Below are 144179 nucleotides of genomic sequence, written 5' to 3'. Positions count from 1 at the left end.
GCGATCCTCCCATCTCAGCCTCCCTGGAACTATGGGTGCATGCTACCATGCCCAGCTAATTTTTGTACTTTTTGTAGAGATGGGGTTTCACCACGTTGCTTGAACTCCTGAGCTCAAGTGATCCGCTCACCTCAAACTCCCAAAGTGTTGGGATCACAAGGGTGAGCCACCACACCTGGCCCTAAACATATCTAAACATAGAAAAGGTACAGTACAAATACAGTATAAAAAATAAAATAGGGGGCCGGGTGCAGTGGCTCACATCTTAATCCCAGCACTTTGGGAGGCCGAGGTCTGCAGATGACGAGGTCAGGAGATTGAGACCATCCTGGCCAACATGGTGAAACCCCGACTTAAAAAAAAAAAGATAAAATAGGGTACCCCTGTATAGGGCACTTATCATGAATGGAGTTTGCAAGACTGGAAGTTGCTCTGGGTGAGTCAGTGAGTAAGTGGTGGATGAATATGAAGGCCTAGGACATTACACTCCTGTAGACTTTATACACACTGTACACTTAGTTTACACTAAATTTATTAAATAATATTTTTCTTTCCTCAATAATAAATTAACCTTAGCTTACTATCACTTTTTTACTTTATAAAGTTTTTAATTTTTAAAAAAACTTTTAAGTTGGAGTCCCACTCTGTTGCTGGGGCTGGAATGCAGTGGTGTGATCTCCGCTCACTGCAACCTCCCCCTCCCGGTTCAAGCAATCCTCCTGCCTGAGCTTCCCGAATAGCTGGGATTATAGGTGCATGCCAGTACTTCCCAGCTAATTTTTGCATTTTTAGTAGAGACAGGGTTTTACCGTGTTGGCCAGGCTGGTGTAAAACTCCTGAACTCAAATGATCCACCCACCTCAGCCTTGCAAAGTCCTGGGATTATAGGCATGAGCCACTGCACCTGTCCAACAAAACTTTTTGGTGATTTTTAACAACTTTTAGCTTAAAACATAACACATTATACAGCTGTCTAAAACATATTTTCTTTCTTTATATCCTTCTTACCTTATTCTTTATATCCTTATTATCCTTTTTTCTGTTTTTATGTTATTTATTTTTTTTACTTTTTAAACTTTTTTGTTAAAAACTAAGACACAAATACGCACATTAGCCTAGACCTACATAAAGTCTGAATCATCAAAATTGTTGTCTTTCTCCTACACATCTTGTCCCACTGCACAATCTCCAAGGGAAATAACACACGTGGAACTGTCATCTCCTATGATAACCATGCCTTCTTCTGGAGAAACTCCTGAAGGACCTGCCTCAGGCTGTTTTACAAATTAATTTAAAATTTGTATTTGTATTTTTATTTATTTTTCTGAGACGGTCTTCTCTGTCACCCAGCCTAGATGGAGTACAGTGTCTTGATCTCAGCTCACTATAGCCTTGAACTCCTGGATGCAAGCGATCCTCTCACCTCAGCCTCAGCTTCCTGAGTAGCTGGGACTACAGGTGGGGCCACCCTGCTTGGTTAATTTTTCTTTTTTTTTAATTAGAGATGAGGTCTTGCTATGTTACCCAGGCTGGGCTTGAACTCCTGGGCTCAAGCTATCCGCCCAAAGTGCCTCCCAAAGTGCTGGGATTATAGGTGCAAGCCACCATCCCTGGCCAAAACTCTTTTTTTATAAATTACCCAGCCTCAGTTATTCCTTTATAGTAGCACAAATGGGCTAAGACAATATGCATATACTTTTTAGTTTGAAATAGTTTGTCTCACAAAAAGCTGCAAAAATAGTACTGAGTTCCCATTTATACAACTTCTCCCATTGAAAATTAATGTAACTTTACAATATTTCTGGTTGAATTTTTCTTGACCCTGTTGACTCTTTACTCACCTCTCCTGTGGCCAGTTGATGTGAACGTAGGGAATTTACACTATTTACACTGTGTTTCTGCCAACATTTCTTCTCATCTTCTAATTTTCTCCCTTCCCTTTCTGTTCTGCTCTCCTTCTCTGCTTGTTTTTATGGCTACTATCTTTAATGCCTCCCATTTCATTCTAGTACTCACTTTAAAATATACTTAAAATGTCTTGACCAGGTGTGGTGGCTCACACCTGTAATCCCAGCACTTTGGGAGTGGAGGCAAGTGATCACTTGAGTCCAAGAGTTCAAGACCAGTCTGGGCAACATGGCAAGACTCTGTCTCTACAAAAAAATACAAAAAATTAGCTGGTGTGATGGCGAGTGCCTAGTAGTCCCAGCTACTAGGGAGGCTGAGGTAAGAGGACCACTTAAGCCCAGGAGGTGGAGGTTGCAGTGAGCCAAGATCACACCACTGCACTCCTGCCTGGGCAACTTGAACGAGACCCTATCTCAAAACAGAAACAGGCTGGTCATAGTGTCTCATGCCCAGCACTTTGATCCTAGCACTTTGAGAGGCTGAGGCGGGAAGATTACCTGAGGTTAGGAGTTCAAGACCAACCTGGCCAACATGATGAAACCCATCTCTAATAAAAATAAAAAAATTAGCCAGGTATGGTGGCATGTGCCTGTAATCTCAGATGCTCGGGAGGTTGACCAAGAAAATTGCTTGAACCCGAGAGGTGGAGGTTGCAGTGAGCCGAAATCGTGCCACTGCACTCCAGCCTGGGCAACAGAAACAAAAACAAAAAGTCTGAATTCCAAAGAGACTTGGAGCATAGTAAAATGACAAGACGTGGTATGTGTGTGTGAGGGGTGAGGAAAAGCTGGTACGGAAGTACAGGAGTTAGTCTCATGCCCCTCTCCTCAGTAGAGTCCATCTCACCAGGTCTATAGCCATCTCCTATCCCAGAAGTCCTTGCTCTCCTTGCCATGGACTAAATAACCCCCTTGATTGTAGCCACTGTTTCCATCAGGGCCAGAGGCGGAACTCGCCATGGGTGCAGAACATGAACTGGTAAGTGTGTGCTGTGCGATTCAGAGATTTTGTAGGCCCTCTAGCTATGTGTACTCTTTCTCTCTTTCTTTCTTTTTTTTTTTTTGAAATGGAGTTTTGCTCTGTTGCCCAGGCTGGAGTGTAGTGGCGCAGTCTCAGCTCACTGCAATCTATGTCTCCCAGGTTCAAACAATTCTCTGCCTCAGCCTCCCAAGTAGCTGGAATTACAGTCACCTGCCACCATGACTGGCTAATTTTTTGTATTTTTAGTAGAGATGGGGTTTCACCATCTTGGCCAGGCTGATCTAGAACTCCTGACCTCGTGATCCACCCTCCTCGGCCTCCCAAAGTGCTGGGATTACAGGCGTGAGCCACCGTGCCTGGCCTGTTATGTGTACTCTCTACTTCCCAACTATTGCTCTTAAATCTTTGGTAAAGGTTTTGTAGTGAGTAGGCTTAAATGTACAACAGAACAAACAAGTTAAAATCTTATTATTTATATTTCTGTTTCCAAAACAAATTGGCTAAATAAAACAGACAAATTTGGTATGATTTTCATTATCACTATGTGCCAGAAATTTTAACTAATTGACATAGTTTGGATATTTGTCCCTTCCAAAGCTCATGTTTGAAATGTGAGCCCCAATATTGGAGGTGTTTGGGTCATGGGGGCAGATCCCCGATGAATGGCTTGGTGCTCAATCCACCCCATAATAATGCGTGAACTCTCACTCTATTAGTTCTAGAAGATCTGGTTGTTAAAGTCTGGAACCTCCCTCTTTTTCTTTTTTCTTTTTTTTGAGACAGAGTCTCACTCTGTTGCCCAGGTTGGAGTGCAGTAGTGCATTCTCGGCTCACTGCAACCTCCACCTCCTAGGTTCCAGCTATTCTCCTGCCTCAGCCTCCTGAGTACCTGGGATTACAGTTTGTGCCACCACACCTGGCTGATTTTTTTATTTTTAGTAGAGACAGGGTTTCACCAGATGGAGGTTTCACCAGAAAGCCAGGCTGATTTTGAACTCCTGACCTCAGGTGATCCACCTGAGCAGATGCCAGCACCATGCTGCTCATACAGCTTGCAGAACCATGAGCCAAACAAACCTGTTACCTCTCTTTTTTTTTTGAGACGGTGTCTTGCTCTGTTGCCAGGCTGGAGTGCGGTGGCGCAATCTGGGCCCACCGCAACCTCTGCCTCCTGGGTTCAAGCAATTCTCTTAACCCTCCTGAGTAGCTGGGACTACTACAGGCACGCACCACCATGCCCAGCTAATTTTTGTATTTTTAGTAGAGATGGGGTTTCACCATATTGGCCAGGGTGGTCTCAATCTTGACCTCGTGATCCACCGCCTAGGCCTCCCAAAGTGCTGGGATTACCGGTGTGAGCCACCGCACCTGCCCCAAACCTCTTCTCTTTATAAAGTACTCAGCCTCAGGTATTCCTAGATAGCAACACAAAATGGATTAATACACTAATGTGAGCAATAACCTCCTCTTTTGAGTTACTTTTGAGAGATGTTTTGTTTGTTCGTTTGAGACAGGATCTTGCTGTTGCCTAAGCTGGAGTGCAGTGGCACCATCTCGGCTTACTGTAACCTTTGCATCCTGGGTTCAAGCAATCTCAGCCTCCTGAGTATTTGAGACTACAGGCACAACACCAACATGCCCAGCTAATTTTTTTTTTTTTTGTAGAGACGAGGTCTCACTATGTTGCCCAGGCTAGTCTTGAACTCCTGGACTCAAGTGATCCTCCCACCTTGACCGTTCACCTCAACCTCCCAAAGTTCTGGGATTACAGGCTTGAGTGACTGCTTCAGGTCTTAAGAGGTGTTTTTGTAAAAAAATGTTTATTTTTCAGAGATGAGGGCTTGCTATATTGCCCAGTCTGGATTCAACCTCCTGGGCTCAAGCAATTCTCCTGCCTCAGCCTCCTGAGTAGCTGGAGACTACAGATGCATAACACTGTGCTGGGATTGTTGAGAGTTTTAATATTTTCAAATTGACACACTTTTATTAGCTATCCTTTAATAAACATGGCATTCTGATTGGAAGTTAATTGGCAGAGTTCCAGTGTAAACACTTGGCTCCTGTCACACATGAACTCAGCTTTACGCATTCATTTTAGGAGTACGTTCATGAAGATTCAGATGATTGAAGCTCGCTTAGGGCATAGTTCATGTCTCCAACCCTTGCGTTATTACATATGTTTGTATTTTAGCAGTAGATCTGATATAAACAATGATAAGCATAGTAATATGTAATATGATAGGATACCATAGTCATGTTTCTTTTTTTTTTTTTTTGAGATGGAGTTTCGCTCTTATTACTCAGGCTGGAGTGCAGTGGCGTGATCTCAGCTCATTGCAACCTCCGCCTCCTGGGTTCAAGCAATTCTCCTGCCTCAGCCTCCCTAGTAGCTGGGACTACAGGCGTGCGCCACCATGTCCAGCTAATTTTTGTATTTTTAGTAGAGACAGGGTTTCACCATGTTGACCAGGTTGGTCTCGATCTTTTGACCTCGTGATCCAACCACCTCGGCCTCCCAAAGTGCTGGGATTATAGGTGTGAGCCACCACGCCCGGCCAGTAATGTTTCTTGTATAGAAGAAATAGAATTGGAATTACTTCATTTCTGACATTCTGTATGACCACATGAGTTTTTAATTTGTGTTTAAAATTTAAAACAGTGAAATAGGAGGCCAGTTGTGGTGGCTCATGCCTGTAATCTCAGCACTTTGGGAGTATGAGGCAGGTGGATCACCTGAGGTCAGGAGTTTGAAACCAGCCTGGCCAACATGGCAAAACCCCATCTCTACTAAAAATACAAAAATTAGCTGGGTGTTGTGGTTCAGATCTGAAATCCCAGCTACTCCAGAGGTTGAAGGGAGAGAATCGCTTGAACCTGGGAGGCAGAGGTCGCAGTGAGCCCAGATTACGCTACTGTACTCCTGCCTGGGAAACAAGAGCAAAACTTCATCTCAACAACAACAACAAAAAATTAGCCAGGTGTGGTAGCACATGCCTGTAGTCCTGGGTACTCTCAGAGGCTGAAGTAGGAGGGTGGCTTGAGTCTAGGAGGTTGAAGCTGCCTGCAGGGAGCTGTGATTGTGCCACTGTACTCCAGTCTAGGCAACAGAGAAAGACTCTGTCTCTGAAAAAAAAAAAAAAAAAAAAAAGGGTAAAAAGTACTAGATTTTAGATAGTCTTCTGTGGTGAGGTGGTGGATGGCCTAAAGAGGGACAAGACTGGAGGGAGGGAGTGTAGTCAGGAGGCTAATGAAATAATCTGATGAAAAGGTGAGAAGGGGCCAGGCGAGGTGATTCACGCCTGTAATCCCAGCACTTTGGGAGGCCAAAGCAGGTGGATCACGAGGTCAGGAGTTCGAGACCAGCCTGGCCAACATGGTGAAACCCATCTCTACTAAAAATGCAAAAATTAGCCAGGCACGGTGGCACAGGCCTGTAATCCCAGCTACTCCAGAGGCTGAGGCAGGAGAATTGCTTAAACCTGAGGGGTGGATGTTGCAGTGAGCCAAGATTGTTCTACTACACTCCAGCCTGGGTGACAGAGCAAGACTCTGTCTTGAGGAAAAAAAAAAAGGTGAGAAGGGATTGAACTTGAGGCCAGTGATATTTATCTTTGCATCTCCAGTGCCGGATTTAATTCCTGGTATAAGGAATGAGCTAAAATGATATTTACTAATTGAGTTAAATTTATGTTTCCTCTTCTATATGCTAATGAAATCGCCATCTTTTGGCTTTAGAACCACATTTCTAGAGACCATTTTAATGCATACTGGAGTTTTAGACAACAATTCCGTAAGTACTTTGTACAAAACATAGCAAAAGTATATAAAATGCTAAATAAAATAAAATGGAAAATCTGTCTAAATGATAATAATTCATTCCACAAATATTTATTGATCTTTCCCACTCTATGCTTTTTTCCTGAACCAAAGGATGTGGATAAGAATATAGAATTTATTTATTTATTTATTTATTTATTGAGTCAGAGTCTTGCTCTGTCACCCAGGCTGGAGTGCAGTGTGGCTTACTGCAATCTTCACCTCTCAGGTTCAAGGGATTCTTGTGCCTCAGCCTCCCAAGTAGCTGGGATTACAGGCATATACGACCATGCCCGGCTAATTTTTTGTGTTTTTAATAGAGATGAGGTTTTGCCATGTTTGCCAGGCTGGTCTCAAACTCCTCAGCTCAGGTGATCTGGTCATTTTGGCCTCCTAAAGTGCTGGGATTATAGGTGTGAGTCACTGAGCCCCCATGAAATATGGATTTTTTTTTTAAGTTAAAAATTTTTTTTTAAATTATACTTTAAGTTCTGGGGTACATGTGCAGATCATGCAGGATTGTTACATAGGTATACACACGCCATGGTGGTTTGCTGCATCCATACCCCTGTCACCTACATTAGGTATTCCTCCTAATATTATCCCTCCCCAACCTCCCCACCCCCTACTATTTCTCCCCAGCCCCCCATCCCTGAACAGACCCCAGTGTGTGATATTCCCCTCCCTGGGTCCACGTGTTCTCATTGTTCAACACCCACTTTTGAGTGAGAACATGTGGTGTTTGGTTTTCTGTTCTTGTGTCAGTTTGCTGAGAATCATGTTTTCCAGATTCATCCATGTACCTGCAAAGGACATGAACTCATCCTTTTTTATGGCTGCATAGTATTCCGTGGTGTGTATGTGCCACATTTTCTTTATCCAGTCTTGCCTTGATGGACATTTGGGTTGGTTCCAAGTCTTTGCTGTTGTAAACAGTGCTGCAAGAAACATATGTGTGCATGTGTCTTTATAATAGAACAATTTATAATCCTTTGGATATATACCCAGTAATGGTATTGCTGAGTCAAATGGAATTTCTATTTCTAGGTCCTTGAGGAATTGCCACACTGTCTTTCACAATGGTTGAACTAATTTACACTCCCACCAACAGTGTAAAAGCATTCCTATTTCTCCACATCCTCTCCAGCATCTGTTTTCTCTGGATTTTAAAAAAATTAATTAATTAGTTAATTAATTTTATACACCTTTTATTGCACTTTAGGTTCTGGGGTACACGTGAAGAACATGCAGGATTGTTGCATAGGTACATACATGGCACTGTGGTTTGCTGCCTCCATCCCCATCACCTATATCTGGCATTTCTCCCCATGTTATCTCTCCCCAACTCCCTACCCCTCACTGGCCCTCCCCTAGTCCCCCCAACAGACCCCAGTGTGTGATGTTCCCCTCCCTGTGTCCACATGTTCTCATTGTTCAACAACCGCCTATGAGTGAGAACATGCGGTGTTTGCTTTTCTGTTCTTGTGTCAGTTTGCTGAGAATGATGGTTTCCAGGTTCATCCATGTCCCTACAAAGAACACAAACACATCGTTTTTTATGGCTGCATAGTATTCCATGGGTATATGTGCCACATTTTCCCTGTCCAGTCTATCATCGATGGGCATTTGGGTTGGTTCCAGGTCTTTGCTATTATAAACAGTGCCAATGAACATACGTGTGCATGTGTCTTTATAATAGAACGACTTATAATCCTTTGGATATATACCCAGGAATGGGATTGCTGGGTCAAATGGAATTTCTATTTCTAGGTCCTTGAGGAATCGCCACACTGTTTTCCACAGTGGTTGAACTAATTTACACTCCCACCAACAGTGTAAAAGTGTTCCTATTTCTCCACATCCTCTCCAGCATCTGCTGTCTCCAGATTTTTAATGATCGCCATTCTAACTGGTATGAGATGGTATCTCAATGTAGTTTTGATTTGCATTTCTCTAATGACCAATGATGATGAGCATTTTTTCATATGTTTCTTGGCTTCATATATGTCTTCTTTTGAAAAGTGTCTGTTCATATCCTTTGCCCACTTTTGAATGGGTGTGTTTTTTTCTTGTAAATCTGTTTTAGTTCTTTGTAGATTCTGGATATTAGCCCTTTGTCAGATGGGTAGACTGCAAAAATTTTTTCCCATTCTGTTGGTTACTGGTTCACTCTAATGATTGTTTCTTTTGCTGTGCAGAAGCTGTGGAGTTTGATTAGGTCCCATTTGTCTATTTTGGCTTTTGTTGTCAATGCTTTTGGTGTTTTAGTCATGAAGTCCTTACCTATGCCTATGTCCTGAATGGTTTTGTCTAGGTTTTCTTCTAGGGTTTTTATGGTGTTAGGTCTTATGTTTAAGTCTTTAATCCATCTGGAGTTAATTCTAGTGTAAGGTGTCAGGAAGGGGTCCAGTTTCTGCTTTCTGCACAAGGCTAACCAGTTTTCCCAACACCATTTATTAAACAGGGAATCCTTTCCCCATTGCTTGTTTTTGTCAGGTTTGTCAAAGATCAGATGGTTGTAGTTGTGTGCCATTGCCACTGAGGCCTCTGTTCTGTTCCATTGGTTTATATCTCTGTTTTGGTACCAGTACCATTCGATCATTGTAGCCTTGTAGTATAGTTTGAAGTCAGGTAGCATGATGCCTCCGGCTTTGTTCTTTTTGCTTAGAATTGACTTGGCTATGTGGCCTCTCTTTTGGTTCCATATGAAGTTTAAGGTGGTTTTTTCCAGTAATGTGAAGAGGGTCATAGGTAGCCTGATGGGGATAGTGTTGAATCTGTAAATTACTTTGGGCAGTATGGCCATTTTCACGATATTGATTCTTCCTAACCATGAGCATGAAATGTTTTTCCATCTGTTTGTGTCCTTTCTTATTTCGTTGAGCCATGGTTTGTAGTTCTCCTTGAAGAGGTCCTTTACATCCTTTGTTAGTTGTTTTCCTAGGTATTTCATTCTCTTTGTAGCAATTGTGAATGGCAGTTTGTTCTTGATTTGGCTCTCTTTAAGTCTGTTATTGGTGTATAGGAATGCTTGTGATTTCTGCACATTGATTCTGTATCCTGAGACTTTGGTGAAGTTGCTTATCAGTTTCAGGAGATTTTGGGCTGAGATGATGGGGTCTTCTAAATATACAATCATGTCGTCTGCAAATAGAAACAATTTGACTTCCTCCTTTCCTATTTAAATACTCTTTATTTCTTTTTCTTGCCTGATTGCTCTGGCTAGAACTTCCAATACTATATTGAATAGCAGTGGTGGGAGAGAGCATCCTTGTCTAGTGCCAGATTTCAGAGGGAATGCTTACAGTTTTTGCCCATTCAGTATGATATTGGCTGTGGGTCTGTCATAAATAGCTTTTATTATTTTGAGATATGTTCCATCGATACTTAGTTTATTGAGAGTTTTTAGCATAAAGGGCTGTTGAATTTTGTCAAAGGCCTTCTCTGCATCTATTGAGATAATCAGGTGGTTTTTGTCTTTGGTTTTGTTTATGTGGTGAATTACATTTACAGACTTGCATATGTTGAACCAGCCTTGCATTCCCGGGATGAAGCCTACTTGATCATGATGGATAAGCTTTTTGATGTGCTGTTGCAATTGGTTTGCCAGTATTTTATTAAAGATTTTTGCATTTATGTTCATCATGGATATTGGCCTGAAGTTTTATTTTCTTGTGGAATTTCCACCGGGTTTTGGTATCAGGATGATGTTGGTGTCATAAAATGATTTGGGAAGGATTCCCACTTTTTGGATTGTTTGGAATAGTTTCAGAAGGAGTGGTACCAGCTCCTCTTTGTATGTGTAGTAGAATTAGGCTATGAACCCATCTGGACCTGAGCTTTTTTTGGTTGGTAGACTATTAATTAACTTCAGCCCTTGTTATTGGTCTATTCAGGGTTTTGACTTCTTCCTGGTTTAGGTTTGGGAGGGTGCAAGTGTCCAGGAATTTATCTGTTTCTTCCAGGTTTACTGGTTTATGTGTATAGAATTGTTTGTAACAATCTCTGATGGTAGTTTGTATTTCTGTGGAATCAGTGGTGATATCTCCTTTATCATTTTTTATTGCATCTGTTTGATTCTTCTGTCTTTTCTTTTTTATTAATCTGGCTAGTGGTCTATTTTGTTGATCTTTTTGAAAAACCAGCTCCTGGATTTATTGATTTTTTGTATGGATTTTTTGTGTCTCTATCTCCTTCATTTCTGCTCTGATCTTAGTTTTCTCTTGACTTCAGCTAGCTTTTGAGTTTTTTTGATCTTGCTCCTCTAGCTCTTTCAATTTTGATGATAGGGTGTCCATTTTAGACCTTTCCTTGCTTCTCATGTGGGCATTTATTGCTATAAATTTCCCTCTAGACACTGCTTTAAATGTGTCTCAGAGATTCTGGTACGTTGTGTCTTCATTCTCATTGGTTTCGAAGAACATCTTAATTTCTGCCTTCATTTCATTGTTTATCCAGTCAACATTCAAGAGCCAGTTGTTCGGTTTCCAAGAAGTTGTGCAGTTCTGAGTTACTTTCTTAATCCTGAGTTCTAATTTGATTGCACTGTGGTCTGAGAGACTGTTACGACTTCTGTTCTTTTGCATTTGCTGAGGAGTGATTTACTTCCAATTATGTGGTCAATTTTAGATGTGGTGCTGAGAAGAATGTGTATTCTGGGGATTTGAGGTGGAGAGTTCTGTAAATGTCTGTTAGGATCACTTGGTCCAGATCTGAGTTCAAGTCCTGGATATCCTTGTTAATTTTATGCCTCATCGATCTGTCTAATATTGACAGTGGAGTATTAAAGTCTCCCACTATTATTGTGTGGGAGTCTAAGTCTCTTTGTAGGTCGTTAAGAACTTGCTTTCTGTATCTGGGTGCTCCTGTATTGGGTGTGTATATATTTAGGATCATTAGCTCTTCTTGTTGCATTGATCCTTTTGCCATTATGTAATGCCCTTTTTTGTCTCTTTTGATCTTTGTTGGTTTAAAGTCTATTTTGTCAGAGACTAGGATTGCATCTCCTGCTTTTCTTTGCTCTCCATTTGCTTGATAAATCTTCCTCCATCCCTTTATTTTGAGCCTATGTGTCTCCTTGCACATGAGATGGGTTTCCTGGATACAGCACACCTATGGGTTTTGACTTTTTGTCCATTTGCCAGTCTGTGTCTTTTGATTGAAGCATTTAGCCCATTTACATTTAAGGTTAATATTGTTATGTGTGAATTTGCTCCTGCCATTTTGATGCTAGCTGGTTGTTTTGCCCATTAGTTGATGCAGTTTGTTCATTGTGTTGATGCTCTTTACCATTTGGTACATTTTTGGAATGGTTGGTACTGGTTGTTCCATTGTATGTTTAGTGCTTCTTTCAGGAGCTCTTGTAAGGTGGGCCTGGTGGTGATGAAATCTCTGAGCAATTGCTTGTTTATAAAAGATTTTATTTCTCCTTTGCTTATGAAGCGTAGTTTGGCTGGATATGAAAGTCTAGGTTGAATGTTCTTTTCTTTAAGAATGTTAAATATTGGCCCCCACTCTCTTCTGGCTTGTAGGGTTTCTGCTGAGGATCCTCTGTGAGTCTGATGAGCTTCCCTTTGTGGGTAACCCAACCTTTCTCTCTGGCTGCCCTTAGCATTTTTTCCTTCATTTCAATCCTGGTGAATCTGATGATGATGTGCCTTGGGGTTGCTCTTCTTGAGGAATATCTCTGTGGTGTTCTCTGTATTTCCTGGACTTGAATATTGGCCTGCCTTGCTAGGTTGGGGGAGTTCTCTTAGATAATATCCTGAAGAGTGTTTTTCAGCTTGGATTCATTCTCTCCGTCACATTCAGGTACACCTATCAAATGTAGAGTAGGTCTTTTCACATAATCCCATATTTCTTGGAGGCTTTGTTCATTTCTTTTTACTCTTTTTTCTCTAAACTTGCCTTCTTGTTTTATTTCATTGAGTTGATCTTCAATCTCTGATATCCTTTCTTCTGCTTGGTCGATTTGGCTACTGAAACTTGTATATGCTTTGCAAAGTTCTCGTGTTCTGTTTTTCAGCTCCATCAATTCATTTATATTCTTCTCTAAGCTGTTTATTCTCATTAGCATTTCATCAAACCTTTTTCCAAGGTTCTTAGTTTTTTTGCATTGGGTTATAACATGTTCTTTTAGCTCAGAGAAGTTTGTTATTACCCACTTTCTGAAGCCTGTTTCTGTCAATTCATCAGACTCACTCTCCATTCAGCTTTGTTCCCTTGCTGGTGAGGAGTTGTGATCCCTTGGAGGAGGAGTGGTGTTCTGGTTTTGGGTGTTTTCATCCTTTTTGTGCTGGTTTCTTCCCATCTTTCTACCTGTGGTCTTTGTACTTGGTAACTTTCAGATGGGGTCTCTGAGTGGATATCCTTTTTGATGATGATGAAGTTACTTCTTTCTGTTTTTTAGTTTTCCTTCTAACAGTGAGGCCCCTCTGCTGTACGACTGCTGGAGATCCACTCCAGATCCTGCTTGCTTGGGGATCACCTGCAGTGGCTGCAGAACGGGTAGGGTTGCTGCCAGTTTCTTCTTCTGTTGTCTTTGTCCCAGAAGGATACCTGCCAGATGTCAGCCTGCGCTATCCTTGATGAGGTGTCTCTTTGGATATACAGGGGTCAGGGAGCTGCTTGAGGAGACAGTTTGTCCCTTATAGGAGCTCAAGTGCTGAGCTGTGAGCTCTGTTGTTCTGTTCAGAGCTGCTGAGCAGGTACATTTAAGTCTGCTGCAGCGGGACTCATAACCACCTTTTTTTCCCAGGTGCTCTGTCCTGGGAAGGTGGGGCTTTATTTATAAGTTCCTGATATGCTGCTGCCTTTTTTCAGAGATGCTCTGCCCAGCAAGGAGGTAGCCTAGTCACAATCTGCCAGCAGAGGCGTTGCTAAGCTGCTGTCGCCTCTGCCCAGCTGCTGTGTGAACTTATTTGTGGTTTTGTTTATAGAGGTGTAGTTAGAACTGCCTCAGTAATGGCAGTCTGCCTCAGTAATGGCGGACTGTCTCTGTAATGGCGGATTGCCTCAGTAATGGCGGATTGCCTCAGTAATGGTGGACTGCCTCGGTATGGCGGACTGCCTCGGTATGGCGGACTGCCTCGGTATGGTGGACTGCCGCGGTATGGTGGACTGCCTCGGTAATGGCGGACTGCTGCAGTATGATGGACTGCCGCGGTATGGTGGAGTGCCTCGGTAATGGTGGACTGCCTCAGTAATGGTGGATGCCCTTCCCCCAACAGAGCTGGACTGTCCTTGGTCTCAATCCAGAGCGTTTCAGATTGCTGGTCTTTGTGGGGGTGGGACCTGCCAAGCCAGATCATCTGGCTCCCTGTTTCAGCCCCCTTTTTTTCAGTTGAATGGGCAACTCTGTCTCCCAGGCATTCCAGGTGCCAGTTGAAATGGCCACCCAGATTTGTGTGAGTTTTTGTGTGGAGACCCGCTGTGCTGGCTGAAACAGCCGTGCTGGAGACTCATGGTGCTTTTCTGCTCGGGAATCTCGTGGTCTGTGGGCAGTAAGAATTTGTTTGGAAATGTGGCCATCACTCACCCTCTGCATTCTCACTGGGAACAGCACTCAGAGCTGTTCCTATTCAGCCACCTTGGATCATCTCTTGTCTCTGGCTTTTTTAATGATTGCCATTCTAACTGGCATGAGATAGTATCTCAATGAAATAAAGATTTTTAAAGCATTGTTTTCAATCATTGCAACTAAAAAAAAAAATTTTAAAAACTGAAGCCAGATGGCCTATCAACTAAGTAATACTCAGTACAGGAAATAAGAAAATCTGCAGCTGTCATTGCCTATAAAAGATTATATACCTTGCAGGGCACATGGTATGTACACAATAAATACTTGTTGATTGATCTGTTGCAGTATGTTTTGAAGAGTTCATTAAACCAGTTTAGTGTGAAATTAGAGTTTCATATCAAAGTACAACTAAGACCAAGGTGTCAAAATGGGGAGAATTAGGAGAAAGCTAGGGTGTGAAGTCAGGAAAAGAACAAAGGATCATATGCAGTCCTATAACAGGTTAGATTATTATTGTGAACCCTGAAACTCTGAGACAGGTCTCAGTTAGTTTAGAAAGTTTATTTTGCCAAGGTTGAGGATGCAGATGTGACACAGCCTCAGAAGGTCCTGATGACATGTGTCCAAGGTGGTCGGAGCACAGTTTGAGGGAGACATAAGACATCAATCAACATATGTAAGATGAACAGTGGTTCTGTTCAGAAAAGACAGGACAACTCGAAGCAAGGATGGGGCTTCCAGGTCATAGGTAGGTAAGAGACAAATGGTTGCATTCTTTTCGGTTTCTTTTTTGTTTGTTTGTTTGTTTTAGACAGGGTGTCACTCTATTTCCCTCAGTCTGGCTCACAGAACCTCTGCCTCCAAAGTTCAAGTGATTCTCCTGTCTCAACCTCCCGAGTAACTGGGATTACAGGTGCACACCATCACAGCAGTCTAATTTTTGTATTTTTAGTAGAGATGGGTCAATATTGGCCAATTTTAGTAGAGATGGGCTAGGCTGGTCATGAACTCCTGACCTCAAGTGATCCACGTGCTTTGTCCTCCTAAAGTGCTGGGATTACAGGTGTGAGCCATTGCACCCAGCCTTTTAAAGTTTCTGATTAGCCTTTCCAAAGGAGGCAATTGGATGTGCATTTATCTCAGTAAGCAGAGGGGTGACTTTGAATAGAATAGGAGGCAGGCTTGTCCTGAACAGTTCCCAGCTTGACTTTTCACTTTAGCTTAGTGATTTTGGGGCCCCAAGATTTATTTTCATTTTATAAAGGCTTTCCATGAGTATTCCTCTTGCTTCCTCCCATTTCCTCCTGTAGGCTCCATTTCTCTAGTCCTTTCCTTGCCCTTCCCAACATGCATCAAGACCTTCAAGGTCATAATCGAAGGGAGTAGTAAGTCCAGCACCCTTTGTCAGTTAGCTGAAAAACAGGCTTCTTGTCTGCTTAAAGAACATTGGAAATGGGAATCTGAGGACAGAGATATTCACTTTGTTGCAAAAATGCTCCGAGTGAGAGTCACTATAAGGTCTTCTAGTCCATATCAATCACAGAAATAAAGGCTGAACAAGATTATGAGTTGAAAAAGCAGAGGAAACCCCAGACATTGCATGGTTTCAGGCTTTAACCCTATCACTCTCTTGAGCCTCCTGTATAGGAGGGCCATTAGTGTCTCAAGATGTCATGTAATTGGACTCATACCCCATGTAGCCTTTACAGATTGGCTTATTTTACCTAGAAATATGAATCAAGACTGGGCGTGGTAGTTCACACCTGTAATCCGAACACTTTGGGAGGCTGAGGTCAGGAGTTTGAGACCACCCTGGCCAATGTGATGAAATCAATCCTGTCTCTGCTAAAAATACAAAACTTAGCTGGGCATGGTGGTGGGTGCCTGTAATCCTAGCTACTCAGGAGGCTGAGGCAGGAGAATCACTTGAACCTGGGAGGCCGGAGGTTATAGTGAGCTGATATCACACCATTGCACTCCAGCCTGGGTGACAAGAGCGAATCTCTGTCTCAAAAAAGAAAAATAAATATGAATCAAAGTTTTTCCATGTCTTTTTATGGCTTAATACTATATTTCTTTTTAGTTTTGAGTAATATTCTATTGTCTAGATATAACGGTTTATTTTCCATTCGCCTACTGAAGAGTATCTGTTGCTTCCAAGTTTTGGCAATTATGAGTAAAGCTGCTATAAACATTCATCTGCAGGTTTTATGTGGACATGAATTTTTAATTCCTTTGGGTGAATACTAAGGAGCATGAATATTGGATTGTACAGAAAGAGTATGTTTAATTTTGTAAGAAACTTCCAAATTGTCTTCCAAAATGACTGTACCATTTTGTGTTTCCACCAGCAATTAATGAGAGTGCCTGTTGCCCCACATCCTCACCAGCATTTGATGTTGCCGGTGTTTCTTACAACATTCTTGGAAAAGCAACTAGCAAAGTTTTGCTGTGGGTTTTTTTATTTTTATTTTTATTTTTTTATTTTTTTTGAGACGGAGTTTCGCTCTTGTTACCCAGGCTGGAGTGCAATGGCGCGATCTCGGCTCACCGCAACCTCCGCCTCCTGGGTTCAGGCAATTCTCCTGCCTCAGCCTCCTAAGTAGCTGGGATTACAGGCATGCGCCACCATGCCCAGCTAATTTTTTGTATTTTTAGTAGAGACAGGGTTTCACCATGTTGACCAGGATGGTCTCGATCTCTTGACCTCATAATCCACCCGCCTCAGCCTCCCAAAGTGCTGGGATTACAGGCTATTTTTATTTTTACAGAGTCTCGCTCTGTCACTCAGGCTACACCAAAGGTGCATGCCACCATGTCTGGCTTTATTTTTCTTTTTTCTTTCTTTCTTTTTTTTCTAAATCAGAGTCTTGCTCTGTTGCCCAGGCTGGAGTGCAATGGTATGATCTCATTCACTGCAACCTCTGCCTCCCAGGTTCAAGTGATTCTCCTGCCTCAGCCTCCTGAGTAGCTGGGGTTACAGGTATGCACCACCATGCCCGGCTAATTTTGTATTTTTAAGAGGAGGGGGTTTCACCATGTTGGCCAGGCTGGTCTTGAACACCTGACTTGACATGATCCACCTGTGTCTGCCTCACAAAGTGCTGGGATTACAGGTGTGAGCCTCCATGCCCAGAGCATTTTTTTTTTTTTTTTTTTTTTTTGGTAAAGACGGGGTCTGGCTTTGTTGCCCAGGCTGGTCTCAAACTCCTGGGCTCCAGTGATCCTCCCACCTCAGTCCCTCAAAGTTCTGGGATTACAGGCATGAGACACTGCATCTGGCTGCTGTTCTAACCTAAGAAGTGAAGAAATTCTCACCTAAGGAAATTCTAAAACCACTCACTAAGTAGTAGAGTTAAAATGGGATAAGGCTTTCTCTAATGGCCAGTGATGATGAGCATTTTTTCATATGCTTGTTGGCCTCATGTATGTCTTCTTTTGTAAAGTATCTGTTCATGTCCTTCGCCCACTTTTGAATGGGCTTGTTTGTTTTTTTCTTGTAAATCTTTTTTAGCTCGTTGTAAATTCTGGATATCAGCCCTTTGTCAGATGGGTAGGCTGCAAAAATTTTTTCCCATTCTGTTGGTTGCCGATTCACTCTATTGACTGTTTCTTTTGCTGTGCAGAAGCTGTGGAGTTTGATTAGGTCCCATTTGTCTATTTTGGCTTTTGTTGCCAATGCTTTTGGTGTTTTGGTCATGAAGTCCTTGCCTACGCCTATGTCCTGAATGGTTTTGCCTAGGTTTCCTTCCAGTGTTTTTATGGTGTTAGGTCTTATGTTTAAGTCTTTAATCCATCTGGAGTCAATTTTAGTGTAAGGTGTCAGGAAGGGGTCCAGTTTCTGCTTTCTGCATATGGCTAGCCAGTTTTCCCAACACCACTTATTGAACAGGGAATCCTTTCCCCATTGCTTGTTTCCATTTGACCCAGCAATCCCATTACTGGGCATATATCCAAAGGATTATAAATCGTTCTACTATAAGGACACATGCACACGAATGTTCATAGCAGCACAGTTTACAATAGCAAAGACCTGGAACCAACCCAAATGCCCATCGATGATAGACTGGACAGGAAAAATGTGGCACATATACACCATGGAATATTATGCAGCCATTAAAAACGAGGAGTTCGCGTCCTTTGTAGGGACATGGATGAACCTGGAAACCATCATTCTCAGCAAACTGACACAAGAACACAAAATCAAACACCACATGTTCTCACTCATAGGCGGGTGTTGAACAAGGAGAACACATGGACACAGGGAGGGGAGCACTATACATGGGGGTCTGTTGTGGGGGAGTGGGGGGGACAGCGGGGGGGTGGGGAATTGGGGAGGGATAGCATGGGGAGAAATGCCAGATATGGGTGAAGGGGAGGAAGGCAGCAAATCACACTGCCACGTATGCACCTAAGCATCAACCTTGCATGTTTTTCACATGTACCCCAAAACCTAAAATGCAATAAAAAAAAAAAAAAGAACTAAAAAAAAAAAAAAAAAAAAATGGGATAAGGCATCAAGCTTGATCAGTCAGTAATAAAGCTACAGGGCCCATGATCTGGTAGTGATACAGCAATTCTAGTTCATAGTAAAGATCAGAAAGAAGAGATGACCTTTTAAAACTAACTATAAGTTTGTATAAAAAGTTTACCAATCAACAATTAATAAAGTATACGCTTTCCCTCCAGCTTCCAATGGACTACCCAGCAGGTGGCAGTAGATTGCAACTGGGCCTTGAAATTGCCTGAGATTTTTATTTCTGGCCTTGTACTAATAAAGCATCTAAATGTTCTTTTCTTTTCCTTTTTTTGTTTGTTTGTTTAAAACAAAGTCTCCCTCTCTTGCCCAGGCTGGAGTGCAGTGGTGAGATCATAGTTCACTGCAGCTCAAGTAATCCTCCCTACTAAGTAGCTGGGACTACAGGTGCACATCACTGCACCTGGCTAATTTTTTTTTTTTTTTGAGAAATTGGGTCTCACTGTAAAGTTTCAACATGACTTTTGAAAGCCTAATTTCCTTTTTTTTTTTTTTTTTTAAGATGGAAGTCTTGCTCTGTTGCCCAGGCTGGAGTACAGTGGCATGATCTCAGTTTACTGCAACCTCTACCACCTGGGTTCAAGTGATTCTCCTGCCTCAGCCTCCTGAGTAGCTGGGACTACAGGCCTGCACCACCATGCCTGGCTTTTTTTTTTTTTTTTTTTTCTAGTAGAGACAGAGTTTTGCAGTGTTGGTGAGGCTAGGCTAGTCTTAAACTCCTGACCTCAGGTGATCTGCCTGCCTTGGCCTCCCAAAGTGCTGAGATTACAGGTGTGGGCCACCGCGCCCAGCCGAAAGCCTCATTTCTTAAAAAAATTAACAATTAACTTTATTTATTTTATTTATTTATCTTTTGAGACGGAGTTTCACTCTTGTTACCCAGGCTGGAGTGCAATGGCGCGATCTCAGCTCACTGCAACCTCCGCCTCCTGGGTTCAGGCAATTCTCCTGCCTCAGCTTCCTGAGTAGCTGGGATTACAGGCACGCGCCACCATGCCCAGCTAATCTTTTGTATTAGTAGAGACGGGGTTTCACCATGTTGACCAGGATGGTCTCGATCTCTTGACCTCATAATCCACCCACCTCGGCCTCCCAAAGTGCTGGGATTACAGGCTTGAGCCACTGCGCCTGGCCAACTAACTTTATTAAAACAGCTGAATTTTAAAATTCATTATCTTGTTCACCCTTTATTTCTGTCATGGGTATGAACCAGAATTTTAGAGTGTCAAATAATTAGTGAACACCAAGTTGTATATGCTCAAGCTAATCATTAGAGACCACTATTTAACCAAAATTTTGTAACTTCTTTCTTTATAATGTGTCTTCTCATTCCTTTCTTTTCCATTTCTACTGTCAAAAATCCAAATCCAAACTTTTAACCCCTTCCTATGAATTATCTTAATAACTTTCCTAATGACCTCTTTGCTTCTAGTCTCTTATTTCAATTAATCATAATCACTATGGGGCCGGGCGCCGTGGCTCACGCCGGTAATCCCAGCACTTTGGGAGGCCGAGGCGGGTGGGTCACAAGGTCAAGAGATCGAGACCATCATGGTCAACATGGTGAAACCCCATCTCTACTAAAAATACAAAAAATTAGCTGGGCATGGTGGCACGTGCCTGTAATCCCAGCTACTCGGGAGGCTGATGCAGGAGAATTGCCATAACCCAGAAGGCGGAGGTTGCAGTGAGCCGAGATCGCGCCATTGCACTCCAGCCTGGGTAACAAGAGCGAAACTCCGTCTCAAAAAAAAAAATAATAATAATAATAATAATAATAACTATGGGAAGAGTAATCTTTCTATAAATATTTTCTTTAATTTTATTCTTCTTTCATAATGGTCAATGCTCAGTTTCCTTTAAAAACAATTATATTAAATAATTTATTTATTTTGAGATGGAGTCTCTTTGTTGCCCAGGCTGGAGTGCAGTGGCACAATCTTGGCTCACTGCAACCTCTGCCTCCCAGGTTCAAGCTGCCTCAGCCTCCCAAGTAGCTGGGATTACAGGTGCATGCCACCAAGCCTGGCTAATTTTTGTATTTTTAGTAGAGATGGGGTTTTGTCATGTTGGCCAGGCTGGTCTTGAACTCTCAACCTCAGGTTTTCCGCCTGCCTTGGCCTCCCAATGTGTTGGGATTACAGGCATGAGCCACCATACCTGGCCTCTTTTTTCTTTTCTTTTTAGTTTTTGTTTTTGAGACAAAGTCTCACTCTGTCACCCAGGCTGGAGTGCAGTGGCACAATCTTGGCTCACTGCAACCTCTGCCTCCCAGGTTCAAGTGATTCTCCCACCTCAGCCTCCTGAGTAGCTGGGACTGAAGGTACATACCACCATGCCAAGCCAATTTTTGTATTATTTGGTAGAGACCAGGTTTCACCATGTTGGCCATGCTGGTCTTGAACTCCTGACCTCAAGTGATCTGCCCATCTCAGCCTCCCAAAGTGATGGGATTACAGGTGTGAGCCACCACACCCGGCCAGTGCCAGTTTCAATTCTTTAGTTCATTCCCAGGATCCAAGACAAATTTTACAGTGGAATTCAAGGCTCTCCTCCCTCTGACCTCAACTGACCTCTTCCATTTTGTCTTTAGCACCTTCATTTAAACCCACCTACTCACTGAACGTACTAGTCTTTCTGCCTTGGCTCAAACTGTTATACTCTTGAACATGTTGAGGTCTCTCTCCTCTTCTCTGACCATCTTAATTCTTATGTATCCTTCGGAAACTATTTAGTTCAAATTCCTTTCCAGGCTGGGCAAGGTGGCTCATGCATATAATCCTGGGAGGCTGAGGCGGGTGGATTGCTTGAATTCAGTAGTATGAGACCAGCTTAGACAACATGATGAGACCCTATCTCTACAAAAAAATACAAAAATTATCCAGGTATGTGGCTGTACCAGTAGTCCCAGCTACTTGGAAGGCTGACATGGGAGGATCGCTTGAACCTGGGAGATCAAGGCTGCAGTGAGCCAGGATCACACCACTGCTCTCCAGCCTAGGCAACAGAGGGAGACCCTGTCTCAAAAAATAACCACCCAAGGAACCACAAAAAACACCCCCTGCCACACACACAAAAACAACAAATTCCATTTCCATAAGAAGTCACTGCCATCCCAATTCTCACTTATTCACTTATTCAACAAATACATAAAGAGAGAGCCTATCATATCCAGCTACTATTAGGCAAGGGAATACAACCATGAAAATGATGTAGTCTCTTCCTTCAAAGGGTTTGCAGTTTCTGGAGGAAAGGTTAATTATAATACAGAAAGAAGTGACAGAATAAAATATGTAGTCATAGCATACAGGAACCCCTGTCTTGTATTGGGTGTGGTGAACAGGAAAGTTTTTCCAAGTCTTTTTTTTTTTTTTTTTTTTAAGGAAGAAGAAAGAAAGAAAGGAAGAAAGAAAGAAAGAGAATGAAGAAGAGGAAGAAAAAGGAAGAGAAGGAGAGAGAGAGAATGGAAAGTGAGAGAGAGAATGGGAGTATTGCTTTCTTGCCCAGGCTACAGTGGAGTTTAGAAATGGGTATTGAAAACCTCTTTTATACCAATAATTATACTTAATGATGTAGACAGGAAGGAATAAGGGAAGAAAATAGCAAACAAGCAGCCAACCAGTATTTCATTTAAACCTATGAAATGCTATGCGATTACTGAGGAGTGATTTACTTCCAATTATGTAGTCACTTTTGGAATAGGTGTGAGGTGGTAATGTGTGTTTTGTGTATTTAAAGTGGAGAGTTCTATAAATGTTTATTAAGTTTACTTGTTCCGGGTCTGAGTTCAAGTCCTGGATGTCCTTGTTAATTTTCTGTCTCGTTGATCTATAGACTTGTTAGCTCTTCTTGTTACATTGATCCTTTTGCCATTGTCCTTCTTTGCCTCTTTTGATCTTTGTTGCTTTAAAGTCTATTTTATCAGAGGCGAGAATTGCATCTCCCTACTTTTTATTTATTTGTTTATTTTTACTCTCTGTTTGGTTGGTGAATCTTCCTCCATCCCTTTGTTTTGAGTCTTTGTGTATCGTTGCATGTAAGCTGGGTCTGGATGCAGCATACCGATGGGTTTTGGCTTTTTGTCCAGTTTGAATATATATGAGTTTAATACTGCCATTTGATGCTAGATGGCTGTTTTGCCCATTAGTTGGTGTAAATTTTTCAATGTGTTGATGCTCTTTGCTTTTTGATATATTTTTGGAAAGGCTGATATTGGTTGTTCCTTTATATGTATAGTGCTTCTTTCAGAAGCTCTTGTAAAGCAGGCCTGGTGGTGGTGAAATCGCTAAGTACTTGCTTGTTCGCAAAAGATTTAATTTTTCCTTCGCTCATAAAGCTTAGTTTGGCTGGATATGAAATTCTGGGTTGAAAGTTCTTTTCTTTAAGGATGTTAAATATTGGTCCCCACTCTTTTCTGGCTTGTAGGGTTTCTGCTGAGAGATCTGCTGTAAGTCTGATAGGTTTCCCTTTGTGGGTAACCTGACCTTTCTCTCTGGCTGCCCTTAGTATTTTCTCCTTCATTTCAACCCTAATAAATCTGGCAATTATGTGCCTTGGGGTTGGTCTTCTTGAAGAATATCTTTGTGGTGTTCTCTGTATTACCTGGAGTTGAATATTACCCTGCCTTGCCAGGTTGGGAAAGTTTTCCTGAATGATATCCTGAAGAGTATTTTCCAACTTGGATTCATTCTCTTCGTCACATTCAGGTACACCTATCAAACGTAAATTAGGTCTTTTCACATAGTCCCATATTTCCTGGAGACTTTGCTCATTCCTTTTTATCCTTTTTTCTCCAATCTTGTCTTCTCATTTCATTTCACTGAGCTGGTCCTTGACTTCTGATAACCTTTCTTCTGCTTGATCAATTCGACTGTTTAAACTTGTGCATACTTCACAAAGTTCTCGTGTTGTGTTTTTCAGCTCCATCAATTCACTTATATTCCTCTCTAAATTGTCCATTCTCGTTAGCATTTCGTCAAACCTTTTTTCAAGGTTCTTAGTTTCTTTGCATTGGGTTAGAACAAGTTCTTTTAATTCACAGAAGTTTCTTATCACCCACCGTTTGAAACCTGCTTCTGATAATGGAACACACTCGTTCTCCATTAAGCCTTGTTCCATTGCTGATGAGGAACTGCGATCCCCTGTAGAGGGAGAGGCATTCTGATTTTGAGTAGTCTCTGCCTTTTTAGGCTGGTTTCTTCCCTTCATTATATATTTATCCCTCTGTCGTCTTTGTAATTACCGACTTTCTAACTACGTCTCTGAGCAGACGTCCAACTTGTTGATTCCCAGTGCCGAAATCTGAGCAATCCACTGCGCCAGCCAAAACAGCGGTGTTAAGATTGATGGTGCTTTTCTGCCCGGGAATCTCCGGACTCTGCACCAAGAACTGCCATGCTGAGGCGCCAGCAAAGCCACTGCGCCAGCCACAAGAGTTGCCCTGGTGACCCATGGGGCTCCTCCGCTGGGAATCTCTTGGTCCATGAGCAACAAAAATTCGTCTGAAAGTGTGGCGTCCTCTCATTCTCTGTGCTTGCACTGGGAGCTATGATCCCGAGCTGCTAGTGATCAGCCATCTTGGATCTCTCTCCCCCAAGTCTTGAAAGATGAATAGAGAGTTAGCTGGCAAAGAGGAGACAAAAGCATTTCAAAGAGAGAAAAAAACATGATTAAAAGCATAGAAGCATAAGAAAGCACTTTGAATCTGAAGACCAAAATTAAAGCAAAATAAAACACTCAAGGAGTCTAAACATGTAAGAAGTTTCTTAAATGCACACTCTTAAATTCTGTACTTAAGCTGGGCAATGAGTTGGTTAAATCTGTATTTTGTATTTTGTGGTCTGTATTATTTTTTAGAGACAAGGTCTCACTCTGTTGCCCAGGCTGTAGTGTAGTGGTGTGATCATGGCTCATAGCAGCCTTGAACTCTTGGGGTCAAGTGATCCTCCCTCCTTAGCCTCCGGAGTAGTTGGGACTACACGTGCATACCACTGTGCATGACTAATTTCTTAATTTTTATGTTTTATAGAGACAGGACCTTGCTATGTTGTCATGGCTGGTCTCCAACTCTTGGCCTCAAGAGATCCTCCTGCCTAGGCCCCTCAAGGTGCTGAGATTACAGGCATGAACCACTGTGCCTAGCCATCTTTCTTATATTTCTATTTTATTTCTACAACACTATTGTTGGAGAACACTCACTTAAGGTCATTATCATATTTCATTTGGTTGAAATGTTCCACTGAGCTCATAGGAACACTTTGTAAGTAGTTGTTTCAATTTAGAATGGTTTGATTGTAATAAACAGAGACTTGAGGTTTACAACAGGAAACATTTATCTCAAACAAGAGCCATAACATGGCTGGGCCTCCCTCAGTGAACCTGCTTCTGCACTCAGGGCAGCTTTGTGATCTCAGCATAGGTGATCATCAACAGCCATTCTTGTCTAGTCCTTTGCCATTAATTTGGCTCAGCTCCATTCCATTATCTATATCCTCTGTCCTGCTACCAGCTGGTAATTTCACTCAAGCCTCTCATTGTTCAGTCAGGCCGCACGTCAGAAGTTGCTGGCCAATTGAGAGCTCCCGCCCCACCTTGTGCCAGGTGACTAGCCTTGGCCAAACTAGCTGGAGATGGGTGACCAGGTGAAGTCCACTGCACAACCTGCAGAAGATTTACATAGGAGTAGACTCCCTGATGCTGGAGGGAAAGTGGATTTAGAGAAAGAGAGAAAAAGAAGGAGAAAGAAGAAGAGACGGAGAGAAGAGCCCAATTAATATTTGCTCATCAAGTAACATAAAGTTCTTATGTAAAAGCAAGCTTTTAAACAGCTTCCTTCATGCTACCAGCCATCTTCAAATCTACCTAACCTTTGTATTTATGCTTTTAAAAAAAGTTTTAAAGAAAGAATAATCCAGCCTGGCATAGTGGCTCATGCCTGTAATCCCAAAGTTTTGGGAGGTTGAGGTGGGAGGATTGCTTGAGCCAAAGAGGTTCAAGACCAAGCTTGGCAACATAGTGAGACCCCTGTCTTTACACACACACACACACACACACACACACACACACTAGCCAGATGTGGTGATATCTGTCTGTAGTCCTAGTTACTAGGGAGGCTGAGGCAGGAGGATTAGTTGAGACTAGGAATTCAAGGTTACAGTGAGCTATGATTGTGCCACTGCATTCCAGCCTGAGAAACAGAATGAGACTGTCTCTCTCTTAAAAAAAAAAAGTAAAAGAAAAAAAAGAATAATTCATAAGGCTGATGTCACTAGTCCTCAAGAGTACGGAAATAAAGTGAAGAGCAAGTTTAGATTAAGCTACAATCTTGTAATTAAGACCTAAAAAGTTAGAGAAGTTTCTTTTCTGTGTACATCTCAGAGTTTATTGATTTATTATTTTAGAGGTGGAGTCTCATTTTGTGCCCCAGGCTGGAAAAGGTTTATATTATGCCCCAACATGCATAGTTAAGCTCTAAGAGGGAGATAGGGTTTGCAGCATTTTCCAGATGATTTTTGATTATAGAAACCTTTTTTCTGTGGGGCTTCTTGAGGGAACATGCTTTGAGACAGTCTAGATCTGCTGAATATGGTACAGCAGTTATATAAAGGGAAAAGGCCATGTGTGAGGTCTATGGTCTGCATGGTATGGGCTTGGTACTGGATGGTGGAACTGAACCACAGAGCTTTGCCTGTCTTTGAAATACACAGGATTCCAGAAAGGTGTGTTCATGGCTTTCTGAGGCTGAAAAAACAGTTGGAAAATAGCTAGGGTCATTTAATTTTCCAGAACAACTTGTCAGGAGTTAGAGACAAGTCTGAGCAACACAGTGAGACACCCCCTCCCCGACTCTAAACAATTGTAAAAATTAGCAAGACATGATGGCATGTGCCTGTAGTCCCAGCTACTCAAAAGGCTTAGGTGGGAGGATCACTTGAGCCCAGGAGTTCAAGGCTGCAGTGTACTATGATCATACCACTGCACCTTAGGCTGGGCAACAGAGCAAGATCCTGTCTCATTTAATAAATAAATAAATACCCATTTTCAAGTCTTTTAGTATATACCTAGCAGTTGGACTTGGAGTTATATGGTAATTCTATGCTTAACTTTTTGAGGAATCATCACACTGCTTTCCGCAGTAGCTACACCATTTTACATTCCCACCAGCAATGTACAAGAGTTCCAATTTCTCCATGTCCTCTCTAACACTTATTTAAAAAAAACTGTAGCCATCCTAATGGATATGAAGTGGTTCCTCGCTGTGGTTTTTTGTTTTTTGTTTTTTTTTTGAGACAGAGTCTCGCTCTGTTGCCAAGGCTGAAGTGCAGAGGCGTGATCTTGGCTCACTGCAACCTTCACTTTCCGGGTTCAAGTGATTCTCCTGCCTTAGCCTCCTGAGTAGCTGAGATTAAAGGCATGCACCGCCAAACCCGACTAATTTTTGTATTTTTAGCGGAGACAGGATTTCACCCTGTTGGCCAGGCTGGTCTCAAACTCCTGACCTCAAGTGATCTGCCTGCCTCAGCCTCCCAAAGTGCTAAAATTACAGGTATGAGCCACTGTGCTTGGTTTCATTGTGGTTTTGATTTGTCTTTCCCTAATGACTAAAGATATTGAACATCTTTTCATGTGCTCGTTGGTCATTTGTACATCCTCTTTGGAAAATATCTGTTCATGTCCTTTGCCCATTTTTACATTGAGGGGTTTGTCTTTTTGTTGTTGAGTTGTAAGACTTCTTCCTATATTCTACAGAGTAGATCCTAATCAGGTATATAATTGGTAAATATTTTCTCTCATTCTGTCGGTTGTCATTTTAGTCTGTTTGTGCTGCCATAACATAATATCTAAGAATGATTCATTTATAACACAGAAATTTATTGGCTCACAGTTCCAGGGCTCAGGAAGTCCAAGATCAAGGCACTAGAATCTGGTGAGGGCCTTCTTTCTGCATCATCACATGGTGGAAGGCTTAAGGGCAAAGAAGTAGAAGGGCACAACCTCACCCTTTTACACCAAAATTAATCCTACCCATCAGAGCAGAGCGCTCGTGGTCGTATCACCTCCCCCAAAGGTCCCATCTTCTAATACTGCTATGACAGCAACCAAATTTCAGCATGAGTTTTGGAGGGGACAAGCATTCAAACCATATCAAATTATCATATTTTTGCTGTCTTGATAGTGTCATTTGATGCACAAACTTTAAACAATTTTTTTTTTGAGACAGGATCTCACTTGTGATCTTCCTGTCTCACTCTGCCAAGTAATTGGGACTACAGGCACACAGGACTATGCCCAGCTACTTTTTGTATTTTTTGTAGAGACAGGGTTTTGCCACGTTGCCCAGGCAAGTCTTGAATTCCTGAGCTCAAGTGATCTGCCTGCCGTGGCCTCCCAAAGTGATGGGATTATGGGCATGAGCCACTGTGTCTGGCCTTTTATTGGTACATACTTTTTTTATTGGTATATAATAATTGTACATATTTATGGGTTACATGTGATATTTTGCTACATGCATACAATGTGTGTGTGTGTACTGTAGCTTTTTAATATTTTTTCCCCCTCAGTCTCCTGAGTAGCTAGGACTCCAGGTGTGTGCCACCACACTCTGCTAATTTTTTTTCTTTCTTCTTTTTTTCTTTCCTTTGAGATAGAGTGGTGTTGCTCTGTCACCCAGGCTAGGGTGCACTGGTGCAATCTCGGCTTACTGCAACCTCCACCTCCTGAGTTCAAGCAATTCTTGTGCCTCAGCCTCCCAAGAAGCTAGCATTACAGGCATGTGCCACCATGCCTGGCTAATTTTCGTATTTTTAGTAGAGACAGGGTTTCATCATGTTGGTCAGGCAGGCTAGTCTCAAACTCCTGGCCTCAAGCAATCTACTCACTTCAGCCTCCCAAAGTGCTGGCATTACAGTTATAAGCCACTGCACCTGGCTTTTTTTTTTTTTTTTAACATTTTCAGAGACAAGGTCTTGGTATGTTGCCCAGGCTGGTCTCCAACTCCTGGATTCAAATGATCCTCCCACCTCAGCCTCCCAAATGTAGTAAGTTTCGAAATCAGGAAGTGTGAATCCTCCAATTTTGTTCTTCATTTTCAACAGTTTTGGCTACTTGAGGCCCCTTAAAATTCCACATGAATTTGAGGACCAGCTTTTCTATCTCTGAAAAAAAAAAAAAAGACTTTGAAATTCTGAAAGAGATAGCAATGACTCTGTAGACCATTTTGGATAGTATTGCCATCTTAACAATATTAAGTGGTCTGGATCAGGACCACTTTCTGGTAACAAAACTACTCTAAAAACAGTCTATTAATTTTAAATAGCTAACTCACACTACTCTTGGGTCAAAAAGGATATCAGGAAGACCAAGGAAGACGCCAGATAGGAGACAGGGCTGACATGCAGCTCCCACTTGGATGGACAGAACAGTGTGTGGAGACTCACACCATGGACTTTTGCTCCAGGAACCACCGCAGAAGCGTACCAGGAAAACCAAAAGAAATCACAGATGCTTTGAAAGAAGTGGCAGGCTGCTGCTAATTCTTCAAGACAGGTGAAAAACTGTGAGTTCCCAAAGTGTGAGAGGTGGAAAACCTGCCTCCAAACACATATCCCCACTGGGGAACCCCAAAATCCAGATTACGGAAGAGGGATTGAACCTTACCTAGAGCTGAAACAGATTTAGCATGAAATATAAAAGTAGAAGCAGCAGTGGGAAGAGCCTTGTAGGCACTCCCATTCTCCACCTGAAGCCCAAGTAAGCCATTCCTGATTTTATCTCATAGGAGCCCTCAGGGAAGGCAGCTGGTGGAATTCGGGAGGGGTCACAGGGTGAAAGAAGCTTCCAACTGAACTCTGTAATAATTTTCACTGGGTGCACACTCTGTTGAGCAGAAGCCAGGGGCAAACAAAAACTGCTGCAGATAGGAGAGCAGGAGTCATGGTGGACAGTATAGGCAGGTGGTGTGGGGCATGGCTTGAAAGCCATACTGCTTTCCCAGTGGGGAAACTTACAGCCTGGGGCTAGGTCTGACTCTTGCCTGCAGGCTGCCTGGAGATAAAATCAGTGCTGTTAGCAGGGACTCAGCAGGAAGGAGACTGCCTGGCCAACTGCATGGGAGCTGGATGAGGCCTATCACTACTGGTTTTCTTCCACTGGTGACAGAGGCAGCCAAAATCCCCTCTGGAACATAAGCCCATTGGCCCTATTCTATTCATCTAGCATGATGAACAGAACGGTACCTCACATCTCAATACTAACGTTGAATGTAAATAGCCTAAATGCTCCACTTAAAAGATACAGAACTGTGAAATGGATAAAAATCCGGCAACTAAGTATCTGCCGTCTTCAAGAGACTCATCTAACACATAAAGACTCACGTAAACTTAAGGTAAAGTGGTGGAATGTCAGAAAAAAGAGACTTCATCATGGATATTGGCCTGAAGTTTTCTTTTTTAGTTGAGTCTCTGCCTGGTTTTCGTATTAGGATGATGTTGGTCTCATAAAATGAGTTAGGGAGGATTCCCTCCTTTTGTATTGTTTGATACAGTTTCAGAAGGAATGGAACCAGCTCCTCTTTGTACGTCTGGTAGAATTCGGCTGTGAACCCGTCTGGACCTGAACTTTTTTCGTTGGTAGGCTATTGATTGCTGCCTCTACTTCAGCCCTTGTTATTGGTCTATTCAGGGTTTCAACTTCTTCCTGGTTTATCTTGGTAGAGTACAAGTGTCTAGGAATTTATCCATTTCTTCCTGGTTTACTGGTTTATGTGAATAGAGCTGCTTGTAGTAATCTCTGATGGTAGTTTGTATTTCTGTGGGATCAATGGTGATATCCCCTTTATCATTTTTTATTGCATCTATTTGATTCTTCTCCCTTTTCTCTTTTTATTAATCTGGCTAATGGTCTGTCTATTTTGTTGATCTTTTCAAAAAACCAGCTCCTGGATTTATTGATTTTTTGAAGGGTTTTTTGTGTTTCTATCTCCTTCAGTTCTGCTCTGATCTTAAGTTATTTCTTGTCTTCTGCTAGCTTTTGAGTTTTTTTGATCTTGCTCCTCTAGCTCTTTCAATTTTGACAATAGGGTGTCAATTTTAGATCTTTCCTCTCTTCTCTGGTGGGCATTTATTGCTATAAATTTCCCTCTCTGGGACACTGCTTTAAAGGTGTCCCAGAGATTCTAGTAAGTTGTGTCTTCATTCTGTTGGTTTAAAAAAGGCAAGAATCAGAAAACAGAAACATATTAGAAACAATAAATACCAGTGCAAGAACTAATAATAGAAGATAAACTATAGCTAGCTAATAATAGAGGAAACTGGATGGCTGAGGAAGGGTGTGTATAGGAGAATTACTTTAAAAATTCATTTATTATTAAATATTTCAGACATACCAGAAGGTACAAACAATAATGTAAGGCATGCTTGTGAAACTAACACTAACCTAAATAATAAAACATTACCAATTTGAAGCCTTTCTGTTCTTCTCCATTACATCTCCCTCCAGTTCACCACTATCTTGAAATTTTAGTTATCATTCCAATGCATGTCTTTATAATTTCATGACATTGTGTACACTCCTAAATATTTATATTCTTTTGCACGTTTTTAACCATATAAATGTTATTTTACACTATTTTAAAAAATTTTTCTTTTCTAAGAGATGGGTGTCCCCACTGGCCTTCAACTCCTGCGCTTAAGAGATAGATCCTCCTGTCTCAGCTTCCAGAGAAGCTGGGACCACAGGAACACGCCACTGCAGTGGGCTTCAATACATATTTCTAAACCTGTTTGCTTAACCTTTTTTTTTTTTTTTTTTAAAGGTGGAGGGTTGTTGTGATGAGGGGAGTTAAACTTGTTTTGTTTTGATTTTTGTCTCTCTTTTTTTTTTTTGTTTCTTTTTTGTGAAGAACGGGGTCTTGCTATACTGCCCAGGCAGGTCTCCAACTCCTGGGCTCCAGCAATCCTCACGCCTCATCCTCCTAAGTGCTGGGATTATAGGCGTGAGCCAACGTGCCCGGCAACCCTGCTTTTTTGATTTTTCATGCTGGTACATATAGCACTAGTTTATTCTTCCTACCTGCTATATTCTATTATATAAATACGCCACCGTTTACTTATTACTTCTGTCAATGGCACTTATGTTTCCTGCTGTTTTGCAATTTATAAAGTCTTCCATGAATATTTTTGTAATTGTAGATACGTGCACAAGAATTTTCCTAGAAGAGGGGTAGGCACGTGTAATTTTACAAGCAAATATTTCCTAGTTGCTCTGCTAAGGGTTTGTGCCATTTAGACTACCAAACCCGCTGTGTTTATCTTGTTGTTCCAAAGCTCATCAACACCCGACAGGCTTACTTTTCATTCTGCCTCCTGTTTTATTGTTTCTGGTACTTCACATTATACAATTCCTCGAATTTTATTTCAGTTATTCCTCACAATCAGCCTGTGGGTTAGGTACGATTTTTCACATTTTACAGATAAGAAAACAAAGAATCTCTTCCTTTGTTTTCCATTTAAATCAATGTCTTATTTTTCAACCTCGCTCACTGTATCTTTTTGCTCCCAGCGCTGGAAAAAGTGGGACACCCTCTTCGGTGGGTGTACGGCGTTAGTATCCGAAGTTGGCAGCTTTCCCTCCCCCTCCTCCGCCCTCTCCAAAACCCCGGCACCGCACTCCGCCAGCCGGGGCCGCTGTGGCTCCGTAACGCGGCGGAACGACAGGGTTTGAACCACTGGAGACTCCGTTGTCTCCTGTCGCTTCCCTCTGCCCCACTCTGCTTTCTGGGGGCGCCCTCCGCAGCGCTGGAAAAGGCGGGGCCGGCAACTTCAGGCAACAAGATGCGTTGGGATAGGCCGACGATTGCGGCGCTGTTCTGGTCGCCGGAAGTGCCGCGATTTCACCCTCTACAGGGCCGCTGTAGCTGAGGCTGGAGAGCTGCCCCGGAAGTCCTCCCCGCTGTTCCCCGCCCGCGGCAAACATGGCGGTGGACTCAGCGATGGAGCTACTATTTTTAGATACTTTTAAACACCCGAGCGCTGAGGTAAGGCTTGGCGGCTTGATTCCGACCCTGCTTCTCTATTTTGGACCTTTACAAAAAAACCGTTAGGAGTCCTCGACTTTTCCTTCTGCAGATTGCTTCTTTAATTTCTCTCTCACACACACTCTCCCCCGAGCGGTGTGAGCGTCGCCTCTGAGGGAGAGTTGCAGCAGCCCCTTCATTTCCTTACTTTAACTTGGGCCCTCGGTGTCTTTGGTCGAATTGGCTTCTCTGCTTGCATTGCTTTGTTTTTTATTTTTTCTGTCAGGTTTGGGCCTTGAGAAGGATCAGGGTTCTCAGGTTTACCTCTGGTGCCGTTTAAATGGGGGGGTCTTAGATTTGACAGAAATGTTTGACAGTAGTGCCGGGCTCCGAGAAGCTTGCGTTGCTTCGTGGTTTCCTAATCACGATGTTTCTAAATCCTTTCTCTTTGGCTCCTTTTCTGTCAGGAGTTATGTTCCCCAGTTGTGACACTCATTCGGTTTAGGATTACGGTGCTCTCCAGTTTGGACTGAAACTTTAATACTTGTCTCGTGGAGAGATTTCACACATTAGGAATGAGATGCATTCACGGAGAGTGCTGCGAAGAGGGGAGAGTTGAGAGAATTATAATCAAACTCATCATCAGATAATGTCTTTTGAGGTCAGGGGTGGAATGTTGTGGAGTAATGTTTCTGTACAAAATTGCTTGAGCGCCCCTGAATGTACAATTGGCCCTGCAATATGTAAATTAAACATAGCTGGTTAACTTAAGATTCATGAAAGCAGATCAAAAGTGAACTTGAATGAAGTCCACGGAGAAATTGAAAAAAAAAAAAACAAAAAAACTTCATATTTCTCTGTCTTAATGTAAGCTTAATCAAATTAGAGAACTTTCTTTGGAGATTTTTTTCCATTTTTATCATGTGTGTTCTTGTATCAAGCTTTTTGAGGATGGGTATAATTTCTCTTTTTCTCAGCTGTATCTCCAGTGCCTAGTACAGTCTTAGCAATATAGGTGCTTAGTAAATATTTGAATTGAAAATGTTTAAAATGTTGATTCTTTTATGAGATAATGTTGATAGTGGGTGGTGGTTGTATTGTAATACTTTACTTGGCAAAATAAAAATTTGACAGTTGTGATCTAACTGAACTAGCGGTTTATAGGTCTCTAAAAGTCAAAAGTTGGAGAACTTGGAGTTAGCGTTTCTTACTGACGATTAATTCATGGTCTCACATTTCCTGTGGGTCAGTTAGCGCTATTTGTTTAATGACTGTACCTCTCTGACATTCCAGCCAAGTTTTAGAAAACCCACAATGCAGGCAGTATCAGAACAAACCTATCATGGCTATAGAAATAGAGAACAGTTAAAACTGAAAGAGCTTGGCACAGTGGCTCATGCCTGTAATCCAGCACTTTGGGAGGCTGAAGCAGGAGGACTGCTTGAGTCCAGGGGTTTGAGACCAGCCTGGGCAACATAGTGGAACCCCATCTCTACAAAAGAAAATTAACTAGTTGTGATGGCTTACTTCTGTTGTCCCAGCGACTCGGGAGGCTGAAGTGGGAGGATTGCTTGAACCAGAGAGGTCAAGGCTGCAGTGAGCTAAGATTACACCACTGTGCTCCAGCCTGAGCAACAGAATGAGACCCTGTCTCGAAAGAAAGAGAAAAAGAAAAAAAGAGAAAGAAGCATATGATGAATTAGTTTAGTACTTTTCTAGTTTAGGAAAATTGGCATTCATTGGTTTATCACATATTTAATCTATTCTTTTATTCATTCCTAGGTAAACATCGAGTACCTTAAGAGGATAAGGCAGATGGTAAATGCCTTCTTTTGGGGAAGGCTTAGTAGAGATCACATTTAAATCAAGTCTTGAAGGAGGAAGTAGGGGTTTGTGGGTGATATGAAATATTGAAATGTTTGTTTTCAAGAAGTTATAATTCAGTATTGGAGATTAGATCCACAAAATTGTGATTTGAGTTAGAATGTGATGATCACATAAAGAAGCACAGTGTGAATTCCTTGGGGTTCATCATCTTTGTTTACGAAATGCCCATCAGTATCTGACATATTAGAATTAGCTCTCATTGTGGGTATAAATAAAGGATACATGATTTCAGAAGAGGCAGAGATAAATAACTTTTCATCTGAGTGTATCAGGAAAGATTTCATAAAGGTATTTGGCTTATGAACTTGGTCTTTGGTGAAAGGGGTAATATTTCATGGTTGTAGTTAGGAAAGGAGGGCATTCTACTGGAGTAGTCAGTCATCTGTTAGGATATGCTTAAAGTAGCAGTATGAAGTGGCACCCAAGGCAGTTAGTTCAAAGGCAGATCATGGAGCTCCTTGAATGCTCAACAAAGAATTATGAACTTTCTTTTGTAGGAAATGGGTAGTTTTTGAGCAGGCAAATTATGCAATTAGCAAGAAACATTAGGTAGATTACTTCATCAATAATACTTAAACTGGTTCAGAGAAAACAGGGGTGAGGTGACAAAATCAGGGAGAAAAAGTGAGATGTTATGAAAACCTGAGTTAGCAGATGGACAGTAATCATCGCTTCTCCACGTTTATTGAATGCTTAATTTGTGCCAGACACAGTGCTTTGATAACTTAAGTAAATCATTTCTGGTCCTTCCATCAGTTTTTTTTTTTTTTTTTTGAGACTAGGTCTTGTTTTGTCACCCAACCTGGAGTGCAGTGATGTAGTCACAGCTCACTGCAATTTCTCCCACCAGGGTTCAATTGATCTTCCCATCTCAGCCTCCCGAGTAGCTGGGACTACAATTGTGTGCCACAATGCCTGGCTCATTTTTGTATTTTTTTGTAGAGATGGAGTTTTGCCGTGTTGCCCAGGCTATTCTTGAATTTCTGAGCTCAAGTCATCCTCCCACCTCAGCCTCTCAAAGTGCTAAGATTACAGGCATGAGCCACTGCAGTGCCCGACTGAGTTTTCACAGGTAGTCAAATACATTTTACAGATGCGGAAACTGAGCCTGAGAGATTAGGTACCTTTACTAAAATGGCATAGCTAGATTAAGATCCACTGTCACACATTTTTCTGGCTCTAAAGCAGTGCCATGCTACGTCCCAGTGGAACTACGTAGGAGAGGATTTATACAGTTTTGGATGTATACAAATTTCAAGTATAGAATTGACAGGATGGCAGCTGATTGTGTGAGGGAGATAGAGTAATTTAAAATGATGGATGTCTAGATTTAGAGACAGAAGAAACTAGTGGGACTAATGATGGTAAGACTGTGGAAGTGAGTTTGACGGGAACGGGATAATTAGCCAGATTAATTTGCCCCTTAGAAAGTTGAGAATCTGTTTAACAGTTATTTATGAAAAACACTTTCGAAGGTGAGGATATGGCTTTAGGAGGGGCAATACAAGTCAGAACAAAACTCATTGCCCTCGATTTCAAAGGAATTTGTAATATAGTGGAAAAGAGACATTTATTAGTTTCACACAGGGAATCCTTATTGCCAGCTACCTTTAACAGTTCTTTTTTTGGTATTATATTTATTTTACCAGTAATCTCCTCTTCTCCACATAAAGAATTGATACATGTTTATAAGACCAATCCACTGATTTCAGAAGATAAACAGTTAAACTTATTAAAAGACAATTTGATGGTGAGGGAATAGTGTTCCCGTGAATGATGAAACACTTAACATTACAAACCAAGGATGCAAGATAAGCAAGGCATGGTGGCATGTGTGCCTGTATCCCCAGCCTGGGAGGCTGAAGTGGGAGAATCGCTTGAGCCCAGGAGTTGGAGGACAGGCTGGGCAACATAGCAAAACCCCATCTTAAAAAAAAAAAAAAAAAAAAAAAAAAAAAAGCAAAATGAATCTCTAATATTAACATATACAGTATTAGAAAAAAATTGTTTAAATTAAAATTGGATTAAAGCAACGTTATTTGGTAAACAAGTATATGAGTGGAAAGCTGTTGTATTTTGATATTCCTCTTGAGTGAATTAATTTCCTTTCTGTATCTCTCCCTATTGTAATCAGTTTTTACTTTGTATTTTGTGGCTATAATTAACAGTTCTTTTTATATGAACATTTTCCAAATCCTGTAGTAAATATTATGCTTAAATGTATACACCCATTGGCAACATGAATATTCCAGTACTGTAATACTGTTTTGTGGTTTCTTTTTTCACCTAACAATGTGTTGTACATATTTATGAATCATGAAATAATATACCTACATGGTATTTTAAAAGTAAGCTTTTTAAAAAAAATTTCTTCCTTTTTTTTGACTAGTAATACATATATGAGGTACAGATACAAAAGGTACAAAAGGGTATATGGTCGGAAGTAAGTCTCTCTCTCATCACTGTTGCCTAACCATATTGTTTCTCTCCTTAGATATTCTATATAATACCCTTTTTTATTGGCTATGTAATATTATTTAAGTGGTAATGCTATATATATTTTTTGAGACAGGGTCTTACTCTGTTGCCCAGGTTGGAGTGCAGTGGTGTGCTTATGGCTTACTACAACTTCAACCTGGGCTTAAGTGATCCTCCTGCCTAGCCTCCTGAGTAGCTAGGACTATAGGCGCCCACCATCACGCCTGTCTAATTTTTATTTATTTATAGAGATGGGGTTTCACCATGCTGGCCAGGCTGGTCTTGAGCTCCCGACCTCAGGTGATCCGCCCACCTCAGCGTCCCAAAGTGCTGGGCTTACAGGCATGAGCCACCACACCCGGCAGAGACGGGGTTTCACTATGTTGGCCAGGATGTTCACGATTTCCTGACCTCGTGATCCACCTACCTCGGCCACCCAAAGTTAGGATTATAGGCATGAGCCACTGTGCCCAGCCCCATCTAATTTTAATTTTTTTATTTTTATTTTTTAAGAGATGGGGTCTTGCTATGTTGCCAGGCTGGTCTCATACTCCTGGCCTCCGGTGATCCTCCTGCCTTGGCCTCCCAAAGTGCTAGGATAATAATGCTATTATTTATGTACTAAATTCTCATATACTTAGATTTCTGACTTTACAGTGGTGTGTAATATTCTTGAAGCTAAATTGTTTTATACATTTTTAGTTATTTCCTTAATATTACTTTCCAGTGTGGAATTGCTGGGTTAAAATACAGCCCTAGGATAGTAGGTTGATACTGAAAAGTCCTCTATTTTAAAGGTCATTTAAAAATTACTGTAGGAAACCAATTAGGAACTTATCTGCAGAAGTGAAAAAGGAAGTAGTAGCAGTAGATGTGATAGCTAAAGGAAAGAGTAGAAAGAGAAGGAAATTGCAGGGATAGAAGAGTAAGGAAGGGAAACAGTTATGCTGTGACCTTTAAACATACAGGTAAAATGACTCCTTCCAAAGATAAATGTGGCTCAGAGTTGTGGAATCTGACCAGTCTTCTTCATATTCCTGTAACTTTCCTGATCGTGAGCCTTCCGTGATTTCCCATTGTCAACCTGTTTTTCTAGGCTTTGTTTTTAATTCTCTGAAAACATAGTTTTCAGATAATAACTATTAATCAAGTGCTTCTTAAAAATTCATTTATTAAATGCATATGCTAGGCACTGTGAATGTACTGTAAACTAAGACATAGGTTGGTCTTCTTTAAACACATTGTCTAATGGGAGAGATAAGAGGCAATTACAATTCAGTTAGATAAAGGACTTAAGGGAGAGGCACCTATCTAGATTTGATCTGGCTCAGCTTTCAAGAGAAAGTTTACTTGTAAAATGAGTTGGGGCAGAGGGATATGACAGATTTCAAGCAGAGAGAACATCATAAGTAAGGGTGTGAAGATGGGAAAAAGCATGGTAAGCTAGGGATATAAGTTTGGAGTGATAAAGAAGATAGTCTTGTTTATAAGACTTAGGAATTTGGCTTGACAGCAGTAAGGATCAGGGGAGTAGTACATTTATAGTTTAGAAAGACCATATTGCAATAGGAGAATGGGTCGATGGGAAGCAAGAAAGAAGTGCAGGATGCAAAGGCATGAAAATGATATAATGGACTTTGGGGACATGGAGGGGGATGGTTGGGATGGGAATGAGGGATAAAAAACTACATATTGGGTACAGTACACACTCCTTGGGAGACAGGTGCACTAAAATCTCAGAAATCACTATTAAAGAATTTATCCATGTAAACAACCACCTGTACCCCAAAACCGATTGAAATAAAAATTTAAAAAACAAAAATTAAAAAAGAAGTACAAAATCAGTTAGGATCCTATTGCTGTAATTCATGTTGGAGTGATGTAGTATATATATAGAACTAAAGGAGTGACAGCCAGAATGCAGGAGAGGTTTAATCAGTAGGACTTGGTGTTTGAATAGCTACAGGATATCAGATGACAGAGAATGAGAAGTCAAGGATGATGATGTCTTGGGCATTATATGGTTGGTAATGCCATCACAGATGTAGGAGAATTCAGTTTGTATTTGTTGAATTTGGTGCACAAGGGACATTGAAGTGGAGATGCCTAATGGGCAGTTGGATATAGCAGTCTGGGGCTCAGGAGAGACGTCCTAGATGGAGATACAGATTTGGAATTGTCTTCTGGCTGTGGATGAAAATCTTATTTTTTGTAATTCTGTTGGTTGTGCTTAGCTACTCTTCTCTCCTTTCCTCTCCTGTTTTGCCCTCTAGCTATGATGAACAACGTTTGCAATATCTTTCCTTTCTTTTAAAGACAGAGTCTTGCTTTGTTGCTTAGGATAGGGTGTAGTGATGCCATTGTGACTCACTGTAGCCTCGACCTCCTGGGCATAAGTGATCCTCCCACCTCAGCCTCCTGGGTAGCTGGGACTCCAGGCATGTGGAACCACGCCCAGCCGATATTTTCGTTTTTGTAAACACAGGATCTTTCTATGTTGCTCAGGCTGGTCTTCTTGAATCCTGTCCTCAAGTGATCCTCCTGCCTCAGCTTCCCAAAGTGCTGGGATTACGGTGTGAACCATGGCGTCTGGCTTGCAATTTTTTGAACCTTGCAAGTTCTTGTTTCCCTACAGTCTGAGCTGCGGACCTAAATACCCCTCTGAGTTTTCATAGCATCCTTTGTGAGTCTGTATCATGACAATTTATCTACTTGTCTGCCACAGTAGATCATCTGTTTTTTAATGTCAGAGATTATGTCTTGTCTTTGTAGCCTCAGAACTAGCATACTTTGAAATATAGTTGACGTTTAATAAGTTTTTAGAAATAAATATTTAATAGAACTGGTAGCAACAAACACAGAAACTCTTTTACATACAAACAAAATAGATTTTGAAAGGCTATTTGTAAATCCTTAAATTCCTTGTTGTTAAGCGTGATATTCTTTATAGAGAGACTCAGTCTTTCTAGATGCAGATAATATCAGCCATTCTTCTCATGATGAACTTTGGCCACTAGGTAATGAGAGTTTAGAACTGTTAGGAAAAGTTGACATACAATTGTCCAAAAACAATGTGAAAAATTCTCTTTTTAATTATTGAAAACGAGAATTATATTTGTCTAATCCTGTGTCAAATGATAGACATAAGCATATACTGGATATAATTTATGTTGTTTCTTTTTTTGTTTTTCTTTTTTCCCCAGAGATGGAGTCTCACTTTGTCACCCAGGCTGGAGTGCCATGAGGCAGTCATATCATAACTCAACTGTAGTCTCAAACTCCTGGGCTCAAGTGATCCTCCTACCTCAGCTTCTTGAGCAGTTAGGGGTATAGACATGCACCTCTGCTTCTGGGTTTTTTTTTTTTTTTTTTTTTTTTTTTTTTTTTGAGACGGAGTTTCGCTCTCGTTACCCAGGCTGGAGTGCAATGGCGCGATCTCGGCTCACCGCAACCTCCGCCTCCTGGGTTCAGGCAATTCTCCTGCCTCAGCCTCCTGAGTAGCTGGGATTACAGGCACGCGCCACCATGCCCAGCTAATTTTTTGTATTTTTAGTAGAGACGGGGTTTCACCATGTTGACCAGGATGGTCTCGATCTCTTGACCTCGTGATTCACCCGCCTCGGCCTCCCAAAGTGCTGGGATTACAGGCTTGAGCCACCGCTCCCGGCCTTCTGGGGTTTTTTTTTTTTTAAATAAACTCTTAGTTTGTGATTTAAAAAAAAATTTTAGGACAGGTTTATCTCAACTGTTAAGTACCTAAATGCTTTCCCTGATCCCTTGATATTAGTTGATATGTAAGTTTATAAAGTAAGCTGATCTAAGTACAGATTTGCAGTCTTTTAGTTCAGAAACTCAAAAATGGAAAAAAAAAAAACCACCAAAAAATAAAAAAAACATGCCCTGAATTCATTTGGCCATGCAGTCTAATCTCAACTGATATGGTGCTTTTTATAATCTTTATTTAGTGTGAATGTTGACGTGTGGCTGCAGAAATATTAATGGTTTGATTACAGGGTGCTGCCACAGAAGCCACTGGGGGGATCTAAAGTAATATGCAGTATTTGGATTATATTATCTTTCTAGAAATCAAAAAATCAGGATTCTGAAAGGCATTTGGCTCCAGAGGTTTCATATAAGGTACTCTATGTCTAAGCAAAACATCAGCAGGCAGAGGTAATGCATGGCAGAAAATGTTACACAAATCGAGAAACTTATCTAGGTGCTTGGTATGTTCATCATCTATTTATGCAACATTGTAAATAATATATATTTAGTGATATGGAATGTTAAGGTTATATGTGACATTGTGAATGAATAAAATTTGAATAGAGAAACTATTTTATAGAATGTTCCAAAGCACTCCCCTGACCTTTTTTTTGTTGTTGTTACAGCAAAGTTCTCATATAGATGTGGTTCGTTTTCCATGTGTGGTTTACATCAATGAAGTCCGAGTCATACCCCCAGGAGTAAGAGCCCATAGCAGTCTGCCAGACAACAGAGCATATGGGTAAGTCAGTTCTCTTTTTAAAAGTATTTTTTTGGCTAAAGATTGTCTAGAACCATATATATATATATTTTTTTGAGATGGAGTCTTGCCCTGTCACCAGACTGGAGTGCAGTGGCGCAGTCTCGGCTTACTGCAACCTCTGCCTCCTGGGTTCAAAGGATTCTTCCCCCTCCGCCTCCTGAGTAGCTGGGATCACAGGCACGTGCCACCATGCCCGGCTATTTTTTTGTATTTTTATTAGAGACGGGGTTTCACCATATTGGCCAGGATGGTCTCGATCTCTTGACCTTGTGATCCGCCTGCCTCGGCCTCCCGAAGTGCTGGGATTACAGGCATGAGCCACCACGCCTGGCCTAGAAACATACTCTTGCATGCAAAAATGTAAGGTAATATTTTACAAGTAATAGAATCCTGAAACTATTCAATTATGGTTATGCTGCATTATAATTAAATGCAACCTCCACCTCCCGGGTTCAAGCGATTCTCCTGCCTCAGCCTCCCGAATAGCTGGGATTACAGGTGCACGCCACCATGCCCAGCTAATTTTTGTATTTTTAGTAGAGAGGGGGTTTCACCATGTTGGCCTGGGTGGTCTTGATCTCTTGACCTTGTGATCCACCTGCCTTGGCCTCCTAAAGTGCTGGGATTACATGTGTCAGCCACCTTGCCCAGCCACTTTTTTTTTTTTAAGACGAAATTTCGCTCTTGTCACCCAAGCTGGAGTGCAGTGGCGTGATCTTGGCTCACCGCAACCTCTGCCTCCTAAGTTCAAGCAGTTCCCTTGCTTCAGCCTCCCAAGTAGCTGGGATCACAGGCATGTGCCACTACGCCTGGCTAATTTTGTGTTTTTAGTAGAGTCGGGGTTTCACCATGTTGCCCAGGCTGGTCTGGAACTTCTGATCTCAGTGATCCACCTGCCTCAGCCTCCAAAAGTGCTGGGATTACAGGCGTGAGCCACCGCGCCTAGCCTACATTTTTATTATCTTAATGATATCTGTTCATGACTTAATGGTGATTTTCTTAGCCTGATACATGTGTCTTTTATTAATTTTGTAGCTTCAAATTAGCCATTAGTTGTAATTAGCAAGTAGTTATTTGATGCTTTGTCTTCCTTAGGGTCTATGGGAAATAAAATATAAGAAATGGTATGGCTGGGCACAGTGGCTCATGTCTGCAATCCCAGCACTTTGGGAGGCTGAAGCCGTCAAATCACCTGAGGTCAGGATTTTGAGAACAGCCTGACCAACATGGAGAAACCCTGTCTCTATTAAAAATACAAAATTAGCCGGGCATAGTGGTGTATGCCTGTAATTCCAGCTACTCAGGAGGCTGAGGCAGGAGAATTGCTTGAACCCGGGAGGTGGAGATTGTGGTGAGCGGAGATTGCACCATTGCACTCCATCCTGGGCAATAAGAGCAAAACTGTCTCAAAAGAAAAGAAAAGGTCCCTGACATGGGGTTGTAGGTAATTTTAACAACTGGCATAAAGCAGAAGAATTTGATCTTTGTTGTAACATGAGTAATAATTTTCTTCTAATTTTAATTACATAGGTTAGAAATATAAGCCAAATTTTGGCTATGGAAACATGAATTTGTCTGATATGTCTTACTTGAGTTTTTTAGCTTTTAGCTTAGCTGTTAGTTTTATGTATCAATACCACATTTCATTCTATGTATGCTGTAGATAACTCAATTTCTATTGCATAAAAGAGTTAAACTAGGCTGGGGCATGGTGGCTCACACCTGTAATCCCTGCACTTTGGGAGACTGAGGCGGGTGGATCACCTGAGGTCGGAAGTTTGAGACCAGCCTGACTAACGTGAAAAGACCCCATCTCTACTAAAAATATAAAATTAGCCAGGCGTGATGACGCATGCCTGTAATCTCAGTTACCTAGGAGACTGAGGCAGGAGAATCGCTTGAACTTGGGAGGCGGAGATTATGGTGAGCCGAGATTGCGCCATTATACTCCAGCCTGGGCAACAAGAGCAAAACACTGTCTCAGAAAAAAGAAAAAATTGTCACCAGTTGTGCGTGTATACATGGAAAGTAAAAAGAAGAAAAAAGGAAAAAGAAGGAAAAAAGTAAAGAAAAAAAAGGTCAAACTAGCTACTTTGTGGTGAGTGTTATAGGACAGATTCAAAGTTTCTTCATAATTGTGGAAAATAGTACATTATTTGTTGAAATAAGTATAAAGTCTTCATAGGTACCATTCAAAAATTAAAAGATATACAAGAAACATCTTTAATGTTTATAAAGAGGGATTGTTATAATTGACTTCATACCTTTTTTTCCATGTTTTAAGAAAATTAACTCATGTTTTCCTGTATGGTCTTCTTGATTTTCCTATAAAGGGAGCTTTGTATAGAATGGGAAAGATGGGATATTGGTAGTGTATCCAACAGTCTTCTCTAATTTTACTGCTTTTGGCCAAAAAAAGTTTGTCATTTATTGTTCCATAGCAAATTTAGCAACCTAAAACTAAACATTATCTCACATTGTTTCTGAGGGTCGGGAATCTGGGAGTGGCTGAGGTTCTCTCATGAAGTTGTAGTCAAGATACAGAGGGGGCTGAAGAATTTGCTTGGTAGCTCACTCATAGGGCTGCTGGCAGGAGGCTTCAGTTCTTTTTCAGGAGATCCTCTCCATGGGCTTGTTCATGAGTGAGTGATCTAAGAGTGAGAGCATGGCCAAGAAAGAAGCCAACAGTCAGTGTGTTTTATAACTTAATATCAGAAGGTGACATTATCATCTTTACCATATTCTGTAGGTTACATATTCTGCTGGTATAGTGTGGGAGGGCCCTACATAGGGTGTACACCCTACCACATAGGGTGTGAATACCAGGAAGAAAGGGTCATCGGGGCCATCTTAGAGGCTGACTTCCGTTGCAGGCAAATTGGATTTCTACCATTAGATGCCATTGGTAGGAGTATTTGTTGCATTTTTTGTTATCTTAACCCTCTTCCTTTTTCTTAGCTGGAGATGTGTGACTGTTCATGTTTTAATAACTCCAAATATAAAGTATCAGAAACAAATTTATACATGATTAGTACACCACAGAACAGTAAAGTGAAGTATTAATGCAGTAAAACAAATGTAAGAGTGAGGGCCGGGCACAGTGGCTTATGCCTGTAATCCTAGCACTTTGGGAGGCTGAGACAGGTAGATTATTTGAAGTCAGGAGTTTGAGACCAGGCTAGCCCACATGGTGAAACCCTGTCTCTATTAAAATACAAAAATTAGCCAGGTGTGGTGGCATGTGCCTGTAATCCCAGCTACTTGGGAGGCTGAGGCAGGAGAATTGCTTGAACCTGTGAGGACAAAGTTGCAGTGAGCTAAGATTGCACCACCGCACTCCAGCCTGGGCAACACAGTGTGACTCCATCTTAGAAAAAAAAAAAGAAAGAAAGAAAAAAGAGGAAGACCAGAGTCTCAAAGTGGAAAGCAGTGTTAAAGATCAAGTGATATTTGTGGGCATACTTCACAATAGTGTTTTTTTTTCTCATTATAAAACTTACAAATGCTTAGATAAAATTAAAATTTCTTTAATCCCTTTATTCTGGCAGGGTGTGGTGGCTTGTGCCTCTAATCCCAGCACTTTGGGAGGCCAAGGCAGGTGGATCACTTGAGACCAAGAGTTTGAGATCAGCCTGGGCAACATAGGGAGACCCCCATCTCTACAAAAATATGTAAAAATTAGTTGGGCATGGTGGTTCATAGTCCTTGCTACTTGGGAGGCTGAGGCAGGAGGATTGCTTGAGCCCAGGAGTTCGAAGTTGCAGTGAGCTGTGATTGTGCCATTGCTCTCCAGCTTGGGCAACAGGGCGAAACCATGTTTCAAAAAAAAAAAAAAGTAATAATAATAATAATAATAATTCCTGTTTCAAGAACATCTTAACATTTGATATACATATATATACATATATATATATATATTTTTTTTTTTTTTTGGTGACAGAATCTAGCTCTGTTGCCCAGGCTACAGGGCAGTGGCGTGATCTCAGCTCACTGCAACCTCCACCTCCTGGGTTCAAGTGATTCTCCTGCCTCTGCCTCCCAAGTAGCTGGGACTACAGGCACCCACCACCATGCCCAGCTAATTTTTGTAGGTTTAGTAGAGACAGGGTTACGCTATGTTGGCCAAGCTGGTCTTGAACTCCTGACCTTGTGATCCACCCGCCTTGGCCTCCCAAAATGCTGTGATTACAGGCATGAGCCACCGCACTCAGCCGAGATATATGTGTGTGTGTATATATATATATATATTTTTAAATGTGTGTATGTTTTTGTATGTGTGTGTGTGTGTGTGTGTGTGTGTGCGCGCGCTTGTATATGTATTTTATTATTAGTTTTTGTAAATTTGATACCTTATGCGAGATTGGGTTTTTTTTAGAGTCACCAAGTTGTAAGATAACTGTCAGATTTCCTTTGATTCTTTAAATTGTTTTTCACTGATCGGGACCTGAGCCTTTGGGGTCTCAAAAGTCAAGAGTTTGTATTTTAGCTCTTTTTTCTTTATTTGAGGTACTGAAGTCCAGGGTCTAGTTTAAAGAACGGCAAAGAGGGGTCAGGTGCAGTGGCTCACGCCTGTAATCCCAACACTTTGGGAGGCTAAGGCGGGTGGATCAACTGAGGTCAAGAGTTTGAGACTAACCTGGTCAACATGTTTGAAACCCCTTCTCTATTAAAAATACAAAAATTAGCTGGGTCTGGTGGCATGTGCCTGTAGTCTCAGCTACTTGGGTTGGTGGGGTGGGAAGATCACTTTAACGTGGGAGGTGGAGGTTGCAGTAAGCAAAGATCGTACCACTGCACTCCAGCCTGGGCGACAAGAGCAAAACTCCATCTCAAAAAAAAAAAAAAGGAAAGAAAAAGAACTAATGAAGGGCAAGAGGAAGAGACTAGAGTTGTTGGCCTCATGTGATTGAATTTGGATAAGGCAAATATATGCTTGTTATTTTGCCGTTAATTTTTATTGTTTTATGTATTGCTTTATTTCATTTAATAATATATCAGGAGCCCTTTTACATCACTAAATATTATTTGATTTTATGCTCTCTAATAGCTATGTAGTCTAATGGATGACTATACTGTAATATATTTGATTAGTCTCCTATGTGGAGAGCATTAGATGCTTTTTAGTTTTCAAATTACAAGTAATAGCATGATGAATATCCTCTTGAAAAAAATGTTCGCATATCAGTGTTTCTGTAGAAACACTTTCTAGAAAAAAGTGAATCAAATGGTGTGTCTTTGTCCATTTTGTGTTACTTTAACAGAATACAACAGACTGGATAATTTATAAAGAAATTTATATCTCACAGTTCTGGAGACTGCAGAGTCCAGTATCAAGGTGCCAGCAGTCTGGCAAGAATGATCTTGCTGCTTCATCCCATAATGGAAGGCAAAAGAGCCAGAGAACCCAAGAGAGCAAAAGGGGGCTGAACTTGCATTGTTAACAAGCACACTAACACTGTAACTAACCCATTCCCCAGATAACAACACTCATTCATTCATGAGGGCAGAGTCCTCGTGACCCAATCACCTCTTTTTGGCTTGCCTCCCAACACTGTTGCATTGGTGATTGAGTTTCCAGCACACGAACTTTGGGTAATACGTTCAAACAGTAGCTTGATGTGAACATTTTCTTAGTATCTTGAATTTTATTGCCACATTGCTTTTCAGAATGATTTGCCTGTTTGTGCTTCTACCAGAAGTACGCACAGGAATCTCTTTGATAGTATTCTAGACATTATAGTTATTAACATTTAGGTTTTTATGTAAATGAACAAGAATAAAGCATGTGGTGTTCAAAATGAAAATTTTGGTTGAATTTAAGGAATTTCAATCGAGTGTGCTGTGGTGTAGTATCTTCTACATAAAGTGTAGCAAGATTTCAGACTAATGCAAATTAAATAGGCTCTGATCTTAACCAAATAATCTATTTTTAGAAACCCCAAAATATTTTTGTAAATTGCTGCTATACAAATATCAGTTGGCTTTAAGTCACAACTTAGGGCTCTGATGCTAAAATTACTATTATAGTCTTGTATTAATGTGGATTAAGTTGAAATTAAATTGTACTTATACAACTTGAAGTTAGCTAATTCCTGATTCTTTTGATAATGAAAGGGAACAAGCATGGTGCAGCAGCTCATGCCTGAATGCCACCACTTTGGGAGGCTGACGTGGGAGGATCACTTGAGCTCAGGAGCTGGAGACCAGCCTGGGTAACATAGTGATACTTTGCAGCCTGGGTAACATAGTGATACTTTGTCTCTACTAAAAAAAAGAAGAAAAATAGCCCAATGTAGTGGCATACACCTGTATTCGCAACTACTTGGGAAGCTGAACCTGAAGGATTGTTTGAGTCTGGAAGCTCGAGGTTATAGTGAACTATAATCACACCACCGTACTCCAGCCTGGGCAAGAAAGCAAGACTCTGTCTCAAAAAAGAAGGGAGGCTGTGTGCAGTGGCTCACGCCTGTAGTCCCAGCACTTTGGGAGGCCAAGGCGGGTGGATCACCTGAGGTCAGGGGTTTGAGACCAGCCTGGCTAACATGGTCAAACTCTGTTTCTACGAAAAATACAAAAAATTAGCTGAGTGTGGTGGCGTGTGCCTGTAATCCCAGCTACTCTGGAGGCTGAGGCAGGAGAATCGCTTGAACCCGGGAGATGGAGGTTGCAGTGAGCTGAAATTGTGCCATTATACTCCAGCTTGGGCAACAAGAGCAAAACTACATCTCAAAAAAAAAAAAAAGAAAGAAAGAAAGGGAATAGTGATAGGATGCAAAAAGTACTTGATGATTAAAATTTGATATTCAGTAATATTTAAAGTGAGCTCTTGGCTGCTTGAGATTGGATGTGAATAAAATTACATACAATATCATAGTTAACTCTCTATTTTTGTTATTTAAATCTTAGAGATGTTATATTCTAATTCGAGAGTTGCTCTTAACTTTGTACTTACTATGTTATTTGTTTTAATTTAGGAAGTGTTTGTTACAAAGGCTGATGGTTCAACTTTGTTTCATTCACAGAGAGACATCTCCCCATACATTTCAATTAGACTTATTCTTCAACAACGTAAGCAAACCAAGTGCCCCAGTTTTTGATAGGTTGGGAAGGTATGTACCTGCTAGGCAATTTCACAAGAAACTCATGAGTGTTAGTAAGCAATATCTTTTGATTCTTTAGATAGAAGAAACGGATGTATCTGTGGTAGACCCAATACCACAGGGTTTAATTGTATCAAGGCAGTATTAAAGAAATGTCAAACTCCTAAGGAGATGTTGAGTTTATAAAATAAAAATTTAAATGTGTGAAACAGCCATTGTTTGTTACCTTTTTACTTGTGCATGCATTTCTTATATACATGATACTTTCACACATGATAGTAACCTTCTAATTTGGAAAATACTGCTTTTTGATTCTTAAAAAATATTATATAGACACATTGAGAGCTAATTTATGTGTGTCTTTCATATCACAGTACTGTGCAATTTATAATTCCATAGCCACATTTTGTAAAATGAAATTTTTGTTAGTAGATGCCCCCTTTTTTGATTATTTATACATGCTAGGTATTTTTTTTCAAGTTAGGTATTATTAAACCTGTTGTTGTGATGTCCGCAAACAAATGATCATTTGATGGGTTTACTTAGAACTCATAAAATAAAAAAATTTAAAGGCAGCTTAAAAATGGGAAAATGTCTGTTCCTATCAGGAATTAGCAGTTTCTTAGCCATCACTCATTGTGTTATTGACCCTTCTCTTATTTATTATTAAATTATGTCAATAATTTAACTTTTTTTTAATGGAGGGAAACTTCAGACAATTTGAAACATGTAATTTTTAGTATTTGGAGGTGTTTTTATGTCAGCACCTACTTAAAACTAGGTACTTTTCTTAAATTTTGGTTGTACTCTACATTTTTATATGACTGTAATGCGATGGTTCTCTACTCTGGCTGTACATTAGAATTACCTGGTATACTTTTAAAAAATTACTCATGTCCATACTCACCCCAAAGCAATTAATTCAGAATCTGGGATTTATGTATTTTTTTCTTTATCACATTTTGCGGGCAGTACATTAAACTCAACCTTTTTGGTATATTGAATGAAAACAAAAATCTAGCATTTGATTATATTAAAATATTTGAATCTAGAAAGACATCTTCATGAACTCTGATGTTCAGTGTTTGAGCTTACATATTTATTTATACTCTCTTGACAGTCTGGAATATGATGAGAATACGTCCATCATCTTTAGACCAAACTCAAAGGTAATTGTGGAAGTCAGTTTTCAACTTGTCATTACTGTTTCTTCTCAACTCCATTTAAAGTTTTTGATCCATATAAATCAGTGTTGCAGAATGTCATTTCTTATCTGATTCTTCTTGCATCTAGATGTTATTTTATAATACATTAAAAACACTGTAATGTTGTTCTCTACCTATAAAGCTCTTTCTTCCTCTTTTTGAGTCAAGAAGAGGCCAGCATTTGTGCTTTATCTTCTTTCATTTAGGTAGACAAGTTCAAAAGACAACAGGCAGGCAAATTGTTATTAGACACTACTGTGCCTTAATTGAAGTTTCTTTTGAAAGTGCATGTTTCAGGGCCAGGCAGGTTGGTTCATGCCTGTAATCCCAGCACCTTGGGAGGCCTAGGCAGGTGGATCATGAGGCCAGGAGTTTGAGACCAGCGTGACCAACGTGATTGAAATCCCATGTCTACTAAAAAATACAAAAATTAGCTGGATATTGTGGTACGCGCCTGTAATCCCAGCTACTCAGGAGACTGAGGCAGGAGGTAGAGTTTGCAGTGAGCCGACAGCATGACAGTGTACTCCTGCCTGGGCGACAGAACAAGATTCGATCTCAAAAAAAAAAAAAAAAGTCCAAATTTCTCCTTTCCTATCAAAAATATGCCTTTTTTCTTGATATAGCAGATGCCATGCTGGAAGCATTTAGTGACAGATTTGAAATGCAAAAATAATTATGACCTGGTTTAGGACTACTCAGCTCACTGTTTGGTTTTGGAGAGAATGGTATTTAATTCTTGCATCCTGTTTAGACTAAAAATTACCATTGTTATCTGTTTATCTTCCTTCCAGTGGGATTTCTGTTCAGTCTATCAACATATCTTGGGCATAGTCTTTGAGCCCTTCTTCTGGTCCCCAGTTTCCTGTATTGTCTAGCAAGCAACATTAATTTCGTTTTTCCTTATTGTGCCTCCAGAAGGGGCCCCAGTAACACTTATAACTTCATCTTTTCCCAATATGTTGGAGTGGAAAGAGAACTCAAAAGTCAGGGCCTTTGGTTTCTTGTGCAGGCTCTTCTTCACATGCTCTGATTTTCTTCTTTCTTTTTTTTTTTTCCTTTTTCTTTTCCTTTACATGGGTCATAGTAAACAATTTATTTCTTAAAAGGTCACATGCTCTGATTTTCTTATTTCTTTCTCTTTTTTTTTTTTGAGACGGGGTCTCACTCCGTCACCCAGACTGGAGTGCAATGGCACGACCTCAATTTTCTTATTTCTTAAAAGGGAATGACCAGCCTGACCAACGTGGTTGGTCAGGCTAGAGCAATATCTGCTCCATCCAACTCTCGTAGATTTGAAGATCTAGCTATTCATGTAGATAATCTCTGAAAAGCATAGATATTTTTATCTTTTAGGGAAATATTGAGGGTTAGTGGCATTGGCAAAAGTCTTTAATCTTTTTAGGAGAAAGTTTCTTTGCAAAAGCCATTTGTTTAACCAGGGTTCCCTTACCTTTTTTTTTTTCTGAGGCAGAGTCTTACTCTGTCACCCAGGCTAGAGTGCAAAGGCACGATCTTGGTTCACTGCAGCCTCTGCCTCCTGGGTTCAAGCAATTCTCTGCCTTAGCCTCCTGAGTAGCTGGGATTACAGGTGCCCATCACCACGCCTGGCTAATTTTTGTATTTTTAGTAAAAGTGGGGTTTTACCATCTTGGCCATGCTGGTCTTGAACTCCTGACCTTGTGATCCACCCACCTCAGCCTCCCAAAGTGCTGAGATTACAGGTGTGAGCCACTGTGCCTGGCCATTCCCTTTTTAAAGTACAATGTGAGCACATAAAATATACCTGTATGTGTGAATTTGGCTTGTGAGAAGAATGCTATGTGGTTTTATGGATTTTCTCATTCTTGAAACTGAGCATCATTTGTGCTTTTGGTGCCTTCTACCACCCCTGTACCTATTGGGGTTTAATTTATTAATTAGCAATAACTCCTACTTAATTTTATTCTCATTTCTTTTCTCTTGGATGGGAGTCTGATTATACTTTTTGAACACGATTGACATAAAGTATAGAACTGGGAGATGTAATCTTAGGACAGGTGCAGGTATAGTTATGGTAACTCTGGAGAGCCAATGTAAAAGCTATGCCTGGATAAATTTCACTTTTGTGTTGACTTTGCATTTTCAGCATACTTTTAGAGACTTTAGTTGAACCACAATCTAATTTGATATCAGTTAACTTCTAGCATTTTAAAACATGACTTTGAAAGATTTTTTTCCCTCCCTAAAAATCAGGTGAATACTGATGGTCTGGTGCTAAGAGGCTGGTACAACTGTCTGACACTGGCAATATACGGATCAGTGGATAGAGTGATAAGTCATGACAGAGACTCTCCACCACCACCACCTCCACCTCCACCACCTCCCCAGCCACAACCAAGTTTGAAAAGGAATCCAAAACATGGTGAGAATTTTAAATTTGCTTTTGCTGGTGAAACTTATATCCATGATGTAAAATAATAATAAATAATAATAATTCGAAGAGTACTTTTCTACCTTTTGGTTTTGCTTTGTTTTATTTTTTGAGAGGGAGAGAGGAAGAAGAGGGGGGGAGAGGGACAGGAGGTGAGAGGAAGAAGCAGAGGGGCAAAGGGAGAGAGGGAGGGAGAGGAGGAGATAGGAGGAGAAGGAAAGAAGAGGAGGCAAGAGAGTGAAGAGGAGGGAGAGAGAGAGGGAAAGCGAGGGAGTGGGGAGGAAGAGAGTGAGCAAGCATACCTCTTCTACCTCTTGAACCTTGCTTAAAGCTCTCTGTTAGTCTCCCATTCTTGTCTATAAAAATTTCTTTTTATGTTGAAGTGTTAACATTTTATTTTCTTCCTCTATTTTCTTAAAGAGCTTTTAAAATTGATCTGAGGGATTTTTTTCCCATTTAAAATATCTTAATGATAGTACAATCCAGTGACTATTCATGGTTTACTATTAAAATTATCTGTAAATGAACTGAAAAACAGGCAGGGAGTTTCTTAGGTATTCCTGAAATACTTATGTTAATGACATTTTTTTTTTTCAAAAATGCATTTAAAATTTGATTAAGTGTATACATCTTAACTAATGTAGATTTTTTTCTACTTTTGAGAACCTTTTGCTCATTAACTGGAAACAAGAAAAATAAGAACTTCAGTGGCTTTCTTTCGGAAGGCAGGCAGCTGGACTCATGTTTCTCAGGATCTCTTCTTCTCACTTCAGTGTTAATCACTATAAGAAGTTTACCACAATTGATTAAGTGTATACATCTTAACTAATGTAGATTTTTTCTACTTTTGAGAACCTTTTGCTCATTAACTGGAAACAAGAAAAATAAGAACTTCAGTGGCTTTCTTTCGGAAGGCAGGCAGCTGGACTCATGTTTCTCAGGATCTCTTCTTCTCACTCCAGTGTTAATCACTGTAAGAAGTTTACCACAATTGATTAAGTGTATACATCTTAACTAATGTAGATTTTTTCTACTTTTGAGAACCTTTTGCTCATTAACTGGAAACAAGAAAAATAAGAACTTCAGTGGCTTTCTTTCGGAAGGCAGGCAGCTGGACTCATGTTTCTCAGGATCTCTTCTTCTCACTCCAGTGTTAATCACTGTAAGAAGTTTACCACAAGCCTGGGTGCAGTGACTCATGGCTGTAATAGCACTTTGGGAGGCTGAAGTGGGAGGATTGCATGGGCCCAGGAGTTCAAGACTAGCCTGGCCAACATGGCAAGACCCCATTTCTATTAAAAAAACAGAAGTTGACACAATGAGATTCAGAGCTGGCTGCAGTGGTACTCATCTGTGGTCCCAGCTACTCAAGAGGCTGAGGTAAAAGGGTTGACTGAGCCCAGGAGTTTGAGTCCATTCTGGGCAACATAGTGAGACCCCCATCTCTAAAAATAAATAGGCTGGGCATGGTGGCTTATGCCTGTAATCCCCACACTTTGGGAAGCTGAGGTAGGAGGATTGCTTGAGCACAGGAGTGTGAGACCAGCCTGGGCAACATAGAGAGAATCTGCCCCTACCAAAAAAAAAAAAAATTAGCTGGGCATGATGGCATGTGCCTGTGGTCCAGCTACTCTGGAGGCTGAGGTGGGAGGATCCCTTGAGCCTGGGAAGTTGAGGCTGCAGTGAGTCATGATCATGCGACTCACTCCAGCCTAGGCAACAGAGCAAAACCCTATCTCAAAAACAAAAACACACACACAAAATAAATAAAGGATTTTCAAGAATACATTTTGAAATTGTGATTAAAATCACTAAGGAAAAATATTTTGCTTCATAATTAGCATTTTTATGACTCTAAATGACCTTTGTTTCTCTGAATCCTGATATGGTAATGTGGTATGAGGGTTTTTTTTCTGATGGTGGCCATACACTGTGCTTTTCTTGTATCTTAACCTGCTAAGCACAGTTATTCTTTCAGTTTTCTTTTTCTTTTAGTCCTTAATTCTTCTGTGCTGGTTTTTTTTGTTTGTTTGTTTGTTTTTTTACCAAACTGTGAGCTTTTTGTGGATAGAAAATGTGTTTTACATATATTTTTGTTTTCAGTCTTATCAGTGTCTGACATGGGTAGTGGTTACTCTAAAAATTTGTTCAATTTACTGATTTGTTTAAAAATTGACATTTAAGCACATACATTATATATAACATGTTTTTAACGTTTATTTAAAATTTTTTTTTAATTTAATTTTTTTTTTCTAGAGACGGGATGTTGTTCTGTCACCCAGGCTGGAGTGCAGTGGCCTGATCATAGCTCACTGTAAGCTCGAAATCCTGGACTCATGCAGTCCTTCCACGTCAGCCTGTGGAGTAGCTAGAACTAGAGTTGTGTGCTACCCTCCACCCCGACTCAGTTTTTTGTAGAGTTGAGGGTCTCACTATGTTGCCTAAACTGGTCTCAAACTCCTAGCCTCAAGTGATCCTCCCACCTCAGTCCTTCAAAATGCTGAGTTGATAGGTGTGAGCCACCACAATTGGCCCTTTAACTTTTTACTTTGTGAAAATTATAGATTGACAAGAGGTTGCAAAGAAATGTACAGGGAAGTCCTGTGCACTCTTCAGCCTCCCCCAGTGATAACATCTTTTATAAATGTACAATATCAAAACCAGAAAATTGGCGTTGGTGCAGTTTGTGGAGCTTATTCAGATTTCACTAGTTAGATATGTACTTGTTTGTGTGTTTGTGTGTAACTCTGTGCATTTTTATGTTATGTGTACAGCATTGCATAACTAACACCATGATCAAAATACTTAACTGGGCTGGGTGCCATGGCTCATGCCTGTAATCACTTTGGGAGGCCAAGCTGGGCAGATCACTCGAAGTCAGGAGTTTGAGACCAGCCTGGCCAACATGGTAAACCCCATCTCTACTAAAAACACAAAAATTTGCTGGGCGTGGTGGTGCACGCCTGTAGTCCCAGCTACTTGGGAAGCTGAGGCAGGAGAATCACTTGAATCCTGGAGCTGGAGGCTGCAGCAAGCTGAGATCGTGCCACGCACTCCAGCCTGAGTGACAGAGCAAGACTTTGTCTCAAAAAAAAAAAAAAAAACCCAAAATACTTAACAACACCATTGCCCCAAGATTCCCTATCTCCCCTTTATAGCTATATTTGTCCCACCCATCTCTAGCCTTTGACAGCCACTAATCTGTTCAGCATCCCTATAATTTTATATATATGTGTGTGTGTATATGTATACACACACACACACACACACATATTTAGATATATATTTTTTTTTCTGAGACAGAGTTTCACTCTTGTTGCCCAAGCTGGAGTGCAATGGCACGATCTCGGCTCTCTGCAACCTCTACCTCCTGGGTTCAAGTGATTCTCCTGCCTCAGCCTCCCTAGTAGCTGGGATTATAGGTGTGTGCCATCATACCCAGCTAATTTTTTGTATCTTTAGTAGAGACAGGGTTTCACCGTATTGGCCAGGCTGGTCTCGAATTCCTGACCTTGTGATCCCCGGCCTCAGCCTCCCAAAGTGCTGGGATTACAAGTGTGAACCATCACACCTAGCCATAATTATATTTTTTTACACATGTTACATCAATGGAATCATGCAGTATCTTTGTGAGATTGACTTTTTTCATTCAGCATAATTTCCTTGAAGTTCAACTTATTATATATAAATAGTTCTTTTTTATTGCTGAGTGGTATTACAAAATATGGATGTACCAAAATTTATTTAACTGCTCACCTGTTGAAGGACATTGACTGTCAACAAATAAAGCTGAACATTCTTGTACTTTTTTTGCATGAAAATAAATCTTCATTCTCTGGGATAATGCCCAAGCCTAAGAGTGTATGCATTATATTTTGGTATATGGGAAGTCAGAAATTCTAATGTTACTAATATAGATTAATTAGCAAAATTTCTGTTAAGATGCCAGGGAGGAAAAGTTTATCATCAGTTAATTCTGAAGATAAAAATCTCAAATGATGAGAAGTATTTTTTCAGTATGTGGTAAGTCAGAAATTTTAATGTCATTAATATAAATTAATTAGTAAAATTTCTAAGATGCCAGTAAGGAAAAGTTTTGCCTTTTTTTTTTTTTTTTGAGATGGAGTTTCGCTCTTGTTGCCCAGGCTGGAGTGGAATGGCACGATCTTGGCTTATTGCAACTTCAGCTTCCCGGGTTTAAGCGATTCTCTTGCCTCAGCCTCCAGAGTAGCTGGGATTACAGGCATGGGCCACCATGCTTGGCTAATTTTGTATTTTTAGTAGAGATGGGGTTTCTCCATGTTGGTCAGACTGGTCTTGAATTCCCGACCTCAGGTGATTCACCCGCCTCGGCCTCCCAAAGTGCTGGGATTACAGTGAATCATTGCGCCCAGCCGGAAAATTTATTATCAGCTAATTCTGAAGATGAAAATATCAAATGATGAAAAATATTTTTTCACCCATTCATTTCCCTATACTTCAACATGATTATCTTTGTTCTATTTAGGGGATGGATTTGTTCCAGGACTGCCTGTATATACACAAATCTGTGCATATGCAAGTCCTGAAGCTCACCCTGAGGAACTGGCATATACAAAAAGTCAGCCCTTCATACATATGCAGATTTTGCATCCCTCAAATACCATATTTTAGATCTCTGTATGCCTTTAAAAAAAAAATCACATGTAAGTGGACTCACATAGTTCAAAGCCATGTTGTTTGGGGGTCATCTGTAATTTCAAAGTTTTTTTTCTGTCTCTCATAAAACACTAGCTGATGGGGAGAAAGAAGATCAGTTTAATGGAAGCCCTCCAAGACCGCAGCCAAGGGGACCAAGAACTCCTCCAGGACCCCCTCCACCTGATGACGATGAAGATGATCCCGTGCCTCTGCCAGGTATAAATAAAACCAGTGCTAAGATTTTCCCTCCCAGTTAATAGCACATTTTTGTTGTTGTTTTGAGACGGTCTCACTCTGTCGCTCAGGCTGGAGTGCAGTGGCTCACTGCAGTTTTGCTGTGACCATGGCTCGCTGCAGTCTTGACCACTCAGGCTTAAGTGATCCTCTCACCTCAGCCTCATAAGTAGCTGGGACTACAGGTGTGCATCAACATGCCTGGCTAATTTTTAAAATATCTGTAGAGATGGGGGTCTCACTATTTTGCCCAGGCTGGAACTCCTGAGCTAAAGTGATCTATCTGCCTCATCTTCATAAAGTGTTAGGATTACAGGCATAAGCCACCACCCTGTCTGATAGTGCTTTTTGACTAAAGAAATTAGGGCTAGTAATCAAATCTTGATGCATTCTCTCCCATGCTATGCAGTTATTTTGTATTTTTTTTTTTTGAGACAGGTTTTGTTCTGTGACAGGCTAGAGTACAGTGTCTGGCACTATGCCACCTTACTGCAGCCTTGACTTCCCCGTTTCAAGAAACCTTCCCACCTCATCCTCCTCAGTAGCTAGGACTACAAGTGTATGCCACCATGCCTGATTAATTTTTTTAGTTTTTATAGAGAAGGAATTTCCTATGTTGCCCAGGCTGGTCTTGAACTCAAGTGATCCTCCCACCTTGGCCTCCCACAGTGCTGGCCCACAGTGCCTGGCCACTTCTTGTGTTTTTCTTTTTGTTGGCCAGTGAACTTGTTAAAAAAAAAAAGAAAGTTAATTCATTTGAAGCTGTGTCAAAATAAAGTGTTAGTTTGCTGTAGTGATGTGTACAAAAGAGTCCCAATTAAAAATCAGCAGTATTGGGCTGGATGTGGTGGCTCATGCCTGTAATCCTAGCACTTTGGGAGCCTGAGGCAGGAGTATCTCTTGAGCCCAGGTGTTTGAGACCAGCCTGGGCAACATAGGGAGACCCTGTTCTCTATTAGAAAATAATAATAATAAAATAAAAATAAGTAGTTTGTATTGGAAAAGATAAAAATCTGTATAGTAACTTAAAAGCTAAAAAGAAGGAATGTCTAAATAGTATACTTTATTATTTCTCACTGTAGAAGTTGTACCATGTATAGTCAGTTATTTTTGTTTTCTTTCTTTTTTTTTTTTTGGAGACGGCGTCTTGCTCTGTCACCAATTGGGAGTGCAGTGGCCCGATCTTGGCTCACTGCAACCTGCACCTCCCAGGTTCAAGCGATTCTCCTGCCTCAGCCTCCTGAGTAGCTGGGATTACAGGTGCGCGCCATTACAGTTAATTTTTTGTATTTTTAGTAGAGACAGGGTTTCACCATGTTGGTCAGGCTGGTCTCGAACTCCTGACCTCAAGTGATCCGCCTGCCTCTGCCTCCCAAAGTGCTGGGATTACAGGCATGAGCCACCACACCCAGCGTATATTCAATATTTATTTTTAAAAGCAAGTAATTCTACTACTTTTTTTAAAGGGAATTTATGAGCTACATCATCCAAAATGTCATTAAGTAGTTGCCATATCCAGTCTTGCTGCCTTGTATCATTTAAACCATTACAATAATCTGTGCCTTAAATCTCAATTTTTCAGTGTCTGGTGACAAGGAAGAGGATGCTCCTCATAGAGAAGATTACTTTGAGCCCATTTCTCCTGATCGGAATTCTGTTCCCCAGGAAAGTCAGTATTCTGATGAAGGAGAAGTAGAAGAAGAACAGCAAGAAGGAGGAGAAGATGATGAAGATGATGTGGATGTAGAAGAAGAAGAAGATGAGGATGAGGATGATAGACATACAGTAGACAGTATCCCTGAGGAGGAAGAGGAAGATGAAGAAGAGGAAGGTGAAGAGGATGAAGAAGGTGAAGGTGGGTTATGTTAGCTAGGATTTTTGTGTTTAAATACTAGAAAGTAACTTGATGTAGCTTTGAACAATGCAAAAGAATTTCTAGCAAAGATAAATGGGTTACAAGAAACCCACTGGTCAGAATGTAGGTAGGCCTCAAGGCATAACTAGAAATGAGATATCCATCTCATCTCTGCTTTGTGTGTCTACTTTAATCGTCTCTGTTTAACCAACCAGCCTAAACTGCCTGACTGTATCTCAGTTTTCTGTTTGACTTGCTACAATGTGCGTTTCCCATTGACAGCATCAGCTTTCACCAGGAAAACAGGGTCATGTAGCAAATACATGTTGGTTAGGGATTTGGTGGGCTGTTTTCAGAGTAAGGAGTGGTAAAGCTGGGTGGAATTCCTAAAGATGTCTGCCATCTAGGTATTTTAGCAAATGCTACATTATTATTAGAAATTTAAGGGAAAAATCTCAATTACACAGGTACATGTGGTAGTATGATACAGTCCTTTAATTAGGCTTTATTTTTCTTTTGAAAGCAGAAAGTGAGAGGTACTCAAGCTGATTGGCTCTTAATTTGACCAAGAAATGGCTTATAATGTTAAAGCATTTATGAAAAATAACAGATAATCTGCCTTTACTTTTTTCTACAGATAGTGAAAATTAGAGTCATTTGAGAATCACAGCAGCTCTTTTACAAAATAACGAATAGCTAGAATATCACATGATACTTTTTTTAGCTTCCCCCATGCCCAGATTACCAAATAATTCTTTTTAGATTTATTGTATTTAACTGGCAAAAGTAGTTAAATTTTAGGCAGGCAGCTTTCTTTTTCTTTTTTCTTTTTTTTTTTTTGAGACAAAGTCTCATTCTGTCACCCAGACTGGAGTGCAGTGGTGCAGTCTTGGTTCACTGCAACCTCCACCTCCAGAGTTCAAGTGATTCTCATCCGTCAGCCTTCCAGGTAGCTGGGTTTACAGGCACCCGCCACCATGCATTGCTGATTTTTGTATTTTTGGTAGAAATCGGGGTTTCACCATGTTGGCCAGGCTGGTCTCAGACTCCTGGACCTTGACTTCAAGTGATCCGCCCGCCTTGGCCTCCCAAAGTGCTGGGATTACAGGCATGAGCCACCATGCCCAGCCATATTTAAATGAACACATTTTCCATCAAAATATAATAGAGACCTACAAAACTGTGTGATAGGCAAATACAGAGAAATAAAAATTCAGGAATGTGATATTAATGTTATAAAAAGAATCTATAATGGTTTTGCTGAAAATATTTGGTTTAACCTTATAATTATGATATTAGTTCTTATTTAACTTTAATATAACCAGTTTTTTTTTAACATCTTAAAAATAATCTCTCAAGAGGACAAGCTTAATTTCTTTCCTCCTGAGACAAATATTTTTGTTACTTTGAGGTATTTCTGATTTACATAGTTAGTTACAGAGTAACTGCATGTTACTTCTGTTAGTTGTAAAATTGAACAGATACAGAGGAATTTGCTTAAAATGTTTGTCCATTTTTCAGGTTGCACCCCTTTCAGGAAAAAAAGAAGTTTGTCCATAATTATTCTGTTAGAAAGTATAAAATGTTGTAAAATTGTGGATAATATGTTGGAGCAGAAGTTGATTTTGTTGAGGAAATATTGTTGAGGAAAATTTTGTTAATGTTTTATTAAACTATTTTTTGATCAATCAGAATGTATGCATTAGACAAGATGATGTAATACTTAAATATTATTCATACTAATTTTCAGGGGATGATGGTTATGAACAAATTTCCAGTGATGAAGATGGAATTGCTGACTTGGAACGTGAAACATTTAAGTATCCAAACTTTGATGTTGAATATACTGCTGAAGACTTAGCTTCAGTTCCTCCTATGACATATGATCCATATGACAGGGAGCTTGTACCACTGTTATACTTCAGCTGTCCATACAAGACTACTTTTGAAATTGAAATCAGTAGAATGAAGGATCAAGGTCCAGATAAAGAAAATTCAGGGGCAATCGAAGCCTCAGTGAAGTTAACAGAACTCTTAGATTTGTATAGAGAAGATAGAGGTGCAAAATGGGTAACAGCTTTAGAAGAAATTCCAAGTTTAATAATAAAAGGGTTAAGCTACTTACAATTAAAAAATACAAAACAAGACTCCCTCAGCCAGTTGGTAGACTGGACCATGCAAGCTTTAAATTTACAAGTAGCACTTCGCCAGCCTATCGCCTTAAATGTCCGACAGCTCAAAGCTGGGACCAAATTAGTGTCCTCACTAGCAGAATGTGGGGCTCAAGGAGTTACGGGACTGCTACAAGCAGGAGTGATCAATGGATTATTTGAGCTTCTGTTTGCTGATCATGTATCATCTTCTCTTAAGTTAAATGCTTTTAAAGCTTTGGACAGTGTCATTAGTATGACAGAAGGAATGGAAGCTTTTTTAAGAGGTAGGCAGAATGAAAAATGTGGTTATCAAAAACTTCTGGAACTCATACTTTTAGATCAGACTGTGAGGGTCGTTACTGCTGGTTCAGCTATTCTCCAAAAATGCCATTTCTATGAAATCTTGTCAGAGATTAAAAGAGTTGGTGACCATTTAGCAGAGAAGACTTCATCTGTTCCTAACCACAGTGAACCTGATCACGACACAGATGCTGGACTTGAGAGAACAAACCCAGAATATGAAAATGAGGTAGAAGTTTCTATGGATATGGATCTTTTGGAATCCTCAAATATAAGTGAAGGGGAAATAGAAAGGCTTATTAACCTCCTAGAAGAAGTTTTCCATTTAATGGAAACTGCACCTCATACAATGATCCAACCTCCTGTTAAGTCTTTCCCAACGATGGCACGAATCACTGGACCTCCAGAGAGGGATGATCCATACCCTGTTCTTTTTAGGTAAGACATGTTTGTCTTTTGGGAAATAAATTTCACAAATCATTGGAGGCAATTTTATGTGGTTGATTTTGCTTTTTATATGATTGTAGGTAACTCATTTATGTGTAAGGATGCTTGATATTTCAAAAACAGTTATTCAGTACTGGAACTGAGAAATATGTTACTGTAGGTGAGCGTATATTATGTTAGCTCTTAAAGCAAAATCGGGAACTTTGCTAAAAGATATGATTAACAATGAGGTTTGTATAAGCATGTCTATGAGCAAGAATAAATGAGAAACTGCTAACTTGCTTCTGGGAAGGTGGTACAAAGGGATGGTATACAAAGGAGAGCTTTTCTTTGTGAACCTGTCTGTACCTATTACTCTTAATAAATTGTAAGTTAAAATTATATTTTACTAACTTAATTTTACAGTCCTGGTTAAAGATGTCTTTAAGGTTCCATTACTATCTGCCATCTACCTCTCTTGTTATCTGTTTATACAGTTTTGCCATTGTTAGGACTAGCATTCATAGTATATTTTTAATTTTGTTTTGAAACTTTCTTTTTTGGCATTTGCCTGTGAATAATTTCCTGACATAAAAATGGAAAAATGGCATTTTAATTATTTTATTACTTATTTTTGTGATTAATACTTTCATTGATTTGGAGCATAGTGCATTACCAGGAGTTGGGATATGTGTCCACTCTAACTAACACCTCCACTTACCTTACCCAAGTTCCTGTTTTTAGCTGAAACTATCAGACCTTGTCTTAGTTTGATTATAACTTGAGTCAAAGTCTTGGGTGCAGTTTCTTGGTTTGAAAGATTATCTTAGGAAGCAGAAATGCATGCAGAGAGTAAGATAAGACGAGGAGAAAAGCCAGTAAAGGAAGTGTTATTAGACTTATTATTGCTGTGGACAGCTGGGGCTCATCCTACTGGGGACCTTCCGAAGAACTGTTTAAAGTGTGTCTCCTGCTTATCTCCCTAAAACATTCAGGCTGGGGCATTTGTCTACCAACTGTCCGCTTTGGTTCAAGGATATCCAAAGAATTAACTTTTTTATCTTCTGAGCTATTCCTGCTTGTGGTCTGAACACCCTTTAATGGCTTTGTGGGGAACCCTGAGAAAGAAAGGTAGAGAGGCCCTAAGTGAACACTTGAGGCCAGATACTGGCAACCCACACAAACTGTGTACTGGGAAATCAATGGGTCAGTGATGGAAGGTTGGGGAGCAGTAAAATGTAAGAGACAGGCAGAGTATGCATTTAGGCAGGATAATTAGAAGGAGTATAAAGACAAAATGAGAAGCAGGAGAGAGTAGAAACCAAGGAAGAAAATAGTATTAGGAAGCAGTGAATGGTTTGTTTTGATACTGTGCAGACATTCAGAAGATAAGGACAGGAAATCATGTATTTTGCTACATAGATTGCAACTGGGGCTCTGGCAAAAGTAGTTTAATGTAGCAGTGGGAGAGGAAGTGTAAGTGATAAGTCACTGGCCAATGAGGATTTGAAACAGTGTAGGCTACTTTTCAAAAAATTTGGGCGGATCACCCATGATACATGTATACATTGTGGAATAATTATATCAAGCTAATTGGCATGCAATTTTTTTTATTGTGGGTAGCCATGTAGGCACTCACTGCCTATCTTATAACCAGAATTCCAGACTCCTAGAAGGAAAGCAGGTATTCAGCATAATCATATTGTTTGAACAAAAAATTAGGCACAAGGAACCATTCTTATCAGTTATAGGCACAGGAACCCTCTCAAAAGCTAAGTTCCCAGAAATTAGCCAGTGGCCAGCCTTGCAAGCAGGCCTCTAAGGATGTGTAGTCTGAGGCCTGCTATTTTAACCATTCTCCGAATGGTCCATAAGAAGGATGCTCTCAGAACATAGTTATTCTGGAATTTTGTCTTCTTGAGTGTTTTGTTTGCCTTTGTAGTAAACAGTTACTGGTAGGTGTTATTATGGTGAAGTAGATGCCTGGATTTAAATGGTAATAGGACTGAAGAGGTGGTTTCAGCTTTTGACAGAATTAAGTTCTGGCCTCTCATTTACTTTTTAGTAGTATTTTGATAGGGATTTATGAAAGCTGTTGTGTTACCATTTGCAGTGACTAAAATGGAAGAGAATGAGTCAGAATTATAAATAATTTTTATTCTTTTTAACATTCAAAAAATTATATCGTCACTAGTTAAAAATTAAGAAATTGTCATTAAACTGGTTCTATCTTGTAGTCAAGAGATGTTTTTGACAGACTTTTACCCCATTTTTTAATATTTGAAAAAATACAGTGTTTTAGTTCTTTTTTCTTTAAAATCCAGTTAAGTTTCATTTTTAAAAAGTTGAGGAATGATATCATGTTCTTTTCAGGGACATGGATGAAGCTATAAGCTATTATCCTCAGGAAACTAACTCAGGAACATAAAACCAAATACTGCATGTTCTCACGAATAGGAGCTGAACAATGAGAACACATGGACACAGAGAGGGGAACAACACACACTGGGGCCTGTGGCAGGAGGACAGGGGGTTGGGGGAGAACATCAGGAAAAATAGCTAATACATGCTGGGCTTAATACCTAGGTGATGGGTTGATAGGTGCAGCAAACCACCATGGTACATGTTTACCTATGTAACAAACCTGCACATCCTGCACATGTACTCCAGAACTAAAAATAAAAATTAAAAAAAAAAAGAAAAAAGATGATTTTGGAAAAGAGTTTAGGGAGGCAAAAGGACACCTGAGTCCAGAGAATTGCTTAAGGCCAAGAGTTTGAATCTAGCCTGGGCAACATAGCTAGAACCCGTAAAAAAATTAAAGAGTTTACATTTGGCATGGCCTATAGGTAAGGAAGAAACCCATATAGATAAGGAAACTGATGCCCAAAGAAGTTGTCAGAAGCATTTGTGTCTATTTTGAAATGTTAAGTAAATTTGGTCTTTTCCCCATTAAGACTATGTATATTAAGGAGTAATTCTTAGAGTTGATAAAAGAGTGCTATGTGTGGTAATATTAACTGTTTAAATGCTAAAAATTGATAATTTGAAAGTTTTTTTTCCTAGAGATACCAATTCAGATCTACTCTAGTAAATCTGAGTATACTATATTTTTCTATAGTACAGCATCCCTCAGTGTCTGTGGGATTGGTTCTCAGACCTCCCTTGGTTACCAAAATCCAAGGATGTTCCAGTCTCTGATATAAAATATAAAATGTAGTATTTGCATATAACCTATGCATATCCTCTTGTATACTTGGAAGTCATCTCTAGATTACTTAAAATACATAGTACAATATGAATGTTCTGTAAATAGTTGTTATACTATTATTGTATAGGGAATGATGTAAGAAAAAAGTCTGTATATGTTCATTACAGATACATTTTTTCTTTTCTTTCTTTTTTTTTTTTTTTTTTTGAGACAGAATGTTGCTCTGTCACCTAGCCCAGGCTGGAGTGCAGTGGCATGATCTTGGCTTTCTGCAGCCTCAATCTACTGGGCATAAGTGATCTTCCCACCTCAGCCTCCCAAGTAGCTGAGACTACAGGCATGGGCCTCCACGGCCAGCTAATTTAAAAAAAATTTTTTGGTGGAGACAGGATCTCACTATGTTGCTCAGGCTGGTGTGAAATTTCTGGGCTCAAGTGATCTCCTGCCTCAGCCTCCCAGAATGCTGGGATTACAGGTGTGAGCCACCACGCCCAGCCCAGGCTTTTTTTTTTTTGAGGCAGGGTCTCACTCAGGCTGGAGTGCAGTGGCAGCATTGACTTCCCTGGGCTCAGCGTCCCCACTAGCTGGGATTACAGACATGTGCCACCACGCCTGGTTAATTTTTATATTTTTTGTAGAGATAGGGTTTTTCTATGTTGTCCAGGCTGGTCTTGGGCTCCTGGACTCAAGTGGTCTGCCCGCCTTGGGCCTCCCAAAGTGCTTGGGATTATAAGCATGAGCAACTACACCCAGTCCCAGATACACTTTAAAAAAATATTTTCAATTTGCAGTTGGCTTAATCCACAAATACAGATACAGAGTGCTGATTGTGTATGTACTATATTTTTCCTAGATACACGAATTTACGTATACCAACATGCCATGAATAAAGTAGGACCATGGTGAAAAAGGAGCATTTGATAAGTATTCTGGAAAGAAGGCTTGGAATTTAAAGAAAAAACTTGTCAACACTTATTTATTTAACATCTGTTGAGTGCTAAGTAGGAGAAAGCCTCACAGAACTTTCACTTTTATTTGGCCTCGACTAGAGTAGACTTGCCACTCACGTTATGTTTTCAGTTAAAGCAGTATGTTACTGAGGATAAGGATTATGGTCATTAAAAATTTTTACCAGTGTCTTGTCTGAATATTGAGTAAATGAAGAATGCTTTGCACTGACTTGATATATATCAATTAACTCTTCCACAGATATCTTCACAGTCATCACTTCTTGGAGTTGGTTACCTTGCTTCTGTCAATTCCAGTAACAAGTGCCCACCCTGGTGTGCTGCAAGCCACAAAAGATGTTTTAAAGTTTCTTGCACAGTCACAGAAGGGTCTTCTTTTTTTTATGTCGGAATATGAAGCAACAAATTTATTGATCCGAGCTCTGTGTCACCTTTATGATCAAGATGAGGAGGAAGGTCTCCAATCTGACGGTGTTATTGATGATGCATTTGCCTTGTGGCTACAGGACTCAACACAGACATTGCAATGTATTACAGAACTGTTCAGCCATTTTCAGCATTGTACAGCCAGTGAAGAAACTGACCATTCAGATCTCTTGGGAACCCTGCACAATCTTTACTTGATTACTTTTAATCCTGTGGGAAGATCAGCTGTTGGCCATGTTTTTAGTCTAGAGAAAAATCTCCAAAGTCTTATTACTCTAATGGAGTACTATTCCAAAGAAGCCTTAGGGTAATTTCCTGCTTAACTCCTTAAATTTCCTATGATGTTAGAAAATCAGATGAACTAATGGTCTACTTTCTTAAAAGAAGGTATTGTTTTGAGAGGAAAAAAGCTATAGTTTTGATATAATACATAACTTGTTAAAGGTTAGAGTGACAGAAATCGCTAAAATGAAAGATGTGGCTATAAAGCAATCAAATGGATTCTTTAGCACCTTTCTTCAGTTAACGCATGGTGTTAAAGATTGCAATTGTAGTACCCCCTGCTGTTTTATGTAGAGGGGAATTCTAAGGCACAGGAATATGTACCTTATGGTATATATTCCTTTTATTTCTCTTACACACTTGCTGGTTCCTGCCCTTTTCTAAACCATGCTCTGGATTCAAAATTGCTTTGACTGGATGAGTAAATTGAGAATCATAATGTTTGAAGAGCCTTCTTGGTAGGGTAGAGGGTTTTAGTGTATAACAAGAGACATATGCCTTATTTCTGGTTCATGTCACACAAAGCAAATGACATCCAGATAACTGCCCTCACAATGGGGACTTGGTATACAACTACTTGAGTGACAGATCTTTTGTAGGGTACTTATGAAAAGCAAACAGCAATGGTTTCCATGCCTAGCTATGTCTTAACAGGTTTATAGTGGAATACTGAGTGCTGAAAGCAGGTGATCACACTCATTGCTATTTATCCAGATTGGACAGTATTTGAAAGGAGACTTATAAAGTATACTTCCTAATCTTTCATTGCTAATGAAGTATACTTGTTAATATTTCATTGTTTTTCTGATCTTATTTCTTAATAGAATTTTATTTTCCATAGTGACATGTAGTCTTTTTGTATACTTTTAAGTAATGGTTTCAGGTGAATTTGATATGAACTATGAAATCTGATTTCTTGTCTTTAGACAATTAAATGTTTTATTGTAAATTTCATTGATATCTTTAAAGCCAAATAGAAGAAAATATTTTAAAAATTGTTCCTAAAACATGGTTTTTTAGTCCAAAACTTAAAAACCTTATTTTGTTTCAGTGATTCCAAATCTAAGAAGTCAGTAGCTTATAATTATGCATGCATACTTATTTTGGTGGTGGTTCAGTCTTCCAGTGATGTTCAAATGCTAGAACAACATGCAGCATCTCTCTTGAAGCTTTGTAAAGCAGATGAAAATAATGCTAAATTGCAAGGTATGGTACTTAATTTATTTTAAGCGTTTGTGATATGTGAAGGAACAAACCTTTGAATATCTGTAATTAAAGCTTCATCATGTTTTGATAATATACCTAGTAATACTGTTTTTAACTTCCTGAAATTACCTTTTATGAAGATGGTTTATAAAAACTATAGGTTGATAAAATGTTTTAGTATATAAATGAAATAGTTTTTACAAGTATCTTTTCTGGAAAGTCATGAAAATTGCTGGTTTGTTGAGATTTCTAATCAAAATGGAAGAGGTTTAAAGACAAACTCAAAAGGTTAGTTTTGGGTGTAGTTTTGCTTCTGCGTGTTTTGCTGTATATGTATTTCTACGTAAAACACAAACTACAACTTAGAAATCTAGTTGTTAAAATTACAACATAGAAATCTAATTTGTGCTATCCCCCAAAGTAAAGAATAGTAAATATGAATATTATTTTTTAAAGTATATAAATGTATATTGAATGATGTTTATGGCAAACCTCATGTGGGCAGCTTTGGAAAGTTTAAGATACTTAATTATAATTAGGTATTTTATTACAGCTGTACAGAAGTTATTCTCTGTACTAAAGCCTTAATAATACAGAAGGTATTATTAGTGCTTTAGTACTTTTTCTGGGTGTTGGGTATTCTGGTTTTTGTTTTATTATTATTTCTTATATCTTTCAGCTATATATATTCTGTATATAAGAAAGAGTTAATTTTAAAATGCACGGGGAAGATAACTTCTGTACAGCTGTAATTCCTGTAGAGGAGTGTAGAACCAAGGAAAGACCTGGCTACTATTTTCTATTTCCCATATGGCATTTGGAACTGGTGTATTACTTTTTACATTAGAGTGCTTTTCTAGAAACATTTTTGGTGATAGAATATAGGAGTTATGGCATACCTTCTGGGAGAATTTTGAGTTTGTTTGCAGCAAATGGTAGATTTTGTTTGTGTTTATTCTATAAACAAAGTTTGCTGTCATTCTTTTGGGGTGATAATTTTATAAAGGCAAATTAGGAAATTGACAAAATTAAAAGTTCTGTTAGAGGAAAAGGCACTCAGCAAAATGTCTCCCCTTGGATTTGATTCCTTTTGAAATTAATAAATTTTGTTTATACTTTTTTTGGGGGTGTGTGAGAGTCAGTGGCAAAGATAGGTGAATAAACACTATGTTATATTAATTTTTAAGCAGTCTTTTATAATTTTTAATGTTGTAAATTGTTGCAAAAATGTGTTAATTATATAGACTATTTAAGCATTTAAGCATCGAAATGTTCAGAAACCAGATAACTAGGAGTAGGCACTTCTTATTTCTGAGCCAGTATAGTAGGGTGTATTTACATTTCATTTTAAAACTAAATTGTTTAAGCTGGGCACAGTGGCTCACGCTTGTAATTCCAACACTTTAAGAGGCTGGGGTAGTTGGATCACTTGAACCCAGGAGTTTGAGACCAATCTGGGAAATATGGTGAAACTCCATCTCTACAAAAAAATACAAAAATTAGCCGGGTGTGGTGGTGCACGCCTGTAGTCCTAGCTACTTCAGAGGCTGAGGGAGGAGGATTGATTGGGCCCAGGAGGCTGAGGCTGCAGTGAGCCATGATCACGGTGCTGTACTTCAGCCTGAGCAACAGAATGAAAAACTTGTTTAAAGAATTAGATACAAGTTCATCCCAGTATGAAGTGTAGACGATTGAAATCGACATGAATCTAATAATGCTTTTGTTTGGAAAAAATACTTTCTTTGTTATAAAGCCTTCTATTTTTAAATATTGTAAATTACTATTTTTCTTTTTAAGAACTTGGCAAGTGGCTTGAACCTCTGAAAAACCTTAGATTTGAAATTAACTGCATCCCAAACTTAATTGAATATGTTAAGCAGGTAAGTGTAAAACTTAAAAGTGTTTTGACTTTTTGAAACTGTGTGTTAGTATATGGTGATACTGCATTGAATCACTTGTATAGATAATGTAGACATTGTTAAGTATCCTTGATTGATTTATTAGACTGGGTACAGATTGGTATATGCATGTAGATGGATATGCGATTATATGCATATGTGAACACACACATGCACATAACCCTGTGTACTGTACTACTTTTTACTACTGGATTCTGTCCTGTTTTTCCCTCTGAAATGGAAATAGTATCACCTACCATCTTGATGACATTCATAAGTATTTTAAATGCTCTATTTAATAAAACTGTTTTAGCTTAACTTTAATCTTTGAAAAAGAATTTCATTCAAAATATTTAGGTGAAAATTGATAGGGCCAATTTCAGATCATTGCAGTAGGGCTAGTTCTCTTTGTTAATTTCGGATGCTTAAATCTACAGTTGAAATAATTCATAACAGTTAAAATTCGTAAGACCCATAATGCAGTTTTAAAATTTTATATTCAAATAAAGTAATTAATAATGGAAAAAATTACAGCATTGTTTGTTAGTCATGGAAGTTGTTTTTTCTTCTCTGTTCCTTAATTGAGCCATTGTGTAGCATAGGAAGAAGAACTAAAAGTACTCATATATACGTAAAAAGTTTCAAGTTAGAAGGGCAGAACGGATCTTGAATTATCTCTCTAATTTAGCAGGTGAAATCTCTCTGTGTGTGTGTGTGAGAGAGCGAGAGAATATGTAAGCCATCTTGGTTTTGGAATTGCAGTGTATGCTATTAAAGTAATTTATGTATATTGTTTAATCTGTTGCTGTTGTGACCCACAGCAAAGTGTTGTTTGGGTTTATCTGCTTCAGATTTTTCTTTACTGATTTCTCTGCCTTTGTTTTCTTTGACTCCAACTCTCTTAAGAGTACTTTTACTTCCTATGGTACCATCATATTCTTCCGTGTTCTTACTGTGAGCCTCAAATGACATCTAGAGCTTTTCATTACATTTTCTTTTATTTAGGAGAAGTACAATTAATATCCTGTAAATTTAGATGGTCATGTATTCTGGTGTACTTGTGCATGGTTAAGTGAGTATTAACAATGTTCAATAAATAGCGACGATTTGAGTAAAACTATTTAATAAGTAAGAAATTTAATTCTAGAAATTTGAATTACATGCTGTATTTAAAAGAGTTGATTTTTGGCCGGGCGCGGTGGCTCATGCCTGTAATACCAGCACTTTGGGAGGCCGAAGAGGGCGGATCCCGAGGCTGGGAATTCAAGATCAGCCTGACCAACATGGTGAAACCCCATCTGTACTAAAAATACAAAAATTAGCCAGTCGTGGTGGCGGGCACCTGTAGTCCCAGCTACTTAGGAGACTGAGGCAGGAGAATCACTTGAACCTGGGAGGCGGAGGTTGGAATGAACTGAGATCATGCCACTGTACTCCAGCCTGGTCAACAGAGCAAGACTCCATCTCAAAAAAAAAAAAAAAAGTTGATTTTTACATAAATCTTTATCCCATTAATTCCCATTAATTATGATTATTATAAGTGGCTCTCATCCCAACATGGACTATAAAAAGTTGATCCAAGACTGAAACTTTACTCTATGTCTCCCTGCTGCCTTATGTAATTTGTGGAATTACAAGGAAAAAGATTAGAATAAGAGAGAAGCTAAAGTGGGGAATATATGCGAGAAAGGGACTTCTTTTATTTTTTAAGTTTACATACTGTGGCTTAGAAACTGAGATAATAACTTTTTTTTTTTTCTATTGTCTAGAGTCTACCATGAGCTAAGAGGTAGTAATGTTTTTTGAATGTTATTTCTTCCAAGTTTTTTCTTTTTTTTTTTGAGATGGAATCTTGGCCTGTCGCCCAGGCTGGAGTGCAGTGGTTTGATGCTGGCTCACTGCATCCTCTGCTTCCCAGGTTCAAGCAATTCTCCTGCCTCAGCCTCCCGAGTAGCTGAGATTACAGGTGTGTGCTACTACACCTGGCTAATTTTTGTATTTTTAGTAGAGATGGGGTTTCACCATGTTGGCCAGGCTGGTCTTGAACTCCCAACCTCAGGTGATCCACCCACCTCAGCATCCTAAAGTGCTGGGATTACAGACATGAGCCATCACGCCTGGCCCCAAGTTTTTAAACCATTGATAATGCTGTTCTGTGAAAGCTAAGAAAACTGAAACAAAACTATTTGTTACCTAGAAACATAGCATAGGCAAGTGCTAAGGACATAGGCAATTTTATTTGTTTTTCCTCTAACCTGTGCCCCACCTGGCTACAATAAACTAGACTCCCTTGGTATCTGTATTTAAAAAAATTTATGTCATGTAGGCCAAAAACATTCCCTGTTGCTTCCTCAGTTTTGAAGGAAGTTTAGTACTCACAGGGCACTTTATTTTTTTCCAAACAGGGTTTCACTGTGTCGCCCAGACTGGAGTGCAATGGCATGATCATGGTTTACTCTAGTCTTAACCTGCCAAGCTAAAGTGATCCTTCCACCTCAGCCTCCTGAGTGGCTGGAACTATAGGCATGCACCATGATGCCTGGCTGAGTCTTTAATATTTTGTAGAGGTAAGATCTCACTATGTTGCCCAGGCTGGTCTCAAACTCCTGGGCTCAAGTGATCCTCCCACCTCAACCTCCCAGAGTGCTGACATTACAGGTCTGAGCCACTGCACCCAGCCCCGACAGGATTTTTAAAATATAGTTATTGCTTCATTTTTGGCAGAGAAGATGTATGAAAAGAGTATATAGAAAGTAGCCATTTTAAACTCTTTTTTTTTTTTTTTTAAAAGAAAGAAAGAGAGAAAGAATAAAGAAAAAGAATAAAGAAGAGGAGGAAAAAGGCGTTTTAAACTCTTATATTTCTTTATCTTTGTTCTGGTTGGTTCTTTTCAATGAGCTTGTACATTCGATTCTTTTTATTTACATAATATTGCATATAGTACAACATATGCCAGACATAAATAATCTTGGTAAATTCATTTAGCTCTAGGGCCTTATTCATGTTTTAAATTTACTTAATAAATATAAAATATTATATGTTCTTAACTTGGAGCTCATATTTTTAACTAATTCCTTGTCTGAAATTTTCTGTTGATCTGATGGGTACTAAGAAATGAAACATTCTGTTCATTTTTATTTTTAAAGAATATTGATAACTTGATGACCCCAGAAGGAGTTGGCCTTACCACTGCCTTACGTGTTCTCTGTAATGTTGCATGCCCACCACCTCCTGTTGAAGGTAATGTGGCTACTATATTTTAAAAACTACCATTCTTAAGGCTAGAATAAATATCATTTATTATATTTAGTTTAATAGTTATTAAACGTAATTTATATTTGTGATAATATAAATAAACATTTGTCATAAATATTTATAAAAATCAATTATAAATATAAAAATCATCATAAATTAAATATTAAATATTCAGTTTAATGATTAATAATTCTTAATCTTAATATATAAATAATTAGTTTTGTTTCTTTTCCTTATCCTATATAAAGGTCAACAGAAAGATCTGAAATGGAATCTTGCCGTTATTCAGCTTTTTTCTGCTGAAGGAATGGACACATTTATTCGAGTTCTGCAAAAATTGAACAGTATTCTGACTCAGCCTTGGAGGCTCCATGTCAACATGGGGACTACCCTTCACAGAGTTACTACTATTTCAATGGCTCGCTGCACCCTCACGCTTCTTAAAACTATGTTAACGGAACTCCTGAGAGGTGGATCCTTTGAGTTTAAGGACATGCGTGTACCTTCAGCGCTTGTTACTTTACATATGCTCCTGTGCTCTATCCCCCTCTCAGGTCGTTTGGATAGTGATGAACAGAAAATTCAGAATGATATCATTGATATTTTACTGACTTTTACACAAGGAGTTAATGAAAAACTCACAATCTCAGAAGAGACTCTGGCCAATAATACTTGGTCTTTAATGTTAAAAGAAGTACTTTCTTCAATCTTGAAGGTTCCTGAAGGATTTTTTTCTGGACTCATACTCCTTTCAGAGCTGCTGCCTCTTCCATTGCCCATGCAAACAACTCAGGTATCACTTCAATATAACATGCATCTTATAAATGACTGCGTAACACTTTTCTAAAAGCCAGTGATTTTGTTAAAAAACAAAAACCCTCATCTCCCTTCCTCCCAAAAAGACATAAAATAACTGGATGAGGGGGAGATAAAACTGAAGCAAGTTGGTTGTTGAGGAAATACGGGGGTAACATTTTAAATGAATTTTTGTTAAAGTGAGTTTTATTATGCTGTTATGTATGTTTGTACTTACATATTTCTGTTATTTTAAATCCTTTCCCCCCCTTATATGTTAGAATTCGCCAATAACTGGGTTGCTTCACCAATGGACTCTACTCAACTAACTGCTCACCTGAGAACAATAAGATTTTTTAGACTCATTGAATTCAAGCAGATGTTTAACTGTATAATAGAATATTGAATGTTTTAAGCATGCAGTAAAAGTGTTCTTTTCGTAACAGTTCTTCCTGAACAGTTTTTGTGACTATAAATAAATATTAAAAAATGTACGTACACACACATTATACTTTTTTAACAGGTTATTGAGCCACATGATATATCAGTGGCACTCAACACCCGAAAATTGTGGAGCATGCACCTTCATGTTCAAGCAAAGTTGCTCCAAGAAATAGTTCGCTCTTTCTCTGGCACAACCTGCCAGCCCATTCAACATATGTTACGGCGTATTTGTGTTCAATTGTGTGACCTTGCCTCACCAACTGCACTTCTGATTATGAGAACTGTGTTGGATTTGATTGTAGAAGACTTGCAAAGGTATTTTCATTTTGCATTAAAAATTTTTTCCTCAAGTTATTTTTGACACAGATATATTTTTTCCCTTATAATTTGGAAACTAGGGTTTGGGATGCCCAGATAACATATATACATGTAAATATACACATATACCTACATATACACACATATTTATATATGAATACTTGTAGACTTTTTAAATTAGAAAGCTTTATTTCATCATTTCATGTGCAAGCTATCTTGATCTTGTTTTTTGGGTTTTTAAATGGTGAATTCTAAAGAAGTGCTCTGATTTAAGAAAACATATTATTGGAAACCTGAATTTATAAAATTTTTGCAGTAATTGTAAAATTCCAGAGAAGTTGTCATTATATCCAAGGAATTAAATGTTTTATGCAAAATTTGTGTAAGTTGATGTGTATTGAGAAATAAATATTAGTTAAACAATGCCTTAAGATCAAAAACATTGTTTACTAAATGTATTGATTTTATTTCAGCACTTCTGAAGATAAAGAAAAACAGTATACTAGCCAAACCACCAGGTTGCTTGCTCTTCTTGATGCTCTGGCTTCACACAAAGCTTGTAAATTAGCTATTTTGCATCTAATTAATGGAACTATTAAAGGTGATGAAAGATATGCTGAGATATTCCAGGATCTTTTAGCTTTGGTGCGGTCTCCTGGAGACAGTGTTATTCACCAACAGTGTGTTGAATATATCACATCCATTTTGCAGTCTCTCTGTGATCAGGTATTTATACTTATTTTATAGTATCTATCTCTCTCTCTCTCTGTGTGTGTGTGTGTGTGTGTGTGTGTGTGTGTGTGTGTATTTAAGCATCTTAATGTAAGTCTTGGCTCTTATCTGTGTTTTATTATTCCTGCTATTGTTCATGGGTTTCTCTGAAGAGCTTTATTTTTTTCCTTTATAAGATCATAACCTTGGGTAAGTGCTTTATGTGCCACTGTTTCTGTATTTTTTAGGGTCTAATTCATTTTCCTTCCAATTACATTATATACCAAGTCATTCTTTTCTTTTTTTTTGAGATGGAGTCTTGTTCTGTCGCCCAGGCTGGAGTGCAATGGTGGGATGTCAGCCCACTGCAACCGCCGTCCCCTGGGTTCAAGTGATTCTCCTGCCTCAGCTTCCCAAGTAGCTGAGATTACAGGCATACAACACCATGCCTGGTGAATTTTTGTATTTTTTAGTAGAGATGGTGTTTTCACCATGTCGGTCAGGCTGGTCTCGAACTCCTGACCTCAGGTGATGCACCTGCCTTGGCCTCCCAAAGTGCTGAGATTACAGGTGTGAGCCACCGCGCCTAGTTACACCAAGTCATTCTTAAATTTCGTAGCTTTGTGATTGGTTGAATTAATATGTTCGCTGTTAGGGCAACTTTTGAAGGTTAGTACACTTTTAGTGTGTTTCAGACTACTTTGCTTGTAGATGTTGGCTAACAGTAGTAGTATTTTTTCCTGTTGTTTATATTATTGACTTCCAGTTTATGGTTTCATGGGTTAATGAGAATTGTTTTAACTTTTAAAGCCCATTATGATTGAGATCTTTGGAGATTTCTATGCCTAATTGCATTTTAGCTTGTCAGCATGCTCTTGCTGAGTGGTCATCAATGTGATTTTTTTCAGACAGAAATAGAGTCCCATGTTGGAAGACTAACTTTCTATCTTAACAAATACTCAGTTTGATTACATTTTAAGACTCAGGTCAAGAAAGAACATTTTTCTTGTATGACTTATTTTCACAAAAAAGGGGACTTGGTAGAAAAAATATTTTAAGTCCTTGTACCTCAAAGTGTCCATTTGATTGGTATTTCTTATATAATTCACTTTGAGTTACATGACTACATTGAATAGCACTATGACATCCTAGCTGCCTTGGTCACACAAATCTCATTGATGGCCTCACTTTGCTATGTTATCCTTCTGATTTGAGCCTTGTTTTATAGTAATTAAAGGTGATAAAACATAATCAAAAATGCTCTTGTAAAATTCAGTTTACTTCTATAAAGAATAGTGGGAGTTTTTAGAATTATCATTAGCTAAACTTAGCATTGAATTTAGAAGTATATATGTAAAGTAGAGGGAATATTTTATTGGAAGACTGTGGTTAAATGTTTATTTCCTCTATCCGTCCCACTTTCTGATATTTTAAATTGCAGGGGGCTTTTCTTGTTTTTTTTATTTTTGAGATGGAGTCTGCCCTGTTGGCCAGGCTGGAGTGCAGTGACACAATCTCAGTGCAGCACAGCCCCCGCCTCCTGGGTTCAAGTGATTCTCCTGCCTTAGCCTCCCAGTAGCTGGGATTACAGGCATACGCCACCCATGTCTGGCCAATTTTTGTAGTTTTCGTAGAGAGGGGGTTTTACTATGTTGGTCAGGCTCATCTTGAACTCTTGGCCTCAAGTGACCCACTCGCCTTGGCCTCTGAAACTGCTGGGATTACAGGTGTGAGCCACTGTGCTGATCCTTAAATGCAGTATTAATGTATATTAAACTTTATTTCTCTTGAAAGTTTCTTTATTAACCAAAAAAGATGCAGATGAATCAATAGTACAGTAAGTTAAATATTTTAGTACACAATACTTTTTAAATTTAACTTTTTGAAAACAGAAAATATACTTACTGCAAAACAGAAAGAAAAAAATTGTTAAAGATGTTTTAAAGTAAAAGTAAAGTAAAATATTTAAATCCTCCTTTAGGTGTGTGTCCTTGTATTAACTTTTTTAAAAGGGAAAAATGATTTCTTTATTCTTTTTTTTTTTTTTGAGACGGAGTTTCGCTCTTGTTACCCAGGCTGGAGTGCAATGGCGCGATCTCAGCTCACCGCAACCTCCGCCTCCTGGGTTCAGGCAATTCTCCTGCCTCAGCCTCCTGAGTAGCTGGGATTACAGGCACGCGCCACCATGCCCAGCTAATTTTTTGTATTTTTAGTAGAGATGGGGTTTCACCATGTTGACCAGGATGGTCTTGATCTCTTGACCTCGTGATCCACCCACCTCGGCCTCCCAAAGTGCTAGGATTACAGGCTTGAGCCACCGCGCCCGGCCTCTTTATTCTTAATGTGTTTAAAAGTATATGTTTGGGATAGGACAGTAGCAACAATATTTTAATGAGATAGTTACCGAATATTAACTTATGTATTTCTCAAAAGTGCTAAGTGATGGTGATAATCATTTAAAAAATCGACTTTTTTCCCTGCTCCCCACAGGACATTGCACTTATTTTACCAAGCTCTTCTGAAGGTTCCATTTCTGAACTGGAACAACTCTCCAATTCTCTACCAAATAAAGAATTGATGGCCTCAATCTGTGACTGTCTGTTGGCTACGCTAGCTAACTCTGAGAGCAGTTACAACTGTTTACTGACATGTATCAGAACAATGATGTTTCTTGCAGAGCATGATTATGGATTATTTCATTTAAAAAGGTAATGATTTGTAGTATAGTCTCAGATTTAATTTTTTCATTGTCACTGCCCCCTTACCCCACATTAATTCATACCTATTGTAGAAAGTTGAAGAAATGAGGGCCGGGCGCGGTGGCTCACACCTGTAATCCCAGCACTTTGGGAGGCCAAGGCGGGTGGATCACCTGCGGTCAGGAGTTCAAGACCAGCCTGGCCAACATGGTGAAACCCTGTCTCTAAAAAAAATAAAATAAAATAAGAAAAAAAAGTTGAAGAAATAATTTCTTTCATGGGAGAAATTTTGTGTGTATGAAAAAGATTCATTAACAATGAAAGGTCATGCTAATAGTAGAATATTTGGGATTAAAGATATAAAATTAATAGATAAACAAATTACTGTGGGCATGGTACATTATCTAGAAGGAAATCTCACTATTCCAGGGATGGTAATTCATACCTTGAGGTCTTTATTTTGTTGTTGTATCCTCAGAGGTGATGGATGCTAGAGGGATTTTATAGACCTTAAAGCTAAAATGCAGACTCTGTGTACAGTTCCTCAGTATCTATGGGGAATTGGATACTAAAATCTATAGATGCTCAAGTCCCTTACATAAAATGGTATAGTATTTGCATATAACCTGTGCACATTCTCTTGTATACTTGAAATCACCTCTAGATTCCTTATAATACCTAATAATACAGTGTGAATGTTATATAAATAATTGTTTTACTATATCTTAAAATGTATTATTTTTTATTTGTATTTATAATATTTTCATTCCATGGTTGGTGGAATCCATGGATGCAGAATCCATGGGTATGGAGAGCTGACCATATTTTGTTTACTAGACGAATGGCTGAGATAAAATTAATCTGAAACTATATAAATAGCTGAGTATGGTGGCTCACATCTATAATTTCAGCACTTCAGGAGACTGAGCTGGGAGGATTGCTTGGGCCCAGTAGTTTGAGACTAGCCTGGGCAACATAGGGAGACCCTGTCTCTAAAAAAAAAGATTAAAAGTTAGTTGAGCATGGTGGCACACACCTGTAGTCCCAGCTACTTGGGAAGCTGAGGTGAGAGGATTGCTTAAGCCTGGGAGATCAAGGCTGCAGTGATAATGCCACTGCATTCCAGTTGGGGGAACAGAGCAAGACCTTGTCTCAAAGAAAAAAAAAAAGGGAGGGAGGAAGGGAGGGAAGGAAAGGAAAGCAAGACAGAGAAATGATATAAACCTCAGGCTGTTCAGTGTCTCAAGTATAATTTCTACTCTAGTCTTTCTGTCTCTGCCCTGATCTTTTTCTTTGCTAGGAGAAGGAAGAGGGAAGGTACCTGGCTAGTACTTAGATTTATTAAACTACATGGGATTATGAGATAGTAAGGAGGAAGAAACATACATTTCTCCCTTTCTCATTAATTCTTGCAGCACTGGTTGCAAACTTACATTGCAGGTACTGTGTTTGGTGCTGGCTCTTCCTTTCTCCATCTCCTTGTCCTGACATATCTGCCTCTTCTGTATTCAGTCTCAGCTGATGGCGCCTGCTTCACATCCATTCCTCATCCCCTGCCCTGATCAGTCTCTCACCAAAGTCTTTAACCTTTTTCCTATTGCCTGGATATTTATTCCATGTCCTTTGAAACTCATACGTTGTACTTCCAAAAAAGCCAAAAAGCTTTCCTAGTTGGGTTAGGTGCTCCCACAAATATTCTTTGTATACCTCTGCTATCGTATTATCTATGATTTTATTGGGTTTCCTAGACTTAATGTTTCTGGTCCTCTTTTGTTATCTGTAACCTTGTCCTAAGTCCTCTTAACCTATTCCCTTTTTCCCTTTTAGCCCTTATCTCTTTGTTAAGCTCCAAGTAACCCATTAATCACCTTGACATTTCTACTTGGCTGTCTAATGGCATTTCATTAAGTCCCGTGGATTATTTCTCCAAAATACATCCTGAATCGGATCCCTCTTCTCTACCTCCATAGCTACTACCTGTATCCAGGCCACGATCATTTCTTGCATGGCCCATTGCAATAACCTCCTAATTGGTCTACTTGCTTCCACCATTGGCTCTCTAAAATTCATTCTCTCAGCAGCCAGAGTAATCTTTTAAAACTTAAAACAGGATTTCTCCTGAAATCCTTCTAATGGTTTCCTGTTGAACATCAATTAAAATCCAGACTCTATTATGATCTGTAAGGCTTTATACAGTCTGGCCCTTGCTCATCTCTTTGAGTTATCTTATAGCCCTTTTATCCTCACTTTTTGTTCTCTTGTCAGGCTCATTCCTATCTCCAGGCCTGTTTTTTCCTAAAATATTTTTCCCCTAGATTCTTTGATGACTTATTTTATCACTTCATTCTGCTATCTGTATAAATACATTTCCTATCTAAATAGCCTGCCCTTTGTGTCCCTGATCATATTTTTTACTCTATTATATGGATTTATACATCACATTTTATGGATTCATTGCTTATTTGGTTGTCTCCCTCACTAGAATATAAGCTACATTGACCACACTCTCAGCACCGAGAAACCTGGTACATAGTAGGCACTATGAAGGAATGGAAATGAACACTAGATTTGTCTAGTGATGTATTGAATGCCTTCTCTGGACCAGGCACTGATTTTAGGTGCTGGGGATTCAGTTTAAAAAAAAAAAATTCATGCCTTCTTGGTGCTTTCACTCTACTAGGGGTTGACAGACAATAAATAAGTAAATAAAATACATAGTATGTTACAGAAAAAAACGTAGAATAGGGAAGAAGGATAGTAAGGGCCAGAGGTGAGGATGGCAGTTGCCATTTGAAATATGGAAACTCAATCAAGGAAGTCCTTGCTCTTGCTGAAAAAGGTGACCCTTGAACAAAGATGAAGACCTGAAGGAGGTGAGGAACAAAGCATGCTAATATCCTGGGGAGAACAATTGCAAAAAGCATGCCTAATATGTCTGAGAAACAGCTCTGAGGCCACAGTGACAGCCTTTAGAGTGAGCAAGGAGAAAAATGATAGGATGTCTGGTTATGGAAATAATGGGGTTACAGGTTAGGGGAAAGATCATCAAGGGTCTTTAGGATTATGATAAGGGCCATTTTCAGGTGTTGAGCAGAGGTACAACATGATCTGTTTGTTTTTTTTTTAATTTTAAAATTTTATTTTATTTTTTGAGACAGTCTCGCTCTATTGCCCAAGCTGGAGTGCAGTGGTGCAATCTCAGCTCACTGCAACCTCCACCACCTAGGTTCACGTGATTCTCCTGCCTCAGCCTCCCTAGTAGCTGGGATTACGTGTGCTACCACACCTGGTTAATTTTTTGTATTTTGAGTAGAAAGGTGATTTCACCATGTTGGCCAGGCTGGTCTTGAACTCCTGACCTCAGGTGATCCTCCTGCCTCGGCCTCCCAAAGTGCTGGAATTAACAGGTGTGAGCCACCATGTCTGACCTGTTTTTTTTTTTTTTTTTTTTTTTTTTTTTTTTTTTTAATTAACAGGTCACCTTATACTTTTTCGTATATAGTACTATGGCAGGTTACACTTTTTATAAAAGGTTTTTTGGAGATAATTTTAGACTTTCAGAAGAATTGCAAAAATAATAATGTAGTGTTCAGGTGTACTCTTCACCACCTTACCCTTGTATTAACCTCTTATGTAACGTTATGATACTTATCAAAACTAAGAAATTAAGCTTGTCATAATACTATTAACTAAAATACAGAACTAATTGGAATCTCACCAGTTTTTCTATTATTATATTTGTTTCTGTTCCTGGATTCAATATAGGATCTTACATTGCATTGCATTCTTTGTTTCCCCTTATCTTTCAAGACATTTTTGGAGAGTATTGCTCACTTGTTTTGTAGACTGTCCCTCAATTTGAGTTTGTCTGATATTTACTCATAATTAGATTGAGATTATGTTTTGTTGACAGGGATATTACAGAGGCAGTGTGCTTTTTTCAGTGCATTATATCAGGAAATACATGATGTTTATATGTATTACTGATGATACCAACCTTGATCACTTGGCTGAAGTGCTATTTTCTAGGATTCCACACTGAAAACTTACTAATTTCCCGTTTTTAATTACTAAATATTTTGGAGAATATATTTTGAGATGTTAGAATAGCCACATATCCTGCTTATGCCAAAAACTTTCATCCACCATTTGTAGTATCTGTCAGTGTGGATCTTGGCAAGATATGGCATTTATTACTGTGGTGGTATAATGTTGATTTTCTATTTCTCTCATTCCTTTTTCACTTACTAATTTTCCTTCCATAAGGAAGAGTTGTTGCTTCTCCTTCATTGATTTATCCAGATATATCAATGTGAATTCATAGACATTAATTTTTTTTATTGTATATAAGCCAGTACTATCCTTATGTTGTTCAGCTTATTCCAACTCTGGCCACCAGGGATTCTTCGGGTTGGCTTCTGTGCCCTTTTCATATATTCTTGACTTTTTAAAAAATATTAATTTGTTTTTTAAAATTTTGCTTTAAGTTCCTGGATACATGTGCAGAACATGCAGGTGTGTGTTGCATAGCTGTGACTTTTTAAGTGTTATTTTTTTAAAAGTGCTTTCTATTTCTAGTGCTACAAGGTGTTCCAGGATCAGCTTGTATTTTCCCTCTTCCAGTGAAATGGACTTCTCTCCAAGGAACCCCTGGTTCCTTTTATTAGAGAGTATTTAGAAACTAGGTGTGTTTACTGCTCTAGGGTGTCATGGATTTTGGAGTCTCTCATTGGATAGACCTGGGAATGCATGTATGTATCCTATTTCATGCATGCACATCTACATTTACTTTTATATTTTATCTACATAAAACAGATACATATTTTAAAATTAATTTAAATATTAAAAGTTGTTAAATTATGAAATTTATTTTAAAATAATAAATTTGTTAATTTTATATATGTTTTTGAAAAATGAATTCATTAATATTTGGTGGGTTTTTTGATCTGTTTGCTTGTTTGTTTTGAGATAGTGTCTAACTCTGTTGCCTAGGCTGGAGTGCAGTGTCGTGATCTCGGCTCACTGCAACCTCCGACTCCTGAGCTGAAGCCGTCCTCCTGATCCTCCCACCTCAGCCTTCCGAGTACTACTACAGGCACGAGCCACCATACCTGGCTAATTTTTGTATTTTTGGTAGAGCTGGGGTTTCACCTATTACCCAGGCTGGTCTTGAACTCCTGGGCTCAAGTGATTCACCTGTCTCAACCTTCCAAAGTGCTGGGATTACAGGCGTGAGCCACCACACCTGGCCCATACTAATACTTTGACTTTGCTTCAGTACCAGAAGTGAATTCTAGCCTTTTCCCTTACTTGATTATTTTATTCTCTAACAGTGAGAAATTCACTTCTCATTATCTATATTTACTTATTTGTTTAGCCCTAGTTTACAAATGAAGTAGTCTCAAATTCATTACTAACCTATACTCCTGTGAGAAACAAATTGAGCAACTGGAGTACAGTGTTTGTATACAGTTCTTCTTGTCTTTAGCCTTAGTGTATCCAGTCAAAACACTGTTTTTCAGAGTTATTTAGGTCAGCTTCTTTCTTCCCTGTCTCCTTCAGTTTGGTTATATGGTTCATTTGTAATACCGTTAGATTCATTGGTCATAGTCTGCATTCTTATTTTTTTCCTCATGTTCTCATAGATTTTTTTTTTAATTATATCTAATCAAATTTATGTTTTGTGGTGTACAGTTCTGTGTATTTTGATAGATGCTTAGAGTCATTGTTTATTACCACTGTTCAATTCAGAGCAGTTACATCATCTCAAACTCCTGGCATGCTACCCTTTAGTAAACAACTCCTCTATCCAACACTACCAACCACTTATTTGGTTCTCCCCATATACTTATGTCTTTTCTAGCATGCCATGTAAATGAAATCATACAACATGTATTCTTTTGGTCCTGGTTTCTTTCATTTAGCAAAATGCTTTTAAGATTCATTTATTTTGTTGCATGAATTAATAGTTTGTTCTCATGGTGAAACCCCGTCTCTACTAAAAATACAAAAATTAGCTGGGCATGGTGGCACATGCCTGTAGTCCCAGCTACTCGGGAGGCTGAGGCAGGAGAATTGCTTGAACCCAGGAGATGGAGATTGTGGTGAGCCGAGATCGCGCCATTGCACTCCAGCCTGGGTAACAAGAGCGAAACTCTGTCTCAAAAAAAAAAAAAAAAAGTTTGTTCTCATTGGTGACTAATTTTCTAGCAGTCTGGGTTGTTTCCAAATTTTGGTGTATATGAATAAACCTTTGCATATAGGTTTTTGTGTGAATCTCAGTTTTCATTTCTGTTGGGTAGACACTTAGGAGTGGGATTACTGGGTTGTATGATAGGTGTATGTTTAACCTTAAAAGAAACTATCAGATTGTTTTCCAAAGTACAGATACCCTTTTTCATTCCCACTAGCAGTGTGTTAGAGCTCCAGTTACTCCTCATCCTCACCAGAACTTGGTATTGCAAGTTTTAAAATTGTAGACATTCTAGTAGGGCCCAGTTTTTGATAGACCATGGAAGTATGACTCACTTAAGGTTGTGTGTAGTGCTTAGTAATTGGTATAGTCCAATTTTGAACCCGCGCTTTTTTTATTAACATTTTTCTTTTTGAATTTAATCTGTTTGTCTTTGTTGTTGCCCAGGCTGGAGTGTAGTGGCACGATTTCTGCTCATTGCAACCTCCGTTGGTCTCCTGGGTTCAAGTGATTCTTTTGCCTCAGCATCTCCAGTAGCTGGGATTACAGGCATGCACCACCATGCCTGGCTAAGTTTTAAATTTTTAGTAGAGATGGAATTTTACCATGTTGGCCAGGTGGGTCTTGAACGCCTGACGTCATGATTTGTCCACCTTGGCCTCCCAAAGTGCTGAGATTACACATATGAGCCACTGCGCCTGGCCTGCCTAAAATATTTATTAAAATGTTCATTATTATTATTATTATTATTATTATTATTTGAGATGGAGTTTCGCTCTTGTTACCCAGTCTGGAGTGCAATGGCGCCATCTCGGCTCACCGCAACCTCCGCCTCCTGGATTCAAGCAGTTCTCCTGCCTCAGCCCCCCGAGTAGCTGGGACTACAGGCACGCGCCACCATGCCCGGCTAATTTTTGTATTTTTAGTAGAGATGAGCTTTCACCTTGTTGACCAGGATGGTCTCGATCTCTTGACCTCGTGATCCACCAGCCTCTGCCTCCCAAAGCGCTGGGATTATAGGCGTGAGCCACTGCGCCCGGCCCAAAATGTTCTTTATTATTATTTTGTAAGTTAGGCTTTCTGGGTAGGCTTCTGAGACAGCTATAACCTTATGTTAGAGAAATTGTTAGGCTATAAAAGGTTGATAAATAAGGAACTGGCAAGTTTCCTGTATTAAGTGGTTTTTGTTTGTTTGTTTGTTTGTTTGTTTTTAAGATGAAGCCTTGCTCTGTCCCTCAGGCTAGAGTGCAGTGGTGTGATCTTGGCTCACTGCAACCTCTGCCTCCCGATTCTTCAAGTGATTCTCCTACGTCAGCCTTCGGAGTAGCTGAGATTATAGACGTGTGCCACCATGCCTGGCTATTTTTTTTTTTTTTTTTTTAGTAGAGACTCGGTTTTGCTGTCTTGGCCAGGCTGCTCTCGAACTCCTGACCTCAAGTGATCCACCCACCTTGGCCTCCCAAAGCACTGGGATTACAGGCGTGAGCCACCACACCTGGCCTTTTGTGTTAAGTTTTATAAGTATATTATTTTGGGGAAATTTTTTTTTAAGATCTTGAAGCTTATCTTTAAAAGGAGTTGGTAACTATTGACACTTCTTTGTTATATTGGTGTACAAAGACACACCAAAGTACTTCTTACATTTTTAAAAATGATGGAGTAAGTTTTATTCTGTCTGAACTGAGATAGTTCATTTCTCATACCAGTTTTATGCACTCATATTTTAAGATAATATCTTCTCTTTATTTTCTTTATTTACAGTTCTTTAAGGAAAAACAGTAGTGCTCTGCACAGTTTACTGAAACGAGTGGTCAGCACATTTAGTAAGGACACAGGAGAGCTTGCATCTTCCTTTTTAGAATTTATGAGACAAATTCTTAACTCTGACACAATTGTAAGTATGTGTATGTTTGTGTGTGTGTGTGTGTGTGTGTGTGTGTATATATGTATGTATTTGGTGTTTCTTAAATTTGAAATCTTTGGCCAGTTACAGTGGCTCACACCTGTAATCTCAGCACTTTGGTGGGCTGAGGTGGGAGGATCTCTTGGGGCTAGGAGTTTGAGATCAGTCTGGGCAAAATAGTGAGAACCTGTCTCGAAAAAAAGATAAATACTTTGTCATAAGTTAAATCACTTTATATATCAAATATCCAACATAAAAAAGATCACTTTATTTTATCTTATTTTTTTATTTTTATTTTTTAGATGGAATCTCACTCTCACACCCAGACTGGAGTGCAGTAGTGCAGTTTTGGCTCACTGCAACCTCCGTGTACTGGGTTCAAGCGATTCTCCTGCCTCAACCTCCTGAATAGCTGGGATTACAGGTACCCGCCACCATGCCTGGCTAATTTTTTGTATTTTTTTTTTGTAGAGATGTAGAGGCAGGGTTTCACCATGCTGGCCAGGCTGGTCTTGAACTCCCGACCTTAGGTGATCTGCCCACCTTGGCCCCCTAAAGTGCTGGGATTATAGGCATGAGCTACCGCACCTGGCTAAGTGCTTTCATTTTAAAATAATTTTTAGATGAGTGTGCTGGCTCATGCCTCTAATCCCATCACTTTGGGAGGGTGTGGTGGGAGAATCGCTTGAGCCCAAGAGTTTGAGATCAACCTGTACAACACAGCAAAACCCTGTCTCCAAAAACAACAAAAATTAGCCAGACATGTTGTGCCCACCAGTAGTCCCATCTACTTGAGAGGCTGATATTAAGAGGATGGCTTGAGCCCAGGAATTCAGGGCTGCAGTGAGCTATGATTGTGTCACTGTACTGTAGTCTGGGTGACAGAGCAAGACCCTGTCTCAAAAGAAAAAAAAAATTCATGACATTGAGTTACCTTGCTAGGGTAACTCAGAATAGTGAAGTTTTATTAGACTCTTAAGTATTTACTCATTTTTGTTACTTAATTTACTGATTGTTTTGGATGTTGTGATTTTGGGGTAACTATAAAGTTTATTATGCTTTGGTAGTTTCGGTCTATCATACATATGTGAATTAAAGATTATTTTCCCCACTCTAAAATCTTAATTGTTAAAATTTAATTAAGATTTCTTACTGGGTGCAGTGACTCATTCCTGTAATCCCAGCACTTTGGGAGGCTGAGGCGGGTGGATCACTTGAGTTCAGGAGTTTGAGACCAGCCTGGCCAACATAGTGAAGCTTCATCTCTACTAAAAATATAAAAAATTAGCTGGGCGTGGTGGCAGGCGCCTGTAATCCCAGCTACTCTGGAGGCTGAGGCAGGAGAATCGCTTGAACCTGAGAAGCGGAGGTTGTGGTGAGCCGAGATTGTGCCATTGCACTCCACCCTGGGCAACAGAGATAGACTCTATCTCAAAAAAAATTAAAAAACCAGAGATTTCTCTCATTAGTATTTTCCAAAGTCATGGAGTATTATGAACACAATTCCAGAAGCCATTAATATGCCTGCCCTACTTGGTTTGGTGGCCTGCACCTCTAGTCCCAGCTGCTCAGGAGGCTGAGGTGGGGAAATAGTTTGAACCTATGAGTTTAAGGTTGCAATGAGCTATGATTGTGCCAGTATATTTCAGCCTGGGTGAAAGAGTGAGACTCTCTCTCTCTCTTTGAGATGAGGTCTCATTCTGTCGCTCAGGCTGGAGTGCAGTGGTGTGATTATGACTCACTGCAGCCATGACTTCCTCAGACTCAGGTGATCCTTCCACCTCAGCCTCCTGAGTAGCTAGGACTCTAGATGTGCACCACCACACCCAGCTAATTTTTGTATTTTTAGTAGAGATGGGATTTTGCCATGTTACCCAGGCTGGTCTTGAACTCCTGGGCTCAAGCAATCCACCTGCCTCCGCCTCCAAAAAAGATTACAGGAATGAGTCACCATGCCTGGCCAATTCTGTCCCTTAAAATAAGAAAAACAGGCTGGGTGTGGTGTCTCACTCCTGTAATCTCAGAACTTTTGGAGGCTGAGGCAGGTGGATTGCTTGAGCCCAGGAGTTCAAGACCAGCCTCTGCAACATGGCAAAATCCCATCTCTACTAAAAATACAAAAATTAGCCGGGTGTGGTGGTGCATATCTACAGTCCTAGCTACTCAGGAGGGACTGTAGATGTGCACCACCACACCCGGCTAATTTTTGTACTTTTTTTACAAAATTAAACTAAATTTGAGGTTGGGAGTTCAAAACCAGCCAACATAGTGAAACCTCGTCTCTACTAAAAATACAAAAAATTAGTCGAGCATGGTGGTAGAAGCCTGTAATCCCAGCTACTTGGGAGGCTGAGACAGGAAAATTGCTGGAACCCAGGAGGCAGAGGCTGCAGTGAACTGAGATCGCACCATTGCACTCCAGCCTGGACAACACAGCGAGACTCTGTCTGGGAAAAAAAAAAAAAAAATTCAGGGTAGGTGACTCACACCTGTAATCTCAGCATTTTGGGAGGTTGAGGGGGGGGGAGGATTGCTTGAGCCCAGGATTTGAGATCAGCCTAGGTAACATTGTGAGACCTCCAAATGTATGAAAAATTTTAAAAGTAGCTTGGCATGGTGGCACGTGCTTGTAGTCACTCCCAGGTACTTGAGAGGATGAGATGAGAGGATCACTTGAACCTGGGGAGGTCAAGGCTGCAGCGAGCTATGATTGTGCTACGGCACTGCAGCCTGGGAGACATAGCGAGACCCTGTCTCAACAACAACAAAAAAACAAGGCTAAAGATTTTATACAATATTTAGGTAGGTGTATGGCTTTCTACTGTAAGTATATGGGACAATATACATGAATCAGGATATATTTTGCTAGAAGGATTTTCTGTTACTGAAATGTTATCACTCCAGAATTCACTTTATTATGTAGCATACTTTTTTAAAGCAGAAAATAGTAACTTTTATATTGACAGAATGTAGTCTTAAATATGATAGTTACTGTTTTCTGTAGTTGTTTTTGTTATCTTCAGAAAGATAATTTCAGGTTTCATCAGTTCTTTGTTATAGCAAGCATTTTATTAACTCTTGAGCATCAACCAGTATGTCACATGTCCTACAAGTGCCAGTGTATTTGCTACTGGATATTTTGTTGAGAAATCTTGGTGCCAGTAAAATATATGTTTACCTGTTTAAATATTTTGTGAGTCTTACTTGAAGAAAACATTCTTGACCTTTGATCTGACTAAATCCTTCTTAAAACTAGCCATGCCGGGCGCGGTGGCTCACGCTTGTAATCCCAGCACTTTGGGAGGCCAAGGCGGGTGGATCACGAGGTCAGGAGATCGAGACTATCCTGGTCAACATGGTGAAACCCCGTCTCTACTAAAAATACAAAAAATTAGCTGGGCATGGTGGCGCGTGCCTGTAATCCCAGCTACTCAGGAGGCTGAGGCAGGAGAATTGCCTGAACCCAGGAGGCGGAGGTTGCAGTGAGCCAAGACCGTGCCATTGCACTCCAGCCTGGGAAACAAGAGCGAAACTCAGTCTCAAAAAAAAAAAAAAAAAACTAGCCATTTGTACTGATTTAAAAATCAAAAAATGAAGGAAAGATTGCAGTGTATGGCTTAGATATTATGAATAAGTGTGATGCATCTTTGTAAATTTCTCTGCTCTCAAATTTAACTTATGTGTAACATTTACAGGGATGTTGTGGAGATGATAATGGTCTCATGGAAGTAGAGGGAGCTCATCCATCACGGACAATGAGTATTAATGTGGCAGAGTTAAAACAGCTTCTACGAAGCAAAGAAGAAAGTCCAGAAAATTTGTTCCTTGAACTGGAGAAGCTTGTTTTGGTAAAAAAGAAAAACAAAAACAGAGCACTCCTGAGCCTTATTTTCCTCTCAGTTTGACTAGTTTAAAAAATAGTGAGCCTTTATTTGGGTATTTGTGCCATTTCAAATAACTGTTTGAATTAATAATTTGAAGTGAAGTCCTCTATCCTGTTAGGAATTTTAAGGAGTAAATGTAGACAGTACGTTTTCAATTGTCTGTTCCTTGGATGCAGGGTACCCTCTGCTGCTGTTGTTTAGAAATAAAATGACAAGTGTTTTGGTGTTTGTTTTATTTTAATGTTTAATGTTAAGTTAATAATTTCTGAACAGTGTTCCAAATTTCTTAGTAATAAAATATACATCCTTTTCTACTAAAGGTAAAAAGTCAGTGGGTTTACTGATGTAAGTTTTACCTGCATCTTCTTATTCTGCTTTTATTTGTATCTAGGAACATTCAAAAGATGATGACAATCTGGATTCTTTGTTGGACAATGTAGTTGGACTTAAGCAGATGCTGGAGTCATCAGGTGACCCTTTACCTCTCAGTGACCAGGATGTAGAACCAGTACTTTCAGCTCCAGAATCTCTTCAGAATCTGTTTAACAATAGGTAAAATACACAATGTTTTATGATTCAGTAGATATTGTTTTTATGATGGCTGTAGTCTGGGGGTGGGCAGCAAACATTTTTCTCTATAAAGGCCAGATAGTAAGAATTCTAGGCTTTGCAGACCACATACAGCCTCTGTTGTGTATTCTTCTATAGTTTGTTTGTTTGTTTTTTAATTTATACAAACCATGCTAACTTGCAGGCTGTACAGAAACAGACTAGCAGATAAAATCAGGGCTTTGTTTTATTTTACTGAAAGGTCAAAACTTGTTATAGCAGGATTAGTTTCAAGTTATTTGTTTTTAAGGATAATTAATTCTTCAGTTGCTTTTTGGAGTTTTTTTTTTTTTTAGGTGTTACTTTTAGTAATATTTCAGAAAGTAATTTAATTGTACCTTCCATAGATTTTACTTGAAGATAAGCTAAAAGACTGGCATGTTGGTTCACGACTGTAATCCTAGCACTTGAGAAAGCTGAGGTAGGAAGATAGCTTGAGCTCAGGAGTTTGAGACTAGTCTGAGCAACATAGGGAGACCCTATCTCTACATTTTTTTTTCTTTTTTAGTTATCTGGGTGTGGTGGTGCACATCTGTGGTGCCAGCTACTAGGGAGGCTCAGGTGGGAGGATCAGTTGAGCCCAGGAGATCCAGGCTGCAGTGAGCTATGATCGTGCCACTGCATTCCAGCTGGGTAATAGAGCAAGACTGTCTCAAAAAAAAAAAAGAAAGAAAGAAAAAATATTTGATTTTGGAATTCTGCTTTTCACTATATACTTTTTTTGTTTCAGGACTGCCTATGTGCTTGCTGATGTCATGGATGATCAGTTGAAATCTATGTGGTTCACTCCATTTCAGGCTGAAGAGATTGATACAGATCTGGATTTGGTATAAATTATTTTATTACTAAATATTTAGAAAAATGTTGTTTTTTCTGTTTCTTTGTATATTGTTAGCATTATAATAGTTTCCATATTTTATGGCTTTTGGAGGACTGTTATGGACTTGGAGGCCAGTTCTATGTAATTTTTATGCCACTTGCCCACTTTATGGCATCCAGAAAGTTTTCTTCTGCTTCTTTTTTGCTTCTTTCTAGTCAGTGATCTGTATTTTGAGATTGTTAATAGATAAGGTCTTACTGTGTTACCCAGCTGGTCTCAAACTCCTAGTCTCAAATAATTCTCTCTCTTTGGCCTCCCAAAGTGATGGGATTACAGGCATGAGCCAGCACATTTGGCCAGAAAATGTGACTTTTTTAAGGGCAAAAATCACAGTTTTGCATAAGTTCTATGAAGCACTTTGTTTTCTTAGAGTATAGAATAGAGAAAAGTATCCCACAAAACAGCAGTTTATTCTTGCATTTGGGTTTAAGGAGAGGAGTGGTTGTGCTATGGTGTGGCTCTCAGTTTAGAAACTTATAAAGAATATATTTGTTATAATGTAGTATGAATGGAAATTGACATTGTTAAACATCATGCTAAACAGATAAAAGTATAATTAGCTATATAAAATTTAATGCAGCCTGTTTTACCCTTCTCAGAGATGTAGTAGGGAGAATTATTTTAGCCACATCTTACTATAATGTATATGGTTTGTTTTCTTTATCAAAGAAACATACTGGTATTCATCATGTGCAATAAAACTAAAAGTATGATTTGCTTTACATTTGTACTTAGTGTATTGAGGGCTGCTTTTCCTTTTTTAAAAAAAACACATGCAATTCAATTAAAAGTACATTAAAAATTAATCTTTTTAGTGCAAGCAGTTCAGTGATTCTTTAAAACTGTCTTCTCTAGTAGAATTCTATGCAGTAATCCAAATATTTTGTAGTCTGCCCTGTCCAATACAGTAGCCTTGTGTGCCTCTTGTACAACTGAAATGTGGATGACGAGGGAACTGAATTTTATTTTGATTTAATTTTGATTAAATTTAGATAGGCACATGTGGTTAGTGGCTACCATGTTGGGCAGCACAGGTATAAAATATTTCTGTTATGAGTTACTAATTTTATAACTTTAAGTTGAATCACAACTGTCTTGTGATGATAATTGTAACCCTCTGGATTAGAGAAATTTTAGGTATCTTACATTTCATAAATTTGAATAAAACCTAAGTGAACTGAATTTTGATTTCCCTGAAATTAAACTTACATTGGAACTTCATTAAATGCATAGAGCTTTTGGGACTCTGTGTCACAGAATTTTTTTGTAATAGAACTGTTGACTATATAAGGCTGGCAGAGTATGTTATTTTCAGATTCTTTTTTTTTTTTGGAAAAGTTCAGGAGCTATTACAGTGTTAATTTATATAGACAAATATTGAATTTCCTGCTCAGGCATCGAAGGTCTCCTAGATTAATAACCCTACTTTGAAGAATGCCACACACAAAAAAAGTAGTATTACTAAGATATGTGTGTATGTGTGTTTGTGTTTGTTTTTAAATTACCAATACCATTTGATTTTTGAAAAGATGAGGGAAAGAGTTAGATCTATAATTTATTTCTTAGGAGGGGCAAATATAATTTATAATTATAAGAATTTCTGTAGTCAAATGTTATGCTAATAATTACGTTTAAGATATATTTTGTTTTATTATTATCACCGCAGGTTAAGGTTGACTTAATTGAGCTCTCTGAAAAATGCTGTAGTGACTTTGATTTGCACTCAGAATTAGAGCGGTCATTTTTATCAGAACCATCATCTCCAGGAAGAACCAAGACTACTAAAGGATTCAAACTTGGGAAGCACAAGCATGAGACCTTTATAACTTCAAGGTAAAATTTATTCCACTGAAGATCTCAATTGTGTCATAAGCTTATTTATTTTAGTGTATTTTAAGATAGACACATGCTATTAAACTAGAAAGGAAGTTAACATAGCATTTGAATCATGAACATTGTTTAAATTTTTTAATTTAAAGATAATAATTTGGCCAGGATATACCCAGTATATTTGTTATATTGTTTTTTATGAGATTTTGGAAAGTTTGAATAAGAAGTGAACTGGATTATTTTAAAACATTGTTACTCATATCAATGAAATGTGAGTTCCTTTCTTACCTAGTTTGTTGTATTATCTCAGAAGTACGAGAGATACTTGCAAAGTTAACAGAATTAGAGTACAAAAAATTTGAAAAATAATTTTGAGTATTATAAAGATTATTTTTGCTAGAAATCTGAAAAAAGAAAATGTTTTATGCTTGTTTTTGTTTTAATAGTGGAAAATCTGAATACATTGAACCTGCCAAACGAGCTCATGTTGTGCCACCACCAAGAGGAAGGGGCAGGGGAGGATTTGGACAGGGTATACGACCTCATGATATTTTTCGTCAGCGAAAACAGAACACAAGTAGACCACCATCTATGCATGTGGATGACTTTGTTGCTGCTGAAAGTAAAGAAGTGGTTCCTCAAGATGGAATACCTCCACCAAAACGGCCACTCAAAGTGTCACAGAAGATTTCTTCCCGTGGTGGGTTTTCAGGCAATAGAGGAGGACGGGGTGCTTTCCACAGTCAGAATAGGTTTTTCACACCACCTGCTTCAAAAGGTAACTAATTAGTTTGTATTTTTTAATGGGTTAGCATATTGGAATATTAATGAATGAAAGTGATTTAGATGGAAAAGATTCAGATAAACTGTTTCCCTGTTGCTGTAGTTGAGCCACCTCTGGACTAATGGTACTATTTGCAGAGTACTCTATTGGATAGAAGGAAGAAACTTTTTATCAACAGACCTTTGATACAATGTACTTTTAATAATGAGTTTAGAAGTCTTGGCTAATTACTCCCCCCTGCCCCCGCCCTTGCTTTTTTTGAGACAAGAGTCTTGCTTTGTTGCCCAGGCTGGAGTGCAGTGGTGTGATCTCAGCTCACTACAAACTCTGCCTCCCTAGTTCAAGTGAGTCTCCTGCCTCAGACTCCCAAGTAGTTGGGACTACAGGCGCACACCACCATGCCCAACTAATTTTTATATTTTTAGTAGAGACAGGGTTTTGCCATGTTTGCCAGGCTAGTCTTAATCTCCTAACCTCAAGTATTCCACTCACCTTGGCTTCCCGAAGTGCTGGAATTATAGGCGTGAGCCACCGTGCTCGGACTTATTTTCCTTTTTACACTGAGAATTGTACATTTTCTGAGTAATACCCTTACATTATTTTCACAATTTTACTTAACGGTTTTCTTAAGATAGTTCTGCGTGTGTTTGAAATTATTACAAGATTTTTATTTTTGGAGACAGAGTTTCGCTCTTGACACCCAGGCTGGAGTGCAGTGGTGCAATCTTGACTCACTGCAACCTCTGCCTCCTGGGTTCAAGCGATTCTCCTGCCTCAGCCTCCCGAGTAGCTGGGATTACAGGTGTGTGCCACCACACCTGGCTTATTTTTATATTATTAGTAGAGATGGGATTTCACCATGTTGGCCAGGCTGGTCTTGAACTCCTGACCTTAGGTGATCCACCCGTCTCGGCCTCACAAAGTTCTGGGATTACAGGCGTGAGCCACTGCACCTGGCCTTACAAGATTTTAGAAACTAGGTATACTTATAGAACTTACACCTTACTAATGGATTGACAAACATGTTTTCATACTTGCTGAGTTAGGAGGGTGAAAGAGAATATGCATTTATAGTAATAACACTTAGATTAGGTGTGTAGGAACTGTTATAAGCACTTTACATATTATAACCTCACATCAACCCCATGAGGCAAGTTCTCTTAGTACCTCCACTTTGCAGAAGAGAAAATTGTCAGTCAGCTGACCAGGGCACATAAATACAAGCGGTAGAATCAGTATTTGATCCCTGGCAGTTTGGCCCTAGAGCCTCTCTCCTCTTAACCACTGTTAGGCTGCCATTATGTAGTATAGTCAGTTTACAGAATTTCAGTTTCTTTTCCATTCTTTTGAAGATTAAGAAAAATCTGTCATTTAAAAGAATCCAATTGAAGTTGTGAAAAAAGTGATTTTGATTGTGCTGTTTGTGTTTAGGAAACTACAGTCGTCGGGAAGGAACAAGAGGCTCCAGTTGGAGTGCTCAGAATACTCCTCGAGGAAATTACAATGAAAGTCGTGGAGGCCAGAGCAATTTTAACAGAGGCCCTCTTCCACCATTACGACCCCTTAGTTCTACAGGTATACATCCTTGCTACTTGATATTGCCGAGAGAAGGGAAGTTAATTCTTCCTTTTCCAATTGTTGATATCACATACAGTTGTTCCTTGAACAGTGAGGGGGTTAGGGGTGCTAAACTCCCCATCTCCTTGCCCCATGCAGTCAAAAATCTAAGTATAACTTTGATTTTCCCAAAACTTAACTACTGATAGTCTGCTGTTGACTGGAAGCCTTACAGATAATATAAACATTTGATTGACACATATTTTATATGTCATATAACGTATTACAGTTAAGCTGGAGAAAAGAAAATGTTATTAAGAAAATCATAAGGAAAAACATGTACTGTTAAGTGGAAGTGGATCCATCATAAAGGTCATTACATTCCATAGGCTGAGGAAGAGGAGGAGAGGTCTTACTTTCTTAGGAGTAGCAGAGGTGGAAGAAAATCCACATATAAGTGGACTAAGGCAGTTCAAACCCATGTTGTTGAAGGGTCAACTGTACTCTCATTCTGGGAAAGAATATTTTAGAGTATAGACTTAAGTTCTAAAGTTTATTTCCTGGAATGAATGCCCAATATACATGTTCTATAAAAATAATCAAATTTTTAGTTTCTGAACTGTTTGTGTAATCCAAACAGTTTCATGGTGATGTGCTTTTATTTTTATATTTCAGTAATGAAAGCCAATGCTTAAGGTAACTTTCTGAACACAAAGTATTTTAATAACAGATATGCCTTTATATAGCATACTTTTTTTGCTTATAGTTTTGTCTTAGGTATATAAGCATATAACCTTTTTTTTCCTGAAACATCTAGTCCGGAATTTTTCCTCATCAGAAGTAGTTTTTAGTTTCAAATGCACATTTTTTAAAAATAAGTTTTATTTGGGATATAATTATCATAAACCATATAGTTTACCTGTTAAAGTATACAATTCAAGACTCTTCAGCCCATTCACAGAGCTTGCACATGAGTTTTAAAAGAGAAAAGCGTAATTCTTGGTTTGAGCTCAGTGTCATAGATTAGTATTTATATGACAGGAAAGGAAAGGACAATTGGAACTAAAAAGTATATTCTTTCTTTTATAGGTTACCGCCCAAGTCCTCGGGACCGTGCTTCTAGAGGTCGTGGGGGACTCGGACCTTCCTGGGCTAGTGCAAACAGCGGCAGTGGAGGCTCAAGAGGAAAGTTCGTTAGTGGAGGCAGTGGTAGAGGTCGTCACGTACGCTCCTTTACACGATAAAAATGCTTTTGGGAACATCCTAAGTGTATATGAACATTTCATGAGGACAATAAAAATAAGACATTGAAGGACCAATTTAGACTTAGCAGTTATCTGGAGACATCTGAGAGAATATTTTTATCTGAAGAAAGCAGATTTTGTTTGATACCTAACAAGATTTCAATAAAAATCCAAACTTTTTATGTACATTTGTATATATTTTTCCCGTTTTTTGTATGACTATTTAGAAAATTTCTAGGTAGAAAAACAAAATGATTTGTTTTGTATTTTTCTTGCCTATAGCACAAGTGTTCTCAAACTTTCTCAGCTCATGACACTATTTAGTGTCTCAGTACTTTTTTCACAGCATACCTGGAGAAATATCTAAAATACTTGTGTTTATTAAGCAGTTAGGTCCAACAGCTTAATAAGAATGTACATCATCACCACTAGTAACTGTGGACACTGCACATCTCAAACCTTGGAATCAGTATCATTTTCTTTTCCTCTCTGGTTTTTGCACAGTACTTTTGATCAAACTGCTGAAAACCCAGTTTTACAAAGATACATTGTTATAGAAAGGAATATAATGCTATTTAATGTTGAAAATGTAAACTACCTCGAACTAGTAGTTTATGTCATGTGCAACAGGTGTTGCTATGTTTTTCTCAAATATTTAAAAATATTGTGTGGCACTCATGTTCATTTGCTAAGGTGCCCTGGTACGCAGTTTGGGAACCATGGCTGTACCAAAAGAAACAAAATATTCCTTTCCTTTGTTTTAGAAATCTGAACTTTGCATTTCAGCTTTGGACCTACTGACACTATTTTATTAAACAAATAATTTAAAGCCTAAAATGAGGCATATCCTAATACTATTATTTTGGGAATCAGAAACATCTAATAAAAGCTTGACTTTACATATAGAAATAAAGCTTATAGCTTTGAGAAAGTAGCCATATTTTCCCCAAGATATGTCTTAACACACTGAGCCTATGTAACTGGCATAAAATATAGAGTTCTCTTAATCAGAAAAGGAGTGTATGAGTCTCATTCCATCCTTTTATCAGTCTCTGTTTTGGAGAACTATTTGTGAGTGAATACATTCTCTTCATTAAGAAAACACCTTAAAGAAAAGCTTAGCTTGTAAAGAACCTGATGTTTAAGTGAAAGGCTATGGCAATCTTTTCATAACTAGTGGCCTTGAAAAACCCAAGTGTCTTGAGCTACTGTAAGAAAATACCATAGATTGAGCAGCTTAAACAATAGAAATTTTTTGATCGGCCAGGCGTGGTGGCTCACGCTTGTAATCCCAGCACAAGCTTGGGAGGCGAGGCGGGCAGATCACCAGGTCAAGAGGTCGAGACCATCCTGGGCAACATGGTGAAACCCTGTCTCTACTAAAAATACAAAAAAAAATTAGCTGGGCGTGGTGGCACGTGCCTGTAGTCCCAGCTACTCGGGAGGCTGAGGCAGGAGAATTGCTTGAACCTGGAGGCAGAGGTGGCAGTGAGCCGAGGTCATGCCACTGCACTCCAGCCTGGTGCCTGGTGACAGAGTGAAACTCTGTCTCAAAAAAAAAAAAAAATTTTTTTTTTAATCACAGGTCTGGAGGCTTGGAAGTCCAAGATCAGGGTGTCAGCATGGTTGGGTTCCATTGAGGTCCCTCTTCCTGGCTTGTATGCAGCTGCCTTCTTAACACATGATCTTTCCTTGGTGCTTGCTTGAGAAGAGAGAGAGAGCTCTTGTGTCTTTTTCTTCTTATAAAGGCACTATTCCAGCATGAAAGTCTCATCCTCATGATCTAATCTAAATCACAGTACCTCCCAAAGGTCCTACATTCTAGTGCTATTACATTGAGGGTTAGGAGTTCAACATATAAATTTGGAGCAACAAAAGACATTCAGCTCATTGCACCAAGATAACTTGCCTCTTTGATGCTGAAACCTAATAGGCTCATTTTCCCCAAAGATATATTTTACATATTAGGTCAAATTTGAAATTTGCCCCCAATGTCTGACATAAATACATGTAAAAAATAGTGTTTCTTAAGTAACTATGTTTCTTAAATAAGAACATGGCTATATGTAGAAACGTAATTTCTTGGTTTGTTTTTTAGCATTAAGCTGGATATAATCTTTGAGAAGTATCAGAAAGCTGTTTTTGCTGTTTAAGTTAATACCTGTAATTCAGGCCAGTGAAGGTAATAAATTATTAGTGTAGAAATGAATTAATGCCAGGCAAATTTAAAATGTCTTGAGTGACTAAAAGTCCTAGATAAATGAGAAGGGAAGGAATCCACCACACTGACCAGCCCTTACATGCAAAAATCACTTAGTCCTTATAATGATCCAACATAGGTGGTATTATTCTAATTTTACAGGTGGAGAAAGCTGAAGAGCTTGACTCAAGCATGGTAGAAAAAGATTTAAAATTGGATTGGGTGGCTCATGCCTGTAATCCCAGCATTTTGGGAGGCTAAGGCAAAATGATCAGTTGAGCACAGGAGTTTGAGACCAGCCCTAGCAATATAGTGAGACGCTGTCTCTACAGAAAATTTAAAAATTAGGCCGGGCGCGGTGGCTCAAGCCTGTAATCCCAGCACTTTGGGAGGCTGAGGCGGGTGGATCACGAGGTCAAGAGATCGAGACCATCCTGGTCAACATGGTGAAACCCCGTCTCTACTAATACAAAAAAAAATTAGCTGGGCACGGTGGCGCGTGCCTGTAATCCCAGCTACTCAGGAGGCTGAGGCAGGAGAATTGCCTGAACCCAGGAGGCGGAGGTTGCGGTGAGCCGAGATCGCGCCATTGCACTCCAGCCTGGGTATCAAGAGCGAAACTCTGTCTCAAAAAAAAAAAAAAAAAAAAAAAAAATTAGCTGGGTGAGGCCAGGCACGGTGCCTCATGCCTGTTATGTTAGAAAGGAATATAATGCTATTTAATCCCAGCACTTTGGGAGGCCAAGGCAGGAGGATCACTTGAGGTCAGGAGTTTGAGACCAGCCTGACCAACATGGTGAAACCCCATCTCTACTAAAAATAAAAAACTTAGCTGGGTATGGTGGTGTGCATCTGTAATCCCAGCTACTTAGGAGGCTGAGACAGGAGAATTGCTTGAACTCAGGATGTGGAGGTTGCAGTGAGCAGGGATCAAGCCACTGCACTTCGGCTTGGGGGATAGAACAAAAGTGTCTCAAAAAAAAAACAAACAAAATTAGCTGAGTGTGGGGGTGCATGCCTGTAGTCCCAGCTGAGCCTCAGGCAGGAGGATCACTTAAGCCATGAGCCATGATTGCACCACTGTACTCCAACCTGGGTGACAGAATGGGGAAAAAAAAATCAGCAGCAGGGCAGCTACTCAGGAGGCAGAGGTGAGAGGATTGCTTAGGCCCAGGAGTTCAAGTCCAACCTGGGCGACAAGAGCAAGACCTCTATCTCTAAGAAATAATAATAAAATCAGGTTGGCTAGCTCCTAATTCCTTTTATCTCTCTGTCTTGGAGAAGGAGTTACTTTTCAGGTTAGGTGTGTTAGAGATAAAAATTAGTAATTCATCATAAGGCAGTGGAGTTCCAGAGACCCAACATTGTATTTTAATTATTTCAGAAGTGAGCCTCATACAGGACTTTTCAGGGAAAGATTTTTCTTTTCTTTTTTTCTTTTTTCTATTTTTTTGAGACAGAGTCTCACTCTGTCGCCCAGACTGGAGTTCAGTGGCACTTTCCCAGCTCACTGCAACCTCTGCCTTCTGGGTTCAAGTGATTCTCCTGCCTCAGCCTCCCGAGTAGTGGGGATTACACATCCCCACCACCACATCTGGCTAATTTTTGTATTTTTAGTACAGACTGGGTTTTACCATGTCAGCTAGGCTGGTCTTGAACTGACCTCAAGTGATCCACCTGCCTTGGCCTCCCAAAGTGCTGGGATTACAGGCATGAGCCTCATGAGTCACTGCGCCCAGCCTATTTCAGGGAAAGTTTTGAGTGACATTTAGAAATTAATGAAAGATGCAGAATTTCTTTGAGGACAAGGTTTAATCTGTAGAAGAGGAGTTGATAGAATTATTTTTGTGTTTATTTCCTAAGAATAAGAAAGAAAACTATGAAATATTGTTATGCTTTATTTAAAAACAATGTTGCAAGTAGTAATCTCTGTGAAGGAGTAGTAGGCACAGTTAGATTAACTTTATTGCTTTTTATTTTTTTAAAGTAATTGCAAAAACCTGCAGGATGAGAATGTAGGAACTAGAGTATGTCTCCTAAGCATCTTCTGTGTTCCCTATACCCTAGTACAGGGTGGGGAATATAAGGGTGAATAAAATATATTTTCTGCCCTCAGGAAACTCACAATCTAATAAAGGAAACAATTATGTAAACATCATTTTTTAAAAGAAAAGTTAATGAAATATTAAGTGTATGAAGTGTATATGGAACAATTGAGAATTCTTGAATAATCCAACCATTACATTTCGAATTGATTTTATTGTAGGTTTTTAAAAGTAACTGTGTTTTAAAAATAGTATTTTAAGAAAGAAAATCTTGACATTAACTTAGCAAAGTCATCTTTATGATGCTATTTAATAAACTGAAAGAAAACAAGATGGTACATTCTGAATTTTACTTAAGAAATTTAATTCAATAATTTGATTAGTCACTATTGGAAAACTACATCTTTCTTCCTCAGTACTGGATGGCAATGAGGTGAAAGCAGCTTTCCTTGTTCTCAACTTCCCTTCGATGAGAAGCATTATGGAATTTCAGTGAACATCATTGCTAAGTTAATACCTCTGGAAATGTCAGAATAGAGTTTAAAAATTTTTTAATATTGGCCAAAACATTAACTTTAATGGAAAATTGACTTGGCAAATGAATTTCCTCTAAATTACCACCAGTCAGAATGCTGTTTTGTTTATATTATGCAATATAAACCATAGGTATTATTAGAAGTGGAGAATTGCCTTTTTCATCTAGGGCTTTTAAGGACTTGCTATAAAGGATTATTTTTTAAATGCTTTATAAATCTTCATGATTTTTCTATTTCGGATACACTCAGCTAAAGTTAATCCCAGAGTATCCTACCAGTAGTAAATATTTGGATTATTTGAATCTAGTAATAGAAGAAAGTTATACTTCCTGGGAGTATTAGGAGATAGAAGTAGAGATTCACTTCTAAGTTCTTGAAAATATGTACATTCTCCTAAATATTAAAAAAATGATTTGGGGTAATGACGTGGTTTGATGATTCTGTTTAAATTTGTACTATGGCTTATGTTACACATGTTGATGTTCACCTGTCATTCACCTGTTTGTTTTATATGGTTTGAAATTCTCTTTAACAGAATTCAGAAAATTCACCTGACACATATTTTGACTTCCTAAGAAACATATTTTTGTATCAGTATTGAATTTTGGACAGTGTCCCCGTATAAGGAAGTTACTGTTTTAAAATAAAGCAAACGGTTTTATTTTCCTTGGGGGGAAAAAAATTGACATTGCAATTGTATAACAACCTTTTGGAATTGCTTTTGTATAAAGACTAGTTTGTTTTTTTTTTTGACACAGAGTCTCTGTCACCCAGGCTGGAGTACAGTGGCATGATGGGCTCACTGCAACCTCCACCCACTAGGTACAAGCGATTCTCGTCCCTCAGCCTCCCAAGTAAATGGGACTACAGGCACAAGCCACCAAGCCTGGCTAGTTTATTGTATTTTTAGTAGAGACAAGGTTTTGCCATGTTGGCCAGGCTGGTCTCAAACTCCTGGGCTCAAGTGATCTGCCCTCCTCGGCCACCTAAAGTGCTGGGATTTCACGTGTGAGCCACTGTGCCCAGCCTAAACTCTAGTTAAGCAGAAAAGATTATAAATTTAATTTTTACTTTTATTATTTTAAATTAATAGGACAGATTAGGAGTTAATAGGTAGGATCCTTTCTTTCTTTATTTTTCTTTTTTTTTTTTTTTTTGGAGACAGAGTTTCGCTCTTGTTACCCAGGCTGGAGTGCAATGGCGCGATCTCAGCTCACCGCAACCTCCGCCTCCTGGGTTCAGGCAATTCTCCTGCCTCAGCCTCTTGAGTGGCTGGGATTACAGGCACGTGCCACCATGCCCGGCTAATTTTTGTACTTTTAGTAGAGATGAGGTTTCACCATGTTGACCAGGCTGGTCTTGAACTCCTGACCTCAAGTGATCTGTCTGCCTTGGCTTCCCACAGTGCTGGGATTACAGGTGTGAACCACTGTGCCTGACCAGAACTTTTTCATTTTGCAAAACTGAAATTCTATACCCATTAAACAACTCTCATTTCCCTGTCCCTCCAACCCATGGCAACTGCCATTCTCCTTTTCTGTCTCTGTAAATTTGAGTATTCTAAATACCACATACAAGTAGAACCATATAAAATTTGTCTTTTTGTGGCTGGCTTTTTTCACTTAGCATAGTATCCTCAAGATTATTCATGTTGTAGCATGTGTCAGATTTTTTTTTTAAAGACTGAATAATATTCCATTGTCTGGATATGCCACATTTTGTTTATTCATCATCGGTTGATGGACATATGGGTTGTTTACACATTTTGGCTATTTTGAATAATGCTGCTATGAACGCGAGTGTACAAATATCTTTTCAAGACGCTACTTTTAATTTTGGGGGGTATATATCCAGAAGTGGAATTGCCTAATGATATGGTAATTCTGTTATTTTCGATTTTTGAAGAACCACTATACTGCTTTCTACAGTAGCTGCACCATTTTACATTCCCATCAACAGTGCAAAGGGGTTCCAATTTTTTCACATCCTTGCCAATGCTTATTATTTTCTGTTTTGTTTTTAATAATAGCGCTCTTAATGGTTGTGCTTCTGAATTTTAGGGAGAAGCCAAAAATCTAGATTATTGTGTAATCAGTTTTTATGCAATTAATTTAAAAATTAAAAACATTTTATGAGGAAAACAAAAAATAATTATGCAGCACAAAACATGTCCAGAGAGTTTCAACTTGAAGAATTTGATGATAGCATCTGTTTTAGCAATCAGAATGGAATTTCTATAAAGAGTTATTTTCATTTGGGGAGGTGAAATCTACCAGGTAAATTTGTGATGGGATATGATGTTGTGGAGAAGTTCTTTGTGACCAAAAAACCTTGTTTTGAGAGCCAGCTCTGTGCTCTACTAATTAGCTGTGCAACTTTAAATGCTTTTCTTATCCTAAATTTTTTTTTTTTTTTTTTTTTTTTTTTTTTTTTTTTTTTTTTGAGACGGAGTCTCGCTCTGCCACCCAGGCTGGAGTGCAGTAGCACGATCTCAGCTCACTGCAGCTTCCACCTCCTGGGTACAGGCAATTCTCCTGCCTCAGCCTCCTGAGTAGCTGGGATTACAGGCGCCTGCCACCACACCCTGCTAATTTTTGTATTTTTAATAGAGACGGGGTTTCACCATGTTGGCCAGGCTGGTCTTGAACTCCTGACCTCAAGTGGTCCACCGTCCTTGGCCTCCCAAAGTGCTGGGATTACAGGCATGAGCCACTCTGCCTGGCCTTTCCTAAATTTCTTTCTTTCTTTTTTTTTTGAGACGGAGTTTTGCTCTTGTTACCCAGGCTGGAGTGCAATGGCGCGATCTCGGCTCACCGCAACCTCCGCCTCCTGGGTTCAGGCAATTCTCCTGCCTCAGCCTCCTGAGTAGCTGGGATTACAGGCACGTGTCACCATGCCCAGCTAATTTTTTGTATTTTTAGTAGAGACGGGGTTTCACCATGTTGACCAGGATGGTCTCGATCTCTTGACCTCGTGATCCACCCGCCTCAGCCTCCCAAAATGCTGGGATTACAGGCGTGAGCCACCGCGCCTGGCCTCCTTTTTAATGGCTGCGCTAGCCTAGCTTAAACATGCTCAGAACACTTACCTGAATCTACAGTTGGGCAAAATCATGAACACAGACGGTTGTGTGGTTACTTGTACAGCTTCTACTGAATGCTTATGGCTTTCTTAAAAGTCGAAGAATTCTAAGTGAAACCATCCTAAATTGGGAACCACCTGTATAGCCTGAGTGTCAAAGTCAAAGGAGCAACTTAAGGCATGACGTGAAATAATTGATAACTAATGTAGTTGGAAGTCGAAAAGCAGAAACAGCAGAGAGACTCTGTTGCTGGTTCTTGTCCTTGAACAAGAAACAAGAGAGAGTGATCTCTACTACTCATTCCTCAAACTACGCAAAGGCTGGTTATATATACAATATTTACGTGTTTCATCATTTTAACATTGATGAAATTGGGAAATGGCTAACCATCAGTGATAGTGTATCATGGTTTAATTAGCTACACTTTTTTTCTTGGATAGGTAAAACAATGGTACATCTTACAATAAAAAATTTTTTTATTTTTAACATTTTTATTTTAAGAATGTCTTTTTTTTTTTTTTAAAGACGAGGTTTCACCATGTTGGTCAAGCTGGTCTTGAATTCCCGACCTCGGGTGATCCGCCCACCTTGGCCTCCAAAGTGCTTGGATTACAGGTGTGAGCCACCACGCCCGGCCTAAAAAATGTCTTTTATATGGACTAACAGTCAAGAGTATCTCCTACAGTTGATGGCATTTTAGATCTGATGAAATATGGTAATTAAAAAAATCGAATTAATGATACTTTCCCTGTTACAAAGGTAACATTTTCATTTTAAAAAATGTGAGATATACAGAAAATAACTCAGAAGAGAATAAAAATTACTGGTTATTCTAACCAGACCTAGAAACAATTAGGGTTAATGTTGTGGCATGTATCTTTCTGGATTTTAATAATGATTGTGTATTTTAATATATAACATATCTACTTTATAACAGTGTAATTTACACTGTGCCATTAGATGTGTACATTTTGATGTTTTGATATACAGCTGTATATACACTCCCGTAACCAGACTACAATCTTATATAGATTATTCTATCACCTCAAACAAGTTCCCTCATGCTCCTTTGCGTTCTAGTCTTTTAAATGTACATAAACACGTTATCCTTTTTCTTTTCCTTTTTAAAAATTGGAATGAGGCCAAACATGTTTTGTGGCCATTTTTCCTTTGATTTATCAAAAAATATTTCTCATTAAACATTTTTTAAAAATGTGGTCCTCCCCATCAATGGTATCATTCACATAACAAATACTGAACTCCTTCTGTGTATTTGGTACTGGTGATATAGTGATGAATTGTACGTAAGATTTCATGCCTGAGTTAATAGCTCAGGGAGAATGATAGGGCAAATTTCATTGCAGTGTGAAAAGTACTTCGGTAGTACACATACAGGAAGGTCCTCCAGTCCAGTCTTTGGGAAGAGATGAAGAGGGCTCATGGTTAAGACTCCTAAAGGATAAGGTAGAATTAATCAGGCAAAGAAAAGTGGGAAAAAGCATTCCCAACTTTGTATAAGGGAAAGTTTGTTCAAGGCCTAGAGAAAAAGAGAACATGGCTAGCATGGGGAACAGTACTGACTCAGTTTTGGTGGTATATGAAGAGTGTGTTCAGTTGTGTGGCTGTACCATAATTTATCTAGTACTTCATTATGGACATATACTCGTTTCCTTTTCTCCCCCTACTGTAAGTAATACTAGCATGATTATTTTTGTTTATTTATTTATTTTTCTGAGACAGTCTCGCTCTGTTGCCCAGGCTGGAATGCGATAGCACAATCTCCGCTCACTGCAACCTCTGCCTCCTGGGTTCAGGTGATTCTCATGCTTCAGCCTCCCGAGTAGCTGCAATTACAGGTGTGTACTGCCATGCCTGGCTTTTTTTTTTTTTAGATGGAGTTTCGCTCTTGTTACCCAGGGTATAGTGCAGGATGGCGTGATCTCGGCTCACCGCAACTCTACCTCCTGTGTTCAAGCGATTCTCCTGCCTTAGCCTCCCAAGTAGCTGGGATCACAGGCATGCGCCACCACACCCAGCTAATTTTTTATTTTTAGTAGAGATGGGGTTTCTCTGTGTTGATCAGGCTGGTCTCAAACTCCCGACCTCAGGTGATCCGCCCGCTTCGGCCTCCCAAAGTGCAGGGATTACAGGCATGAGCCACTGTGCAAGGCCTCGAATTTTTATATTTTTAGTAGAGATGAGGTTTCACCATGTTGGCCAGGCTGGTCTCAAACTCCCGACCTCAGGTGATCCACCTGCCTTGGCCCTTTAAAGTACTGGGATTACATGCGTGAGCCACCTCATCCTGTCCAGCATGATTATTCTCATACATAGTTACTTGAGTATTATCTTTGACCTTAGGTTACATTGCCAGAATTGGAATTTCTGGGTTAAACAGATAACATTGGTAGTCTTGTTGATGCTTGCTGATGGCTTATGTTAAATAGTGTCATGTTGATCCTTGCTGATGGCTTATATTAAATAGTGTTTTGTGGTGTTGTTTTGAATTGGAGTGCTTGCTACTGTCCATTGCAGAAACGTGATGTATGTATGTAATGTTCTTGTTTTCCATCTGAACCCCTATCCAGTTCCTAGTGGAAATAGAGTTGAGCGAAAGTTGGGAAACCTGGTTCTAGTCTCTTGATTTATATTTTTAAAAATTCCACTGTTTTCGAATGAAATAGGATAGTAAAAACAAATTGAATTATAAAAATGTCTTTTAAATTGCCAGATTTCATTCATTTCAAATATTTGTTAGTGATTGTAATGTATCTGTCATTGTTACCAGACACATGGTAGTCATTAGCGGTGGAGAAAACAAGCATGAGATTGCTACCCTCATGTGGTTTGTGGATTATAGGCATGAGGAATAGAAAAGCAACATTTTTCATATTTTTATGTAAATTGTATTTCCTTACATTTTGAAACTTTTATGTATTTATTTATTTCTTTTTTGAGATGGAGTCTCACTCTGTCACCAGGCTGGAATGCAGTGGCGCAATTTCAGCTCACTGCAACCTCCGCTTCCTGGGTTCAAGCGATTCTCCTGCCTCAGCCTCCTGAGTAGCTGGGACTGCAGGTGTGCACCACCACGCCCAGCTAATTTTTGTATTTTTAGTAGAGGCAGAGTTTCACCATGTTGGCCAAGATGATCTCCATCTCTTGACCTTGGGATTCACCTGTCTCGGCCTCCCAAAGTGCTGGGATTACAGGTGTGAGCCACCTTGCCTGGCCTGAAATTTCTCTTTAAATTACTTTAAAGATGATATCATGATTAATCTATAATGTTATCAAAATTGACATTATATATACTTACATTTACACCATTTGTATTAGTCTGTTCTCACTGCTAGTAAAGACGTACTTGCCATGTGTCACTACACATTTGTTCTTTGTGACATCACATCTCCTCTTGTTACATTTTAAAGCATTTTTATAGTATGCGATTTGCCTAATAAAGCATTCTCATAGCAAAAAAAAAATAATAATAATGACATCTTTGAGACTGAGTAATTTATAAAGGAAAGAGGTTTAATGGACTCACAGTTCCACATGGCTGAGGAGGCCTCACGATCATGTCAAAAGATAAAGGAAGAGCAAAGGGACGTCTTACATGGCGGCAGGCAAGAGTGCTTATGCAGGGGAACTCCCATTTATAAAACCATCAGATCTCGTGAGACTTATTCACTACCGTGAGAAAAGTATGGAGGAAACTGCCCCCATGATTCAATTATCTCCACCTGGCCTTGCCCTTGACACATAGGGACTATTACAATTCAAGGTGTGAGATTTGGATAGTGACACAGCCAAACCATATCACCATTCAATTTAAATCTTAAATTCTTTTCAATAGCCCTTGATAAAAAATAAAATCTTACTAGCTATCGAACTTGTTTTCTGAGGTCTTGCTGCTGTGTTGCCCAGGCTGGTTTTGAACTCCTGACCTCAAGGGATCCCCTCATCTCAGCCTCCTGAGTAGCTCATACTACAGACTTGTACCACCAAGCTCCTCTTATCTTTTTAATAGAGACAGGGTCTCCCTATGTTGCCTAGGCTGATCTCGAACTCCTGGGTTCAAGGGAAGCTCCTGACTCAGTCTCCCAAAGTACTGGGATTACAGGCATGAGCCACCACACCTGGCCCCTTTTACCTTTTTACAATGGTTGTATTATCAAACCAAACTTGAGTATGCCTGCCTGGCATAGCAAAGCTGTCCATAGACATTGAGATTTGCAGCAAGAGAAAGTGAGGCATTTATTGCAGGGAGCCAAGCAAAGAGAATTGAGCAGCTAAAGCTTAAGACCCAAACTCTGATGGCTTACCTGTAAGCATTTTTAAAGATGGGGAGGCAGAGTCATAAATCAATGCATCATTGATTTGGCCTAAAAAGGCAAAACATCTTCAAGTGGGGGCTTACGAGTCAGATGGATTCAAATATTTTCTGATTTTGGATTGGTTAAGGAAGTGAAGCTTTGTCTAAAAACTTGGATTGACAGGAAGGAATGTTGTACTCTGGCCTACGGGTATGACTTCTTCCAAGCCCCTGAAGAAGAAATTTAGAACAAAGAATAGCAGACTTCAGTCCTGTTTCCCCTATTCTGAGGTCTGTGTGCCAGTAGACAGTATTTTCATTTCATGGGGTCTGGATTTCTGAAAAACAACTCAAGGACATATGTTAAGATGTTACCTTTAGTTTCTATAGGGGACCGAACATTATGTCACTCTAACTTCCCTCATCATTATTTTAAGCTGTTACCTTGTTACTAATCATATTGCTCATATACTTCTCAGGGCTAGCCAGGTGCCTGGAATTTCCTCTGAAGGAACTGAAGATTTTCCTTTGTTTCTATGTTTGGGGAGTCAGGCAGGACCCTAAGAGGGGTTCTTGCTCCATCTCAGTTGTAGTTTTGAGCTATTTTTGTATTTGGGGGTGATTGTAATTAGATTCATGGATGGCTACTGGTTTGGGTATTTTTCAGGTCACCACTGCTGAATATGAGACGATCTGCAGCACCAAGTCAATTGCAGGGTAATTCCTTCAAAAAACCAAAATTTATACCTCCAGGAAGAAGTAATCCAGGTCTGAATGAAGAGATTACAAAACTGAATCCAGATATAAAATTATTTGAGGTAAGACAAAAAAGGACTCAAAATATAGATAATATAGAGGAGCATGTGTGCTTTAAAAATGCCATTTAAAGAGTTAAAGAGATGTTTTCAGAGATACTGTATCAGTATCTCTGAAAACATCTTTCAAAAACCTTGGAAATGAAGATTACATATATTTTTTTAAAGGAATAACAGGCTGGGCACAGTGGCTCATGCCTGTAATCCTAGCACCTTGCGGGGTAGAGGTGGGAGGATCACTTGAGCTAAGGAGTTCAAGACCTGCCTGAGTAACATAGTGAGACCCTGTCTCCACAAAAAATAAAAATTTTGCAAGGTGTGGTGGTGTGTGCCTGTAGTATCAGCTATTTGGGAGGCTGAAGTGGGAGAATCACTTGAGCCTCAGAAGTCAAGGCTGCAGTGACCTGTGATTATGCCACTGCACTCCAGCCTGGGCAACAGAGCAAGACCCTGTCTCAATCAATCAATCAATGGAATAACATGAACTTGGGTCTATAAAATAAACTTTTGGTAATGGTAACTAAATGCCGCTGAGAGAATGGGTGGAGAGTCTAATCAGTGTTGTTTTTAAAGTTACCACATAAATAAGTGAAAACTTATTTAAATAAGGTGATTTAAAGAGAAAAAATACATAATGATTTGTATCACTATTCCTAACGTTTCTTCTCATTTTTATCTATAAAAAGTGAATGCTGGCCGGGTGCAGTGCTGCACGCCTGTAATTCCAGCATTTTGGGAGACTGAGGCAGGTGGATCACGATGTCAGGAGTTCAAGAGCAGCCTGGCCAATGTGGTGAAACCCTGTCTCTCCTAAAAATGCAAAAATTAGCTAGGTGTGGTGGTGGGTGCCTGTAGTTCCAGCTACCTGGGAGGCCGAGGTAGGAGAATCATTTGAACCCTGGAAGTAGAGGTTGCAGTGAGTCGAGATCACCCCATTGCATTCCAGCCTGGGCGACAGGGAGAGACTCCATCCCAAAAAAAAAAGTGAATACTGTTCGGGTGCAGTGGCTCACGCCTGTAATCCCCGCACTTTCGGAGGCCAAGATGGGCGGATCACCTGAGGTCAGGAGTTTGAGACCAGCCTGGTCAACATGATGAAACCCCCTCTCTACTAAAAATACAAAGATTAGCTGGGCATGGTGGCGCGCGCCTGTAGTCCGGGCTGCTCTGGAGGCTAAGGCTGGAGAATTGCTGGAACCTGAGAGGTAGAGGTTGCAGTGAGCTGTGATTGAGCCACTGCACTCCAGCCTTGGTGGCAGAGAAAGACTCTGTTCCAGACAAGCAAACAAACAAACAAAGAAAAGAGTGAATACTGAAGGCAGTCTTAATATGTCTTGTTTACTATTAAGAAAAAGGATTGTTTTGGGCTTAGGTCTAAGATCAAAGGTCTTAATACATATGAAAGGTATGTAAAGGTGTATAAAGAAGGCATATAAAATGGAGAATTCATACTTTCTACTACTCTGCAATTCCCTGATTCTTTTATGCTATAGGGATTAAAGTCTATTAATTTTTTCCCTCTTCTTTTTTATTGTGGTAAAACATATATAGCATAAAATTTGCCATCTTAGCATTTTTAAGTGTACAATTAAGTGGCATTAATGACTTTCACACTGTTGTGCTACCATCACCACAATCCGTTTCCAAAACTTTTTCATTACCCCAAACAGAAACTCTGTACCCATTAAACATTAACTCCCTGTTCTGTCCACTCAGCTCCTAGTAACCCCTATTCTGCTTTCTGTCTGTATAAGTCTGACTACCCTAGATACCTCATGGAAGTGGAATCATATAATATTTGTCCTTTTGTGTCTGGCTTATTTCACTTAACATAATGTTTTCAAGGTTCATCCATGTTGTAGCATCTATCACAGCTTAAATTTTTTGTATGATTGAGTAATCTTATATGGTTTTACCACAGTTTGTTTATCAATCCGTTGATCCATTTGATGGACACTTCAGCAGTTCCCACCTTTTGGCTATTGTGAATAATGCTGCTGTGAACATTGGCATCCAAATTTCTGTTTGTGTTCCTGTTTTAGTTCTTTTGGATTATAACTAGAAATGGAATTGTTAGGTAATATGGTAATTCTGTGATTAGCTTTCTGAGGAACTATCAAACTATTATTTCATAGCTGTTCTATTTTACGTCTTCACCAGGAACGTGTGATGGTCGTAGTATCTTCATCCTCAGGAACACGTGTTATTTTTCCATTAAAAAAAAATTCTTGTTATTGCCATCTCAATAGGTGTGAAGTAAAACAACAATTACATTGTGGTTCCGATTTGTATTTCCTTAATGACTAGTGAGGCTAAGCATCTTTTCATGTGCTTACTGGCCATTTGTCTATCTTTGGAAAAATGTCTATTGAAGCCCTTTGCCTGGTTTTTAATGGTTGTCTTTTTTCGTTGTTGAAAAAACCTGCTAATCTTTGACTCTGCTTTTTTTTGCCTGCATGTGTTTGTTTTATCCTATGCTTCTTTCCCAAGTAGATTGTTAGCACTTACCAATGTAAAAATTCTGGCACACTGTAAGGAGAAAACATAGGCTTTTGTTTTCTTAATAAGGTTTCTTTGTTTCTTTTTTAAAATACAGCTTTATTTCGGTGTTGATAGAGTTTGGATATTTGTCCCTTCAGAACCTCATGTTGAAATGTGACCTCCAGTGTTTGAGGTGGGCCTAATGGGAGATGTTTGGGTCATGTAGGGGGGATCCTTCATGAATGGCTTCGTGCTGTCTTCACGGTAATGAGTGAGTTCTCATTCTGAGTCCATGTGAGATCTGGTTATTTATAAAGAGTGTGGCACCTCCCCCCTCTCTTATTCTCTCTCTTGCCATTGAGACACAGGTTCCCCCTTCACCTTCTGCCCTGATTATAAGCTTCTGGAGGCCCTCATCAGAAGCAGAAGTTGGCACCATTCTTCCTGTACAGCCTGCAGAACTGTAAGCCAAAATAAACCTCTTTTCCTTAAAAATTATCGAGTCTCAGGTATTCCTTTATAGCAATGCAAATAGACTAATCCAGATATAATTTAAATAGCATACAGTCTACTTACTACAACTCAGTGGTTTTTAGTATATTCACAGAATTGTGCAACCATCTCCACAATCAATTTTGGAACATTTTCATGACACTAAAAAGAAATGTTTTATCAGTAATTTATTTCTTATTGCCGAAATAACAGTTTTCTCTTGCTGCTGAAACAAATTACCACAAATCTAATTGCTTAAAATAACACAAATGAATTATCGTAAAGTTCTGTAGGTCAAAAGTCCAACATATCCAACTAAAATCAAGGTGTTGGTAAGGCTGCATTCATTTCTGGAGATTTTAGGGGGAAATCTGTTCCCTGGCCTTTTCTAGCTTCTGCAGGTCACCACATTCCTTGGCTCATGACCTCCTTCTTCCATCTTCCCAGTCAGGGATGCACGTTTGAGTTCTCATGTTTCCTTCTCTTTGGTTCTCTGTGGCTAGGACTTGTTCAATTAGATTAGGCCCACCTGGGTAATCCAGGATCATCTCTCCATTTCAAGGTCTTGGTCCTTAATCACATCTGCAAAGTCCTTTTTACTACATAACAAAACATTCACAGATTCTGGGGATTAGGGTGTGGATATCTTTGGGAGCCATTATTCTGCCTGCCACACTGAATAATCTGTTGTTTTAATATACCACATTTTATTTATCCATTCATTAGTTAATGGTCATTTGGGTTGTTTCCACTTTTTGTCTATTATGAATAATGCTTATGAATGTTTGTGTACAGATTTTTGTGAGGAGATATGTTTTCATTTGTCTCTCTTTTTTTTTTTTGAGACAAGGTCTTACCCTGTCGCCTAGGCTGAGGTGTGGTGGCACCATCATGGCTCACTGCAGCCTCCACCTCCTGGGCTCAAGTGATCCTCATACCTCTGTCTTCTAAGCAGCTAGGACCACAGGCATGTGCCATCATACCTGGCTAATTTTTAAATTTTTTATAGAGATGGGGGTCTGCCTGTGTTGCCCAGGCTGGTCTCTAACTCCTGAGCTCAAGCCAACCTCTCCTCAACCTCCCAAAGTGTTGAGATTACAGATTTGAGGTACCATACTTGGCTATGTTTTTATTTCTCTTGGGTGTATTCTGAGGAGTAGAATTGCTGGATCATATGGTGATTCTGTGTTTAGCCTCTTAAGGAATTGACAAATTCTTTTCCAAGATGACTGTACCACTTTCATTCTTACCATAAATGTATGAAGGTTTTAATTTCTCCATATTCCTACCAACACTTAGTATCTTTTTGATTATGGTCATACTAGTGGGTGAAGTAGTACCTCATTGTGGTTTTGATTTGCATTTCTCTGATAGCTGATATGGAGCACTTTTATATGTGCTTATTGCTCATTTATGTATCTCTTTGGAGAACTTTTTTTTTTTGAGACGAAGTCTCGCTCTGTCACCCAGGTTGGAGTGAGCCATTGTGCCCAGCCAAGATTGATTGATTGATTGATTTTTGAGATGGAGTCTTGCTCTGTCACCCAGGCTGGAGTACAGTGGCACGATCCTGGCTCATTGCAACCTCTGCCTCCCGGGTTCAAGCGATTCTTCTGCCTTCAGCCTCCAGAGTAGCTGGGACTAAAGGTGCCCGCTGCCATGCCCAGCTAATTTTTGTATTTTTAGTAGAGACAGAGTTTCACCATGTTAGCCAGGCTGGTCTTAAACTCCTGACCTCATGTGATCCATCCACCTCTGCCTCCCAACGTGCTGGGATTACAGGCATGAGCTATCATGCCTGACCTGTTCTTCACTTTCTTGATCTCATTTGCAGTATAAAAGTTTTTAATTTTGATGAAGTCCAATTTACCTATTGTTTTGTCATTGGTGGTGCTTGTGGTTTGGTGTCATGTATGAGAAGGTTGTGAATATTTATGACTATATTTTCTTATAAGAGTTTTATAGGTTAAGGTCAGTAGAGCCTGTGCGCAGGACCGTGGAATGTTCCAGGACACGGAACCGTTGGAGCGGAGGACCTGAGGGTGGAGTAAGGTATCACGGGGTTTGGTGATGACGCAGTCGGTCGAGGCCGGAAGCGCGGGCCACAAAGCTTTGAAAGGGAGCTGTCTTGCGCGGTTTTGGCGCTCCTCGTGCAGTCTTATATCCTCTCAGGCTCAAGCCAGAAACCTCGGTCCACTTTGAAAAGTAGTAGAAAACAGAAAGGCTCTGCGGTGTAGGGGGAGGGCGGCTGCGGCCTCCGCTGGGTGAGGTGAGCGCCGGCGGCCGCAGCGTGGCTGTGTCCCATGGAGGCGTTCCGCCTCCCCTGCACTTGCTGAGCTTCCAGCCTGGCCCCTCCGGGGCTCCTGGCGCGCCCCAGGCGAGTGTGTGGAGAATGGAGCCCGCGGAGCCAGGGGTAGTGGCGGCAAGCGCCAGTGGTCCCGCCACTCGGGAGGCCGAGGCGGAGGGTCGTTTGAGCCCAGGAGGTCCAGACAGGCCTGGGTAACAGAGCGAGACCCGGTCTCTACAAAGAAAAAAGATATGGGCGTGAGACCCAGCATGCTTTCTGTAGCCTAACCTACTGTTCAAAACCAAGGCAGACCCAAGCCATGGAAAGCTTGAGGGCATAAAATAATCTGCGGCGGCCAAGAATAACAGTGCTAATTAATTCCTGGGTAAGGGGATTAAAAATGATGTTTAAAAAAAAAAAAAAAGAGTTTTATAATTTTTATAGTTCTCCTTCTTACATTTCAGTCTGTGATCCATTTTAAGTTAATTTTCATGTATTGTGTTGAGGTAGCCAGCTTTATTATTTTCATGTGGATAAAAGACTATTTTTTTCCTTTTGAATTGTTTTGACACCTTTGTCTTAAGGTTTACTTTATTTTTTTGAGACAGGGTCTCACTGTATTACTCAGGCTGGAGTGCAGTGGCATGATCGTAGCTCACTGCAGCCCCAACTTCCCATGCTCAAGTGATCCTCCTACCTCAGCCTCCTCAGTAGCTGAGACCGCAGGCATACACCACCACACCTGGCTAATTTTAAATTTTTGCAGAGATGAGGGTCTCCTTATGTTGCCCAGGCTGGTCTTGAACTCCTGGGCTCAAGGAGTTCTCCCGCCTCTGCCTCCCAAAGTGCTGGGATTACAGGCATGAACCACTGTGCCCAGCCAAGATTTATTTATTTATTTATTTTTGAGACAGAGTCTTGCTCTGTCACCTAGGCTGGAGTGCAGTGGCACCATCTTGCCTCACTGCAAACTCTGCTGCATGATTCTCCTGCCTCAGCCTCCCAAGTAGCTGGCATTATAGGCACGTGCCACCACACACAGCTAACTTTTGTATTTTCAGTAGAGTCGGGGTTTTACATGTTGGCCAGGCTGGTTATGAACTCCTGACCTCAGGTGATCCACCTGCCTCAGCCTCCCAAAGTGCTGGGATTACAGGCGTGAGCTACCCTACCTGGCCAAAATTTATTTTTTGATGTAGTGTCTGAGGACTAATTTCAGACAAAAACACTGATTTATTATTTTTTTCTTTTAATTCTATAAATAAATAGTTATTTTACTGTTTAAAACTGATGAAGTGGGCATTTTTGAAGTTATACAGGAATTTTTAGCAAGTTAACTTGAGAAGCCTAAAAGTACTAGGCTTAGCAGTCAACTCTGCCTTCTCTTCACTTTGTCTGTTACATTCTTAACTTTTTGTTCTTAAATTATTTCTTATCTTAGATTGAATTAACCAGTAGTGAGAAAGTATTGCTTTGGTGGCTTTAGTGGTTTTTACTTGATTGGTCTGATAAATATAAAATCTGGGACAAATGGAACATCAAAAGAAATGTACTAATGGATTATAACCCACTGAATAATACAGGAGTCTGAATCCATACTAATGTATGTATGTAAATAAATAAATGAAGAGTAAACTGTTCCTTACAGTGGAATGCTAAAGCATAGAAATAGAAGTAATGATGGTGTTAGAGAGTTTCAATGGATGCCAGAACTAGTGGGCGAATGTTTGATGAAGAAATAGGATATTTGAATATACTCAAGTATCTTCTCACAACGTACTTTAAAAAATTCCAAAGGGAAAAGTACTTTGGCAGACACCACCTTAATCAGTGATCAACAGACTGATAGTATGTGCCTCTTAGTACGATGAACTGTGGTATTCCTGCCTCAAATTCACTATCTGAAACTAATCATAGGGAAAGATCAGAAAAATCCAAATTGAGGGATATTCAGCAAAATAACTGGCCTGTAATTTTGAAATTTCAAGACCAGAAATGATGAATAAAGTTAGAGATTAAAGGAAATTAAAGGAACTTACTGACTAGATGTAATGTGTGATTTAGGATTGGAACCCGATTTGGGGAAAAATCTATAAAAGACGTTATTGGGATAAGTGACCACATTTGAATATGGACTATGGATTAGATAATAGTATTATACCAGTGTTAAATTTTCAGTTTTGAAAATTTTACTGTGATTATGGAAGATGGTCTTTGGAAACACACCTTGAAGTGTTTAGAGGCAAAGCAGCTTAGTGATTGTCTGCAGCTTACTCTCACATGTGTATGTGTACCCACATACACAGAAAGAGAAAAGGGGGAGAGAGGGGAAATAGAAGAAAATGTAAACAAATGGTTAATGTGGGTAAAGGTATATAGGAATACCATTTTTGGAATGTTTCCATGAATTTGAAATTATATTAAAATAAAGTGTTCCAAAAAATAAAATTCGTGGCCTTCATTAGTTGACTTACTTTAAAATCTGATTAGGTATGAAAAATAAAAAAGAAAAAAATTTTATCAGATAGGTTTTTTTTTTTGTTTTAAGACAGTTTCACCCTTGTTGCCCAGGCTGGAGTGCAGTGGCACAATCTTGGCTCACAGTAATCTCCACCACCTTCAAGCAATTCTTCTGCCTCAGCCTCCCGAGTAGCTGAGATTACAGGAATGTGCCAGTATGCCCAGCTAATTTTGTAGTTTTGGTAGAGACGGGTTTTTCCCATGTTGGTTAGGCTGGTCCTGAACTCTCAACCTTAGGTGATTTGCCTGCCTCAGCCTCCCGAAGTGCTGGGATTACAGGCATGAGCCACCTTGCCTGGCCCAGATAGGGTTTTTTTGAATGTTTGTTTGCTAACCATGAAATGTATTAAGATGAGTATTTATAGTAACATGACAACTTTGTCTGTTATTGTGAGTTCCTATTATTAAAAAAAAAATCAACCATGTGCTACTGTGGTAGACAGAAATAACGGCACTTTAAACATGTTCATGTCCTAATCACTGGAATCTGTGTTACCTTACATGGCAAAAGAGACTTTGCTGAAGTGATTTATGTTAAGGACCTTGAGATGGGGAGGTTATCCTGTATTATCTGAGTGGGCCCAATATAATAAGGGTCCTTAGAAGTGGAAGAGGGAAAGGGAAGAGTGTCAGAGAAAGTGATGGTGATTAGAGAAGCAGGGGCAGAGAGATGTAACATAGCTGACTTTGAAGATGGAGGAAGAGGGCTTAGCCAAAGAATTTGGGTGGCTTCTAGTATATTGAAAAGACAAGGAAATATATTATCTCCTGGAGCATCCAGAAAAGAATGCAGTCCTGGTGATAACTTTGATTTTAACATAGTAAGACCTAAGCCTGAGTTCTAAGTTACAAAACTATAAAATGATAAATTTGTGTTGTTCTGTGCCACCAAATTTGTGGTAATTTGAGAGAGCAGTAATAGAAAACTCATACATATACAAAAAAAGAGAAAATAGCATATAATTAACTTCCTTGTCCGTATTACCTAACTTCAACAGTTGAAAATTTGTATTTTTTGAGATATGGTCTGGCTCTCTTGCCCAGGCTGGAGTACAGTGGTGCAATCTCAGCTCACTGCAACCTTGGCCTCCTGGCTTCAAGCCATCCTCCCACCTGAGCCTTCCAAGTAGCTGGGACTATAGGCACACACAAGTGTGCCTGGCTAATTTTTGTATTTTTTGTAAAGACTGAGTTTTACTATGTTGCTCAGGCTGGTCTCAAACTCCTGAGCTCAAGGAATCTGCTTGCCTTGTCCTCCCAAGTGCTGGGATTACAGGTATGAGCACCATGCCTGGCCATGACCAATCTTGTTTCATCTGTTTTTTTTTAATTTTTTAAAAGTTTTTTTGAGACAAGCTCTCATTCTGTCACCCAGGCTGGAGTATACTGGCGCATTGTCAGCTCACTGGAACCTCTGCCTCCTGGGCTCAAGTGATTCTCCTGCCTCAGCCTCCCAAGTAGCTGGGATTACTGGTGAGTACCACCGTGCCTGGCTAATTTTTGTATTTTTAGTAGAGATGGGGGTTTCACCATGTTGGCCAGGCTGGTCTTGAACTCCCGACCTCAAGTAATCTGCCTGCCTCAGCTTTGCAAAGTGCTGGGATTATAGGTGTGAACCATTGCACCTGGCCTCTTGTTTTGTCTTTACTTTTCCACTCCAGCTTGAGTCCTTCCGCACTTATTTTGATGCAAATTTCAGGAATATGTTTTTATTTGTAAATTTTTAGTATATGTCTCTAAAATATAAGAGCTTTTTAAGACTGTGTGCAGTGGCTCATTCCTGTAATCCCAGCTCGGGAGGCTGAGGCAGGAGGATTGTTTGAGGCCAGGAGTTCAAGACCAGCTTGGGCAACATAGTGAGACCCCATCTCTACAAAACATAAAACACATTAGCTGGGTATGGTGGCACATGCTTGTAGTTGCAGCTACTAGGAAGACTGAGGTGGGAGGATCCCTTGGGCCCAGGAGTTGAAGGCTGCAATGAATTATGGTCATGCCACTGCACTCTTCAGCCTGGGCACCAGACTGAGACTCCATCTCTTAAAAAGAGGTGGGGGCTTGTTAAAAAACCCAACATAGTTACATTACCATTATCTCACCTAAAATTTAAGTGTTGATTTTAGTATTGAGAAATTTAACAAGAAAAAGAGCATTTTACTATGAGAATGGCATGTTATGATTTGTTTAAAAACTCTTCTCAAATATTGGCGTAAAAGAGGTTTTTAATACCTAATTTTAGATTGCATTCCAGCCCGGGCAATAGAGCAAGAATCCTGTTCTCTCTCCCCCTTTTTCTTTCTCTTTCTTTCTCTCATGAAAACAAACATACAAACAAACAAACAAAAAAAACTCTTCTGTGCTTATGTGTACCTATTATAGTGACTCTGAAAAAAAAAAAAAAAAAAAAAAGAACTCTTCTGATGTGTTGTTTAAAATACAGTATAATTATAAGCATAATTTTTCATTCTGTCATGTCTTTCAGTTTTAGGAGCACAATTTAAAATAGTTCTAAGAACAGGCAATAAAAATTATATTTTTATTAATTTTTTTTGACATGGAGTCTCACTCTGTTGCCCAGGCTGGACTGCACAGTCTTGGCTCGCTGCAGCCTCTGCCTCCTGGGTTCAGGGGATCTCCTGTTTCAACTTCCCAAGTAACTGGGATTATAGGCACTTGCCACCACACCTGGCTAATTTTTATATTTTTAGTAGAGACGGGGTTTCACCACGTTGGCCAGACTGGTCTCAAACTCCTGACCTCAAGTGATCCACCCGCCTCGGCCTCCCAAAGTACTGGGATTACAGGCGAGAGCCACTATGCCTGGCAGATTTTAATTTATTTTAAAATATCTAGTTCTAATTTATATATATTATATATATATAATATGTATATATGCTGGTAGCTCATATTTTAAATTAGAAACCTTTTGTAAAAATACAGGAAATTAAATTTGATTTCTGATTTAAATATATATTTGGCTCTTTTAGGGTGCTGCAAATAATAACACCTTTTTCCCGTCACAAAATGATCCTAGAATATGCAGTTTAAATCTTCTGCCTACTGAAGAAAGTACTAGAGAAATTAATTACAGAGATAAATGCATTGGAAAATATTGTTTGGAAGCACCTACAATGGCAGCATTAGATCCACCTCATACAGGTAAGACTTTTTTATTGATAAGGTTTATAATTGACCAATAGTATTATAGTATTCTTTTAATTATGATTTAAGAATGAATATATTATATTAGAAAATTGTTGATGTAATACTAGATTGTTGCCAGTTCAGGTTTTTTATTGTCATAATTTATACTGTGATTAAAATGTACTTTATAGTAGATGTATGCTTAAAACTGTTTATTATAAACTTGGTCAAATGTGATCTTTTCCTCAAGTACCAAGATTGTGTTTAAAGATATGATTTAAAATTTGTTTTCTAAAAAGCATGTTATAGGAACTAAAATTGGAGAGTTGAACTTGAAATTAGTTAACAGTTCATTACAGTTTGGAGTACTTCGAATCAGAGTTGAATTATTAAGATATATACGTGCACGAAAATCAAGAATTTAACAGATGCTCCATCCCTCTGTTGTTGAACTCAGTTGAAATAATGATTATGGTTCTTTTTGTATCTGTAAGAGATCACTATTTGTTAGGTAACTAAAAAAAAAAGATGGTTCATAGATGTTTATTTGACCTTGTGAAAGCCATCATTAAGACTGTATTTTTCCAAATTACATTTTGTTTATTTTTTGGTTGAATGAACAGATTCAGCCAGCCGGCCCCATCTGTTGGGCTACAGAATAGTAGCTGCCATCCTTATGATACCAGTGCAAATCAACAAAGTGCCTTAAGCACTTAACCATTTTGAAGGAAGTTCTTGGACTTTCTGATGATTAATGAATTTTACCTGTGAATGGGTTTGTATCTTGTATGGACAGAAAGGAATTCTGTATTTACCTAACTGACCATTATCTTAGTGCCATTTATGTGCTCCTCATAACCTTTCAAAAGCTGTGACTAGTGTCAGAACGAGGTCTAGAAAGACTTTTTGAGCTAGTTCAGTATAGGAAGATCCCTAGGAACAGCTCTGGGCATGGCAGTTTAGCTCTGTCTTACTGATTTGCTGTCCCTTCTTTCTCTCCTATTTACCCCCGCTTCTTCCTTCCTTCCTTCCATCTTTGTTAGGTGACTATTCTGTTTCCCCAGGTTTTCTTTCCTACTTTAAGCCTGAGGTAGATAATGATTTATATATACCCAGTTATTTTCTAATTTCTTTACCAGAAAATGACATTTAGATTCTGGATTATAATACCTTCTATGTTACTGATCGTGGTCTTTATTTGTGTTCTGCTATAGTTTCTCATTCTCTTCCCTGCTAAATTTGAGAAGGGAGCTAAGAGTTAAGATAAAATAAAGAGGGAGTTAATTTACTCAACTCCTAATCCCTTAATCCTTTCTCTGATTTAGTACCTTCACTGGACTGGGGAACCTGTGCCAACCTCCTGATACCCTCCTGTCTCTTGTTCAGAGAGAAGTTAAACTGGGGAAAAGAGCTTTGTGAGAAATGTTTTGTTCTCTATGGTGGATTGTTGGAGAGGGGTGTAGTGTATAGAAAAGCATAGAGATGGAGACCTATTTAGTATCCACTCACCCTTTCACATCCTTTTCATTCTAGATCTAATCTACCTTGCCATGAGCTACAAACTTGTATATCCCAGTTAAATAAAATATGTCATTTCCCCATCACCGTTTTACTGAAAAATTCCTACATATTCTCTAGTTGAAAGAATGATCCAATTAACATCCTAAATTCACCAGTTATTAACATTTTGCCTCATTTGTGTGCTTTCTCTCTTTCTCTCTGTGTATATGCACTCCCCTCAACCTTTTGAAAATAAGTTGCCTATATCATGCCCCTTTATTTCTAATCACTTACCCTTGTATTTCTTGAAATAAATGTTTTCTCCTGCATAAACACACATTGTTATTATAACAAACAAGATTAATAGTAATTCATAATATTTATTTCATTGTTAATATTATTTTTGCTTAGTTTGAGTTTGGTTTCTCTTTCAACTGAAAGAGCCCTGATAAGTACATTTTCATTTCTTGAATTCACTGGAAACTTTGAGTCGCTTCATAACACTACCTGTTTGCAGATAATATTCTTTGTGTGAGAATGAAGATATAGGTCTATCACTAATGACTTTCCCCAAAGCTTAGGGAATGTGGTTTCTTCTGGGTTTGTGGTAGAAGGGCCCAGCTATCTTTTTGGTCCAAGCTCCACAGGTGTTTTTTTTTTTTTTCATGAACAATCTAGTTCAGTACTTTTGAGCCTGGGCTTTTAAAAACCATATCCTTGTAGACGGGAAATGTAGTGGCTTGAATTATGTCTCCTAAAGATAGATGTTAAAGTCCTACGCTTTGGTGTCCATGAATGTGACTTCATTTGGAAATAGGGTCTTTGCAGATGTAATCAAGATAGTCATACTGGATTAAGGTAGACCCTAAATTTAATGACTGGTGTCCTTATGAAGAGAGTGATAGAAACACAAGGGAAAAAGGCCACACAATGATGGAGGCAGAGATTGCAATAACCACGCAAGATTGCTGGCAACCACCAGAGGCTAGAAGAAGCAAGGAAAACTGGGCGCGGTGGCTCACGCCTGTAATCTCAGCACTTTGGGAGGCTGAGGCGGGCAGATCACGAGGTCAGGAGATCGAGACCATCCTGGCCATGGTGAAACCCCGTCTCTACTAAAAATACAAAAATTAGCCAGGCGTAGTGGCACGCTCCTGTGGTCCCAGCTACTCGAGAGGCTCAGGTGGAAGAATTGCTTGAACCCAGGAGGTGAAGGTTGCAGTGAGCTGAGATTGCGACACTGCACTCCAGCCTGGCGACAGAGCAAGACTCTGTCTCAAAAAAAAAAAAAAAAGCAAGGAAAGATTCTCCCTTAGAACCTTCAGAATCTTTGACACAGTGTTCCAGGCAGCCAACTGGGTGAAGCTGAACTGCAAGATTAAACTTTTCACATCATTATAGTCAGAAGATAAAGAACCAAACTGCTCAGTCTGGTCCCACCTTGCTCAGAGACTCTCGTTATTTCTTTTCTTTCTTTCTTTTTGAAACAGGATCTCACTCTGTTGCCTAGGGGCACAATCTTGGCTCATTGCAACCTCCACCTCCCAGGTTCAAGCAATTCTGCCTCAGCCTCCTCAGTAGCTGGGCCTACGGGTGCCTGCCACCACACCTGGCTAATTTTTCGATTTTTAGTAGAGATCGGGTTTTGCCATTTTGGCCAGGCTGGTCTTGAACTCCTGAACTCAGGCAATCCACCTGCCTCGTTCTCCCAAAGTGTTGGGATTACAGGTGTGAGCCACTGTGCCCAGCCTCTCTCATTATTTCTAACATAAACTATACTTCAACCAGGACTGAACATACCACATTCATTCTCCATAAGTTCATAGCATTCCTCTCCCCTCTCTCCTATCTAGGCGGAACACTTTAGGTTCCAAAGCAGAACCCACTTCAACAGAAGAGATTTTTCTTTAACCCTGACACATATGATCATTTATTTTTATGCTGCCAAATGCAATTTGTTTTCTCTCCAGGTCTTCAATTACAATCAGCACCTTCCTGCCCCAGTAAGGCTCCTTTTCATCCTCCATCATAGTGACATTTAATTTATGATCTCTCCTCAAAATACAAAATGTTGAACATTTCATTTCTTTTCTGGGTTTCTCAGAGGAGACTCTCATGACCTGCCAAATGCCACCATTAATCGTGCCAATGTGTCCCTGTCCCCCACCTTCATATCTGGTTAAGGGGACTGTACACCTGGTTCTGACAGTGATAAAATGAACTCCATCTCTGGGCCAAATTCGCAGGATCCACAAGGCTCTGACCTTTACCTTCTGGACAGGGTGATTTCAATGGTCCAGTGAATAGCACTTCCAATACAAACGGCTTAGTCATTGTTTACAGTTTTAGAGTAAAAATTGCAAAGAAAAGTCTCTGTTATGTAGGTATTTGAGGTTAATGTTCAGTGCCAGTATCTTCTGGGGATGAACCAGTCATTAGCTTTGACGATTAACAGTTCCCAGAGCAGCTTCTAAAACACAGTTTTTGCTTGTCCACCAGGCCAGAATTAGACCAATTAGATATAAGGTGTCTGCTGTGTTACTCACTTTGAAACATCAGAATATGGAAGTGTTGCTCATGTCTAGGTTATTTTCCTGGGCTCAATGCCAACCATCTGATATTTGTGCTGTTTGATTACTGAAAGAAATAGTAGTAAGGGCAGCTTACCAACAGGACAGATTGCAGGGAGGCCTCTCAGCTACAGTAAATGGGGTTTTGGATTTGGATTCTTCAATGTCCATCTAGAAAGTGGGGTGAGGGCTGCACTCCTTGGATGTCTGGTATTTCACTCTTGGTTTCAGCCACACATAAACATTTGGGCAAGGCTTTGAGGCACACAGTCAACACTGATTAGTGCTGTATATGACAACCAATGACCTTAGTTTGAAAAGAAGTTATTTGGTCTTTTTCCCCTATTACCTGGTTTCAGGAAGGCAAGCATGTTCTCAGAGAAAGGACTCCTGTCAAATGTTGGATTCTTAAAGGATGAGGGCATGACAAGAGCAAAGACCTTGGGAAAACGGGTCTGTCACTGTTTGCAGAAGGTTCTAGAGCAGTGCTTCCAAAACTTTAATGTGCTCACCATCTCCAACCCACAAAGCACAGTTCTGCACTGGGACTGCAGAGTCTGGAGTTCCAGTTAGTTCCCAGGGGACAGCTAATGCTCCTGGCCCATGGACCACTCTTCGAGGAACAAGGGCTTGTATCAGTGGTTCTTAAGTGGGAACAGAGAAGGCATGTGTAAGAACTGAAGGAAATTCTTTCAGAATACACACCCCCCTCTTCTCACCAGGACTATCAAATTGGGGGAAATGAGGGCACGTGTATTTATTTAAATAAATTACCAACAATCCACCTTACATGCCACCCCTTCCCCAAATTTCACCAAGTCTAGCCGCCATCTCCTCCTCTAGGCTATGCTTTCCGTCTTCGCTCTCCCTTAGCCCTTTTCCCTCAAACTCTAGCTTCTGCTGGCTGGCTTATCCTCTGCTACCTCCTTGAGGGAGCTGTGATTTTCTTTGGTGTGGGAGTTCCTGGCCCTCTTAATGAGAATCACCTTAGTCTTTCTCGGCATTCTTTCCCTTCTCCATTTGTATCTTTGTCCATTTCTCAGTGGCACTCCAAGAATTTGTGGGGGTAGAGAAGGCCATGACCAATTTTTAACATTTTCTGTCCTGTTCACAAGCGCTGGAGATAGGCTGTGTTTCAGGTTGCCACAGCCACCTTGTGAAGGTGCTTCCAGGGGCCAGGCATGAATGCTGACTGGCTGAAGTCCAGTCTAAGGAAGGATAAAATCCATCCCTCTTGTTGCCTGGTCTTCCTTGGCTTGCTGCCATCCCAGGGCTCCTACCCTCAATATCAGGCTAGATTTAACCTTTTTGGTAAACACCTAGTAACAAATAATTACTTAAGGAAACTTGGCCTGTTTAAAATGACATAGTTTTCACCTCACCCCAATCTAATAGTTTTCCTCTTGTTCTGGACAGATAAGCATCTGTTCATAGCATCTCTTGTTATTAATTTATTATAAAGATATTCAAGTATATAATTGTATAATTAAAAATTATATAATAATAAAACAACTATTATTGATTCTTAATTGATTATTAATTCAGGCCATTCCATGCTGGGTGTGGTGCAGTGCATTGTGGCACATCAACAGTTTGAGTCTCTCTGCTCTCTACTTTGTCCATGACCTGGGTGCTTCTCCCTGCCTTGAGCTTCCTTTCCTTATTTTAAAATGAAGATCTGGCAACTTGGAACCTCAGGATCTCAGAAGGACAGAGGAAGGGTCCTCAGAGCTTTTCTTCAACGCTCTTCATTTTTCAGGTGAAGAAACCAGGACTCCCAGGGGTGAAGTGCCTTGCAATTGTCAGCATTTTAGCTATGCTCGTGTGTGAGGTTGTAGGAGAAACAGAAGGGGAAAAGTAAAGAGAACAGATTCTATAGACAGCCAAGAGCAAAATGTGATATAGCAAAAGCTGGAAAACAGTAACATTTGAAATGGAAGCAAATTCCCAAACTGTCTCTCTCCCACCCATCGTCTGGGTCAGAGGCGTGATGAGAATATTAAGTGTAATACTAGAGGTACATGGGTGATACATTATGGTTTTAAGAGACAAAAAGATTCTGAACACCTTCTGGAAATGACATGTCTAACATGGCCCTGCAACACTGAAGGTGCTGAATAAATATTTGTTGGTTGATTCAAGTAAGATGACAAAAGGTAGATGTGCTCCATAGTGTGTGCAAAATTAACAGGCTGCGGTTCCTGCATTTGGCTTTCAGGTCTCTTGGGTGCTGGTTTGCAGGTCTCCTTGTAATGGTCTTTAACGCTTCTGGTTAGTGAAGAGACTGTCCACCTGCAGCAGATTCAGCTGAGTTCAGTTCCACAATCAAGACATTCTGAGTGCTCCCTCCTCCTTAATCTTTCCTAGAAAATGGAGTTCAAAGGGAATAGAAAGGAGAGGCAGGGAATGTTACAGCTCATGGGTCTGAGATCTAATTTTTGTTTAGTAGTAACAATGATTTATAGCTTGCAGAACTATCTCACATACATTTTCTTATTCAGTTCCCTCAGTAATTCTGTCAAGCCTGGGCTCCCAGGAACAAACGTCAGACCGTCTGATCCCAGGTCAGTGCCTGTTTTCTGCCTGCTCTGAGTTCTTTCAGGCCTGGCCACCCGTGAGGTTTCCATGGCACCCTGAACATCTTCCCAGCATCTTGGGCAAGTCCTTTCCTGAGTGTTGCTTCCTAGTCAGTGCCTCCTCTGGCAGAACTTCCCTTGAGGTTTGGGGCTCCTCACAGCCCTTGTTTCCCTCGGGAGATGTTCTGTGCTCAGAGATCATGACTCATGAGCTACAGAAAGTTCTTGGCATGTGCCCTGCATGCTGAAAGAAAATTAATGGCTCAGCGGTTGCGTTTGGTGAAGGAGAAGGGCACGGGCCATGGCAGCAATGTTCCTAGTTGGAAAACACCTGCTGGTCCATGGGGAGATATGCCCTGGATTGGCAGAACTGGTGAGTCCTACATGGAATTGTGGACCAGACAGAGTTTATGATGAGCTCAGGTTGTGATGGTTAATACTAAGTTGTCAAGTTGATTGGATTGAAGGATGCAAAGTATTGATCCTGGGTGTGTCTGTGAGGATGTTGCCAAAGGAGATTAACATTTGAGTCAGTGGGCTGGGAAAGGCAGACCCACCCTCAATCTGGGTGGGCGCTATCTAATCAGCTGCCAGCATGGCTAGAATAAAGCAGGCAGAAAAACATGAAAAGACTAAACTGGCTTAGCTTCTCAGCCTACATCTTTCTCCAATGCTGGATACTTCCTGCCCTTGAACATCAGACTCCAAGTTCTTTAGCTTGGGACTTGGACTGGCTCTCTTTGCTCCTAAGCTTGCAGGCGGCCTATTGTGGGACCTTGTGATCATGTGAGTTATACTCAAAAGTTAATACTTAAGTTAAAAAAACTCCCCTTTACATATATATCTATCCTATTAGTTCTGTCCCTCTAGAGAACCCTAATACATAGGTGCTCCTTCACTTCTTTTACTTGCTTCTCCTTATCTAAGCCAGGTGCTCCAGAATTTTATACGCTTGCTGGGCTCCTTGCCTCCACCTGACTGCCTTAAAATGCTGTTGTGGATTTGTTCCCTCTCCTCCTCACCAAACTAACAACAGTCCTCTTTCCCTCTTTCCTCTGTGAGCCTTATCTCAGCTGGCATTGAGAAGGAAAGCAGCTGGTTTTACCAAGCCTCATGTAGCCATATTCTGGCTGTTCTTAAGGAGGTGTTTATTATTCATGCATTCATTGGTTCATTCATTTTCTCAAACAGTAAATATTTACTAAGAGCCCACCGTGTACTAGATTCTGGGATACAATGGCAGAAAGTTACTACCTGTTTTCTGTCCTGATAAAGCTTACAAGAGGTTCTGATCAAAGGGCAAGACAATCACATAGGCAGCAATAAGACAGCATAAAAGAGGAAGGACAGTGTGCTTTGGAGCATAGGGCAGGGACATCTAATCAATCATTTATGGATGGGGTCAGGGTTTATGAATTCAGAAAGGGAAATTCATTTGGTGGCATCTCAATGTGACAGGCCACCTTGGGAGGGCACTTAGTGCTCTGACCTCTTCCAGCTTCAGCCTTGATCCTAACAAGCTGAGAGACTTCAAGTTAGTTTGCCTCTTCACCTCGTTTTCCTTCCCAGTACGACAAAGGCTGTGGTCTTGGTGGCCTCTAAGGTTCCTTCAGTGCTAAAAAGTTTCTTGGGGGATGCCTGCATATGATGTGTTTCTCTAGGAGGCTGATTTCTAATGTTTTTTCAATAACAGATCCCTTTGAAAATTGTTGACTTTCTCCCAAGAAAAATGTCTTTAAGTCACACAACATTTTGCAAATAATTTCAGGGGAATCTCTTCATGTTGGGGAACACCGGGTGAATTTCATGACTTTTATTTTGACACAAGGGCAGGGAAAACCAGGGAATTTGTCTATGTTTGTGGAGTGTTGACATTAACCATTACAGCAGAGCGAAGGGCATAGGAGGCTCTTAAAGGGTGGAAAATGGGAAATGTTTAAGTGGACTCTTCTTATCTACTCTTGTATCTGGGGAGCTGCTTCGCCAGGGCTCTTACAGTTCTCTGAGGAGTTGAGAGGCAGTGTAGAGAAGTCATTGATGGGTGTGCTCTGGTGTTACCTTGTTGGGATACAAAGCCTGCCTCTTGCCGTGAGTTGACTGAGTAATCTTGGGCAAATTATTTAACCTTGCGGTGCTTGTTTTCCCATCTGTAAATTACTGAGGATAACACCTGTTAGGAGAATTAAAGTGAAACATGGAGTCTGGCACATAGTAAGAGCTCAGTCAATGAGAGTGACCACCAAAATTAAAGCGGCCCTTACATGTTGCTTTTCTGCTTTTCTGTCTCCTAGACCCAGGAAAGACTCCTGAACCTTGACTGAGATACATAGAATGGATTTAAAGGTGTCAATTCCATGCTGAGTCTTTCAGTTGCAAATGTTGTCTTCAGCTGCAAGTGTTTGAAAGCCTAATTTAAAATGGCTTACATGATACGGAAGTTTAATATCTCATAGAAAGATATTTGGAGTTGGTGGTTTCAAGCTTAATTTTGAGGTGGATGGTCTTAACCATGACCTGATCTTTTCCGTCCTTCTCAGGGATGTTTGGCACGTTGGCTTATTCTTGAGGCTGTTTCTTTAGAGTCAGAAGATGACTGCTGCTGCCATAGGAATCAGGTGCAGAGGGCTCACCTGGCTGAAGAAGAGGGCATTTTCTCCCATGGACTTCTTTTTATTTGGAAGGAAATGCCCTATCCAGAAGCTCCTTGACTTCTGCTTCCCCCAGCAGACTTCCCCTTGGGGCCCGCTGGCCAGCATTAGGTCCCAGGCCAGTGCTTGCTCTTCAGGAGGCTGTGATAGTGTCTGGTAACTTCAGCTGCTACTCTGGGGTGGGAGCATCACTGGTGCAAGCAATGAGGCTCGTCTGCCTCGCTGTCGTTCGAGTGGCCTCGGTCCAGACTTCTTTCACATCAACATTCCAACTCCATCCTTCCATGTCTCTTCCACTGCAAGCCCATATTTCTTTTCAGTGTAAAATGTAGGTTGGTGCAAAAGTAATTGCAGTTTTCACCATTACTTTTAATTAGGTATACATGTGCCATGGCAGTTTGCTGCACCCATCAACCTGTCATCTAGATTTTAAGTCCCTTATGCATTAGGTATTTGTCCTAATGCTATCCCTCCCCTTGTCCCCCAGCCCCTGATAGGCCCCAGTGTGTGATGTTCCTCTCCTTGTGTTCATGTGTTCTCATTGTTCAAGTCCCACTTATGAGTGAGAACATGTGGTGTTTGGTTTTCTATTCCTGTGCTAGCTTGCTGAGAATGATAGTTTCCAGCTTTATCCATGTCCCTGCAAAGGACATGAACTCATTCTATTTTGTGGCTGCATAGTATTCCATGGTGTATATTTGCCACATTTCCTTTATCCAGTCTATCACTGATGGGCATTTGGGTTGGTTCTAAGTCTTTGCTATTGCAAATAGTGCTGCATTAAATATACGTGTCCATGTGTCTTTATAGTAGAATGATTTACAATCCTTTGAGTATATACCCAGTAATGGGATCGCTGGGTCAAATGGTCTTTCAGGTTCTATATCCTTGAGGAATTGCCATACTATCCACAATGGTTGAACTACCTTACACTCCCACTTACAGTGTAAAAGTGTTGCTATTTCTCCACAGCCTTGCCAGCATCTGTTGTTTTTTGACTTGTTAATAGTCACCATTCTAACTGATGTGAGATGGTATCTCATTGTGGTTTTGATTTGCATTTCTCTAATAACTAGTGATGATGAGTTTTTGTTCATATGTTTGTTGGCTGCATAAATGTCTTCTTTTGAGAAGTGTGTGTTCATATCCTTCATCCACTTTTTGATGGAGTTGTTTTTTTTTTTTCTCGTAAATTTGTTTAAGTTCCTTATGGATTCTGGATATTAGATCTTTGGCAGACATGTAGCTTACAAAAATTTTCTCTCATTCTGTAGGTTGCCTGTTCACTCTGATGATAGTTTTTTTATTTTTATTTTTTTGCTGTGCTGAAGCTCTTTAGTTTGATTAGATTCCATTTGGAATTTTGGCTCTCCTTGCAATTGCTTTTGGTGTTTTAGTCATGAAGTCTTTGTCCCTGCCTATGTCCTGAATGGTATTGCCTAGGTTTTCTTTTAAGGTTTCTATGGTTTGGGGTTTTATATTTAAGTCTTTAATCCATCCTGAGTTAATTTTTGTACAAGGTATAAGGAAGGGGTCTAGTTTTTATTTTCTGCACTTGGCTAGTCAGTTTTCCCAGCACCATTTATTAAACGGAATCCTTTCCCCATTGCTTGTTTTTGTCAGGTTTGTCAAAGATCAGATGGTTGTAGATGTGTGGTGTTATTTCTGAGTTCTCTGTTCTGTTCCATTGGTCTACATATCTGTTTTGGTAGCAGTACCGTGCTGTTTTTATTACCGTAGCCTTGTAGTATAGTTTGAAGTCAGGTAGTGTGATGCCTCCAGCTTTGTTCTTTTTGCTTAGGATTGTCTTGGCTATGTGGACTCTTTTTTGGTTTCATATAAAATTTAAAATTTTTTCTAATTCTGCGAAGAAAGTCGCAGAAGGTAGCTTGATGGGAATAGCATTGAATCTATAAATTACTTTGGGCAGTATGGCCGTTTTAATGATATTGATTCTATCCATGAGCATGGAATTTTTTTCCCATTTGTTTGTGTCCTCTCTTATTTCCTTGAGCAGTGGTTTACAGTTCTCCTTGAAGAGGTCCTTCATGTCCCTTGTAAGATATATTCCTAGGTATTTTATTCTCTTTGTAGCAATTGTGGATGGGAGTTCACTCATAATTTGGCTCTCTCCTTGTCTATTGTTGGTGTATAGGAATGCTTGTGATTTCTGCACATTGATTTTGTATCCTGAGACTTTGCTGTAATTGCTTATCAGCTTAAGGAGTTTTTGGGCTGAGATGATGGGGTTTTCTAAATATATAGTCATGTCATCTGCAAACAGAGATCATCTGACTTCCTTTCTTCCTATGTGAATACCCTTTATTTTTTTCTCCTGCCTGATTGCCCTGGCCAGAACTTGCAATACTATGTTGAATTGGAGTGGTGAGAGAGGCCATCCTTGTCTTGTGCTGGGAAAACCACAATTACTTTTAATGGCAAAAACTGCAATTACTTTTGTACCAGCCTAAATATTAAATTAATACAGCCCAGTGAAATAGATGCTTGGGGAAGAGTGTAGCCTGCAGCACCCATGACAGTGGCGTAGAAACTCAGAACAGGTGCTCCATAAATGTTGGTTAAAATACATCACAGCATTCACTGTAAAGCTTTTTGAAAGTGGAGGTACTCCAGCAGAAAGCTATGAACACCCAGATTTTAGGTGCCAAGTTCCTTGGATGGAGGTGGTGGTGGTAGCTGTGGTCATGGGGCCATAGTCTTTATCAGATGGAGAGAGTGATGGGCATTGCCTGTTCTTGACTGGGGTGTGGTGACCAGTAAACAACCATCCCTTGCCCCTGCTCCCTGCACCCTGCTCCCTGCTGTCTGCCTGTGTGAGGAGCAGAGATGATTCCTCTCCTGCAGCCTCTGGGGAAGGGGACTCATGCCTTGAAGGCTAATTGTAGCCATCTTGTGATGAGGTAATCTGAGGGAGATTAAAAATCACTCTTTTACTGAGCCCTTCCCACACCCAAAGTCCTGTACTGAGCACTCATCACACACTTGATCCTCACAACGACCCTGTGAGATGATATTGATAAGATTCAATTCCCTGATTTTATGTGAGGAGGATATTCAAAGCTAAATGAGGCAGGCAACCTGACCCAGTCACTCAGCTCATCAGAGGCAGAGCTAGAACTGGACTCCAGGGTCCTCCCAGCCATGAGCAGATGGATGATGTGGGCCCTGTGTCCCCACCCCAACAGCCTCCCACTCTTCCTCAGCTTCCTCACAGTGGTGCTGCAGCCTCCAAGTTGAAGCGGCCACAGCCATGGCATGGTTTCTCCTGATTTGTTTACAAATGTGCGCACACAGGACAACCTGTGGGAGCACTCTTGTTTCACAAAAGAATCAAGAGAGTCATACAAGGCCTTTCCTGCTTGGGGGCCAAGAGGAGAGGTGCACACTCCCCACTTCCCTGCAGCACTCCCGCTGTCTGTGAGTGTACCCGGCTTTCCCTTATGCCAAACCTCAGAGAGAATGAGGAGAATGAGGGCTCCAACTCTGCACCTCATGTGCAAAACATCAGGCCCCCGCAACCCCCCATCAATACATTTGCTACCCCTGGGTTTCAGTAATATGGCTTAAGAAAAAAGAGTTTTCCAGGCAAGTGTAAGGTGCAGATTTGTCCGGATTGTGCATTGAGCCAGCTCTTCTCAGAAATGCCCATGACTGTTTGGGGTGATTGCTTTAAGGCAACAGGATGAGCACCCTGTGACACAGAGTCCCAGATCCTGTGGTAGCCTGAGTGTGGTGGCTCCGAGGCCAGCCCTGGGAGTGGGGATGGGGTGGGCATGGCTGGGAAGGCCTGTTTGCTCTTTGCTGACAGAGAAGGCTGCAGTGCACATCTGGATTTAATCAGCTGTCACTTGGTAACTGAATACTAAAATACCCACAGAAGATGCCTTTGGCTTGCCAGTTTACAGCAGGGTTAGAGATGCATGTGCTTTGCCACCCCAAGGCATGGCATTTAATCAGAGGGGATTTTCTTTTCATTCTAGAGGTTGGCTGGAAGTTGGCTTTCCAGAGGATAACCTTTTTTTTTTCTTTTTTACTTTGAATCAATGGATTCTTTTCAAATAAGTTTCTCCTCACGGCCAGGATTTCTCTCCCTTTGCCAAGGGAACCACTCTTCCTGGGGTTCCTGCAGGCCCCTTGTGTAAGTGCTGGTGATGAGTCATGCGGAGGGTCCAGCTGCAGGGTGGGTAGTTAGGGTGTGGGGGCAAGGGAGCTGGACTGGCAGCTCTCAGGCTGCAGGCAGGTTTCACCCTCCATGCTGCCAGGAATGACCTCCGTCCTGCTCTTTATAGATGCACTTCTTTTGTGCAGCAGAGCGGGGCCTAGTTGTCTAGGAATGACTATTTCTCACTTGTCTTGGGCTGGGTAATCTCCCTGTTAGTGTTTATTGGGGTGAGTACTAGGTCTTATGCTGCATGCTGTGGGGATACTGAGAGGTAGAAGACAGAATCCTTCCCTCCAGAAGGGAATACTCCAGGTAGGAAGACATGACAGACATTTATGGCGAAATGACAAGACACAACAACAGAGCAAGAGCCATCCCCAGCTGGGACTCACTGAACTGTCAGAGGAGAGTCAGGAGACTTTAGCAAGGAGGCCGAGCTTTCTGTGGTTGGTAGGTGGCATGGGAAGGGAAGCAACAGTTTCCACAAAGGGGATAAACTATGTAGGGCTTTAAAGGCTTGTAGAATTTGGACAGCTGAATACTACTACTAGTAGTGATAGTGGCCATGTAGTGAGAATTTGCAAGGCATAAGTACTCTGCTGGCCACTGTATGAATATTTCAGTCTACACCAACTTTATGGTGGACGCTACTATACTTGTATTACAGATGAGAAAACGTGTTCAGACAAATTCAGAACATGTCCAAAATCATACAGTTAGAGAGAGAGGTTCTGGAATTTGAACAGAAGTGAGTTCACCTCCAGTCTTTACTTTTATCTTCTGGAAGCAGTTGAGAGATGACTCTCCACAGGCCTCTACATTTCTGCATGTCTTGTGAGTGGGCACTGGTTGCTATTTCTTAAGTACTATTTCTTCAAAGATGCTTGTGTTGTGAACAGTCTTGGAAGGTAGCAATAGCATTTCCTTCTAGAACTAGGGACAGGCATGCTCACTGCTCACTGTATAAGATTTAGACTCCCTAAGCATTGGGCTCCTCTCCTGTAATGCAACCCCACTACATGAGCAAGAGTCAGCTGATCCTCTTCACATTGCCTGGTAGGAATTGAAGCTTGGGGAGCCAGTGCCAAATATGGTGACACTTATGCTGCTTGCCGTGCCTGTCATGAGTAATAAAGTCCTTTGTTTCTGACTCAGGAGTCTTGTATCTCTGGCCAGCATCCATGAAATGGTTGTTAGTTTGTAAATATGGCAAAATCTAAGTTGTTCATTTGTAAGTAGGGAAAAACCTCAGACCTTTCATAGTTCTATAGAAATGTTTGTGATTTCTGCATGTTGATTTTGTATCCTGAGACTTTGCTGAAGTTGCTTATCAGTTTAAGGAGATTTTGGGCTGAGATGATAGGGTCTTCTAAATATACAATCATGTTGTCTGCAAATAGAGACAATTTGACTTCCTCCTTTCCTATTTGAATACCCTTTATTTCTTTTTCTTGCCTGATTGGTCTGGCTAGAACTTCCAGTACTATACTCAATAGGAGTAGTGAGAGAGGGCATCCTTGTCTAGTGCTGGATTTCAAAGGGAATGCTTCCAGTTTTTGCCCATTTACTATGATATTGGCTGTAGGTTTGTCATAAATAGCTTTTATTATTTTGAGATATGTTCCATCGATACCTAGTTTATTGAGAGTTTTTAGCATAAAGGGCTGTTGAATTTTGTTGAAGGCGTTCTCTGCATCTATTGAGATAATCATGTGGTTTTTGTCTTTGGTTTTGGTTATGTGGTGGATTACGTTTATAGACTTGCGTATGTTGAACCATCCTTGCATCCCTGGCAGGCTGCATCCTGTTTCATTGTATTAATAAACTGTAATTTATTTAATCATTCCCTATTGTTGGGCATTTTGGTTATTTTCAATTTTATAGCATTTGAAATAGCATTCTAATGAACATTCTTATACATTAAAAATTCTTTCTGCATGTTTCTATTTCCTTGGGATAAATGCCTGCAAGCATGTATATTAGGCCAGAGGATATAAACAACTTTTGAAGCTTTGGAGATTTATTTTCAAATGGCCCTGCAAAAATACTGACCGAAATTACACATTTACAAGCAGCCCTTAAGGTGCCCATTACCCTATACCTACACACATTGATCAATCTTCACCCACTTTATAGGTAGAATGGTGTCTTCATTATTGTAAAATGGACTTTGTTATGTTCTTTTTTTTTTTTTTTTTGAGATGGAGTCTTACTCTGTCACCCAGGCTGGAGTACAGTGGCACTGCAGCCTCTGCCTCCTGGGTTCTAGTGATTCTCTTGCCTCAGCCTCCCAAGCAGCCAGCTGGGATTACATGTGTGTGCCACCATGCCCAGCTAAGTTTTGTATTTTTAGTACAGATGGTGTTTTACCATGTTGGCCAGGCTGATCTCGAGCTCTTGATCTCAGGTGATCCGCCTGCCATGGCCTCCCAAAGTGCTAGGATTATAGGTGTGAGCCCCCATGCCTGGCTGTAAGGTTTGATAGGGATCTGAAAAGAGAACCGCTTCTTTTCTCTCTGATTTTCATTTAATCATTTGCATTGCAAAGCCTAAAACATCTGCTATGGTTTCAATGTTTTTGCACCCCCTCCCCCTCTTCATACATTAAAATATAATCTCCAGTGTGATGATATTAGGAGCTGAGCCTTTGGGAATTGATGAGATTATGAAGGCAGAATTCTCATGAATGAAATTGCTACCCTTATGAAAGAGGCCCCCTTCCACCTTCCACTATGTGAGAACACAGCAAGAAGGTGCCATCTATGAATCAGAAAGTGAGCTCTTACTAGACATTGAATTTGCCAGTGCCTTGATCTTGGAATTCCCAGCCTCCAGAACTGAGGAATATTTCTGTTGTTCACCACCTAATCTGTGGTATTTTGCTATAGCAGCCTGAATGGACTATAACAACATCTTTTGTACCACTTAATTCTCACATATTAGAGAAAGATGTCATCTATATATTATATGTTAAAACTCACAGCTGGAAGCAAGGGGCAGAGAATAAGTAGACTAACACTTTGGTTCTGCAGAGAGAAAGACAGGCATATAACCTTCCCTGTGTGGCCGGGGATCAGATACTGCCTTCCTCTCCATCTATATCTATACATACATGTTCATAGGAGCTACAGATAACTATGTTTATTCATCTCTGTATTTCCAGTACTTAGCATGTTTGGTGAGCAGCAATTATTGAATGAATGAATGAATGAACAATGATTCATTGAAAATGCTCAGAAACTTTGGGTGTTTGAATTAGGATTGAAAATTACATCCCCTGAATTCAAACCCCATGTGTTTTTATCTGGATTGGTCAACATCTGGGTTTACAGAGACAATCATCTCTCCCAGGAGTTAAAGGTTGGACATTCTGGAAGGCAAAGGTTGACCAATCTGCCCCAGGAATTCTCCCAATATTAGGGCTGATTCCTCACTTAACTGGCTCCGGACACAAGCTAGACTCTGCTTCCACTGTTTGGAGGCTGTTTACAAAGCCAAGAATTATGCCTTAAACAATCTCCTCTTTAAAAACCTCTGAATAAAAGTGAGAGGCCACTGTTCTTCCTTTAGGGGAAGAACAAAAATCCTAGAGGGCTGTGTTTTAACTTGTCTGCCCTAGAGCCTCATGGAATGCCAGAAGAATGTTGCTAAGACCTAGGACCAAAATCAAAGTAATTAAATACAGTCTTCCTACAGAACAAAAAACTTTTCATAAGGGACCAGTTGTTGGAAAATTCTTAGGTATTTTGCAAGTCTTAGTAGCTGGTTCATATTAGCTGGGATTATTTTCCTTAATTGTTTCTTTTTAAAAATTTTGACTGTTTTTACTTAGGTCTGCCCTTGCCCCCTTTTTTTCTCTACAGTAGCTACAGCTGATTCAATTCACTAAAATTTTACTGAGTTTACTGAATACTAAACCATTGTAGAATCATGAAATGTAAGTTGTGGTCTCACCCTCAATATAATAATGATAATAGTAGATAACTTACATAGTGTTCTAGGTGATATGCTAAGCATTTTATATGCTTTATTTAATTTCCTTCTCACAATCTCCTTAGGAAGTAGTACACTTATTATTTCCACCTTACAGAAGGGAAAACTGGGTACAGATTTTTAGTAACTCACCTAGGTTACACAGCCAAGATTCAAACCCATGCGTATCTGGCCTCAATGATTGAGGTCTTAGCTGCTGCCCTGTATTCTCCTCTCATGGTTTACTTGGTGATTTATACAATGAAACTCTCAGCTACGAAATCTTTAGAACACAAAGGAATACATTAATACTTAAATATAAAACTATATTTAAGAATACATTAATACTTAAATATAAAACTATAAATAAAGAATACACTTTTACAGTCATACATAGATATAGGTGTAGGTTTTCATTTTCATTTTTATCTTATTAGCATTTTAAGAGTATTTCAAGCACATTATAACTTTAGTTTTAAAGGGTAATAAGATAAAAAAATGATAAAACGTCTCATGTACCCCATAAATACATACACCTACTCTGTACCAACAAAAATTGTTTAAAATGAAAAAAAGATGAAAAATGAAAGTCTTCCACTTATATTTGTATATTTGCTCTATTATTTAAGAATTTTCAATTCTGCTAGAAAAAAAGAAAACAATAGATAAAACTTAGAAGAGTTAGATATAGATACCGAGTAAGCAAGTAGATTATAAGATGTAGTAGCAAAATTCATAAGATGTGTTCAATTGATAATAAGTTAGTAACCCATAAGACATACATAGCTTATGGTGAAAAAAATGGAACAAACAGAAGTGACACCTACTGGAAACACCCGGCATGCTGCCTTTCTGGCCCCAGATGTGCTATATGTAGAAATGCTGATAAAACTCTGGTCAGCAGGCTGGGTGGTGAGATCAGCCATGGCCAGGCATCCGTGTGCCTGCGTTGCTCCATTTGAACAACAGTGTGTGTCCGCTCTGCACCCCCCTCAACCCACCCCGGGACTAATTGTGGGCAGGGGGAGGGTTTGGGGCAGCTGGCCTGGGGAAGGGAGATGGTATCTGTGTCTGGAGCCTGTCCTGGACATCTGTCCCTTTCTGGCTTCTGGGAGTGGGGGAAGAGGGGCAGAAGCAAGAGGGGTCTGGCCTGTCCTGGCTGCCTGTTGTCAGCGGCCCGTGTCTGAGGGTGAGAGTGAGAGGTTTTGGGGGTGGGAGAGAAAAAGGGGGCCACTGGCCAATTTTCCAGGTCAGAACCGATTTTTTTTTACCTTCCCCGTAAGGGGGCTTGCCCAGTTCCTCCTAATGGCTGGAGTGAGAGAGGGGTGGTCAGGAAGGATGGGACCCCAGATTCTCTTGTCTTGTGGCCATCCCCATCCCCCTGGTTGGTACAGGTTATAGCTGGGAGGGGACAGTTGGAGGACAAGAAAGAAGTCAGAACCAACGCTGCTATGACTGGGCCTCCTGGCAGGACCCGGGGCTGGGGGCAGGGTCTGTCACTCGCCGAGTCTTGGTTTCCTTATTTGAAAGATGTGGTTTCTACCAGGAAAACCCAGACAGCTTGAGGAAGGATCCCAGCAGAGAGCAAGTTATCACCCAGCTTTCTCATTTTACCGATGGGGAAACTGAGGCACAGAGCTGGGAGGGACTTATTCAGAGCCACTCCACAGCTCATTCTGCCTGGACATCGCCATGGGGACTGGCCTAGGTGGCACTGGAGTCTCTCTCTCTTTTTTTTTTTTTTTGAGATGGAGTCTCTCTCTGTCACCCACGCTGGAGTGCAGTGGCCCGATCGATCTCTGCTCACTGCAACCTCCGCCTCCCAGATTCAAGCAATTCTCCTGCCTCAGCCTCCTGAGTAGCTGGGGTTACAGGCACCCACCACCACACCCGGCTAATTTTTGTATTTTTAGTAGAGATGGGGGTTTTACCATGTTGGCCAGGCTGGTCTCTAACTTCTGACCTCAGGTGATCCACCCACCTTGGCCTCCCAAAGTGCTGGGATTACAGGTGTGGGCCACCGCGCCCAGCCTGGTGTCTCTTCAGGGAATCAGCTCTGCAACTTCTCTCCATGATGAGCTCCATTTTCCAGATGGGGAAACAGACCTGGAGCCAACGAGGCAAAGCCCCTGAAGGCTGCAGGCATCTAGACCCTTCTGTTCCTCCCTTCCCTGCACCGACTGTGCCCTCCAACACAAACCTGTTGAACTCCTTTCTCTTTCCCAAAGTGCACGGCCACCCCCACTTCCGCCCCACCCTTTCTGATCAGTGATCATCCCTGACAAGGCAGCGTACCCTTGGGGCAGCCAGGGAGCACAGCGGGTAATTGTCCTGCTTTCTGTCAGCTGCAATGCAGTTCCGGGGCAGGGGGATGAGCTGTTGACAGATCTCATCAAATCCAACTCATCTCCCTGCCGGATAGAACTAGATATCTGAGGTATAAATAGTTGAAAGGGACCTTCTAATTACAGTCTGTGTTAGGAATAGTAATTAGAGGCCCCAGGACCAGAATCAAACAACGTTTGACTTTCCTGTGCATTGGAGCTGGCTTCTCCTGGGGCTTCCCCCTCACCCTACCCCAAGGAGGGGAGTGGGGAGAAGCTTGCGGGGAGGGGCAGAAGGAGCTAAAGGAGAAAGAGATCCAGGCTGGAGGTCCAATCACCTTGCCCTGTGACCTTAAATCAGCCGTATAAACTCGTGAGCTTGGGTTTTCTCTTTTTCTCTTCTTTTTCTTTTTTTTGAGAAAGGTCTCACTCTATTGCCCAGGCTGGGGTGCAGCATTGCAATCATAGCTTGCTACAGCCTCAACATCCTGGGCTCAAGCAATCCTTCCATCTCAGCATCCTGGTAGCTAGGACTACAGGTGCATACTACCACACCCTGGTAATTCTTTGTTTTTATAAAAACAGTGTCTCACTATTTTGCCCAGATGGGAGTGTAGTGTTGCAATCACAGCTCACTGCAGCCTCAACATTCTGGTTTCAAGCAATCCTCCCATCTCAGCCTCCTGGTAGCTAGGACTACAGGTGCACACCATCACACCCAGCTAATTTTTTTTATAGAGACAGGGTCTCGCTATGTTTCCTGGGCTATTCTTGAACTCCTGTGTTCAAGCGATCCTCCTGCCTCCCTAAGTGCTGGAAGTATAATCCCAGCACTTTGGCCTTCCAGAGTGCTGGGATTATAGGCCTGAGCCACTGCCCCTGACTGTGAGCTTTGGATTTCTGACCAGGAGAGGAGGGAAACGAGGGAGGGCTACCAGGAGGTGGTCATGGAGTGGGCAATAACAAAGAGGTGGGCTGGGCAGCGGGACCCTCCTTCCCCAGCATTCACAGTCTGAGAGGCAGTTGATGGGGGGCTCCTCCAGGGTGGGTGGGGCCCAGGGAACTATCCTCCAGAGATTCTTCTGGCTTCCAGGATCCCAGCCTGTCAGATAATGGCTGATAACGAGGATGTTTTCTCACCTGGTACATGAAAGAATAAGAGCTCGCTCCTGTTAAGCGCTTATGGCCAGGCACTGATTTTGGTTCTTTTTGTTTTGCTTTGTTGCTTTTTGTTTGTTTTTGAGGCTGAGTCTAGCTAACTCTGTCACCCAGGCTGGAGTGCAGAGGCACGATCTTGGCTCACTGCAACCTCTGCGTCTCGGGTTCAAGTGATTCTCCTGCCTCAGCCTCCCTAATAGCTGGGATTACAGGTGCGTGCCACCCTGCCTGGCTAATTTTTATATTTTTAGGAGATACGGGTTTTGCCATGTTGGCCAGGTTGGTCTTGAACTCCTGACCTTGTGATCCGCCTGCATCAGCCCCGCAAAGTGCTGGGATTAGAGACTTGAGCCACCATGCCTGGCCTCGTTGCTTTTTTTTTTTTTTTTTTTTTTTTTGAGATGTAATTCACATTGGCTGGGCGCAGTGACTCATGCCTGTAATCCCAGCAGTTTGGGAGGCTGAGATGGGCAGATGACCTGAGGTCAGGAGCTCGAGACCAGTTTGGCCATCATGGTGAAACTCCGTGTCTACTACAAATACAAAAATTAACCAGGCGTCGTGGTGAGCTTCTGTAATCCCAGCTACCCGGGAGGCTGAGGCAGGAAAATCACCTGAACCCAGGAAGCGGAGGTTGCAGTGAGCTGCAACTGTGCCACTGCACTCCAGCCTGGGCAAGAGAGCCAGACTCCTTTTCAAAAAAAACCCAAAAAACATAATTCACAGATCCTACCATTCACCCATTCACAGTGTAAAATTCAGGGTTTTTAGTGTGTCCACAAGGTTGTGCAACCATCACCAATATCTAATTCCTGAACATTTTCCACACCCCTCAAGGAAACCTCAAACCCAATTAGCTGTCACTCTCCATCTCTCCAAATCCCCTGCTCCTGGTAACCACAAATCACTTCCTGTCTCTGTGGATGAGCCTGTCCTGGACATTCATAGGGATGGGATCATACACTGTGTGACCTTCTGTGTCTGGCATCTTTCACTGAGCTTGATGTCCTCAAGATACATTTACGCTGGGGCCTGTGGATTTTTTGTTTTTTGAGACAGAGTTTCCCTCTTGTTGCCCAGGCTGGAGTGCAATGGCGAGATCTCGGTTCACTGCAACCTCTGCCTCTTGAGTTCAAGCAATTCTCCTGCCTCAGCCTCCCAAGTAGCTGGAATTACAGCTGTGCACCACCATGCCCAGCTAGTTTTTTTAGTTTTTTTTTTTTTTTTTTTTTTTTGAGACGGAGGCTCACTCTTTCACCTGGCTGGTGTGCAGTGGTATGATACTGGCTCACTGCAACCTCTGCCTCTCGAGTTCAAGCAATTCTCCTGCCTCAGTCTCCCACGTAGCTGGAATTACAGCTGTGCACCTCCATGCCCAGCTAGTTTTTGTAGTTTTTTTTCTTTTTTTTTTTTTTTTGAGACGGAGTCTCACTCTTTCACCTGGCTGGTGTGCAGTGGCAGGATCTTGGCTCACTGCAATATCTGCCTCCAGTGATTCTCCTGCCTCAGCCTCCAGAGTAGCTGGAAATACACGTACCTGCCACTGTGACTGGCTACTTTTTGTAGTTTTAGTAGAGACAAGGTTTCACCATTTTGGCCACGCTAGTCTTTGAACTCCTGACCTCGTGATCCACCGGTCTCCCAAAGTGCTGGGATTATAGGCATGAGCCACCTCGATGGGCATTTTTTCCCTCCCCTTGAGACAGAGTTTTGCTCTTGTTGCCCAGGCTGGGGTGCAATGGCATGATCTCGGCTCACTGCAACCTCTGCCTCCCAGGTTCAAGTGAACCTGTCTCAGCCTCCCAAGCAGCTGGGATTACAATCACCTGCCACCACACCCTGCTAATTTTTTATATTTTTAGTATAGACAGGGTTTCACCATGTTGGCCATGCTGGTCTTGAACTCCTGACCTCGTGATTCACTCACCTTGGCCTCCCAAAATACTAGGATTACAGGTGTGAGGCACCGTGCCTGGCAATTTTTGTAGTTTTTGTAGAGTCAGGGTTTCTCCATGTTGCCCAAGCTGGTCTCCTGTTCCTAGGCTCAAGCAATCCTCCTGCCTCGGCCTCCTGAAGGGCTGGGATTACAGGCATGAGCCACTGTGCCCAGCCAGCTCTGCCTTCCTTAACTCACAGTCTGATGGCAGAGACATGGCCTCACCCACAGAAGCCCCCAGTCTGATGGAGGAGTTGTGGCTCTGACTTC

General features: G+C 40.2%; 1 protein-coding gene and 1 long non-coding RNA gene across 2 annotated transcripts; both read left to right on the top strand.

The window, feature by feature from the left end:
• The first annotated feature begins 32691 nt into the window (after positions 1 to 32691).
• On the top strand, positions 32692 to 97314 carry VIRMA (vir like m6A methyltransferase associated). The gene is made up of 24 exons (XM_012437935.3): positions 32692 to 32793; positions 41529 to 41644; positions 48688 to 48774; positions 49886 to 49934; positions 52206 to 52374; positions 57157 to 57279; positions 58880 to 59152; positions 60903 to 62043; positions 66452 to 66943; positions 67970 to 68124; positions 69922 to 70004; positions 73169 to 73262; positions 73526 to 74070; positions 74596 to 74831; positions 75308 to 75560; positions 78036 to 78253; positions 86199 to 86331; positions 90036 to 90188; positions 90616 to 90776; positions 91564 to 91660; positions 93380 to 93546; positions 93990 to 94321; positions 95759 to 95902; positions 96974 to 97314. Exons 1-24 carry the CDS (start codon positions 32731 to 32733, stop codon positions 97126 to 97128), a joined length of 5439 nt encoding a protein of 1812 aa, XP_012293358.1. The 5' UTR covers positions 32692 to 32730; the 3' UTR covers positions 97129 to 97314.
• Positions 97315 to 104647: 7333 nt separating this feature from the next.
• On the top strand, positions 104648 to 121040 carry LOC135277973 (uncharacterized). Its single transcript, XR_010345503.1, has 3 exons — positions 104648 to 106847; positions 109971 to 110121; positions 120886 to 121040. It is a non-coding gene; the product is annotated as an uncharacterized LOC135277973 (long non-coding RNA).
• Positions 121041 to 144179: the final 23139 nt, after the last annotated feature.

The sequence above is a fragment of the Aotus nancymaae genome, unplaced genomic scaffold, assembly GCF_030222135.1.
Source record: "Aotus nancymaae isolate 86718 unplaced genomic scaffold, 86718_ANA_hifiasm-v0.15.2.pri h1tg000036l, whole genome shotgun sequence".
Taxonomy (NCBI): domain Eukaryota; kingdom Metazoa; phylum Chordata; class Mammalia; order Primates; family Aotidae; genus Aotus; species Aotus nancymaae.
Note: the sequence above shows the minus strand (reverse complement) of the source record. Positions and strands in the feature narration are given on the sequence as shown.

Coding starts and splice junctions, on each gene's coding strand:
- VIRMA (XM_012437935.3), top strand. CDS start 32,731: ATGGCGGTGGACTCAGCGATGGAGCTACTATTTTTAGATACTTTTAAA. Junction 62,044..66,451: donor CCATACCCTGTTCTTTTTAG/GTAAGACATGTT, acceptor ACTCTTCCACAG/ATATCTTCACAGTCATCACT. Junction 70,005..73,168: donor TAATTGAATATGTTAAGCAG/GTAAGTGTAAAA, acceptor TTATTTTTAAAG/AATATTGATAACTTGATGAC.